The sequence below is a fragment of the Pholcus phalangioides genome, unplaced genomic scaffold, assembly GCF_987345545.1.
Source record: "Pholcus phalangioides strain wild (caught in Gottingen) unplaced genomic scaffold, Ppha-v1.0 ptg000024l_1, whole genome shotgun sequence".
NCBI lineage: Eukaryota > Metazoa > Arthropoda > Arachnida > Araneae > Pholcidae > Pholcus > Pholcus phalangioides.
In genome coordinates this window covers 33,779,672-33,923,850 of record NW_028301616.1, presented here as the reverse complement: position 1 = coordinate 33,923,850, position 144,179 = coordinate 33,779,672, and the positions used below count along the sequence as shown (strand labels likewise).

The window sequence follows — 144,179 nt, the reverse complement described above, 5'->3', positions numbered from 1 at the left end:
TTCACACTCTTTTGGTCACTCCCATCTTACATACTCTCTAGGTCACTCTTTTGATCACTCACGTGCTTGCACACTCTTTTGGTCATTCCCATGCTTACATACTCTCTAGGTCGCTCTTTTAATTCCTCACCGACCTGCCACCTCGTTCTTTTTTCGTCCTTCATGTCACATGCTGTCTTGCATACTGTTTTGGTTATTTATTACATTCTTACAAACTTTAGGTCACTCGTTTGATCTCGCACTGACCTCGTCCATTGCTCTTTAAGGTCACTCTTTTGTTCATTCACATGCTTGCAAACTCTCTAGAGAGATCTCTCACTGTCCTATTACTTCGCTGTTTAGGCAGAGGCGGATGTATGGTTTTACCACCCGTGTGAGCAAAAAAAGTTTTCCCACCATTTTACTGATTTTCTTGACCTCTCATTCTTCAGATTTTCGCAATGAGACGGTTTTCAGGGCCACAACTAGGGCAAGGCAGAGAGAAGTTGATGCCCCGGGAGCTGGACCAGGAAAGGCGCTCAGTTTACTCTTTATTCATTCAAAATTACGGCGGGGGGGGGGGGGGGTTTCCAAAATGGATACTTGCCTTAGGCTATGAAATCAGTTTTTGTTTCTATTGCAGTTGCGGCCCTGCTGGTTTTACTGGATTCTAAAAGTTGTGTCTGACTAAGATTATCTTTTCTTTCTGTATATTTACACTGTGAAACCTCTCTGTAAGAGATAGCCACGATATAGTAATAAAATAAAAATTTTGGGCAAAACCCTGGAACGAATCAAACGACTTCCCATAGAAACCTGAGGGAAATCACGTTTCGGCTAACGAACGTAATTCCCGAACGAATCATCTTCGTTAACCTAGGTATCACTGGTATATTTAAAATTTGATTATTCAAATTGCATCAGATTGGATCTCTGTTATCTGACTAGTTGATATGTAGGTTATGGTGGATCGAAGGATCAAACAATAGTTGGTACACAACTGACGTTTTCGTGTCGCTACGTTTCGACAGCAAGTCGATGAGTCACACAATGGCGAATGGAAAGAGAAAAGTTACCTAAACAAAAATATCGTCAAGGATATTTGCCATCGGAACATGTTCGTGTCAGGTTCAGGGAAGGGGAAAAAAATCCGAATAACAAAATTTCCGGTGACGAAATGTCTATGGTTACCATTATTGGTGTCCTCGATGTTTAATTATACAATTTCACACGTGTCCTGTTTAATTTACAAATAGAAATACACTATAAAGGCTGCAACAGGCATAAACGATAATATAAAAAAAAGAGAAAAACACCATAATTGAAAATGGTTGCCATTCACCTTCAAAAAATTATAAAATCGCAGTAAATCCGAGATTATACATGAAGAAACTTATAAACACTCCTAAAAAGAAATAATTACCGCTCGTAATAAGTACGGTTGCCATTACAGGATGGATAACTTCTCGATTTGTCCTTAATTTGACTCAATTACTTTGGTCATGCAAGGCCGAACTTAGGCCGGGATTACACTATAAAAGATTGATAAAAGTCCTTTTATAAAACTTGAAAAATGCTACCAATAAGATCATCGATTGAATTTTCTAGAATGTAACATAATCTTATTGGTGGCATTTTTCAAATTTTATAAAAGTACTTTTTTCAAACTTTTATAGTGTAATCCCGGCCTTAGGCAAAAAGGTGCGATCGCACTGGGCCGCGAAATATCAGAGGCCGTAAAAAATGAATTTTATTATGCAAATACAAACATAAAGGCCACAACAGAGTGGCATGAAAAGAAGCTCATGAAAATTATGGATGTCAAATATAAATAAAGTACAGCAACCCAATATAAAATCATATATCCAGTGCCGTCTTAACGTATGGGCCCACCCGGGTATGACTCGGGGGGGGGGCCTTAATAGAAGAAGGGGCCTCACAAAAATGAGGTCTGGTTGAAATTTTCTTGAATTTGCCACGTAGGGCTTCAGAAAATCACTTGGGGGTCCCCATGATACCCCTAAGACAGTCCTACATATATCACAAAAATAATTAACTGTATACAATGCTTTTCCCATAAAAAAGATTATGGTTGCCTCATTGACTGCGTACATAGGCATACTCAGAATTTTCTCTGGGGGGGGGGGTTCAGATTTTTTTTCCTGCTGATGGGGGTTTACTTTTTTCCCCCTCCAAATTAACACTATAATCTTGGCTCAAGGGAGGGGGGGGGGAGGGTTAGAGCCCCAAACCCCCCCCCCCTTTGCGTACGCCAATGACTGCGTATAATACTTTGTGATAACTGCTTTAAAAGGAAAGAACTTGAAATTCTATTATCTTATTAATGGAAAATATGTCGATTTATTAACATACGCATATATGGTAGTGAATCTATGCTCACCCCATCCCCTACATCCCCGGAGATAGATACCTAAGTACTGATATAGACCGAATAAGTCGGTATATATATAAGGCCTCCAGAGTCCTGTCAGCCTTTCCAAATGACAGGGTCATGGACTTAACAGCCCCATGAGCCACGTGGAAAAGAGATTCATGGGCGGAGATACGGGGGAGCGTCAAAGGTGAAGCTGACTGATCTAATGTATATATGCATATATGAATTGACATCATCATCATCGTGCCCCCCCCCCCCCAGACTTCCAAGTCAATTTGCCTATGAAGATCGCATAGTGGTGGCCGTGATCGTATAGTGGTTAGTACATTGCGTTGTAGCCGCAATAACCCAGGTTCGAATCCTGGTCACGGCACCATTCTATGTTGGGAAATACTGACGATATTTTGGATATTATATATTACTTGTCAATTATAAACAGGACATTGCGAAAATTATAATAACCTTTCCAATTAGCGAATTACAATTTAATTTTATTCATTCATTGAAAATACTTCGACACCGTGAATTACACTAAACTCGATACAATTTACATTCAACATGGACACTCTCACTCCACCAAATTAAACACACAATAATTATATATAGTTTGAATCACTCACCGTCATCTCGGGGCAAGGTTTCTTGCGTCCCCTACATGAGGGATCTCGACCCGGGGTTAGGAGGAGAGAGAGAGTAAATAAACGACTCTTCAAGCGCGACATGTTGGTTGTTCAACCTTCAGCAATACCTCTCTGGCAAAAGCCTCGTGTGTTCCAAAACCAAGTTGGTGAAGACCACTGCTATTGGTCAAAGGCAATCGTCTGATTTCTGTAAGGGGTTTTCATTTTCCCAGAGGCACAATGTCTGTCTGTAGAGTTGTGATGGTGTTATGTAATACATACTCAAGTGCGTCTTAGAAATACCTGGTGAGAGAAAGGAGAGCACACGTGTTGCATCCCATGTATGTATGAATATGCATAATGTGTGGTTTCTCTATGAGAAGGCGAGAGGGGGAGAAAGTGTGTGTAAGGTGCACTCGTGACATATTCTGTGTCACCCTATCAGACTCAAAGTGCCTGCCACTCACCCCGATTCAAAATCTTATTTCAATGTATTAGACATTTTGTTTTTCCCGTGTCTTGTTAACGTGAGGCTCCTTATCGTGAGGTACTATCCAGTATGCCCATTCGTTAAGACCGCCCTGCATTCTGGAATCATCTTGGAAAGATGTTTTTGACTTTTACCGGGGGCCTCTCTAAATTGAATTTTGGTGGATGTGTTATAGAGAAAAATTAGTTAATCTCTGGACCTAACTTGTCACATTATCTTCCGTAACATTGATTAAGGGTGGCCCTCCGAAAATGAAAATACAGTATCAGCTGGACTAGTTTTTCAGTTCCACTATATACATATTCAACCCATGGCCCGTGGAGCAAATGGGGCCCTCAAATTCATCTGATGCGGCCCTTGACAAATAACCTAACCACTCAAGGCCACACAATAGCCATCCAATAGCTCACGAAAGATTATTGAATCACTTAAATGGGGCATTTGCAAACTACTTAAGTGGCTCGCGGCATACTTGCAGATTATTTAAGCTGCCAACAGCGCATACCAGATCATTTAAGCGCCCCGCAAATAAATATCCAAATCACTTGAGCGGCTCGCGGTACACTTTCAAATCACCTAAGTTACCCACGGCAAATTTTCAGATAACCCTAGTGGCTCTCGGTACATTTGCCCACGACACAGTTTAAGATCACTCGAGTGGCCACCGGCACACTTCTAGATCACCTGAGTGGCTCGCGGTACACGTCGAGATCACTTGAGTGGCTTGTTACATTTTTATAGATCACTTAAGTGGCTTTTAAATTGCTCGCGACACATTTCCACATGACTTAAGAGGGACCGCAGTACATTTTCAGTTAACGTCAGTGACTCACGGCACATTTCCAGTTGACCTAACGAATTGGTAGATGTTGGAACATGTTTTGTGTGTTGTCTATATATGTACGTAGTCCCAGGGTCGTAACTAGGATTTTTGCCTCCCCCCCAACCTTACAATTCGATAATTTTGTAATGGTGTTTTCTTTGTTCCCACCTAAAACTACCACCCCTCCCCTAAATTTTGCATCCGGGGCATTTGCCCTCCACCCCGTCTATAGTTACGGTTCTGCGGGGTCCTAACGTTGATTGTCCTAATTATGTTGTGAGTTGTACACGTTTCGTGTTCTTGCTGGTGCTGCCATCTGCGTTCCATATTCTGAAGTGAAGATGATAAATTCTTAAATTTTTTTATTTTATGTAAGAGTTCAAAATGTTCCAAACCTCATTTAGATCTGATGAAAAGGTGGTGAAATTGCTGAACAATGGTCACATTTCAGTACCTCAGCCTCCCCCCCCCTCCCTCTCCCCGCATTGGCCTTTCGAGCAGAGAAATTAAAGAATATGAAATCTGCTAAAAAAAACACGGGTTTTTCAAAAGATATCCATCCATTGCAACGAATTCAGGGCGCCCTCGGAGAGATTTCAGAGATTCGGCTAGTTTGGATAGGAAAACAACCAACTCTATGCTAAATATTATTCTGCTCAGTGGCCTGTGCCCTTTATTTTATTGGTAGAGGGGTGTCTTGCATTTGATTGTCACAAAGTTATCCGTGAAAGAAGTTAAGAACCTCTGCCGTACAATATAGGTGCGTATCCAGGACTATGTGTTGGAAGGGATGAGTTATTGTATCGTCCTTATTTTACAGGATAGGGGCCGTTCAGGTATTACGTAAGCAAATTTTTAGCCATTTTTGACCCCCCCCCCTTTGTCAGCAAAATTTCGTCATCAGCTCTGCCCCTCTGAATCCAACTCATATTTTCATAAAGGGTGGTTGATGACGTAAGCATTATCCAAACCCCCCCCCCCCCCTCCCCCCCTTGCCATCAAAAGTCAGAAAATCGGAAACCCCCTATCGATGATGACGTAATACTTGAACGGATCCATATACCAATTTCTTTTCCAAATTATTTAGAGATTGGGAGGGGTGATCGTCCCCACCTCTAGATTGGTGTCAACTCTAATTGGATAAGTAGAACATTTTTGGGTATTCGAAAATACCAGGAAAAAAAAAGTGCCTCTTAAAACCTGGTAAAACGATTGGAACATACTGTTGTTTCCCAATAGTCTAATTCGTTAGTTTTTGGCCGAACAATAGGATTCAACAATGCAGAATTTCGAACATCAGGAGCTCGCGAATCAACAAACGCACATTTCGAACTGCGAATTACTGCTGTCAACACTTTATGATTTTCTGTTCTTGATATCTTTCAGGTGCACTTTTTATTGTAAAGCGTAGGCTTTGATTTGATTAGATCTTCGTTTGGTCAGCGGATCTTTATCATCGATTGTAATAAGAGGAGATGGAATCTACGTGGGACATGGAGTCGTTTTTGGAGGAGGTCCCCGTCATCATAAAGGCTAAGTTCCGTCAATTAATATTTTTTTCTCGAAGATTTACTTTTTTCATGTAAATTCACTGAATTTAGCAAATTTAATTGGAATTAGGTGAAGTCGGTCATAGCTAATAATTGTTTATTCAAGTCTATCTTTAATCCCCCTCCTTCGCGTACAAGCTTTTGGCAAAAAATTTGGATGATCTTTATTTAGTGAATTGGTGACACCATTCCAATCTAATGGTATATTAAGAAAAGGTAGAAGAAGGGGGGGGGGGAGAGAAAAAATAGAAGAAAAGTAAGTAAAAAAAATAAAAATGTAAAGGAAGCAAAAAATATATATAAATAGAAAAAAAGGGGAAACAGTATAATAGACAAGTGTAGATGAGAGAGTATACAGTAGACTTCTCTTCCCCCCCCCCCCACGTGTTCTTTTTTGCTCTTACATGCACATAGTAGAAACGGGAAAAAAAACTGGTTCTCTCAGAGGATTACAATAAAGCTTCGCGATGGTGAGGAGAAAGGAAAGAAAACACAGAGAACTCTGAATTGAATTTATTCCGCTGGTTTTTGGACGAAATATTTCGTCCGCAATCATAAAAGGGGTCAATTGTAATTTAGAAATCAGTTCAAGTTTCAAATAAAACGTATTATGATAAGAGTTCAAACGTGAGATCACGTGAATGTAACGTCATTCAATTAACAAAGGAAAAGTCAACAAAAAAAGTGTGAAATGATTGGCGGCCAATTAAAAGTAATTCCCGATCATTTTTGTTGTTCGTAATACATCACGTGTTATCAAATTTCGATGGTTGATTAATGAGGATGTTTGAAAAATTTCGTGTCTGGTGTGAACTGATGTTTATGATGATGAATAGCGGCTGTACTTTTCCCTCCCATAGGAGGCGGTCGTGTTCACCATGGACGCGGCATCAGTAGTCGCAGGCATCGGTGACGAACATATCATATTAGTTAAGTAATTAACACTATTTTACGAGTTTCGACGGCATTTCATTAACTTTTATGCCAATAAAAATATGTGTTTGAAATGAGGATATGCCTCCTGCTCTGATTTTACAGAACCAAACCATCTGGACCGCCGTGGAAACCATTTGGTCCGTGGGTGATATGGTGAAGGACATCGACGTCCAAGAGCTGGAGACGTCACTTCCGACGTTTCCTGAGGTGCGTCTGCTGTGCAAGCAGGTAAGTGCGGAGTAGGGGTAAGTACAGGTAAGTATACAACTCTCTTCAATTTTTAAAATGAAATAAAAAATAGAATATCAGTCTAAGGATCAATCTCCCTTAAACAAATTAAGAAAAAAAAAACCAATTTCCCAGAACAAGTATCATTCCTTCACCCAGGATCCCTTATACAAATTCAGCAAATTAAACTTGACTTAAGTGTAACTACGTTTCATTCACAAAATTACATAATAGTAACAAATAAGTTTTTACTTAATCGATTTTATACGTAAATTTATTAAAAATGAAATTTAATTCAATTCAAAAATAAATAAAATAAACAAAAATAAAATTTAATTCAATTCAAAAATAAATAAAATAAACAAAAATAAAATTTAATTCAATTCAAAAATAAATAAAATAAACAAAAATAAAATTTAATTCAATTCAAAAATAAATAAAATAAACAAAAATAAAATTTTAAATAATTAGTCTGTAACAATTCACCCCCAATTCGACATTACAGGCCTTTCACACGGAGCGGATGCGGATGCGGGTCCGGAAGAAGTTTTAACAATTGGAATATACTGCACCTTTCAGATGAGCCGAAAACTCTCCGCACCTAGGAAATTTTCATGCGGGTCCGGACGTCGTCCGCATGTGTCAAAACCTAAGTGCGGGCTCCGCATCCGCACATACAAGTTTTGACAATAGGTTTATTCGGAGCTATTCAGACGATGCGGATGCAGAGCGAATTCGTCCGCATCTTTGGCTACTTTTTGAAGGTGATTTTTCACGGAATTTTTTTAATTATTTCCCATAAATACCCTTAAAAACACCATATGATGCTCCCTGCTCATTAATATAATGTACCCACATACGTCTATCCCTCCGTTTCCTTCTGAGATTGAGATATAGCAACTTTAACGGCCTTTTGTCCATATTTCACAATTTTATATAATAAAACCTGCCAACAACATAACAAACCTGCCACTGACGGGACCAAAATTATAAGCCGTTCTGTTCATTACGAATATTTAATTGACTACATACTTTAATAACTTTTAAATTTAATTTAAAAATTTTAATTTTTTCCTTTTTAAATTTTTAAAATTATTTAAAAATATAAATATCTGAAATATTATTTTAAATATTTGTTATTTTTTTAAATTTTTAATCTGTTAATTTTTTTTAAACTTTAAAAAAAAATACTTTTCATAAACAACGTTATCCACGTACGGTGTTCACTCAGGGCCGGATTAAGTCGTTTGAAGACCCTAGCACTTGAATATTTTTGGTGGTTCCCCGATACCTACAAGTTTATTTTACTCGATATTCAGTCTATAAACTTAAAAAAGTGAAATTTTATATTTCAGAAGTGAGACTAATCTAAGGATGGGATTTCACTCTAAAAGGTTTATGAAAGTTGTTTTATAAAACTTGAAAAATGTAACCAATAAACACATCTGTTACATTCGAGAGAACTTAACTGATCCGCCTATTGGTTGCATTTTTCAAGTTTTATAAACGAACTTTTATAGTGTAAACCCGGCCTAAGACAGAATTGTGATGTGAATATTTCTAATCACAGGCATTTTGAAAGTCTCTACCCCTCCCCTTTTTTACTACTTGCAAATTCTTTGATACCTCCTGAATTTCTTTTTCTTTTTTTTGGAACATCGAATGTTTTTGGATTTGATTTTTCGAACATTGGATGTTTTTGGAATTTTTTTCCATATTTTTCCGAAAAGACGGATTTTTTTTTCAAAATATTTTGAAAATATTTGAAGACATTTTCTCCCATCGACTACTTGTGAGGATCGGAATGAAGACATCTTTATTCCCATATTCTATGTGGCTCTAGATTAAACCACTAAAGAATGTCTCTAGGCTGCCTATGGACACTGAATCAGGGGTGAAGGAGAAAAATAATTACAAAAATTACGAAAAAACAGTTTTTATGCACGAATTTCGAACTAAAGATGCGTGCGATTCGTCCGCATCTTCAGTGCTCGTTTGAAAGGGTATGCGGACCCGCGTCCGCATCCGCTCCGTGTGAAAGGGGCCTTAGGTAGAGAAAGAAGGCGTCAAAATAATTTCAATTCAATTACAAACTTTCAACACTAAAAGAAAAATAAATTTAAATTAGTTTTTTTTGGTTAGACTAACTCAAAATAAGAAAAAAAAATTGATGGGACTCGAAATTGCAGCATTGGAAACTTGCAAAGAACTTCAATGAGATCTCATTTATTTATCTTATCTTTATCTCATTTATTTACCCTATCTTTATCTCATTTATTTACTTTATCTTTATCTCATTTATTTACCTTATCTTTATCTCATTTATTTACCTTATCTTTATCTCATTTATTTACCTTATCTTTATCTCATTTATTTACCTTATCTTTATCTTATCTTTATCTCATTTATTTACCTTATCTTTATCTTATCTTTATCTCATTTATTTACTTTATCTTCACCTCATTTATTTACTTTATCTTCACCTCATTTATTTACCTTATCTTTATCTCATTTATTTACCTTATCTTGATCTTATCTTTATATTATTTATTTACCTTATCTTTATCTCATTTATTTACCTTATCTTGATCTTATCTTTATCTTATCTCATTTATTTACCTTATCTTTATCTTATCACATTTATTTATCTTATCTTTCCAATTAATTTAAATTATTTATGTGCATTGCTTTACACATTTTTATTGAAATTGCCCTGAGGGCGTGATTGCAAGCTGTGTTATTCACTTGATAGTGTAGTTGTGAGACTCCTCCTCACCAGATCATGGGTCACCGCTCTGTCTCAATGACGAGATATAAGCAGAGGTGGTCGAGTAAGACCTAGGCTATGCTGGACAATGTGCGTGTATATGTTTCTGTGTAATACTTGTTGTGTGTAGTGCTTCCATCTGCCATCAATTTTTCTAACTATGAGTGAAGTGTAATGATTGAATATTTGTATCGTTGTAGACCTGCTGCTCTCTGTGGTGATTAACGGGTAGATCGGTAGTTGTGGCACTGAATGACATTGATTGACATATGATCCTGTATTGACATACGCACCTGTCGCACACTCCTAAGGGCGGCTCTGTGTGTGTTTTAGTAGTAGTAGTAGTTAGTAGCAGCAATAAAATCAAGTAACCTAAGTATCCCAGAAAATTTTTTAAAGGTCCACTATTATACATCTATGGTGACTCATGATGTATTTATGGGGGGTAGCTACTGTCCCGTATTCGCTTGAGTCAATATAAGAATATTAAATCCCACTCTCTCATCGCTGTTTTCTGCCAACACACACGCATTGAAGATAAAAAAAATGGAATCGCCAAAAAACGTAATCTATTTATTACTAGCTATAATATCCGGCGCTGCCCGGGGTTTTTCTTCAATTACTGGGAGGATTTAAAGGCGTATACGTGTCTGAAACGAATTGCTTGAGAACCACGGTAATCAAAGTAAACATTCCGAAAGTGATTGCTGAGGTCCAGGAACCATTGTTACCGGACAGTTATTTTTCCCATTTCAGGCATTTGCCCATCTCTGACAAACTTTCAATGTAGCCTATCGTTCGAACCGGGACCCGTTTTGGTATATATGCAAAATTTGGTGACGATCGATCTAAAATTGTAGATGTGTATAGAGAACATACAGACACACATACACACACACAGACAGAAAATCAATTTTATATATACTGTATAGATTTCAAAAGAGACATGTAATTGCTGTTTCGGCTGACGTTGTGGTGATGACTCCAGCGATAGTAGTTACACGTGTATTTACACACGCGAAGTGGATGTATCTATGCAAAAGAAAGGGAAAAACAAACACTTGAATTAATTTGAATCGAAGTCTAGAAGATGTCTATTTCTATGAAAACGATTGAGACAAGGTCACATTGGAGCCACATGGATTGAAATGGTATCATTGAACGTCATCACTTGACCGATGAAAGGACCAAAAAGTTTTAAGAAAAAAAAATTATATATATATATATATATATATGAAAAGATATCATTGATTGTGCGTCTCAAGGACACACCCACACACACTCCAATCAAGACGCTCTCTCGTATCGTAAGCCGACTATTTATAATTATAGGCGATGAAATCCAAAGAGCATATGGGTTTGTATATCTATATATGTGAAAACTGAATGGGAAATAAACAAGGCGATTTTACGGACTGATTTGAATTGATGCAATTTGCCCCAAAGATTGCTTAGACTAGGTACTTGTAATCAGTGAATCTCGGTTTGTGATGCTGCTGCCGTGAAAGTTGTTTTTCTACAAGTCAGGGTCTTTAACCTTAGAAAAAATGTATATCACGGACATTTTTGTGCCAGTAAGATGAGGTCGACGGATCTCTTTACAAAATAATAGGAGGTGATTCCGTAAACTCGCCGTTTGCGCATTTTACTAGTAAACCGTTAATCCTAGAGGCAGACATACTTCCAGTTAGGAAAAGTATCCAAATAACGTGTAGAACGTTTTCGTACAAACACCCTGTGGTCAAACAATTGGAAAGTTGTTTCATTGTCTCTCCTGAGGTCAACAAAGAAAATTCCACGTTTCTAAGAGCAATTAATATTCACTGAGATATTTAATCGCAAAATTGAGGTGGGGGGGGGGGAGGAACATCAAAAATTAGGGAAAGAAGTTCGATAGTTTAAGCCGTTCTCGTCGATTTTTGAATTCAAATATCTCAGCGAATATTGCATTTAGAAATGCTTAATCACTTTTGTTGGCCTCTCACACACACAGGAGAAGCCCTGCAACATTTTTCTGATTGGGTTTTCGAAAACAGGGTGTTCATATAAAAAGTTGATTTTTAATTTTTGCATTTGAATAACTATACAATCCTTTGCAACATCAATGACGTACCTGAGTTCTACACGCTATTTGGACACTTTTCCTAATTGGAAGTAATGCTCTAGGATCAACGGTTCGCTAGTAAAATGCCACAAGGGGGAATCACGGAGTAACAGGGGTATAACAACCTTTATATATAACAGGAGGTTTTTCACCCATGGGTCGCGAACCACACCAGGGTCACAGATGCTCCTGAGATGGATCGTACAAATACATATTACAATCCTGTTATACATCCATTTGTTGCGTCACTGGTTCTAGCGGTGTCTTACCGATTTCGGAGACCTGGGTTGGGATCCCACACATTTTTGGCGGCCCTCTTCAGCCATGATTTTACATACTGTATATACAGTATTTTTTTTGGGGGGGGGGAGAGGGAAGGTGGCACCCAGAAAGGTATAACATATTATTATTGAATGCACACCAGACTGCTGGAAAATATAAAGACTACAAAAATATGAACAAACAAAACAAAAATTAATGAGACAAATAAATTTCAGAATTATAATGAACGAAATAATTCCATAAATAATGACAATTCAGAAAAAAAAAGATTTTAAAATTAATTAAAATGTTTAATAACTTTATGGAGCCCCCCCCCCCCCTCTATTTGAAGGCCTTTGGGCTCACACAGTCCCTGTAGACCGACCTGCAGAGAAGCCACGAAATGGTTTCCCTAATTTCAAAAACTAAAAGTTTTGTTAATTCGGTATATTTCTTTAATAAGAATTTTCAAATTAAAAACAGACCTAAGGGTCGCGAAATTAATCCTATTTTTGATTTTGGTCGCGGCTGAAAAAAAACGCCAATCCTTGAAACTATACAGAAATGTAATTAAACAATGAGTCAATTGAGATGGATGTTTTTTCTTTGTTTTTGTTTTTTCGGGATATATGCTATTATTGCTGCATTTTAGTTATATTTGGCATCCATATTTTTTATGGGCATAATTTTTTCAGCCACCCCGTCGGGCGTGTCCCGAAAATTCACCGCTAGGAAAATTCACCGACAACAGTTTTATGCGAGTCAGTTAGCATGGGAGTGAGAGATTGAGTTACTGAGTCAGTGAGAGAGGAGTGAGTGAGTGACCTAATGAGCATGTGAGTGAGTCACCTACTGAGTATGTGAGTGAGTAAGTGACCTAGTGAGTATGTGAGTGAGTGATCTAGTGAGTATGTGAGTGAGTGACCTAGTGAGTATGTGAGTGAGTGACCTAGTGAGTAAGTGAGTGACCAAGTTAGTATGTGACTAAGTGAGTGACCTAGTTAGTATGTGACTAAGTGAGTGAGGGAGTGAGTGAATTAGTTAGTTTTAACCTAGTAGTGTCACAAATGATTGATTCACTCCCTTACTTACTCACTCATGGACTCGGTAGCTCACTCGGTCACTCAATAACTCACTCGCTCAATCACTCAATCACTCACTCGCTCAATCACTCAATCACTCACTCGCTCAATCACTCAATCACTCACTCGCTCAATCACTCAATCACTCACTCACTCACTCAGTAACTTAATCCCTCACTCACTGACTCAGTAACTTAATCCCTCACTCACTGACTCAGTAACTCAATCGCTCACTCACTGACTCAGTAACTCAATCGCTCACTCCCTCGCTTTCTGACACTCATCGAACTGTTGTTGGGGAATTTTCCTAGCTGTGAATTTTCCGGCGGTGAATTTTCCTAGCAGTGAATTTTCCTCGCGGTGAATTGCATGGCGGTGAATTTTCCTAACGGTGAATTTTCCTCGCGGTGAATTGCATGGCGGTGAATTTTCCGGCGGTGAATTTTCCTAACGGTGAATTTTCCTCGCGGTGAATTTTCCTCGCGGTGAATTTTCCTCGCGGTGAATTGCATGGCAGTGAATTTTCCGGCGGTGAATTTTCCTAGCGGTGAATTTTCCTCGCGGTGAATTGCATGGCGGTGAATTTTCCGGCGGTGAATTGCATGGCGGTGAATTGCATGGCGGTGAATTTTCCGGCGGTGAATTTTCCTCGCGGTGAATTGTTGTCGGTGAATTTTCCGTAAACCCCCGCCGGGCAATTTGCCTGTTGTAGCTTTTGTACTTTTTTGTATTATTATTATTTTATTATTATTATTATTATTATTATTTTGTATTATTACTATTTGTACTTTTTTTTTTCCTTGGCCGGCAGCACATCAAATCAAGAGACTTTCTCGATATTAAGCCAAGGTGAACTACGGAATGAAAAGTCGTTTGTCTCCGATGGGAATCGAGCTGTCACCACCTTGAGGCCAATCGCTGAAGGTAAGAGAGGTTGCAATGTTTCTACTCCGCGACTCAAGCTACTTTGTGTGTTATAAGGAAAGGAAAGCCCCCCGTCTCTGTGGTAGAATGGTCAGTGTGCTTGAGCGGATTGAAAAAAGTTTGGCGTTTGATTTCCGATGGGGGGTCAAACAACTTTTCTTTCAGAAATTCACCTCGACATAATATCCAGAAAGTCTCTTGATTTTAATGAGTCGATTGTTTTCTCATTCAAACTCTCATGGACCTCTGAAATCTCTCCAGAGATCCCCTAAGAGTTGCGTGAAACCCCTGTTAAATGACCTATTCTCTGCGGAGAGAAAACCAGTCCAATCAAGATCAAAATTCACGTTTGTTACTTCAAGGCTGATAATTTGTTGATTTGTTGCTACCAAATTAGAAAGACAGGTGGCAGCACTTTCCGAACACTATACATGCGTTTCCAAAGTTAACTTTTTGATGCCGCTGTGCTGGTCGAGTGATCACAGTGACGGACTCGCACAGAAGTTGGTTTTCTGTGGTTCCTAAGTTCTCCTCGTAAAAAAGCCTTGCTGCAGAGAGCAACAGGTCTACAGCGGTATACTGTTCAACCATTACACTTTATGCATAGTTAGAAAAACTGATAACAGATGGCAGCACTACGCATAATGTGTATTACACAGAAACAAACTTCACGGAAGGCTCACTATACTCACACACATTCCAACATGTATCAATTCGTTAGAAGTTCCGCAGAGGAATATGGACGAGGTGCGTGTCTGGCTTAGTACTAGTAGTAGCACTTTCCGAAGTGCTCCAATCAGTTCATTAGAAATTACTCGCAGAATGGTAGTTGAATGAAGTAAAAATTAAGGTTCTTCAACCTTTCTTGGGTCGTGAGCGCTTTTTATAATACAGTCGGCCCTCCCCCCAGTATTCGCGGGGGTTACGTTCCAGGGATGACCGCGAATAACCGAAACTATATGTATTTTTGTATGTCTCGTTTATTGAACAGCATGAGAAAAACAGGGTAACGCAGAGGTATAAGGGAATTTAAAAGAGGGTGCAGTGATTTTTTCTGAAAGAACATTGTGATTTCTGTTTGCCGTTTCTTCTTCTTTATATCATCAAGTATGTTGGAATATGATGGCAAGGCTTCCTCTACCAATTTTTCTACATGTGAAGAGCGTACCATAGAGGGATCTATGCCATGAAAACAATCTGTTGCTGATTTGAACGTGCGAAGCCCTTTCGCTGTTACTCATGGTCAACTTGTCTTTTACTTCTTTATCATCTTTTTCATCTGGTACCGCTTCAGTTTCAGGATCAGTCAACTGCATTAATTCCTCCTCAGCCTTTTGAACTGCTATAAATTAGTTGTTCGACTTCTATATATTCATATTATTGAACCCTTCTCCACCCACCTGTTTCGCTAACGTGACAATGTCCTTTATAGTCTCTTCAGTTGGTGCTGTAGAAGTGGTTGTGCCCTTTAGCGCACATTGGGGCCAAAGGTTAATCCAACCCGAGGTGACTATTTCTGCCTTGGGAGCTGCCACGGCTCTAGGGATGACAGTGATGTCATTAGCCAGCCATCCAAAAATGAGCCATACTAAATATGCACAACTCAAATTTTGTAAAAAAAAACACATGAATGACGATTGTTGAGTGTTGCAAAAAATGGGGAAAAAAAATCCAATAAACGAAAAACAAACCGCGAATACGGGGGGCCCGACTGTACTCATGAAAAGAAGAACAGATCCAGGGCAACTACGAAATACGCTAAAATTCAAATCGGTATAATAATTCTAATCTTTGAATGTGACTTGATTAGGGGTTATTGAGCAATAGCTCGGGAATATAAAATCATGCCCCATGAATCGAGAACACTTAAATGCTTCATATATGGTTTCAGGGGCGTTGTATCATATGGGCCTACCCGGTGTTTGTCTTTGCTCTCACTATTATTTTCAAGAGTATGTATGCAGATTTGTAGACTTATTGTCAGCTGGTTAGAGTCCCCCTCAAAGCATCACTTTCCGAAGGAACAATTATATTTTAGAGATGGCTACCTAACTTGCTTTATGTTAAAAATATTTTGTGGTAAAAAGAGCTATTGTCCACATCTGCAACAGACATTTTCGGCTTAGACAGGAGCGATGTTCTGGCTGTCCAGAGATGACTGAGTAAGTCGTGCCTGGTCTCGGTGATCTTTGGACAGCTGAGATCATATCAGCTCCATCCTGTCTCGACTGAAGATGTAGATGTAACGTTCGAAAGCCCAGATTCTTCTGGACAACGGACGTTAAGCTCAATATCTTACTTTGATGCCTAGTCTACTCTTCTAATGCAACCTATGAGAGATTTCTTCTTGCTCAAGTAGGGTCCGACTGGCTTTGATTTGTCCTTCCAATAGACATCCTCGTGATCTCTCATTTCGCTCATCATATCGATTTCAAGAACATTAATCTGACTGAGATCTGCTTCTCAATCTCTTTACGAACACGGACGAAATATTTTGTCCACAGGCCAGTGGGATAAATTTAATCTAGTTCTCTGCGTTTTTTCCCCTCTTCCCTCATCATCGCTAAGCTTTACTGTAACCATATGCTCCGAAGGTTGGTGATTCGCCCCCCCCCCACATATAATGTATCTTTCTACTATATACATGTTGGATGAAAAGAGAAATCTACCCTCTTAGCTACTTATCTATATAATACTGTTTTTCCTTTTCTATTTATTTTTTTCGCTTCATTTTTTTAACGTGTGAGCTTTGGCCTGAATTAGTTCTGCCTGTCCATGTACGTCCCAATTCAACACACACGAGTTCTAAGGAAAGAGGACTCATTGGCTTTGTAGTCTAGTAGTCTCACCCGACAAGTGAGAGGATGTGGGTTCGATTCCCCACAAGGCCAATCGAATTTTCTTTCCTGGACTTATTTTCGCATCAACTAGCTGTCGAGTTTGGGACAAGGTTATCAGATTTACCGCCAATTCGTCAAATATAGATAATCCAAATTTGTGGCGAAAAGCCTTGAACGTCAAAAGCGTGAACGTCGTCTTCGCTTATAAGTTATTGGCAAGAAATTCTAATGATCTCTATTTGACGAATTCACGATAAATATGGTAACCCTTTCCCAACCTAATCACACGTAAGAAAAAGAAGGAAAAACAAATGAAAGAAAAAAAAGTATAATAGATAAGCAGATAAAGAGAGCAGGTACGAAGTAGATTTCTCTTTTCACCCTCACCCTACCTGTTCTCTTTCGCTCTTATAACTTATGCATGCAGTAGAAGGATATATCCATCACATGTGGGAGAAAAAATCACTAACCGGAGATAGGGAATTGGTTAGAATTAAACGGAGGTAAAGAGAACAACTTTGTTTGGAAAGGTTACAACGAAGCTTCACGATGTTGAGAAGAGAGAAAAGAAAACAGAGAGAACTTGTTTGAATTTATTCCATTTGGACGCAATATCACGTCTTTGGTCATAAAAAGGTCAAAGCTGATTTCAACTAGTGTGATCATCATGCCATAATTCATTGATTCTCATCTACAAGTGGTCCACTTGCAGACTTTAAAATTTAATTCTGTGTAAATGAACACTATTCAATCGTATGCAACTAACATCAATGACAATAACAACATTGCCAACTGCTACGGATTATGCGTAATTTTTACGGACGACCCTCTCAACTACGGAGCTACGGAAGTCATTCCCAATACTACGGAAATAGTTTTTTCTTCAAATATGTGTGTCTTTTATTTATTTTTGCAAAAAAATTGGCTTTTTGAGTTTTTTGGGGCATTTCACTAATTTTTATCATCATTTGTTTTTTTTTAAATAATGTCCTTCTTTACCGATATTTTCTGTGTATTTATTGGCATGGGTGGTGAGGGCGGAGTTAGACAATCGCCTCTTCCCCGTTTTCTTCGTAATCCACCCACCTTTCTGTTCGAAGAGCCTGAATCTGTTTATAGTGTACTATGTAACAAAAAAAGGCCCAACCTCTCTGATTAACTGGCTTATATCCCCTAAGGGACAGAGCCTGGGTCATGTTTGGTCTTAATGTAAGAAAAAATTATCACTGTCAAGGAAAACGAGTCCAATGAAATCATTGAAAGATAATTTTATTCCCTGTCAGGGGCTGAAGTGATCACTGCCGGTTTGGGAGTCATCCGGCTGGATGTTCATGAGTTAGTGCTCAATTCGAAAACCCTCCCCTGTAATGTTACCTTGGTTTCACAGCATATGTGATGTTGGTGAGGTAAAGCCATCCACCAGGGTATGTTGCGGGAGAAAAGGGGGAAAAAGTAAATTACAATATATATGATGAGATTCATATGAGCATTGATTGAAATGGTATTTCGTGAGCCTTTTCCCTCTAATAGAAATGCATGCACACGTATGGACAGGGTCATCTTAACCCGTAAGCTCACCTGGGCATGACTGGGGGGGGGGGGGTAAGGAACCATGACAATGAGATCTGGTATCAGTGTATTTTCTTTTTTCTGGGGTTCTTCCTAGGGAGGGTTCTGTTTTTTTGCTACGAAAAAAATAATACAATCTTGAGTCACCCCCTTCCCCCAATCCTGCTTACGTTACTGCTGCTCTGTGATTTTCGAAAGTGTGAAAATTCACGTTATGTTGCATTTCCAGCCAGGTGGGGAGCGGAATACCGCTCCCCACGATACTGTCAATATCGCCTGTACATGAAGATTTGTTGGGAGGGGGGGGGGTTACATGTTTTCAATAGATACGTACTGCCGAAATCTGGATTGGAAGTAACAAATAGGCGATAAATGCGTATATGAATGCAAGTGAGCAGGGCTGTCTCAGCAGTGCCATAGCCCCCCCCCCCGGACTAAGTGATATTCTGCCCCCTTCTACACAGATAGAAGAATGCAATTTTATATATACTTACTCCTGAAAAAATCATAGCATCAAATCTCATTATCAAATGATTATGCACGAGGCCGTGCCTTGGCGATCTCATGTTGAAACATGGCCTACGCTGTAGGCTGTTGTAGGGCACACAGTCTCTCTCTCTCTCTCTCTCAAACACCAATGTTTTTGGAGGAAGATGTCCGGTTGGAGGAAGGGAACGTCACACATAAGTTTCTATTAGCATGGAAGCCGAATGGCAAAGTCAGATACCCGCCAACTTTTCTAGATCTATGAATGTAATGCGGCTCAGTTTTTCGTAGTAAATATTTTTTATCTTGATGTTTCTATTTGTACCCATATATATTTACCAAAGAATTACGGTCACCTGGTATCGATCATTTAGCTGATGAGCGATCGAAAGCGATTAAACGATCATACTGAAGGAGAATCGACTAATTACCCTGTACTACTATGCTAATTAGACCAATGAATGGCTTTCGTTTGTTTTCCTTCCTTGTAATTAAAACTGATGTGTCAGGGTTGATTTAATGCGGGGATAGGCATATACAGTCAGGGGAAAACAAATAATGTCCTTCATGCGAAGGACGTGTCCGTGATCTGGGGGAATTCAACATGAAGTAGTAGTTCTAATATTATGGATTGGATATTATTATTCTGTTCTTTTGGCTATTCGTTACTATGTTCGTATGGTTAAATGGGCGGTTAATGCCTACAGTGGAAGAAAATAAGATATCGCCGATATATATATATATATTGTTTGTTTTTTTTATGGTGTGGATGCTGATAATGTTCATCAGCTTGTGAGAAAAATTAATCGCCAACAATTCATCGCCGAAAAATTCACCACCACGCAATCTCTCTCTCTCTCACCATGACAATTCACTGATAGGAAACTTCACCGATAAGCAATTCATCGACAAAGTGACATAGGCAGTGAGTGGATAAGCAAATGAGGTGAGCCAGTGATCAAGTGATTCAGGTAGTTAATCAGTGAGCAGATGAACAAATGAGTGAGTGAGTGGGTGATTGAGTGAGGGTACAAGTGAGTAAGTGAAGGAGTTAGCGTAGTGACTGAGCAAGTTAGGGAGCAGGTTAGCAAATGCGCGAGTGAGAGAGCAGGTGAGAAAATGAGAAAGTGAGTGAGCAGGTGAGAAAATGAGAAAGTGAGTGAGCAGGTGAGAAAATGAGAAAGTGAGCGAGCAGGTGAGCAAGTGAGTGAGTAAGTGAGAAAATGAGCGAGTGAGTGAGCAGGTGAGCGAGTGAGTCACTCACTCACTCACTAGCTTATTCGCTAGCTCATTCGCCAATTCATTCGGCAACTCATTCGCTCGCACGTTTACTCATGTGCTCAATCACTCGGTCACTGGTGACGAACTTCCGTCAGTGAATTTTCCTATCACTGAATAGTTGTCGGGGAATTTTCGTAAATCACTCATCAGTAACCGTTTCACAATACGTGAAAGTGCAGCTCATAGTAACTTATTGTTTCTTTATTTAGAAGTGTCGCGAGTTCGATACCCAGTTTGTCTTTATCAGAAAACTTTCCTGACACAGGGGTACAACAGAAACGGTGACATGACCGCAGAAAAAAGTGCTATCACAAGGAGTCCCTCATCGAGGGGTTACCGCACCAACCTCTCGATGAGTGTTAAAAAAAACATGCCTGCCGTTCGGAATCGGCAATAAATTATTGGCCCCGGTCTAAAATTAGCCCTCGTGTGCAGAAAATGACCGTGGTGCTGATGCTCCTTATTTGTGCGTTGTTTATTTAGGTTGATTATCTGGTCGACTTTTGCCAAAGCGTCCGTGAACACGAGGTGACTTATACCGGGTCGCGTATCATCATTCAGATTCCCGTCCCTCGTGGAAACGCTTATGCCAGTCCTCCACGCGAGTTAATGACTGTGCGTGTTCATTGCACACTGCCTTCGTTCGCCGATGTACGTCGCGAATTCTCAAGTCCTTCTGCCACTAGAAAACGAATATCACCACGTTGCTCTTCTTTACTCGCAAACATTCCACAGACGCAGATGGAAAAACAACCGATCGCGTGTTGGACGATACTGTTGGCCAACCGCCAACACATATTGTATTCCACGCGACTACCTAGTGCAAGTCTGTTCAGCAGCAGGGTTTGCCTTCTTACCTCCCGCTCTACCTCTACACGAAGTTTCGCCACACTCATACAAAAATACACTAAATTATAACAACTGTACCGTTTTCATTTGAACCGCCCTTATATTAAAATGTCACAACAAATTAGAGAAAAGAAGTCTTTTAAATGTGTGTGAGAGAATTCTTCTTACAATTCTAAATACCTCAGTATGTGAGTTGGTGGCCCACGAGCTTCTACCAATATGGAACGCGATGTGTGAAAGGTTGACGATCCCTGATATACATCATGCGCATGTATGGTGGCCATGGCCCCCACATCCTGTAGTTGGGCCCCTAGGCTGGAATCTTTTGCGGCCGCCTCGGTCAGACTTTTAACGGGCCCCTTCTGTAGTTAATTTATAGCGCGAAAAGCAAAAAAATGATGATAACCGTCCCGGGCCCCAGGGCTAGAGCCCTGTCAGCCCCCCCTTATGTGGGGGCCATGATGGTGGCATCTCAATACTACTACCACTAAACCACACATGCACCTCGTCCGTATTCCCCGGCGAAACTTCTAACGAATTGGTACATATTGGAATGTTCGTGTTGTGTACCTAACGTGAGATTTGTTTCTGTTTAACGCTTGTTATGTGTAGTGCTGCCATCTGTCATCAACTTTTCTAACTACGAGTGAAGTGTGATGGTTAAATAATTGTACCGTTGTAGGCCTGTTGCTCTTCGTTGCGAGACTTTTCACCGGAGAGATCAGCTCACATTCGCGGCATCTCAGTACTGTGTAGTGCTGTGAAAACAACAACAAAACAGACCCACTTGGCATACAGTAGGATGGTGGCATCTCAATATCGCGCAGAGGATAGAACAAATCCACACATTTGAAAAAAAAAAGAAAAAAGAATTACAAAGGAATATGGTTGGAAATGGAAGATATAGGGATGAGGATGTAACATTATGCACATGTCCCCCCCCCCCCTCCATTGACGCATTCCTTCGAACGGACAGTCCACTCCCTCGTTTGAGAGGTCTGAAAGTAAGAATTCCGAGAAATAGACATTTCATATACCGTTCAGTTATTGGAGACTAAACAGAAAGACAAAAACTTGGTCAAGAGAGTGCGGAGTTATTAGAGCACTTCTCTGCCCATTCCCCCCTCCCCACACTGCCGTCTAGGTATAGGGCACTTACTGGTATGAAGAGCTGCTTGAGCTATTAAGATAGACTTGATACATAGGATATCCATATATTCAATGGAAATGGTAGTTATATAGATGGAAGTGTTTGAGATTTTCAATTTGATGCACGGGATGGACAAACATTTATTGATATATCGTGAATTCAATGCTTCGACAGCGACACACCAACGTCGATTGGTTAATGACAATCTCATGTTGTGGAATCCCGATTGGTTGTGAAATTAGCATGTTGTAGCTGTAATTTCGAGGTTTAAAATTCATTTAGAAATCTAATCAGCAACGTCCTTCATGAGTTTTGCTCTCATCAGTTCATAAACATCAGTCATCTTCAACGTGTTGCTTGTGACCACCGCAGAACTGATCAGTACTACGCTGATTCGGGTTCAAGAGTGTGTGTTGCAGTAGCCATTTGATCACAGTCCCAAGGGTGCGGCGAACGTTGAAAGTTCCACGAGAGAGAGAGAGAGGGAGAAAGATAGAATGCTTGAGACTTAGGGCTAGGTCTCAAGGACCAAACTAATGTCCAACCCGGTCCAACAGTCATTCCCATGTATTTGCTTCCAATGTATGCCTCCTCACTGCTGCTATGAAGCACCAGCCGCATAAGCTGGCTATGCGTGTGACCCAGCCTAGCCCAATGTTCCTTGGCAAATATTTGCTTCAATATCATTGTCCACGACAACGCATGTGACTCTTGGTGTTCTTCGACCAATGTGTGGCCAGACGCGTCGAAAGATCGGGAAGGAAGGCGACTCTCCTCCTTTGACTTAGGGGGGGGGGGCTGGAAGGTCCCAGTCGTTCTCTTCGACCATCCTTCCAGCCTCCCGAAACAGCGCCCGAGTGACATGGTTGTAAGATGCTCGTCTAACACCGTAAAGGTTCCATAGCTGTCACGGCCCCAAGTTCAAACCCGAGGAAGGATATAGATGAGATATTTATTTCCCCTAACGAGCTTGAGGCGACGGCCGGTTTTTATTCGGTTTCAAAGCCAAAATGAAAAGCGGTTTTGACCTCATAAACGTGTGCCGTTCGAACCAGATCGAATACTCAACTATAAGGTTAGAACACACCAATATCCGGTTCGACAGGCTTTTATTTGAATTCCCGGATAGAAATCTAAAAATTATATTCAGCATCAGCTCAAATCAGATTGACATTGCTCTATAACGCAGTATTTCTCAGCTTTTTCCAGTCCATAATTCCCTTCGGCTCCCCTTTGGGCCATATTTTCTTCCCGTGGTCCCCCGTCTCACCCAGGGCCTACTACCTTCATCCAACAGCGACACCCTTTATACTTATCGAATTGAGTTTAATTAAAACTAAATTTACGAGGAACAAAAATTTTATAAATGAGGTCGATCTCTGGAACCCTTGGCCAGGCACGGATCCAGAATGTGGGTGATCATCCGTCCCAAGAGTTGAATTAATATGGGAAAAATAAGTGCACGAATATATGAATCCAATGAATCTTCTCAATAAATCTACCCTGAGCTAGAGTTCAGAGAGCTTCCTCCTTGAGGGAGCTTTTATGCATGGCCTTCTCAATATCATGATTTCCTGGGAAAAGTGGTGTTCTGTGGGTCCCATACTTAGCTCAGGTGGAAGTAACAGCAACAGCTTGCATATTTAGGGTACATACTTACATTTTTGAAAATCATAGTACCAAATCTCATCACGCAGATTCCTCCCCTATAGATATGAGGCCCAGGGTCATGCCCATATGTACTCAAGGGTTAAGATGGCCCGAATTCTATGGACAGTTCTGTTTAATTAAAAAAAAAAGAACTCGAATTTTTTTCTCACCATATATTTCACTTTAAAGCTTTATTTCTTCTTAGCTCGCTATGCCCCCCCCCTCACCACTTCTTGACTTCCCCTCTATCTCTATCTCATTTTCACCCGTAGCCCCCTTATAATATTTCAAAACCACGATGGCTCGAGGGCTTTTTTAAAAAAAAAAATTATTTATCAAATTTACTGAGTTATTTTATGTTCCCGCGGAGCCCCTCCCTCCCTCCCTTCCCCCGGGTAGAGTATACGGAGTCCTTAAGGCTCCGTAGAGTACAGATTGAGAAACCCTGGATTGTGCCCCATACGATATTCGAGTAATACAGAAACATAAGGTAAGACGGTTTCACGAAACTTCTTTCTAGAAGGGGGGGGGGGGCGAAAACTAAATAAAATAAAAAATTGTAGTTTGTGGAAGTTGTTTTGCTGACGACAAACAGAACACGGTGACGTCAATGCTGACCATTGCTTGAAGGTGGGTTCGCGCAGAGGGTCGGTTGGACGTCCATTGACGTAACACGAGGTGAATAACGAGTTCAAAATAAAGACCCGAAATTTATCAGATCCACTCGCGTTCGCTTTTAACCGGATCTTCCTGGTCTTGGCCACTTGGCCATGGGAAGGGTCCTCCACCTTCCTTGTAAATTGTGGATAAAAAAAAACAAAACAACACAGAAAACACTTATAGTTTTGAGCGTGACAAGAATTCCTTTCTTACCACCACCACAAAAGAAAATTCAAAAAAAGTCATTTTCAAGACTTTTTGGGGGAGTGGGGAGGGAAGGACATCTAGACGGGTCATAGCCCTCCGTCGTAAATACACATTTCTTCTTCTTACCCCCGAATAGTGTTGTTTTCGAATTTCAGATGGCGAAAGTTTGAGTATCATTATGGAAAAAAAGGCTGGAATTTGTGTAGTTATGATAGTCATCAAGATAGTTATTTAGAGGCCATTTTTTGGACAATGAATGTTTTTTTTTTGGTTTTTTTATTTGCGTCTGTTCGGATAATTGAAGTATAGTCAATCAGCTTGGAAGTATTTTTGATTTTAAACGTATTTTTGACAAGAGCAGGGCAATCGCCCTTCCCAAGAGCCGAATAATATGGGGGAATGTTTGTATGTCCCGTAAAATAAGGGATGATCTGATGAACCTACACAATAAGTCGCTTCTCCGTCGCATCGTCCCAGATCAGCCTGCCTCCGCTCTATTCGCTGACGAAGATGTCTTACCTCAGCTAAATATTTCTGCTTCGGTTTCATCGATCATTTCTGTCGCCCCGCGGTCGTTTTCTGCACACGAGGGCTGATTAGACCGGGGCCTAACAGTTTATTGCCAATCCCGAACGGCAGCGTTCGACATTTCTGCCCTTTTTTTTATAGTCACCGAGCTTGACTTCACCCAGACCGTCTTGGCTTCATTCGCAGCGGGAGATGCCTGCCTCCAATCCAGTCTCAGCTAAAGATGCCTGCCCACCTTCGCTTCATTCGAATCTGAAGTTGTCTGGCTCTGCTCCATTCGCAGCCGAGGATATCTGCCTCGTTCTCATTCGCAGTTGAGCCTGTGTTTGTGTGTGTGAAGATTCTTGCCTTCAACTCAATTCGCAGCCGAAGATACCTGCCTCCATTTACAACTGAAGATGCCTGCCTCCATTTACAACTGAAGATGCCTGCCTCTACTCAATTCACAGAGAGAGTTGAAGATATCTGCCTCCACTCAATTCGCAGTTGAATATATCGGCTTCATTCGCAGCTGAAGATGTCTGGCCCCTAGAATGATCTTTTAATCGGTCACAAGCCATTTTAACGATTTTTGATCTGTCGTGGGCTTCTTTAATGGATTTTTTAAATCAGAGTCGTGAGCCCCTTGAATATATTTTTATTCGGGCACCGTCCACTTCAGTGATTTTGTGATCAATCTCGGGCCACTTGAACGATTTCTTTAATTGGCGCAGATCCAGAGGGCAGGGGGCGGGGGTGATGGGAACGACTGCACCTTCCCAAAAGTCAAATGATATGGGAAAATTTGTCTGTCGCGCGGGAAATACGGACAATCACAAACGCACTAACACAATTGGTCTTTCCTCCGACACATCGTACTGGATCTACACCTCGACAAGAGTGAGGGCTGAGCTAAAATTCAAAAATTTTTCCCTGACGTGCAAAACAAGAAATCATAAATCACTTAACATGATATTTAGAAAATTTGTGGCAACACTTTCTTTGTTTTGAGTAACTGCAACGATCCTAATATATGTATTGATCGATACTTAGGTATTTTGAAATCGTTTTGGCTGGCTGTGTGAATTTCCAGAGTGCGTGGTATTGTGCCGGTTGTCATGGTATTCCTCCGGGGATGAGCACTGGAAGCTAGTCAGACCTGGGGGAGGGGGGAATATTGTATTTCCGAGAAATCTTAAAATAAATTCGTTCCCAGGATTTCCGGGTAAAAAAGGAGGTGGATCCACACACAACACATTCGCGCTGCCTCATCGTGAGTGTTTCAGATATCTAAGGCGATTGGGCAATGAGAATTATTGGATTATATTAAGACGCCATCATAATAGCGTGTGGGCGGAGGCCCACGGGCAAACTGATGCCCTTTAAAAATTATCACGCCATAATATCACAGTTTATTTTAAACTGAAATGAAAGATTACCGTGGGGGGTAATCTATGTATTACACACAGTAAAAGTAAACACTCACTATTAGTAAGTAAACACTCACTATTAGTAAGTAAACACTCACTATTAGTAAGTAAACACTCACTATTAGTAAGTAAACACTCACTATTAGTAAGTAAACACACATTAGTAAACACTACTGGTGTTCAACTTCTTGATGAACTTGATGGATGATTTTGTAATCGGTTGCGGGCCACTTGAACGATTCCTTTAATCGGCCGTGAGCCCCTCGAAAAGATTTGAGTTGCTTGAAAAAAATTTTGTGATCCGTCGTGAGCCCGTTGAATATCTTTTTATTCGGGCGCCGTCCACTTCAGTGATTTTGTGATCGAGCTCGGACCACTTGAATAATTTTTAATTGGTAATGGGCCACTTCATCGACTTAAATCGGTCGAGGGGCGTTTGAATGATTTTGTGATCGGGCTGGGCCACTGGAATGACTTTTGACATGACAACCTTGAATGACTTTTTACTTGATCGCGGGCCACTTGAATGACTTTTTAATCGTTCATGGGACTTTTTGATGGGTTTTTTTATTCAGTTACGGGCATTCAAATGATTTTGTGACCGATTGCTTGAGTCACTTTTTAATCAATCACGGGCGTTTGAACGGTGTTTTAATCGGTCTCAGTTCACTTGAATGATTTTTTAATCGACCGTGGGGCCTCTTAAATGTCTTTCAATCTGTTGCGTCTCAGGGATACAGGAACTGCTCGGGGGTCATAATGAAATTACTACCAAGGTTAACTACCCCCTCATTCTGGAGGGCAAACTTCTATCCTGGGATCGTTGGCACCTTTCCCTTCCCCCAAGCTATGATTTCTCACGGGGACTATACCACATTTATTGCAATTAAAACTAAAAAATGATGGAATCCGACCGAGCTGGAGCTTTGATCAGTCTCCCCACCCCACGTGGGGATCATGAGCGCAACATTAATCCTATCAAGAAGTGATTGGCTAGCCTCTAGTCTAGGGGCACCGAGGCCCCGATATAAAAATATTTCTTTATAAATCCTTAAATTTTTCAATTTTGTTCCCTTACACTTAACATACTAGAGCAGAGGTTTCCCAATTTTTTATGTTCTTCGGACTCTTTTGTACCAATTAGATGAGGGCCCTTGAGCCCTGGGCTATTATTTTCAGAGTGATGTTCTCTACCTTATAACAAAGATTATGATTATAAATATTATGGTTATTATTTTTTTCTCGTCATAGGTATGCAAAGGATTTTCTATAGCGTTTGGGGAAGGGGAGAGGGTCCATAATTTTTTTTTTATTTGGAAAAGGGGGTAGCTCGCTAGAGAGAGTTTTGGGGTCCTTGGGACCCTATAGCTCACAGGTTTTCAACTTAAAACGTCTTTTTAAGTTGGGAACCTGTGGCCTATAGGGTCTCTGTCTTATAAGTTTCATGGAACCCTCGAATATTATGAAGCTGTTCCACGAAACCCTTGATGGTTATGGGTTATGGGAATTTTTATCACCTGAAAATTTTGAAAATATGCAAGCATTTATGACTTAAAAACATGAAAATATGCCTTATATAATTTTCCCATTATTTCTACTCTTCTTTTTCAGTTATTGATCATTAAGATGGTGACAAAAAGTAACTAAATTACCTTTTTAATTAAAATGCTCTCACTAAATTCCAATGAAAACCACGCCTACCTTATGTACAATAACTGTTCTTTGGTACGTTTTAAATAGCACTAGATTTTTATAAGACGCAGGTTCAAATGTTTTGAAGAAAAATGTCATTTTTAGGTTTTTCTATATAAGAAATATTTGAAGAAACTACTTAGCATTCTTTTTTTTAATTCTGGAAAAATTACCAGATTAAACGGTATTTAAAGAAAGCTTGCCATAAAGCAAAAAAAAATGTCTAGTTTCTGCTATCATTTTGAGAAACAATCAATGAGAATTTCAATTGTACTGCATATATTAAATCGGTTTTAAGCTGGAACTTATAGGCGTATATAACAAAATACAATGCAATGGCACCATCTGTCCTTTTTCTGAAACCGAGCACAACTCCGGCTACTGTCATTGGGCAATTCAGAGGTTTCACCCACTTCAGAGGAAAGCGAGTTGTACCGAGAGTGTGTGTATGTCTATACATTATTGATGCTAATATACCTAAGGTTACCAACCTTCCTCTAGGAAGACATGTCCTGTCCTATTTTTTTATGTCACTTCAAGCGTCCTCCTACGTTTCGGAAAATTTGTCCTTTTTTGTCCTCCTTTTCAAAGGTTTCCAGAATTATTTTTCTTTTTTTTTCCTGGAGATTTTTTTTCTCTCCATTTTGAAATATATATTACTTCATTTATATGGTGGTTGTTCAAGTATTACGTCAACATCGGGGGAAATTCGGAAAATCGGGGGAGTGGGGGGGGTTTGAAGGTTGCTTATACGTCCATGAGAGTTTACCATGAGAGTTTTTTTGGCTTTTTTTTCCCATTCGCATTCACCAATAGTTGCCGAAATTCCCAGAATTTTTGCTGTTTCTGTTTTTCTCAGTGGTTCTGTTTTAGTGTGGAAAAAACGTATTGTTGCGGCCGGTTTTATTGGTCAGAATAGGGACGCCATCTATTGTAAAAATTATTATGAGTGACGTCATCAAGGGTGCACACACAGGCGTCCTCCTTTCTCAGTATTCGAATCTGGTAACCCTAAATATACCTATCCGCATGCTTATCTAGTTTGTGCGTGAAGTTAGTGCTGCCATCTGTATTTTGAATCATGAGTAAATTGTAATGCTTGAATGTTTGTTTAGTTATATGTCAGGCCGCAACTTGGGCAGGGTAGGGGAGTTCAGTGCTCCGAGCGCTGGATCAGCAAGGGTGCTAAGTTTGCTTTCAGTTCATTAAAAGCTGGTATTTGCCCCGGACTACAGTAATAGTTACAAAAACTGATAGCAGATGGCGGCACCACACACACAACAAACATCACACAGACACAAACTTCACGTCAGGTTCATAACACGTGCACGCACATTCCAGCATGTACCAATTGGTTAGAGGTTCCGCAGAAGAATATGGACGAGGCACATGTGTGGTTTAGTTGTAGTGGTTGTAGGATCTGTTGCGAGACTTTTTGTAACGGGGGCGGATCTACTTACATTTGCGAATCCTCTCGAGCAAATCCTCCCACGTAACAACATAGCGGATACCATCGGTACTGAAAATATTTTCTTCAAAGTCCAAGAGAATATTCAGTAACCTTTTATTCTGAATACTCAATATTAGGGAGCGTCAGAATTACAGGAAGGTACAAGGATGGGGGAAAACTGTCAAACTTGAGGGCGGAGCAATTTTAGAGATTAAAATAAAATGAAAAAATGATTTTTATTTCAAATCAATAAAAAAAAAAGACTGTTACAGGTTCTATAACAATATAATATAGAGCTATAGAGTTTCACTGTGACGGAGCAGTGGAGGCAAAACCCCAAATCTTTTCCCCCACATATCGACAAAAATCCCTGTGTTTAGGCATGATGAAAATGCATTGAACGTGCAGATGCTTTACACACAACTTGTGCTTGGCGTACCATTTAGAGTTGCTTTTCAGAAACATTGCAGATTGAAATTTTCGGTAATAAAAACTGACCAAAAAAAAAGATGTATTGCTTGAAAATTCCTAAAATATGACCGATAACTCAAAAATGCTCAAAATATGACACACGTTATGAAAATCCGAGCCCTAGTTATGATGCTATTCCACTGAACACACACAAACAAATTTTTGATATTTATTTGATATACAGCAGACATCTTCAACCCGTTGCTCGCGAGCACCACGGTGCTCCCTGAAGTACCCAGAGTGCTCAATGTTCTTGTCCAATTCCATACTCGCGAGCACTTGAACTCGTTCCAATTGAACAATTGTACACATTGCATGTTCCAATTGTACACATTGCATGTTCCAATTGTACACATTGCATTCAAGGATTGAAACATCCTGATTGCATGCATTCGTATGTCAAACTTGCCTTAAGGGTATCTTTTGATGATGAGTGCAAACAGTACTCACGACTGCAAAAAAAGGTTGAAGACCTCTGATATACAGGCCGTCTTAACATCGCTATCGGACCCGAGCAAAATTACATGCTGAGGCAGCGCATCATATCACCACACCAAACCATAATTCCAAATCGTATTGTTGAATATATGCATGCATTGTATAATGTTTTATCCTGTGTATATATTGTTTACAATTTTTGTTAATTGCATTTTTAATTGGGTTGCTATATTTTTGAAATATATGACATCCATATTTTTATGGGCATCTTTTTCTCAGCCACCTCGTTGGGCATTTTGCCTGTTGTGGCGTTGTATTTGTATTGTGGAGGCTACACAGCTGAGGCCCGGTTTTACTCACGCGTTGAAACGGCTCAAGAAAGATAGTCTCGTAGAGTTTGCGTAAGCTCCGTTGTTCAAGAATCCTCACTCCTAACAGATCGAAAGTTTTCCAATAAGAATATCTTTTTTATGACGCACAAATACTGTATTTTTTTTAGCACTAGTAATGTACAAGATTCATTGAGAGACTTGTTATTTGTGGAGATGAAGATTACCAGGACAAAAATTCATCACTGTCCCCTCGGGAACTCGAACCCCGGTCTCTCACTTGCCGGACGCGTGCTCTGCCATCTAAGGGTACGTCCATAGTGAACCGCTTCTCGCTACTCGCTTCATCGCGGCTGAAAAAAGATCGTGAACACTCATTGGGGCGGCCATAGTGCGCCCGCCTACCTGCTTTTACCGGCTGAAACTGCTTTTACCCGCTTTAACCGGAATGAATTGTTATTTCTTTTTCTCGCTTGACCGGCTCACCGCTTGCACTTTAAAACGGATACTTTCCTGTAAGTGTTCGTTTTATAGTGGAATAGTAAATCGACGGAGTTGATTGACTAATTGTTGATTAATTATGACATAATAAAAGCAAAATCGTTAATCATCAAGTAATTAAGGAAAATTAACAATTATAGTGAATCCTATTGTGAGAATTAATTATTGTCAATACTAATCGTTAACTAGTTACATAATATAAGCGAAATCGGTTATTAATTAAGGATCATCAATGGTAATACTGAATCTAACGGAGTTTTTATGACGAATAATTATTGTTAATACTAATCGTTAACTAGATATGACACTAAAAGTGATATCGGTGATTAATCATTAATTAAGGTTAATTAACGATTATACTGAATCCAACGGAGTTTTTGTGACGGATAATTGTTGCTAATACTAATCATTAATTAGTTATGACATAATAAGCGAAATCGTTAATTAATTAAGAATCATTAATGATCATACTAAATCCAACGGAGTTTTTATGACGCCTAATTATTGTTAATACTAATCGTTAATTAGTTGACGTAATAAAAACGATATCGTTAATTAATCAAAATACCGTTGGATTTCATTTTAGCGTTAATTCGTTAATTAACTAATTAAGTTGATTAACTAATTAACGATAAAACGAAATCCAACGGATTTTGCCGTTAATTAACTAGTTATCGGCCAGTTTAGTTTCATCGTTATTAGTTGATTAGTTAATTATCGATCATGATTTAGTTTTATCATTAATATAAACTAATTAACGATAAAACTAAATCAAACGAAATTTTGTAACGATTAATTCTCGTTTTTCTAATCGAAAATTTGTTGTGGCACTAAAAGCGAAATCGCTGATTTATCATCAATTAATTAATTAACTATAATTAGCGATTACACTAAACCTATTGCAACTTCAAGGTGAGTCCTATTCATTTCATGTACATATTTTTTGTTGTCAACAAAAACACCATATATCCCCACGTGATAGCTCCATGATGCCAACTGCTCATGCAAGCAGACGCTCCCGCGAGCGGTGCACTATAACCACCACCGGCTAGAATCGCGCGAGATCATCTCGCCTTCTACAACTGCCGCGGTTTAAGCAATAAAGCGAGAAGCGGGAAGCGGTGCACTATGGACGTACCCTTAGCTATGGAAGCAGATAGAATGTTTCAACCTTGGAGCGTATATATATGTTGAAAGACACCGTACATGGACGGCGTCAACAATCAATTAATAGCTTTCTTCCTTGTAATCTTCATCTCCACAAATAATCAGTCTCTAATGAATCTTGTATTGACAAGTGGAGAGGACATTTCTAATTGCATGTGTCTATGTCATTCACGAGCTATTAGTTGATTGTTGACGCCGTCCATGTACGGTGCCTTTCAACATATATATACGCTCCAAGGTAGAGACATTCTATCTGCTTCCATAGCTTAGCTGGTAAAGCACTCGTGTGGCAAGCGGGAGACCGGGGTTCGAGTCCCCGTGGGGGCAGTGATGAATTTGCTTCCTTGTAATCTTCTCCACAAATAACTAGTCTGTCAATGAATCTTGTATTGACAAGTGGAGAGGACATTTCTAATTGCACTAATAATGTATCTTTTAAAATTTTTGTACAGTGTATACGTAGTACAGTAGCAAAAATATATTTTTGGGGGTAGGCCTTTTCTGGAAGAATAAAGTTTGAAACTTGCTCTCGTGGCTGAAAACTTTTGATGGATTTTAGATCCTAAAAAATTTATTATGGTGTAATCGCGGCCTATAAGGCCAGCATTACACTATAAAAATTTTTTTATTAAAGTTATTTTATAAAACTTGAACCAATAAGCGTATCGGTTACATTCGAATGAATGCAACCAACAGGTTTATTGATTGTTTTTTTTCCAAGTTTTGTAAAAAAATCTTTTATTAAATTTTTATAGTGTAATCCCGGCCATACTAATTTTTCACCCGCTACAACGGCATGCATTTTAAGAGGTGACATCACTTCCAAGCTGCCCTTACAATTATTCATACATTGATATTAATTTCAATTTCATCTAAAATGAACAGGGGCCCGTGAGTTAGTTCACTTTCTACATGTAGTATCAAATAACAAATTCCCTTAATTTTTTATGAATTTCTACATTATTTACGAATTTATGGGACACCCAGTATTTAAAATGGGTAATCGAATCTTACAGTATGATGATTGTTAATAATCATCCGTTCAAATATTACGAGATAATGTAAAAAAAAAAAAGCTAAATAGTTAACCGAGACCGCGACCAGAAAGACTAATATCGAGCGGAATACACGGATGTGTCTCGTATCACAGAAAATTCACATTTCAGTGTATTAAACAAAAAAAGTATTAAAAACATATACATCGCATTGCCATCTAGTGAGGAAATTAAGAGTCACATGAGATGTATCCTCACGCTTCAACTCAATCCACGGAAGAGAGACATTTCGCAACACCATTTTATAAACAATGCCTGCTTTTTTATTTCAAAATCCTATTCACACGTTGATTTTTGTCCTGAAATAGTGAAAATTGATATTGGAGTAAAGTAAGTTTTTTAATAATTTAATTTTTAGTTTATATTATGCATGTTATGTAAGGTAATTTCGGCTATAAAGTAAATGTCGAGTTACGAATAAGCATCAATTAACTGATACAGTAATATACTCTTATACAGTGGACAGGGCCAAGTGATTTTTCTGAGGCCCTGCTCGGCCAATTTTCGAAAATCTCAACCGGTTCTCGTTTTTGTGAGACCCTCTTCTATTGAAGCCCACGGGCCGTGCCCGGGTGGCCCCATGCGTTAAGATGGGTCCACCATGCACTGAATCAGTGGAACCTTGCTGCAACGATACTCGATATAGCGAGAAATTCCTGTACAACGATATTTTTTCAAGTCTTGTTTTGAAATGTCTATACTCCAATGTTAAACTGCTGCCACTCAACATAACGATAATCCCTCTAGAACGATATGTTTTCTTGGTCCGCAGAGAACCGTTATATCGAGTATTTACTGACTTCACAGATTTTTTTTGATCGAGGATTTATCGATTTTTTACATTCAAAACCCAGTTATACTGATACAGTAGTTTACTCAAACGAAAACATTCAAACCCCGTTACACTGATACAGTGATTTACTCATATAAATACATTCAAACTCGGTTATAACGACAACTCAGACATACGTCAATAATTGGCTTTCCGGGCTAATTCCCATAGTGAATAATGTTAATGGACCTTGCTGAAGAACGTCGATGAAAAGGAATCACTTCGAAATATAACGACAAATTTTCCGTCATTTTTCTTTCCGTTTCGATGACGTTTTTCCAATAAATTTCTAAGCTAAGAGCACTAAGCTTGAAAATTCCTTGATCACTTTCAGGGAATGCTGGTCTGTCGTTCTGTTTATACCTGAGGTTGAAAAAAAAGAAAGATTGATTACATGTGCTCCGACTTGCTCATTCACATGACCATTCACGTATTTTGCCTTCGTTAAAAAATTAAATCAAAATCAATTAAATTAAATCTTTAGTATATGTATATGCAATCGGAGGAGAAAGCTAATTTACATAATTTATAAATTGTTATGCAATGAATATGACTATAAATGCTCATATCACGTAAGTTCTCACGTTTCAATTTTTCTCCCTGAAATACATTTTAGCAGACTGCTGTAGAACTGTATTTCTCGCCAAGGGATATTTTAAAGCACTATTTGGCGACTTCACTGACACTTGGCAACATGTTTGGTAAGAATTGACGATGTCACGTATTAACTATCCTGATTTAAAGCATTTATCTCGATCAAATGTGGTCACTATAATCACAATGAAGTTAAATTTATGGACAGTACGTATTTGATTTCATCTGATCATATTTCGTAAAGGAAGTCATTACTAAAAAAAATGTCTTAAGAACACGTCAACCTCAGTTCTAACGCCATCTCAGCTATAACGGCAAAATTTCATGGAATCTTCGAGTTTGACTGTAAATATAGTCAGAACTCTGTATAACGTCTGCAACCTTTTTTAACGTCACACTACGTATAAAGTAAGTTTTTTTTAAGGTTCTTGAAAACTTAGTACCCTTCTGCACTTGTAAGTCAATCTCGTTTATGAAGTCATGAAGTCATTTTTATTCAGACCCCTAGAGCAGTGCCTGTTTCTCTCGTGGATAAACAGGGTACGAGCCCAAAGCTTAAATATTTTCAGGGCCCAAAATTGACTGTCTTTTTTATGTGTCTTTTCTGCCTTTTTCGTTCTAAAATTTCCAAAAATTTCACAATATCCAAGAATTTCAAATTAATATTACATCTTAATAAACTTCTGTTGTTTCAAGTATTTTCGTTAGATTTAATTTTTACAAAAATTTGTTAAAATAATTTTAATTTTTGATCGTAGAGGGCAGAACCGACACTAGAAATGAAAATTTGCCATGTCGTCCGGGGCACACTATCAATTCTGGCGTCCCCCTCCCTCGTAATTTTTAACGGAAAAAAGAGTAAACTCATAGCCTTTCCTGTTCCAGCGAGCGGGGCACCAGACCATTCTGCCCCCCTCAGTTTCATTCTGGGCATAGGAGTCCATGACACCCCTCCCCGTGCACGCTTCTGCCTCAAAGAACGCTGGGGGGGAGGGGGCATAAATTCATGTTTGAACGGAGCTCGAACTTGTGAGGAACAGGACATTACCTCCTAGAGATGCATGGAAGTAATATATCTAGTAGGTAATGAACAAGGCCCTGCCCGAGGTGACATTATAGAGAGGTCTGATTCTAGTTCTCGAATTGGGTATCTATAGGTCTCATGAAGTTCCAGTAAAAACAACTTCAACCCAGCACATGCTTATTTAATTGTTCCATAATATTTATTGCTATAAGCAAGACTCGTATTTTGGGTCTCTTTCGTCCATGAATGGAAATACACGAAGGGAAGAGGGGGTCATGAAAAAAGGTGATGCTCCCCAGCATTAATGGGGGGGGGGGGTCTGTTCATGGCCCTAACACTTTGGAAACCAGCCCTTAGGCTAAGATGCTTAGTGAGCCCCTCTAAATCAGATCACTGAAGTGACCCTTTCTTTCAAACCGAGCATAACTCGGGTCTATCGCCATGGGCAATTTACTACCTAGTGAGTTGTGCCGGAAGTGTAAGTGCGTGTACCTAACAGTCTGAGTGCGTATGAAGTGTTGTGTTTGATTTTTCAGTGCTGCCATCTATATTTCAGAAGTGAAATGTAGTGAGTGAAGTAGCCTGTTGCTCTCTGCGGCGAGACTTTTTAATCGGGAGACCAGCTCGCATTTGCGCCTCGAAGTTGGGAACTTCAGCCGATCACTACTGTGACGACGGTGGGGCCTCGAGCCCGTCACTATGACCACTCGACCACCACAGCGGCCACTGCAGTGACCCAAGGGTGCAGTTCCACATCACTTAGGTGGCCCGTGGCTTATTCCTAAATAACATAAATGGCCCGCAGCAGACTAATACATCACTTGGGTGACACAGTTCCACTGTCATGTCACTGAAGTGATCCCGCTGGTGCAGTTCAACATCACTTGGGTATCCGCGCCGATAACTTCAGTGGCACGCAGCTTATTAACAGATCACTTGAGTGACCCGACGGTGTTGTTCCAGATCACCCAAGTGATCTTAAGTGGCCTGCGATGCGTTTTCATACGAAGTGGCCCGCATTTCCCGAAAGATTGAGCACCATTAAGCTATGATCGACGACCAAATATGAATGGAAAACATTGATGAGAAGTAGTCAAAGAAAAATCTTTCGGAAAAGGGCCGAGTTATTCTAGCATCCTCGACTCGAGACAAACTTTACCGGCCGTTCACAATCCAGGTCCATTTATCGCACAATTTACCAATCGTTTAACCCCCAAAAATGTGACCTTTTTTCTGAATCCTCTTTAATGTTATCTTAAAATCCATTTTGCTCATATATGTGTGTGTGTGTGTGTGATGTCCATGTTATTTATTCAGTATGTCTTCCTTATTCGAAATGAGTGAATATAATATATTTTACTGACTTTAAAATTGACGGAGGCCGGCACCTTCGACGGTGCTGTTCCAGATCATTCAAGTGACCCGCGACACATTTCTAGATCACTCAAGTGGCTTACGACAGTGCTATTCCAGATCACTCAAGCGACCCGCGACACATTTTCAGGGAACTTGAGTGGCCCGCCGAACAGTTCCAGATCACTTAAATGACCCGAGGCGCATTTGCAGATCACTTAAGTGACCTATGACGCGTGATATTCCAGATCACTCAAGCAATCCCCGACACATTTCCAGATCACTTAACTGGTCGGGGGCCACGGTTCCTGATCACGTGACTCGAGGCGCACTTCCAGATCGCTCAAGTGACTTTAGGCACATTTCCAGATCACTTAAGTGGCCTACGACCTATGACGGTGCTGTTATAGATCACTCGAGCGGCCCGCGGAACAGTTTCTGATCCCTTAAGTGACCCGTGGCACATTTCCAGATCGCTTGAGTGGCCCACGGAGCATTTTCAGATCACTCAAGTGATCCGCGACACGTTTCAATATCACTTAAGTGGCCAGCGGCACATATCCAGATCACTCGAGTGACCTGCGACGGCCAAAATTAATGAAAAAAAAATGATATTGATGAAATAATCAATTACATATCGAAAGGACTGAGTTTATGCTCCAGCATCCTCGACTATAAGAGACAACTTTACTGGCTGTTAACAACCCAGGTCTATCGCAGTGATTTACCAACCGTTCAACCCCCGAAAAAAGTGAAGTTTTGTCGGAATTCTGTGTGTGAGTGTGTGGAGGTGTTATTTTACTGATTTATGTGTGTGTGGGTGATGTTCATGCTATTTATTCATTGTATCTTCCAGATTCGAAATGAAAAACATGAGAATTTTGAGTGGAATAATTTTACTGAGTGTCATTTTAATGTTATCGGGGCTAGATTTTTTTTTGGTAACGGCTTGAATTTACGCCTTAAAAGCTGTAATTAAGTTCTTTTGATCGTACTTATGACCTTTAAATGTCTGAAATCCCATCGCCTATTGTAACGAAATCAAAAATGCACATTTCGATCATTAAATGGTGTTCATGTCCAATCAAGTTCCTAGAAGCTAATTAAATACTGTAACTAGATTTAGTATAGAAACCCTTTTCAATTATTATTTGAATGCTTAAATTAATGCATTTCAAATAAGGCGACGTCAGGTGTGTGTGGCTACGGTATAAAATTACACTGTAATTTGAAGTGTACTAATTTGTAATTGAGAGAATTTTAGCGTCTCAATTTACAGAGCTGAAAATATCAACAGCAGTGTTTTTGAACCGGGGGTCACGGCCCTCCCCGTTGCCCGTGGGTATTCTTACGCGGGGGTGGGGGCACGGGTGGATATAAAATGAAGTCATGGTATATGGAATAAAAAAAGGACTTTCAAAAAGGACTAACTTCAGAATCATAACTACCTATAGAGCACCCTACAAGAGGGACGCTGACGGATTAGGCCAGGGGGTACGGAGATACAGTAGACTCTCGGTAACTCGACACCCCAAAAGTATCGACAAACATGTCGACTTAAGCGGATGTCGAGTTAACGGGGTTTCACTCTAAATTTTTGTCCTATAGTTTTTGTGTACGTAATTATATACATTCTAACAATAGTATTAATTAAAATTCTCACTAATTCTCATTAATTTTAATTCGGGGTTGTTTCAAAATAGAGGGGTGTGGGCGGGGTGCATGTGTGGTGTAGCAGTAGTAGGTAGGGCCTCCAAAAAATGGCTCGGGGATCCATGATGTTCTTAATTCATTCAGCCACCTCGTTGGGCAATTTGCCTGTTGTGGCGTTGTATTTGTATTGTATTGTAGAATCAAAACGTATAAAAAAATTTACCTCAGGAAAAATAATCAAGTACATTTGCTTGTTTTTCTTTCCGAAGAGAAAACAAAAAATTTTTTACACTATTCAGTTTATACCGCGATTGTTCGGCTTTTTCCTGACTGCGTAGGAAGTGACGTATCACATCTAGAGGTTTTAGTGCATCATGGTGCCGATAAGATGGTGAGAGATGGTGCCGATACTTCATCTGAATTTTCTGTGTGTGTGTGTTCTATTCTATTTATTCGAAACATGAAGCACTTGATTTGGGTGATTGATTCTAGAATATCGTCGTCTGCAAAAAGTTCCGAAGTTACAAGATCAGAGTCAATACTCACAAATTCATCGTCAGTACATCACCTATAGTGCTATTTATGCTTTCTTCACACCTGATCTGGGAGGAATCTTCGGAGAAATAATCGTTTTCCAAAGACTCAGAACAAAACCAGCATCACGGAAGCAGTTCGTGGGATTCGTGCCTGAGTTCTATGCAGAATCAATCATTTCAACTGCATCTAAAATAGAAATTTTTGCGTCCATTCTAACATCCACAATTTTTTTGTCGGTAATTTTCTGTAAAACTTAGGATAATTCCTAATTTCCTTGATTGAGACTTTTTGTGAAATCTTTTGCTTTCTCTTGAATTATTGATTGTGATTAATGGCATTGAGTGAAATTGAGGGATTTGAACCACAAAAGAGTTGCTTCTTCGTTCATTTTGATTCGAATTGATTCAAATGCTGAAAAAATATTTCCCTCATTTCCAGTAAATGTTGAAATGGGTTCCATGCAACTCCATATTCTTCGGCGAGTTCACTCTGAGTTTTTTCCGATTCTAGTTTTTTGAAAATTTCAATCAACTTTGGATTTTAAAGTTAAAGTATGAAGTTCGCGTGGAGCTATTGCATTCACGGCCGTCGATACTCACAATGATAACTAAATGACATATTCAGCGTCTAACCAGGTTTTAGCTTTTTCTTGTACTCCTTTTCCAAGAAATCGTAAAACCGAGTTCCGCCAAAAACATTCTCAGCAACAGACAATATCAAAACACAATAGATACGATTTTTATCCCTCTATTGGATGTTGACAATTTCAACATTAATAGGGATCACACCACACTTTAGGGATCATCTACACTTCTTTTGGTCATAAAAAAAATGAAAGACTTGGAAACGCCACTAAAATGATAGGCCGGCCAAGAGGCTTCAAACATTCATTCTTCACTTGCATGTCCCCCCCATAGCGCATAAAAGGGACCCATCATATAGAACAGAAAAACAAAGGATTATCGAAGTACCCACGGACAAGGTAAAAAATTCTTAGAATGGTACAACACGGGCTATTGTGAAAACCAGTCGTAGTAAAGGGACAAAAATCGTAGTCGACTTAAGCGGAGTTAAGCCAAACATGTGCCGAGTTAGAGAGGTTTCCCTACATTGAAATTAGTTTTGTGCCAACCAAGGGAATAATAGATGTCGAGTTATCCGGATAGTCGAGTTACCGAGAGTATACTGTATATATATTTTTATAAAAAATTTTTACGCTACAAATTTACTTAGAAATCAATTTACTAAGTAGAGAAGTTCTCATATTTGCATGGCGAAGGAGGGGGAACAGTGCCGTCCTGACAGATGGCTCATCCCGGCACGGCCCGGGGAGCCTCTAATGCAGAGGGGGCCCTCATTAAAACGAGATCTGCGTACAATTTTTGACAGCAAGTATGTAAATTGGTCGGCAGGTATTTATGATGCAGGGGGATTCAGAAAAATACGGCTTGGGGGCCTATGACGCTCTTAGGACGGCTCTGGGGAGAGGACACGAGAAAAACAATGGGGCAAAGTGGGCCATGGGCGAGAAAATGTTAAGAAGCACTTATTTCTTGCAGAGATGTTTTTTTTTTTGGTACTAACTCAGCCGATGACCTGTTGGCGTCTGAAAATTAACCAAGTACCCAGGAAAGTCAGGTTTACGGAAATTTAGCACAGGCTGTTTCACCCGCCCTGACCATGTGAGTGAAGAAGTGAGTTGCTGAATAGCCATATGAGTGAGCGGCTGAAGGAGTGAGTGACCATATGAGTGAGCGGCCGAGTGGGAGAGTGACCATATGAGTGAATGACCACGTGAGTGACCAGGTGAGTGGTGAAAGCGCCAGAGTGACGCAGTGGTGAGGTGCTCGTCGTCCACTATGAAAATTACCGTCAAGGTCCACGGGTTCGAATCCGGGCATAGAACGTCAAAAACAAGTTTTTTACCTACCGAGCCTGGGGCGACCACCGATAGATGGCGCCTTCATTTCCTACCCAACTCCATTCGTTGGAAATTGCCGCATGGCGACATATGACCGGAGTTGGTGTGCGGTAAAGTAAGTGAGTGGTGAGTGACCATATTGGTGACAAAGTGAATGAGTGACCATATTGGTGACATAGTGAATGAGGGAGTGACGGTATGAGTGAACGTATTGACAAGGTGTGTGACCGTATGAGTGAACAAGTGAGTGACTGTATGAATGACCACATGAGTGACTGAGTGTATGACCAATTGAAGGGGTGAATGACCGTATAAGTGGACGAGCGAGTGACCGTATGAATGAATGACCACATGAATGGACGAGCGAGTGACCGTATGAATGAATGACCACATGAGTGGACAAGTGTGTGGGTGAGTGATCGTATGAATGAATGACCACATGACTGGACAAGTGAGTGACCAAATGAATGACAATATGAGTGGACACGTGGGTGAGTGACCGTATGAGTAAGTAACATTATGTGACCGTATGTGAGACCAAGTGAGTGTGATCACTAATATGGACACTAACTTTATCACTCATATGGACACTAACTTTATCACTCATATGGACACTAACTTTATCACTCATATGATCACTCATATTGTTACTCCCTTGGTCCCTAACTTAATCGCGAAAACAGTCACTCATCCACTTATGTAGTCACTCATATGGTCACTCACCCAACCACTTGGTCAATCACATAGTCAGTCACTAACTTGGCCACTCACTCAGTCACTCATACGGGTAGGGCAGGTGAAATGTCAGGGACGAAACGTACCGGGGCGAGATGGCAGGGACGAAATTTCCGGATCCCGTATAGTCAACGGGGGTATTGGTAAAGTATGTTAGCTATTGAAATCCACCCGCATGACAATTTTACTGCTAGGAAAATTCACCGACATGACTATTGCACTGCTAGGAAAATTCACCGACAACATTTCACCGATAGGAAAATTCACCGACAACATTTCACAGCTAGGAAAATTCACCGACATGACAATGCACCTCTAGGAAAATTCACCGACAACATTTCACAGCTAGGAAAATTCACTGACATGACAATGCTCCTCTAGGAAAATTCACCGACTAACTGACATAATGAGTGAGTGGATGAGTAGGTAAATGAGATCCAGTGAGTGAGTAAGTAAGCAAGTGAGTGATTGATCACGTGGGTCAGGTTAGTGGAAAAATGAGGGAATGAAAAGTGAGAGAGCAGGTTAACAAGTGTGTCAATCACTCCTGCTATCACTCATAGACGCATACGATCATTCATGCGGTTACTCACTCTTCCACCAAGTGCTTATTTACCAACTCACTCGGTCATACATTTCACTCACTTGCTCAGTCATTCGGTCGCTCCCTCACTGGTGACAAACTGTTTTCGGTGAATTGTTTGTCGGGGAATTTTTCCAGTGGAGATTTTTCCGTCGGTGAATTTACCGTTAATCCTCGAAAATATTTCTTTGGGGAATTTCCTAATGAATTGCTGCATGTTGGAATGTGCGCTCTTATGTGTTCTGTTCCTAACTTGCGTCTGAAAAGACAACGTAACGCCATTCGTTTGTCCACGTCCGAGGTTCACCATTGCAGGACGCATACGCCTGTGGCATAGAGCAGCGTTCTTCAACTTGCTGAAGTTTTAAACATTTTTACACCTGTGTGTTGGCAATTTTCAGACTGGAGAAAATTAGCAGAATTTATTAGCAGACTGGGGGACCAAAAATGAAATAATTTGAAGACCGTAAAGATTAGCGGAAACTAAGCACAGCAGAGATAATTTGAGGACTGGAAAAAAAATAAATAAATAGGAGAAATATATATAATTTACGGACTTACTTAGTCTATAATATGTTGTGCATATATTTTTTTCTTGTTTTTTTGCCCTCTTGTATAAGTGAAAGTGAATAAAAATTTCATTTTCAATAAATAAATAAATAAATGGTAGAAATAATTTGCGGACCAGCAAAAAACAAATAAATTGTAGAAATAATTTTGAGGGCTGGAAGAAACTAAATGAATAAATGAATAGGAAAAAATGATTAAATGAATAGCAAAAAAATTATTTGCGAATCGGTAAAAAATAAATGAATGAGAGAAATTACTTGCGGACCAGAGAAAAAACAAATAAGTGGGAGAAAAATAATTTGCGGATCAGCCAAAAAAATGTTTTGCGAGCCGGCAAAAAAACTAATAAATGAGGGAAATGGTTTACGAACCTGTTGACGGTGGGATCCGGAAATTTCGCCTCCGATATTTCGCCTGTCCTGACCGTAAGAGTGACTGACTGTGTGAGTGAGAGGTGATTAGGTGAGTGACCACATGAATGAGAATGAGTGGCAATATAAGTGGGTGAGTGATCATATAAGCGGGTGAGTTGACCGTAGGAATTAGTGAGTGACCATTTGAGTGAGTGAGTGACTGACTGTAAGAGTGACCAATGGAGTGTGCAATTGACTGTATGAGTGAGTCAGTGACCACATATATGGCCATGCGCTTGGTCACTCGCTCACTCATGCGGTCAGGACTTGCGAAATCGCATGTTACGATCGCTTATATAGTCACTCACTTGATCACTCATACGGTCACTTACTTGCTCACTCACTTATTCCCTCAAAGGGTCATTCATACTGTCACTCATGCGATCAGGGCAGGCGAAATATCCGAGACGAAATGTCGGGGCGAAATGCCGGGACGTAAGGCAGAGGGCAAAGTTTCCGTAAACCGTTGACAGCTAAGACAGAAATAAGAACCCTAGTATAGAGAGACGGCATGTTATTCAAATTAAATCTAAAATTATTTTGCGGCTATGGAGAATTGGTTGAAATGTTTACGTAGTGGCAGGAAATCCCCGCGGACGCATTGGGACGTACGTATTGCGAAAACTCCCGGCTGCTATAGACGACGTCGAATGGTACGTGCTGACACGGGTTGTTGTGCAACAGACCTTAATTCTCGGGCTAGTTAGTGTTCTTGATGTTGCAATGCGATCAGGCATTGCCATGCGCACAACGTGCCCGTCCTCTCGTTCGGTTGTGTGACGCGGCTCTGGTGCAATCATTCCCTTCCTTCTCATTCCTCCTCCAACCACCGATTTAATATTCGTATCACCGTGGCTTGAACTTCGTCCAGGAGGAGGATCACCGACTTCTTGGGATGATAACCCGCAATCTCTAATAAGCCACAATTATTCTGGTGTCAAAACTCAGGAACGAGCTCAAATGTGACTGCCGTATTCTCCAACGAGGCATACTGAAGCTTCCCACGTAAAGGATCTGCCCGAAGTATTGAAGCTTCCACGCTTCTTTTCTTCCTTAATATGGTGCTTCTAAGTGGCGTTACTGGCACAGATGATTCACATATTCTCTGCAATGCTAATCATTTGCATGTGTTATCGAGGTCTCATGCCCCCACCCGGGAGCTGACAGGGCCCGGAATGATTCTTTCTCCTTACTTTTTGTTTTTTCAGGCAGAAATTTCACTATAGAGGGGGCCATCAAAGGTCCCGGTCTAACAGGGTCCTTGCTCCCGGATGTGGGAGGGGGGGGGGGCTATGCGAGGTCTGCACATGGTGCAAATTTCTAAACCTTTTGGATGTGTAATGGACAGGTGTCGGACGTGTCCGACGTCTAACGCAGGGGCCCCACCCGGGCACGACCAGAAACCCCTCAGGTTCGTAGAGGGCCTCGAGATCAGGGCCGTAATCTCCTCAGGGCTGGGGCAATCGAGGGTCCTGAGCCGAATTGATGGGTGCAAAACAATTTACACTCATTTGGCATATAACAACCCTTTCAATAAGGGCCCCAAGGAAAAGTTTGCCCCTTGGCCCCGAAAAGGCACACTACGGCTCTGTTCGAGATGGTGAAATTTGGTAATGTTATTTTCCGAAAGCATGGGAATTGGTAGGTAAAACTTCTCAGCTAGGTAGGAACCAGGCCCGTCATTTGGGGGAGCAAGTCCCCCAGCATTTGAGAAATACACTAGAAATGGAAATATATACAGAGTGGGCAAAAAGTCCGTAGAAGCTTGAAAAATTCATAAAAACCGCAAAAATAACCGACATAAAAATGGTTTGCAGGACTAGTTAGGTCACTGGAATTTTCTAAAAACAGGAAAAAACTCCCTCAAAACGGCCGATAGGTGGAGCTGGCGTACATAAGTCAAAGAAAAAATACGCAAATAGCGAACAGAATACCTCCAAATCGTTCACATGACCACCAACACAGGAAATAACACATTGCAAGCAGTGCCGTCTTAACGCATGGGCCCACCCGGGTACGGCCCAGGGGCCTCAAGAGAGAGGAGCCTCAGAAAAACGGGAATTAGATGAATTTTTCGCGAAGGAGCCAGGTAGTAGCCCTGGCCAAAAATTACTTGGCCTGGGGGGGCCCATGATGCTCTTAAGACGGCCCTAATTGCAGGCAAGTCACAAATCCAGCAACGGCAGAGTGTAGCAAGTCCACATACACGATTTACAGCGGTGAACTGATTGTGGATTAGGAGCACAAGTTCTTATAACCGTCTCATTCGCATATTTCCACTGAAGTCATTCGTATCAGCGCCACCAATCGGCTGTTTTTTGAGTCAATTTTTTTAACCCTGCAAACCGTTTTTTATTTCGGTTATTTTTCTGATTTTTAATTTTTCCCACCCTGTATATATGCATACATTGAGTGCAGGTTCTTTGCCCCTCCCCCGGAAAAAGTTGAAATGACAGCCCTGGAAGGAACCCCAGAACATGATATTGCGGGGGGGGGGGGGACCCCCGCAGAGGTTCTTAACCAGGGGTCCACCTTTGCGGGGTCCTTGGAGAAGTATCAGTGGTCCGCGTGAGTTATAATGGGAAAACGATTAACTTATTGTTTTTACATCTGCAGTATATGCTGAATATTATTCAGCAGAGGTGTACGTGGCTTTCATTATTGACAAAGGAATTCCTGACCTTCGTTTTGTTGATGCAAAGGGTCCATGGAACAAAAAAAGATGAAGAACCCCCCCCCCCCCCGCATTAGCCACTTTGTGAAGATGCTAGACTTCGGACATGAACCGTAACATTTGCTTATTTTTTACAAATCATTCGGGCCTCCATGGTCCCCCACAGGGGAATTTCTTACAGGGCTTCAGCCTCTGATACAAATTTTTTTTTTGTTCTTTACACCAAATTTACTTAATAGGGGATCCGGCTACACAGTATTGGGGGGGGGGGTCACATGAAATGACTCCACAGGGGCGTAACCATAGACTTAAGATATAAATAGACCGCGCACGCTATTCATAAAACTTGTCGAACGTGAAGAAAAGATGAGCAGTATTGTCGGGGAAAGAACAGGTTCTGCGCTATTACATTTGGCGCGTTTTCGCAGAAGCTAGGATGTTGCTGTAACGAAATTTGACTCAATTCGATCAAGTTGATGAAAACTTTCCTTCATTTTTTCAATGAATTTCACTCATTTTTATGTGAAATATTTAGGGAGTATCAGATTTGAAAAAATAAATTCTATAAAATAAACAAATATTGGAAAACGGAACAACGTATATGTTGTAAAGCCTAATTCATTTATATTTTTAAATATTCTCTTCATTCACTTTGTCGCTTTTAATTTCGAAAATTTATTTATACTAGGGGTTATTAAAACAAAAATATATCTTTCCAGAACATTACAATTACTCTATATACTCATAATTAATGTATAATTAATTATAATGCATCATATTATGTTATGAAATGTAACACATTCACACTCATACCATATTCAGTCATGAAACAATATTCAAACAATAAGAAAAAGTTTCATTTCTAACATTCCTGAAAAACCTTTTATAACCTCATCACACAAAACTGTAAACACTTACATAATATTTCAGGATTAAAATAGATTTTACTCAAGAAAATTACAGAATCTCATCATCAATTTCTCTAAATTATAAGAATTAAAATTCCATGTAGAGTATATATGTAATAACTTAAAGTGTGTATATATATATATATATATATATATATATATATAATATTTTAGGATATAATATTTCATATATATAATATAATATTTACACATGTCACATATATATATATATGTGACATATGTAATCTCTTCGCTCCAAAAGTATGCATATGTTAATCTTAATTTAAGGTATTAAATCGTTTTTAGAATGATTCTTTTTCAAGATAACATCTGAGGTACACAATATATGACTTCAGGTCTTAGTACAGATATTGACTCAAAAAATCAATTGAATAATTAATTTTCTTGTTTGAAGCGGCAATTTCACATACAAAAAACAAATTAATGAATAAAAAAATTTCTTTTCTGTAATAGCTTTATCTCAGGTGTGAAGAGGGGTAAAAATACTATTATTTTTAGAGGTTGTTATGCATTTTTATGCAAAACTGCAATTGTCTAGAGGGGGGGGGGGAAGTTTTCCTCACATTCTATTTAAATAGAATATTTTTCATCAATTTCTCCTTCTGAAAAGCATATTTTCTTCCAAGTTGAGCAAAACTCGAATGAACTCACTAGCTCGCCAAATCTCGCCAAATCTTGCGGAGACGTATATTTCAGTTAAAACTTCATAAAACTCACAATTTCAATCATTTATTGCCAAAAATTCTATTAAAACATTTAATAATGATTCATGACATTTGAATTTTACCAAAACTTGGAACTTTAATTGAATTAAGTCCAAAATGGAGTCGTTAAAAACTGAGATTACGTCAGAAATCCATTGCATCGTCAATTTAATATTCCAATTTTTAATTTATAAGAAGAGGAATAAGCAAAAAAGTATTCCCTTGTGAAAGGATACTGGTCCCCCTTTCCTAAACCGCTCAGAACATCCGAAAGCTGCGCAAGTGTTGGCCATTCTAATCAAAAATAAGACAGCGCGTGTAGATCGTCATACGAGTAGCCATAAGGAAAGCATTGCCAGCGAGATTCCCTGACCAGCCTTTCGACTGGAGTCACGTGACTCCGGATCTTTGCTTCACATTGTAACCCCTCGCGCGCACTCTATAGTATTATTACTCTGTGGGCGTAACGCAGGATCGACATTTGAGGAAAGGGGGGGGGGGGTACAAAAATTTTCTTTCCAAGAAATTTTGAGTTACCCTCCTTAAAAAATTCAAAAAGCATATTGGTTAACATAGCATACAAAGAGTATATTTTCTTTCGATATTTCAATTTTTTCCACCGAAATATTTTTTTTTCTTCTAATTTTTGGTCGGCTTTGGAAAGGGGGGGGGGGGGTGCACGGGCCCCTCGAGCACCTGTGCATGCCTCTGACTCCGAAGCCCACACCAGATGACTCTGGAGGGCCATATATGGACCAAGGGCCGATGGGATGAGCATGTACGATCCAAGCATTCGTTTATTCCAGTGGCTCCTAACATTTTTTCCGCAGAGCAGTGCGACTTACGCCTCCCCCCCCCCCCGCATATTACAATTTTTATCTGATAGAAAAAATTCAGGTTCTATTTCTGTAATTGATTACATTAATTCACCAATGATGGTTACATTATATAGTTACATTATTACCAATGATTACATTAATTATCCAATAATTAATTGCTATGAATCCTTTTCCTTACTGTTTAATGTCTTTTCGGCTATGGCTAACATTTAATTTTGGCTTCATCTTTTTTTTTTTTAAGTTAATTCAAAAACGACACTAAAAAAAACATTATTTTTTTGCATTTTTTTTTAGATTTGGGAAAAAAGATTTGCTTTGAATAGTTCTTCACTTATTGATTCCATACGCAACAACTACAAATTAACGTTTCTTTGACACTTGGTTGAATTTTGTGACGTTTTTCCTGAGTCATGTGTGTTCACGACAGTATCAAATCTAAGCACAACATGCTAATAACACGAGGCAGGGCTCGAACTATAAGTGGGGGCGAGGGGGGGGCAGTTTTAGGTTACAAAATTATCGAATTTTAAAGTTGTGGGGCGGCAAAAATCCTAGTTACGGCCTTGAAATAAGGTACCAATGTAAACAAACCACGAAATAGTTTAAGTAAATAATGGTATTTTTTCTCAACCGAAATGGAAAACAAACACGATCGCTAATCGAAAAAGAAACTTTTACGACGCAACATTCACATGACAAATTTCTGCTAGCAGAAGGCAGAAGATGAGGCATAAAAATATTGGTATGATTCATATTTTTTTGAGGAATCGAAAAACTAAATTTCTATCATCATTTTAATTTTCCTGGATAATCAGTCAACGTGTTGTAGTTGTTTTTTCCCCCATCGTGCACTCCTAAAAATTCTCTCCAACACCCCCCCCGGTTGGGGGCCACTGCTTTATTCTTTACCTACAAGTATCGTATGGCCGTAGGGATGGGCCAGGGATGCATCCCACGGATTACATACAAGCAGAAAGCAGAAAAAGGAAAGGACACGTCTATTCAAAGATTAGGGCAGTTCTTAGAACCACACTTGGGGGGTTGTGCTCATAAACATTTTTACATGCTTATAACACCCCCCATCATCCAATACAATAGTTCACTTCAGTTCTGGAATTTCAATCCTATTTAAAAAGCCCACTCTTTTTATTCATTTGTTTTCTAGAATGGACGTTCCCAGGGGCGTGGGTGTCCACGTGGTTTCTAACGAAAAAAAAAGCAAAATAAAACAGAGCGCAGTCGCCTCAGAGCTTTCGGTGGAAGAGTATGTGTTTTTTTTTTATAAAGGGATAAACACTATTTAGTTGACTGAGTTGAGGCGTTGAGGATATACTGTATAGCTGAATTTCTCTATAATAATTATTTTTGGAAAGTCTCTAGACTTCAGAGAAAAGTAAGTGAAAAAACATAATGTCTTGTAGGTGTATATAAATATAGTAGAGTAATATAGAGTAACATAGTAGAACTTTTATTTTTTAAATATTTCTTTTTATTTGAGTCGCTAGGACAAGGAAGCTCAACCTTTAAGAGAGTGTGGGCCATTTCATTGATTTGAAAACGTCTCGCGGCCACTCAATTAAGTGATTTGTAGCAGCACCGCAGGCTAGTTAAGTGATCTGTAGATGTGCCACGGGTAGCTTGACCCTTTATCTACTGATGGTACTTTGAAGTACCAAGTTAGATAATTTGTTATGTTCTAAAACATTGTCCAAAAAACAGTGTTTGTTTAATTTTTTTTTTTTTGTCCTTAATTGGAACTAAAATGATCTACCAAATAATTTCCCATGATAATTATTTATTATTATCATTACTGTATTTATTTATTATCATTTTCTTCTTATTCTACTTTTGATAATCCGATATGTAAGGGATGAAGGATTCGGAACTATGCCACGGTAGTATGTAAATATGTCTCGGGTCACTTGAATGATCTGGGAATGTGCGTGAGACAGTTACGTGATTTGGGACTAGGCCCCGGGTCACTTATTTATCTGAAAATTTGTTGAGCACTTAAGTGTTCGGGAAATGTGACGCGGACCCAGGGCCGTCTTAAGAGTATCATGGGCCCCCGGGCCAATTGATTTTTCAGAGGCCCTACCAAACAAATTCTCGAAAATTTCAACCAGATCTTATTTTTGTGAGGCCCCTCTTCGCTTGAGACCCCCCGGGCAGCGCCCGGGTGGGCCCATGCTTTAAGACGGCACTGCGCGGACCGCTCGAGTGTATGATCTGAAAACGTGTAGCTTGAATGATCTGGAAATATGTGGCGGGCCACTTGAGGGATCTGGAAATGTGCCGAGGGGCACGGTCGTAGGTTACTTGAGTGAGCTGGAAACATGCCACGGGCCAGTTAATTGATCTGGAAATGTGCCGCAGGCCACTTACTTGATCTGGAAATGTGCCGCAGGCCACTTGAGTGATATGCAGATTTGCTGTGGATCACTTCAGTGATTTGTAAATTTGCCACGTTCCACTTTAGTAGTCTGTAAATGCACCGCGGAGCCACTTAAGTGTTCTTGAACGGGGCCGCGGGACTCTTAAGTGATCTGGGGCTACGTCGCGGGTCACTTAAGCGGTCCCAAAATGATCTGGAAACATGACGCGGGCCACTCGAGTCATTCGCAAATGTGCCGAGGGTCATTTAGTTGATCTGCAAGTGTGTCGCAGGCCACTTGAGAGACAATTTTGCTGTGGATCGCTTTGACGATCTGTAAATTTGCAGCGGACTGCTAGTAGTCTGTAAATCTGCCGCGGGAAACTTAAGTGGTTTGTAAAAAAAGGGCTGTACTTCATTTAAGCGATGTGATAATGTGCCGCTTGTGTGATCTGTAAATTTGCCGTGAGCAGCCAGCTTGATTGATCTGGGAATGTGTCACGGGCTACTCAAGTGACGGGCTCAAAGTCGTCGCTGGTTATGTAAATGGTCCGGTGCCGCTTAAGCCGGGTTTTCCCAGGAAAAGATTTTCTACGATGCGTGCAGCGTGAAATCGCTGATTGGTTAAAAACCTGAAATTCACGTTTTTTTAACCAATCAGCGTTTTCACGCTGTACACGGTGCAGGAAACCTGCTCCTAGGAAAACCCGGCTTTAGTTCAGTTTTAGAAAATCAGGTTTGATATCGAGGACCACATCAGATGAGTCTCGGGCAGGACCGCAACTAGATGCTTGGTCAGCCAGGACAAGCATTCATTTTGACGCCCTCCAGAGCAGTAGTAATCAAAAAAGTAGAATCCCCCCCCCCCCCCAAACTGTTGCAAATGCTCAACCATTTCCCGCTGGGCAATGGTAGGGCCGCAACTTGGGGGTGGGGGACACTTCGGGTCTGGTGCGCCGGACCAGAGGGGACGAATATTACACCCTTTAAGCTCTCCTTCTTAGGAGCATCATGGGCCCCCGGGCCAAGTGGTTTTTCCAAGGCCCTACCTGGTAAGTTCTAGAAAATACAACCAATCTATTTTTGTGAGGCTTCTCTTCTGTTGAGGCCGCCGGACCGTGCACGGGTGGGAACATGCAGTAAGATGTAAGACGGCCTCTGGCGCACTCTTGAAATGTTGCAGGAGAGCTTAAAGTGTGTAATATTCGTCCCCTCTGGTCCGGCGCACCAGACCCGAAGTGTCCCCCCCCCCCCTAAGTTGCGGCCCTACCATTGCCCAGCGGGAAATGGTTGAACATTTGTGGGCTACAACAGTTTTGGGGGTGGGGGAATTCCACTTTTTTGATTACTACATTCTAGAATGGACATTCCTAGAGGCGTGGGTGTCCACGTGGTTTCTATTTCTAAAAATCCAACAAAAAACAGAGCACAGTCGCCTCAGAGCTTTCGGTGGAAGAGCACCTCCTTTTAATACGGACGTGCCCCGAGGCTATATTTAGTTGACTGCACGGAACATTTTTTGGGCTGGAAAAAAAATTGTACAGTTGAATTTTTATTTTACGTGATATAATAATATATTTTTATTTCTATATATAAGGAGAGGAAAAAGTAAGGAAAAACAAAACAAGAAAACCGTGATGTCATTTCCCGTCTCAGCTGATGGTGGCGTTGGCAGCGGCAACATGAGGCTGAAGTTGAAGAAGCAGCGCCGCCGCTTCACCGCTCGCAGCAGCACCAGCAAGGAGAGCTTGTTCCCATTGTCGTGGGTCGTCGCCACCGTCGGTAGCAGTCGTCGTCTGAGTATCCTGATCGCAAGAGCCGCATCCGGTTCGTCGTTCGCATTGTTTTACCGGTTGGTAGTGTCCTCCGGTGTGTTGTTCCCGTCTTGCCGTGCAGACGATCTGATCCCTTTAATTTGCGTGATGTATTTCACCGCGTCCATCAACCAAAGCTTCGTCCTGTTCGTGTTGACCGCCGTCCTCCTGCCGGCGTTCATCGTCTTCATAAGGAGGGCTGCTAAGAGAAAAAACGCGCCAACTGAAGAAGAGGAGGAGGAGGAGACTCACGTCGATGGTGGTGAGTCCTCTTTCTTTCTTTCTTTTAATTTCTTGTTGACCACGTGGTCTTCATTGTGTGTTGATTCGTGCTGTGAATGAATGTGCATTGAAAATAGAGGCCGCTTGTTAAGCGTGGATCCTAACGAGCCGTCGGAATCGATTCTCCGAATCTAGAAAGATTCAGTAATTTTTTTTTTCCCCCCTCGGGATTCCTTTGTTTGCCCCAAAAGCGTGCTCGACTCTTTTTCCTTCACCGCTATTGGTGGTCTGGGATCAATAATTTTCTTGTCAATGACTGCACTGCAGTTGGGGTTGTCCAAGGGTGCATGACCCTCGTTGCGATGCCGACCGTCATGGCCATTCTTTGTGGTGCGAGGTGGTTGCATTGTTTGGATGCCGCGGTCCGGCTTTGACGTGAGGGAGCCCTGGGCAAAGCCCTCATTTTGAGGCTGATACTAGAGGGGAGGGGGGCGCCGAAATTCGGACTGGCCAAGAATATAGGGGCAGTTTCCTCCCCCCCCCCTCCAGATGCGGATTTATCTGCCCTTCTAACGTTCTGGTCTAATTTTCTTGACCCCATTCCTCAAATTTGCAGACTTTGGCTATAGCCTGCTCCCTCCTCACACCTGTAAATACATTTGTTTCTGAGTCACTTTTGGTCACTCACGTGCTTCTAAACTTTCTTGCATGTGCCTCCATAGTGAATTTATAGTGAAAAAGCATAAAATAATGGAAATAGTCTTGATTCCCCCCCCCCCCGGTCCCTTGCAACATTTTGGTCGCAAGCTTTTTGCTCTTTAGCCCACTTTTATATTATAGTAACTAATTGATCTTGCCCTTTACTCTGGGTCACTTTAGGTCAGCCACGCACAAATCTGGTCCCCCCTCTCTCCGGTTATTCTGGTCATTCACATGCTTGCACACCGTTTTGATCACTCACAAACAAGTCCCTGGCTCTTAGTCACACCTGGTCATTTACATGCTTGACCACCGTTTGGTCACTCATGCTTGCACAATGATCTGGTCTTTCGTTCTCTAATCTACTCCTTTGGTAACTTGATGTGTGAAGCTCCCGTTTTTCCAAGTCGCTTCCATGCTCACTCTTACTATTATGGACATAAAAGGGTGCCAATCCTGTAACATGGGAAAATTCTGATCGTTCTTTTTCAGGCTGTAAATGCATGGAACAGTGTCAAACTACAGTAGAACTGATTAACCGTCAGTTTCTGTTATGTGTCATCATCTAAAAAAATTTGGAATAAAACAGCTCTATGTTTTAAGGTCTTAAAAGATCAAGTCACTGTTATGGTCTGTGCAAATTTTGGTCTCTGGCAATTATAGATTACTCCTGCTTGTAATTGGTAAATCCAAACACATACCATGTGCTTTTAAAAATTTAAATAATGAACGTATATTATATCCAAAAAAATGCTTGGATGGACCCGACAATTTTTTTAGAATGGTTTCACGTTTTCGTTCCTGAAATTAGAACTCATAAGGCCGAAAAGCAGTTGTTGCAGGAAGCACTGCTGTTAACGGACAATGTCCAGACACATCCTTCTTGTGAATTCAAAAGTGGTGATGGTTAAATAACATGCCTTTTTCCTCCCAGCGACCACTTATCCATCCTATGGACCAGTGCATAATTGAAAATATGGAGTGACGTTACAGAAAAGCTTTTATTGAAGGCTTGCTTTTTCATCTGATGATGGCATGACTGTAAAAGAACTTTGGAAGGGACCTAATGGACGTTATTTTCCATGCTGTCACTGCCTGGTTTGACCTTATATTAAATTTTATATTGATCATTTTGTGTGTAAAACTAAATATAACGTGTATGCAATATTCACATTTTTAAAGGATTTTACTTTTATTTTCGTCCCAAGCTCGCAGTGAAATCATGTTTCAGTATATACGTATTAAGATTTCTATTATCCGTCTATTCAGTTATCCATCATAGCCCTGGTCCGGATGGTGACAGTTAATCGAAGTTTTACTGTATAGCTGTTCTAATGGAACAAAAGGGTTTCCTGAGCTCTGCCTGGGGGCCCTGTTACAGGATGTAGGGGAAGGGGACATGGGCAAGATCTGTAAACTTGAGGGGAGCAGGTGGGGATGCTGAATTGACTTTTACCTTTTATTCATCATTACTCAGATGCCAAAATTTATACTTGTACTGGCTGACTGTCCACAAATGTACTTTCACTCTTTTTTTAGGTGGGGCCCCATTACTGTCATCAAACATGTTTATTTTGTGTATCTTAAATCTGTCTTTTGGACTCGGGACTGGTTCTGGACATTTTTTCAAGTGTAATGATGTGGTGATAAAAAAAATTGCCCCCCCCCCATAAATACACCTGTGTGGATCTCCATGTAATTTGGCTATGTACCCGGCAGCATCCCTCTTTGTGCCGGGTGGTGGTTCTATAGCAGGGCCACAGCATGCCTTCTTGGGGCCCTGGCACAACTTTCTCTTGGGGGTGACCCTGAAAGGATTATGCTCAGAGGGTTTGGGGCTCTAATGGCGTGGAGTTCAACCTTTTATGTTCCAAAGACCTTTGGTGCCAATAACACAAAAGTCTGGACTTTTTTACAAAATAATATTCAGCATATATCGATGATAAAACTATGAGTTAATTGTTTTTTGTCGCAGTTCATGGATCCTCAGAAATGTCTCCAATGAGACAAAAGATAATTCAACTGATTCTTCCATCTTTGTTTTTGAAGGATTTTCAACTTTTTTGTGACCTTCATTTTCTTCTATTTTTTTTTTTGCGTTCGTTCAGAATTCAGGTGTTGGTTAATTTCTATCCTATGTTAAAATTAAGCCTAAGTTGACACTAAAAACTTTCGGATCATTAAGTTGAAAAACTTAATCTATAGAAAAGTTTTCAATTCTTTTTTCTGGAATTGATATTTCATTTGTTTTTTTGTTACGTTTAGTCAAAAATTGATTATTTTTACAGCTGCATGTGGGCTGAAGATTTATGGATCAACGCAGGCTCAAGTCACTATGTGTTTAAAAGCGGGGTTTGTGAGTACTTAAGTACTTCAGACAGTTTGTGTTTATACAGGTGGTTGCTATGGTTATTTTTTGAAAACTTATGTAGTTGTTGGGATACACTTTTTGCGATGTTGATGTTTAACTACCTTAAATGCAATAGATCATGTACCATTATAGATTTGCATGTACACGCTAGTCTCCTACTGTATTGTTGCTCCAAGAGAGACTATATACACTTATATAAAAGGAAATTGGAAAAAAATGAATATAAGATGGAATTTTATGTGAAATAGGACCTATGCAGTGGGTCATCAGGCGAACCCCATGTATAGTTCAAAAAAGAGTAGGCATATTTTCCTGATGACCCACTGCATAGCTTCTATTTCACTCATAAAATTCCATCTTTCTTAAGATTCTTAAATTCTTTTCTTTCTTTAATTTTCTTTTCAAGTATATATTTTGGAATGAACAAGTGAGCAGCACTAGCACTTTTGTCATTCGAAAAGTTATTTTTGCTATTTCTTCATTCTATATCTTTATTTCTCAATTTTTGTTCCTTCTGTATATATATACACGTACAGGGCCATAGCTAGCCATTCCTGTGCAAGAATTTGAATTTAGGCCTTTTCCAAGTGGGCCCTGTGCAGGTGCACCTGTTTCACCTGCCTAGTATGGTCCTGTATGTGTGTGTGTGTATATACGCACACCCCTACCTTGTAAATTTTTCTTTGGAAAGCTTGTTAAGACTTCTTTCAACTATGTATTTGTCCGAAGATCGCAACAAACATGGTATTTGCTATATATGTTGTATTTCTACGTATAAAGAAATGTTCCCTGATGTATCAGGTGGTGGATGTACCCCATGTTTTTAGATTCTTGGAATGTACTTGAGAACGGTAGAGTAAATATAGGTCACACTGTCTGTGCATGGGAGTGTATAGAGATCAGGAAAGGGTGACAAAATTTAGGTGGGAGCAAAAAGACTTATAAAATCATCAAATTATAGAGTGAAACATGGTTTAAGCTACGGTCACATTTTTCGCGAAATGCAAAAGAAGTAGTAATCACTTTTGCAAAAATGCATACAGGAGGTACAAAACAAGAAGATATCCAACCATAAATCATTAGCATTACAGTATTTTGCTAAAGCTTTTCCCTTTATTTTCGCTTTTTGCTAAAGGAATTTTTTATCTAGCTTAAACCCTGGTGTGGAAACGGCAAACTCATCTTTGCCTGGGCTGCAAAATAACTCAAATCCTAGTTTCAGCCCTGGGTCTGTAGATCACGGGTTGAAAAACATTGTGCTATGTGATCATATAAATTAAGAATCTAAAAAAACTATAAATTCCAAATCATACTTAACCATGCATGCACCTTATAAATATCCAACTTAAGAATTTCTAACATTGGTACATGCCGGAATGTGTTGTGTGTATGCGTACATGGTCATAACAAATTTATGTTGTCGGCAGTGCTGCAGCTAGGTATTTTGCCACTTCACTTTAAAATTTGATAATTTTGTTTCTTTTGTTTCCACCTGAAACTGCTTCCCCCCTAAATTTTGCCTCCTGGAGCAGTTGCCCCACCCCCTCTAGTTCCGGACTTGTTTGTCAGAGTTATGCATGTCTCGTGTTCAGTAGGTGCTGCCATCCAGTGGCATATTTACTGGGCAACCAAGCGGGCCACAGCACAGGGTGGCAAATTTGAGGAATCTGCAAGAAAATTAGAGTGGAGTGGAATGGAATGAGTGCTCTGAATTATGAATCTGCTTCTGCCTAGAAATCAATGGGCTAGCTTGGTGAGTGACCAAAATGGTGACGTAGAACAAAACATGGGAGTGATTCAGGCAGTGTAAGTAAGAGGGGGAAAAGTGACCTAGAGAGTGAGTAACCAGGTCAGTGCACGACCAAACCAAAAGCATGTAAGGAGTGACTTGCATGCAGGCAAGCATGTGAGTGAACTGGAAAATGAGGAAGCATGTCAGTGAGATGAAAAGAGTGACCTGGGAAATAAGACATATCAGTGGGCCATGAAAAGTGATCTAAAGAGTGAAAGCATGTGAGCAACCAAAAAAAAGTTATTTACAGACAGGCTTCATAAGTGTTTGGAACTTGTGGCTGCTTGTCTTGACCTACATGTAGAAAATTTTGATTTCTGAATCAATTCAGTAGGTACTGAGACCCATGCCAAAAATTATAGTGCCTGCTTGAGTACCCCCCAGCACCATTGCTTAGACAAGGAGGCATATTAAGAGGGAGGATCAAGCAGGCTATAGTTGACGACAAATTTCACGAATGAGTGGTCAGGAAAATTAGACTAGAATGAGAATTTCTATAGTCTACAGGTGGCAAAAAAAAAAAAATCTTCTGCTTCTGCCATCTGTTTTCCATAGCTTAAACTTAAAATAGGGGATGCTTGAATTTTCATGTTGGTTGAATGTCTGCTTGCTCTGCAGAGAGGCTTTTCTAAATCGTACTGAGAATGTTTCAAGCTGTTTATATTAAAAGAAAATCCATGACAAGATTAATCCCATTTGTTAAATTAATTTTCAAATCTTCATTCATTAAATATTTATGAATTCCTTCATTATGAAATTCTTTGGTTTAATAAAGGGTTAGTGTCCATGGATGTGACGACGGCTTCATAAGTGAAATAATTCATAAAGTAAAACAGTCATGATTATCATTATTGAATATTTGATGTTCTATGTGAAAAAGAATCAATATATATTCCGCCTTTGTTTCCTATGTCAAGTATTAGTTTTTCATACTTTTTTTTGATAGTGGTGGACCGCAGTCACATCAGTTCTTAGTATAATACTCTGTAGTGGCAGCCGTGGGATTGACGAGGTCCCAGGAAAATTTCATTTGAGGCTCTTGAATTGACGAAAATTGTTCTTCCGTTCTCATTGCTTTGGGTGCTCTGTGAGGCAGGTGAATAATTTTGCTTGCCTATATGTGGAGGGGGGGGGGGGCGGCGTAAGTGTACATAGGATTTTCTCAGAAGAATGGGAAGGGTCATTTTTAATTTTCTATTGAAGGGTTTTTTATGGGTGGGGGGGGGGGGTTAAACTCCCAAAGCTTTCTTGCGTACTCCAGTAAGTAGGCCACTACTGAATCTATAACATGAAGTGGTCTGGGTTGAAACCCCAGTGTGATGTTTGGCATTCAGAATCATCTGGATATACTGGCAGCAGAGTGTAACAAAACGATTAACTTGTTGTAATGGTGTTGCCTTGAAGAAAAAAATGAATTTGTTTCTTTCATGAAAAAAGTGTGCATGCAGCAGTTTTATCTTCCATTTAAGAAACAAAGATGTAAAATTCTCGAATATTCTCCTCCAGGACAATATTATCTGGAAGGGCTATTATAAATATATATATAACTTGAGAATTCTTATTTTTGATATCAATATTGTCTAGCTATTTATAATAGTCCTTCCTAGAGAATATTCTCTAGAAGGGGAAATTGAAGTCAGTAGCCCGAATATTGAACTTTAAAAGCAAGAAAATGAAACCAACGTGGCAAAATTGCACAACTTGTAAAGTGGGTATGATAAATTGAAGTGTAGGTACATTGACGAAAATAACCATTCTGTATTTTCTTAGAATGAAGATTATAAAAATAGTTTCCTTTGTAGCAAACAACTGTTTTGCTTTTTTCTTTGAACTTATTTTTGAAAATTTGTCTAATTTTAAAAAGAAATTTTTTAAACTTTAAAAGGTTTTCAAATTCTTAACTTTTGAAACCTCTCACTATGACAGAATTTTCTCATTAATTCTGAGACTATTTTCAAACTTAAAATTGTCATTATGAGGTGATTTTGCCAAAAATTGTTTTGGTTTTTAAACGTTTCCGGCAATTAAAACTGTTAATTTTACTAATTTTGTTTATATTTAAATGAAAAATTTATAATTGAGGATTTTCATTTTTCTTTTAAATGCATAATTAAAATTTCACTAATTTTGTTTATATTACGAAATTAACTCGTTCTCCCCAAGAATATTCTTCGGAGAGTATGCTCACCTCACCTCTACATTTAAAAGTGTGAAAAAAAGGTGCGCATTTAATATGTAGCCATTGGTATCAATGCTTTCTATTTACTGGGAAGCCTTCAAATTATTTAGCCTTGCCAAAATCGCCTGAATGTTAACCAGATTCTTCCAATTTTTCCAATCTTTATAGAAAAATCCTTCTTTGCTTCATAGAAGATATAAGTTGCTTTGATGGAGACCTCAGGTTTTTTGGTTAGGGAGGACCTCACTGATGTAACGTACAAAATACCAGATTTAACTTCAATATGAGCTACATAACAGCTTTTTTTACTCTGGAATGTCATGGTTTGAACTTACTTTCTTAGTGGCCTAAATTTTTTGAAGCTTCACTGAATTGAGTTTGGTAATCAAATAATAATAAATAATGGTCTGAAAAAATCAAAGAACAGATGTTAATGGAAGTTCAAATAAATGCAACATAATTCACTTTTTGTATTCACTTTTATTCTATGTCTGAGAACAGCAGTTCTTAAATTTTTTGTTCCCCGGACCCTTTGTGCCAATAATAGTTGGCGACCCCCCTCTGCCGAAAAGTTGAAGGCTACAGACCCCTTTACAGAATAATATTCAGAATATGCCATATGATAATGTTAAAATAATGACTTAATTATTTTCTCATTCAAGCCCACGGACCCTCTGAAACTTGTGTAGACCCCTGTTAAGAACCGCTATATGAAAATCTAGAAATTTACCGTGTACTAAAATACACTGTGAATTTACGTGCTAACTGCATGGTTCTCTTCTACTAAATGAAGTTCACTCGAGAGAGCTGAAAAATTTTAGAGGGAATACCCCCAAAGCCGAATATTTTGCGATGTTCTGCAACGAACCCTCAGCTGACTGAAAATGTTCTGCGGTAAAAATTCGAATATACATATATAATGGCGTTTTTCTACACTTTTCTTAAAATTCTTCCAGATTGTTCTGCAACAGCACTGGTTGTTCTGCGACGTACATCACACATTTCGGCATATTCTGCTTTGTTGGGGGGGGGGGGAAAGGGAGGAATACCACTTGATTAACGTAAATTGTCATTCGTGGCTTGTCGCCGTTTGTTTTTTGTGGATTTGCTCTCTTCGCCATCAGAATAAAAGATGTCGCACTTGGCTCGTGCCGAGGCCGTAGATGTTCTTGAACGTCGTTGTAATGCTGTTCCACTTTGCTTATGGATATGAAACCTATTGTATGCATTTCCATAAAATTTGCGGCTATAATTCTTGACGGGGGAGGAGCCGATTGATGCATAAATTCGTTGGTCTACCCTTAGTAGTCACGAAATCGCACTTTTTTCAGGTCGTCGTTTCGACGAATATGACAATGCGAATGCGTGTATTACGATATGGTAACAAATTAAAGCCATAAGCCATCATATTGCTATCGATTTTTTTTAATGGTGTGATACGTATTTTGCTCGAACTATTTTTTGCGAAATTTTGCTCAAACTTGCTTCAGAGTTGACCTGGTTTCTTTCGTTTATGAGAATGTGACCCGAACCTTTGCTTTAAAACAGCGAAACCTTTCATTGGATTTGGCGCTAAGGTATAGCAACCTTCAGGAAATAAGGGGGCGGACCATTATATTATAAAAGAGCAGATGGTGTAGTCTGTGTTTTTTTTTTTTCTCTTGGGGAAGGTAGAGGTGGCTGTTCCGTGCCACAAAATAAAATTTTTGGGCCCCCTCACTGACTCGGCAGATGTACCGATCCGAAATCAGACACCGGGACGATATTCCATCTGCTTCCTTGTGCTCGTTAGTGATTTGTCCGGTTTTCAGGTGAATATAGCGAATAGCCAGTTTTGGCTTTAGTGGCGCGCCACAATGAGGTTTTTCCCCGTCTATTGTTGATCACCTGGTGTTCTGGGCATAATCAGTTTCGCAGATTCAAATGCTATACCATCCTTACTGTACCTGTGATATTCATCCATAATCTGGAACAGTGTTTCTTAATAGGTAAAAAATGTTAACTTTTTGGACTATTTTCTTCCCTTGGGCCTCTTGTCTTATCCAGAGTTCTCCCACCCTCATTCAGTAGCGAGACCTTTTCTACCTATTGAATTGAAATATTTTTTCTCCAGAAAATGAATAGCGAACAATTTCATAAGGTCTTCTCTGGACTTCCTACGCTAATAAAGTTCAGTGATCCTCTCCTGTTCTGTTTCTTTGCAGGACCATTTTGGCATCGTGGGTCCTCGGGCAAAGTGACGTTCTAGGAACTCCGTTCTTAGCTGCAAGTAACAACTTATCCTGTATATTTACATACTCAGTCTCGAAAATGAAGTAGGCCTTCTATATGGACATGAAGCCCCGGGGTAATGCTCTGGTTCTATGGGCAGTTCAACTGGTCAGATTTTTCTGAAAGTCAACTCCCCCCACTATATTTCACTTGAAAGCTTCATGTGAATTTCTTTTCAGCTATTCGTGACTACCTATAAAAACCACCCTTTCCTACCTTTAGGACCCTTTTGGAATATCCCATGACCACAAATAGGGCCCACATGGCCCTAGGTTGAGAATACCTGATCTAGAGCAGTTTTTTTTTTTTCAAATGTGATCTGGGGGATTACTAAGAGGGGGTACAAAAAGTTCTCGTAATGATTTCAGAACAAAGGAAAAAAAGGTTATGGGTATTGGGAAGCTTTCTCTTATCCAAGAGCTGATTGGGTAAGTGCTGATTGAGGAAACATCTAGGGAGACCAAAAAACCTAGATTATTGCTGGGAAATAATTTCTACTGCTATTCATTACTTAAATAATGAAATGCCTTAAGAAACGATGTCTAGAGATGTTGGAGTTCGATGACAATTTTGAATCGTTCGAATCTCAAATTAGGAATTTCGGAAATGGAAGATTCTTCGATTGACTGATTTGAATTCTGATTTGAGACTGACTGTGGAAAGAGGATTGATGGAGAATAGGGCAGGGAATGTGTCATAATTCTTCCTTTCAAAGGAATTATCCCGAATGCACTTGATCGCAATTCCCCCCCCCCCCCCCCAATGCTATTTCATTAATGGAATATGCAGGAGAGGTGAAGTGCAAGTCTCATCAACCCACCCACCGAAAAAAAATTCGTTTACTCAGAATGGATTCCAAAAGGGTGGATTGAAGAGCAGCAGCTGGGGAATGGAAGGAGCCCTTATATGGTGTGAATAGAACACATGCTGTTTCGATGAATCATAACGCGGAGTGCTCTACGATTTCAGACCATAGTACTGCGTATAGCTTCAATTTTTCAAAAACTAACTAAAAACGTAATTCTTTTTTTGCCATGATTTCATATTCTGTTAGCAACTTTCTTCTAAATCAAATGCATTGATTGCTGTTGAGATTTCTATCGGTTTGTAAATTATCTTGAAGGATGGTGCTGATGCTATCCGAGTAGTGGTGAGCATCCTAAGTGCAGAAGATTCCAAAAAGATTTCCTCACTTATTTTGGGAAATTGTCAGTGATTTTGTCAACTCAAGGAAAATAAATGATTTTCCTCTCCATTGTGTGTGCGTACGTATCTTCCAGCAGCTGTATCTGTTAACGATCCTATTTTCAGAGTTGACAAATTTATGTGACGACGAGAGGAAATCATTATTCGCTTTTACGTGGAGTGACTTGTTAAATGGATGACGTCTTGGCCGGGTATTTGCTTTTAATAACCCCGAAGAGGCGCTTCCATCAAGTCTACATGATGGCCAACGTGGTTATTTATCATTGTTGATTGGTACTCCATGTATGGCCTCTTTAAATTCCGTTGCATTAAAATTTTGAATTGATCTATTTTTTGAATACACATATGTCTCCAGTTATTTTTTAATTTGCGGAGAATGACTTTGAGTATGTAAGGTCAGCGTCGTCGATCAGATGGCGAAATTGATTCATCGGTTCAAAGTTTGTGACGTTCAAAGGATCCGAAGATATTCGCAGTTTTGAAGGTCTTTTTTTTTTCTTTTGTTTCTTATAATTTAATACTTATAACTATTATCCGTGATTGTAACCTCGACACATAGTGAGTAGAAACAAATAGTTCTGATTTGAAGCTGCGATTTGCATTTTCAGTTGAAAACTACGATGTTTTACAGTGATTGTGTCGGATTACCATTTGATCAAGTTGGGTATCAATTATCAGTTAAAACGACGCCTTTCAAACATATGGGGTCCCATGTTTTGTTTGCAGCTTCTACGCCACCCTAATCCCTTCATCCAAGGCCGCAACCGGGTTAGCCGGGAAAAGCACTCATTTTGGCTTCCCCATGTAATGTTGAAGCAGCACTTAATGGACGAAGGGTCAGATGCTGCCCCTTTGGTACGGGGCACCTGACCAGGTGCGGACGAGGGTCTATTGCACTACTATTTAACCGTATATGCACCTCGTACACAGTTCTAACGAATTGGCACATGCCGGAATGTGTAGCCTTAACGTATCTACGTTGTAGTTGCGCTTGCTTCGTGTTCATGCTGCCATCTGTCTTCCATTTACTGAAGTAAAGATGGAAATGCTTGAATTTTCAGTTATATCAGTATCGTGTTGTAGGTCTGCCTGCTCGCTGCGGAGAGACTTTTTGTTTTAATGGGAGGCCGGCTCGCATTGGTGCCTGGAGCTGGAAAACCGCAGAAAACAAACTTCAGCCGACCACCACTGTGCCGTCAACGGGGTTCGAACCTGGATCCTCAGGACGAGTCCAGTACGATGACCGCACAGCGGCGGTCTATTGCACTGGATTCCCTTCTTAGCACGGCGGGAGCAGATAAGATTCACCGAATCTATCTCCGAGTCTATCTCCGCCTATGGCGAAGGTATCTGTGAATCAAATAATTCATTTCTAGAAACATGTTCTATCCAAAGGTTCATTTACTTTCATTGTCTGCTAGTAGGAAAAACTTTCAAAGCAGCTCATTAGCACTGAGAATTTAACATGGAATTCTGCACATGAATAAATCTAAAACAAATATACGGTTGATCCCGCTTATAATGTTTCTCCCGTTTAGTATGTTTTTCCACTTAGTACAACTTATTTTCGTGGTCCTAACAATAAATATGAAGAATAATCCCTTCTGATTGATTTTACATTTCTTTAAAAAAAAATCTTATCACTTTCAATATCTTTTGATTAAATTTAAAGCAGTCAATTTTTTTTTTCTCTCTCCTCTCTCACACTTGTATTCTGATTCCCTATTCATACTTTAGTTTTCCTGGTGAAATGAATTTATTTTGTCCCTGATGGTCCACTGCTTTGATCTGTCGCCATTTAAATGCCACATATTTTCACACCTGAATATGAGAGCTATGTCAGATTTGTCTTGGAGAAACTTAAGTGTGCTTATGTGTGTGCGCGCCCAGCATTTAGCATGTTTTGTGTCCAGTAGGTGGTGCCATCTATCTAGCACTGCAACTAGATACTTCCTCAAACGGGGCAAGTACACATTTTGGCACACCCATATAATATAGAAGCAATAATAAAGGGTGAATTTTGTGCCCCCTCTAGTCCAGAGCCCAGGACACTAGGCCCGCCTGTCCCCCCCCCCTCCCAGTTGCAGCCTTGCATTTATCCTCCAAATTGGTAATGCGTGCATTTGAAGTTTAATGTATGCATATTTGTGTTGTTGTAGGTCTGTGTGATCACCATGGCAACCAGAAGTTTTTTTCAAAGGAATAGCCAACTCAAAATTTGAAATCTTTAGAAAATCAAAAATTTGGGGGAGGTTATAAGGGACCTCTTCCTTTCCCCCCTCCCTAACCGGAGATCAAAAATTAAAAATATTTTTGTAGAGAATTAAAATATTGGAATAAAATAATTTCTTTTATACTATCTGGCAAGAATTAATTCTTGTGCCCCTCCAAAAGCTGATTCTTCTTACACGCCCGTGATTTTAGCGATGCGAAACGCTAATAGCATACTACCGCTACATGACTACCGCATAGCAGCTAGATGACAAAGCTGGATAGTCAAGGTCGAGCTTTTACTGATTCGGTTTTTTTTCCACGATATCGGGAAAGATTTACAATTTGAACGGCCGTTCCAATCCTTTACGATTTAAAAAAACGCGCATTCGCAATATTGTAGGAACAAGACGAATTTACGCGGTCTTTGAATGCCGGCCGATAGCCGCGAAAGTATCGTAATTTCCGGTATGTAACCGAAAGGAAAAACTCCGCAGGATAATAAAAAATCCGAAATTTGAAACTTCTGTACACGGCCCCTCATTGAGGGTGAATCAACCAGATATCCCTCATCTTATTCAACAACCCGCGTGTATATCAATACAGTACAGTGTACAAAGTAGTAAAACCAGTTTGGCAAGGTCGCGCGATCATGATACACAAGAAAGGGGAAAAAAATGGGACGTTTTTCTCTATACTTTTTTCTTAGAACTAGAAAAGAACGCGTCCAGGACGCGTGAACAAAATTTTTGTGTCCTTTTCCGGAATTCCGGGTATTTGACGCGTTATAGCGCTTCAATGGCTTCTCTGGTGCAGTGATGCGATTGCAGGACGTCTCTATTCTACTATCCCGACTTTATTTGTAAAAATGGCCCATTTTTGACTTATTTTCAACGAAGCCTATGTGAATTTTTGTTCTTTATTGAAATTATTTTCCAGCTGATGAGAGAATATTTTTTGTTGTAATTATCAATAATTTATCTTGCATACCTGCGTTTTTTAAAGTTTATATCGTGAAATTCATTTCGATCCACTGTAATTTGCAATAGTGCTTCATTTCCCCGCTATTGCTGAGCGATTACATTATTAGCTCTTATTAACTTACATCTAAAATGCACTCTATTTGACCGTGGGCAAAAACATGAATTTGCCTGAGCTCAGCTTCCTTCCCCCCTTTTTTTTTCTCGCCCACTCAGTAACCGATTTCGATCCTTCGCTATAAAAAAATTCAAGAGGCGCTCTCCGACCGTCGACGGATCAGCGCAAGTGCGATTGTAGTTGCTAGTCTCTTAAATTATAGCAACTTGTCATACCATTCGGATACGAGAGCTCAGCGAATTGCTGTGGAACAAAGTATAGCGCGAATGTGTAGACGTACCCACAATAAGAGTTGGGCGAATAGTCGGGTGGTCAAAAACTTTTTCGTTCATTCGCAGCGTGAATTCGAATTCCTACAGCTCACTACATGGGGATGCATCAGCTTCAACTTGGCTCAACCCCCCCTCCCACCAGAAATCATGGCACACATTTCGAATTTTTCCAGGCGATTCTCAAACTGCTCGACGGAATGTGTTTCAGACGTCTGGTTTCGGTCTGACTTGTTTTCTTTACGCTAATCAGAAAACGCGTTTCATAGGGTTGGGAGGTTGCTTACAGCCACCTGTACACGCGATTAATCTATTCCCTTCCATCTTCGATTGGTAACGACGACACGATGATTTCAAGCCACGTACTTATCTATGGGTTCCAGGTCAAGTGCCTTGACTCTTCATATCGACGACAAGGAGATAGAAGAAAGAAAATAATAAACGCCGCATTTTATCAGTGGGCGCGAGATGACATTACGAAGTTGCGCTGTTCGGCGACTTCCGACGCGGTCTTTCATTATTTATTCTGATTCGAACTAGTCTCGGCCAACCGCTCACACACATGGAGGATGATCCATTAAAATAATGGGAATTTATATAATCTCTCCCATTCCCGATTTTTTTCTTTTTTTTTTAAGCAAGGTCAATCCATATCGTTTTATGGTCGTATTTTGATCTTTTTTTTTTATGTGATTTATTCCGATTCTGACGTTTTTCTTTCAACACTTTTATTTACGTGTTTGTGATTATTTTCTCCTGTGTGTGTGTTTTATGGACGCGTTGCGGCGGAAATTGAACTTCGGCCCGCGAAGTCTCGAGTCTTTTTTTTTTTTTGCGCAAAAAAAAAAGTCTAACCTTGCGTTCCGCCTGCTGCCTATCTTCATGTCCCATTCACGTAATCTTGAGTAATTGGTCGTCTTGTACACACACATACGTGTGTATTTTTTTTTCTCCTCGTCGAGCTCAATGCTATCTCTCTCTAATCGCTTCGTTGTTGTAGCTGCTGCCGTAGTGCCAAGGTAGAACATACACATATATACACACACACACACAGACAGAAAAAGACATGACAACAACTACTAGTACTGTGGATAGATATTGGCTGTTTTTATTTTTCACACACGCGGAGTAGTAGTAGCAGCAGCAGCGAAGGCTTGACCTTGTTCCAAGGCAGATGAGATTGTCTACCCGTGTGTTTATATATACTGGGTATATTTTCCGTTCTGTCCTTGACACAACCAACGTAGAATAACAAATGACGGATTATGAGGGGGTGTTTAAGCCTTATAAAAAAAGAGGGAGAAGGAAACATTTTTTTTTTCTGTGAATTTTTTGCTTTAATATCCGCATGGTATCGTGAGTCGTGATTTCCCCTCCCCCATTATTATTTTGTCCCCGCGTTGTACGTGTCACTGAGGAAAAGGGGACGAAGGAAACGTGTCAGTTTCTTGTTAGACGCTTTTTTTCTTTCGAATCTGGAATTACCGTGAATAGATTTACGGGTTTTTTTTTTGCATTTCAAATATCTCGATTAGTTCAATTATTTATCCGTGAATGTCTTAGATTTTGAGTGGTTTTTTTAATAGCATTGATTTGTCTAAATGTGTGGTGGATGTTTCCCCGGAACTTGCAGCCAAATTTGTGAGCAGGGTTGTTTTGTTTCAATAACGAAGGAAGTAATTCATTCTTATGATCACCGTGGGTGCAGTGCGTTCTTGGACTCATGGGCAGACCTGGTCTTTTACATATGCACCATTGGCGCCAGTGTCCGGTGATGCATTGCAGTTAGCCCGAAAATTCTGAAATGTTGTCTAGCTGGTCTGCTGTCTTGGGTTGGCTCACGATTTTCAGTTCAGTCGAATGCTATTGTTTCAATTGTAAAAGATAGCTCAGGATTGGCCGACATTTTCCCGAACGGTGCCACTGTTAAAACCAGTGGTTCCCAACCCAACGTGCGAGCATTTTGGGGGGGGGGGGGGTGGTGTGAGATGGGGAAAAAATGTTTTGACTGATTATTCAGGGAAATTAAAATGATAAAAATTGGTAAAGTGTTTTTTTAGTTTCGTTTTTGAATTATAAATATTTAATTTTGATTCATTTTTTGTCTTTTTGGTTATGGCTAATAAGTGAAAGAATTCATAGAAATTATTTATTGAATAACTAATGTAATCAATTACAGAAAAGAACGTGAATTTTATAACATAAAAAAAACATTACCTAAGGGGATGCGGGAAGGTAAGTGAAATAATTCTGGGGGTGCGGGAAGGGAAAAAAGTTGGGAACCACACTGAATAAAACCACATCGTCGCCCCCCGCCCCCCATGCTAGAAGCATGAATGTGCAATGTTCTTGGGAAAAAAAGAACGTGGGAAATGACGTTTGAATGCTCACTCTACGGAATTTATTTTCCTGAAATGTTTTGTAACGTGTTTCAGTAGGGATACACGTTCGCATTTCATGCGAACCTTATACAAGCAAAATAAGGTATCCAACCAGCTGATGAGAAGAAAAAATATTGCACGTTCATGCTTCTGGCAACATGAGGGGGGGGCCATATATCGGTGATGGCCACCCCTTTCATTTCAATAACAATTCTAAAGGGAGGGGGATCTCACTGATTCCATTCCCCTGCAGATTGTACGTAAGTTACCAATAATCCTATTGGTGCCGCTGGGGTGGTCGAGTGGTCATAATGACGGACTCGCATCGCGGGGACCCGGGTTCGAGCCCCACCGTCACCACAGTGGTGGTCGGCTGAAGTTGGTTTTCTAGGGTTCCCAACTTCAAGGCGCAAATGCGAGCCGATCTCCCCGTTAGTCTCGCAACAGAGAGCAACAGTCCTTCAAACAGTCGTACAAATATTCAGTCATTACACTACACTCACTTCACTTCTGAGATATAGATGGCAGCACTAAAAAATCATACACAACACTAAATACGCACTCAGACTGTTAGGTACACATACACTTCCGGCACAACTCACTAGGTAGTAAATTGCCCATGGCGATAGACCTGAGTTGTGCTCGGCTTCAAAAAAAAAAATCCTATTGGTTACATTCGAATGTAACCCATAGGTTGTTTGTTTTGTTGTTTTCTTCAAATTTTGTAAAATAATTTTTCTAAAACTTTTATCGTGCAATCCCGGTCTAAAATGATTCAAACATTTTTTTTAATCGTTAAATTTTTTTTTTGGCATACCTTTGCGTGCTACGGATTGATCACCCCTTGTGATAAGCTCTCGGATGGAGGTAGGTTGCTGTAAAAGAGTGCTCATGTTATGGTCGATAACCCGGGCATATCACCTTAGGACAATTTACGGCTTGCTGTAAAACGGCAGCAAAGCCTTTCAATATCATAGAAATTAGTTTATTTCATTTATACCATTTTTCATAAATTTTGCTCCAAAAAGGTAGGCACAATTTCTTTGGTCACTGACCTCGCGTACACCCTCTTAATCCACACGTATCTTTAAGCAGACGTATCAATAAGAAATTATTTTCGTTCATCTGGACGTAGGAGGTTTCAGTAGTTGTGAATTATCCTTTGGCCATTATATACTGGGTACGTAAACTTGACATCAGTTGTGGCAGGGGTCTTCCAATGTAAAACTTCTCGCGGAACCCTTGATGATAATGAGTCTGTTCTACAGAACTCAAACAAATCATTGAATTTTCGATGTGAAAATTATATTTCCTTTTCTGAGTTACTTAGTCATCCAAGTTGTTTAATTTTTTTTAATAAACAATACAATCTGGTCAGAATCTTTACATACTTTCACATTTATATATATGTTCTTTATACAAATCTACAGTTTTAGACCGATCGTCGCCAGATTTTGCATATATACCAAACAGGTCCGGGATTAAACCGTAGGCTACTTTAAAAATTCGTCAGAGCTGGGCAAATGCCCGAAATGGGCGAAAAACTGTAGGGCAACAATAGTTTTGTGGCCTCAACAGTTACTTTCGGAACGTTTACTTTGGTTACCGTGGTTTCCAACAATGCATTTCAGACGTGTATATTTGCCTTTACAATGGTTTGTCACACCTTTAATTCTGTTATAACAGTTTATTCCTTTATAACGGTTTGTCACTTTTCCAATCCTCCCAGTAATTGAAGAAAACCCTGGAAGCGCCGGGTATTTCAGCTAGCCTATATACAGGGTGCTCTGTAAGTGATAATGCGGCCTTTATCTCATCAACCGCCCATCGTATAGGTATAGTTTCAATTTAAAAAACTCTGGCACAAAGTTAACACTCTGGTACGAAGTTAAAAAGTTATCATTATCTACCAACATGCGAGTTCAACTGCAAAATGACTCAGCACTGCTATCATTTTCACATCAGTTGATGAAACTTGGCAATGGAAGAATTCCCGTAGACCCAAGCACTGAACTGATAACGTTCCCAAATGGATTTTGCCAGTTGTTAAATTCAGTTCAAGAACTTGCAGACAAAGTTTTCCCAAACATTCAACAAAATCACCGAAACCATGAGTGGCTTTGTGAGAGAGCGATTCTGCCACCGAAAAATGACAGTGTGAACAAGATCAACGAAAAAATCCTAAAAATTATTCCGGGAGACTCCACATCTTACAAATCGGTTGACACAGCGCAGACAGTTCTGTATCCTGCAGAATTTCTGAACTCTTTGGATATTCCGGGTGTGCCATCACACAACTTGACCCTCAAAGTCGGAGCACCTATAATGATTTTAAGAAATTTTGAGACACCAATACTCTGCAATGGCAACAGACTCCGCGTGAAGAAATTGCACACTTACATAATTGAAGCAACGATTCTAACGATGTGCTGGAGGAGAATCATTCCACGTACCCCAATTATCACTGAAGAAACGCCATTCACTTTCAAGCGATTAGTTCCCGATTCGTTTAGCTTTTACCATGACAATCAACAAAGCGCAAGGCCAGTCGTTAGCAGTGGCAGGTATCAACCTACTTGAGCCCTGTTTTTCACACGGACACCTTTTCGTCGCCTGTTCGCGTGTTGGTAATCCTAAAAATTTGTATATCTACACACCAGGTGGACAAACAAAAGTATTGTGTATCCACAAGCAATTGCCTGAAGTTTTTAATTAAAATATTTAAAAATGAAAGTAATTTTTCTTACTTAATGCAGAAATATTTTGATTAAGAAATAATTAAGCTATACATATATGCATTTTTTACGGGGCGGGCAACGTCGCCGGGTATCAGCTAGTTCAAAATAAAGAACAGCTTTGCGAGAACCAGCAACAAGAGAATTTTCTTCTTTGAAGGCTTTCCGGGTTCTGGGATTTGAAATGCTCCAAGGCGTTTGATCATGCAGAACCCCAAAAAAAGCTGTCACTGAACCCCGGGGTTCCGTGGAACACACGCTGGAAATTCTAGGGGGTATTCCGGTGTATTAATTCGCCCAAGGGCCTTATGCTTTTTGCTCAGCGCTACTTTTGAGTAGCAGGATTCAATAGGTAAATTCTCTAGAGTTCTGGTTGGTGACTGATAATTTTGCGCATAATCCGATATTTTTTAATTGGACCTAATATCGATTATTTAACGTGCGTGACAGCAGATAGAGATATCCTCACTCTCTGACGTCATTCCAGCCTGCCTCATATTTTCTAACACAAGGATCTCTACGAAAATGTTAACTCTAATTATAGTGGCTCGTAGCTCAAAATAGCGTTATACAATTTTCACAGTCATTGATCGATTTCTTGAAGAGAACTCTACTTTCACCGCCAGTACGTAAGTATCGATGGATTTTTTGGAAAAATCGCTGCCAACACGAAAATCCGATCCATAGTTTTATACAAATGAAGTGAGTAGAGAGATTGATTTTTCATCTCTGAGAAGTGTGGTGATTTCGGTTCATTGAGCGAACAGTGCAGACACAAAGAAAAAGGAATATCGTTCGGCTTCGATGCGGCCTCATTCAAGTGGATCATGAGCTCATGTTGCACATCGATCGACGTAGAGTCTGTAGTGTAAATAAAGGTTTCTTGATTTGTCGCCGGCACTGATTGGAGATACGGTACGCTCCGTTAGCTCCTAGTGGGATTTAAGTGGATCTGTTAATCTTAAACTTTAAGACCTGGATTTATGACGCTGAATTTCTTTTTTTGATAGCTATTAAAGAGCTTACGCGAGCTCGTACTGGTTCCCTCATTATTTACTTGTGCAAATGTTGAACCACCATCCATTACTTGTGTATCGGATCCATAGAAATCATCTGAGACATTTCACCACTGTTATTTCGGTGCGCTCTGTGCGATCAAGATAAATCGCCGTGTTTTGAGCGACCACATCTTATTCCATTCTTTGACAAATATTTTTTTGATCTCGCTGTGAATAGAGTATTACTTTTTCGTGAGGTTTTTGCGTGCCACTAGATTTCCTTTTAACTTATATCAGTGTTTCTCAATTTGGGGCCATTGGCCCCTTGTCCTGAGATATTCTAAAGAGGAGGACTAGTTAAAATCGAGTTAGAGAGAGCCATATGATTGGTATGTGCCTTCCCCCAGCAGCAGCCATGAAAAGAAATTCAGACGTGCCTTTTAGGTGATATAATGATAGTGGGGAGGGTGGGGGGAAGATTATATATGAGAGACTACTTTCAGAATGAAGCAGAACCGCCTACAGGACTCCATACATTTAATGTGTTTTTTTCGATATCTTTATTTTTGTTGATTTAAAATGCTTTTTAAAGGTTAGTACAGTAACTCATTTCTTTGAAAGATTCATCGTGGCCCCTACTTCCCAAAACTCGGTGTGGTTCCTCCAAAGGTCGATCCTGCGTATACCCCTGCATGCAGGAACTTTGTGTGTGTAGAATGTGGCTCTAACGCATATATGCTCAATCCATGGCCCGCGGAATCGTCCGATGTGGCCAGCGATCTCAAACTTAATTTCGTAAAAATGAAAGCATACAACTAGATTCCTCAAGTGCCCCGCGACACATTTCCATATCACTTGTGGCTCATGACACGTTTTCAAACCGATAAAGTGGCTAGCACTTTCGTAAGGTTGAGCAGAGCACTCAACTCTCAGAGCCGACTCACTGGAATGTGAGTCGACGTTGAAGAAAACCGCGAAAAACCAAGTTCAGAGCCGACCTTCACTGTGCGTCCAACGGCGATTGAATCTACATCTTCATAATGCGAGTCCATCACGATGTCCACACGATCGGACAATGAACTACTGTAGGACTCTTCAAGAGTCTTATTGTCCATGTAAAACATTTTTAAAAGGATTTGATCATGCGCAACACAATATTTATCTTGGTCGCTCAGAGCACGTAACTGTTTTATCTCGTATGTGGATGACTTACGAAATTCGAAACGCTTATTCGTGTTATGAATTCTAAACCATTCAATAGTGCTGATCAATATGCGGAGGCGGATTTTGTCGCCCTTCTCCCATTCTAGTCTAATTTTCTTAATCTAGCATTCCACAAATATGCCTCCCTGGGCCCGCTTAGCACCGCCCTGTAAAATACCTTTTGTCCCTAAGTTAAGCTTTTTGCTACCCGCATGCTTATACACTTCCTTGGTCACTCTTTTGGTTGTCGAATCCCTCGTTCATATTTCACTCGCTACTTACTCTAGGCCATTCTTTTGGTCGCTTCCATGCTAACAAACACTCTGTTGGTCACTTTTAGGTATCACCTGGCGACTTGCTCATTAAGTCACTCTTTAGATCGGTGGTTCTCAACCTGGGACATATGAATCCCGTGCAGTCCTGGGACATTCTAAGGGAGTAATGGGTGAACATCAGATGAAAGAAGACCCACGATAAACGATGGGGTGGGGGGGGGTGTGGGGGGCACCATAGGTGGCGGTAGACATGAAAGGGTGGGGTGCACGATGATGCTAATTCATATATATGCATATACCGGCTCTGTCATTGACGCTGGGTGGCTCCCATGCCTCCCCGCTCATCGGGACCGCAGAAAAATGTGAAGAGGGAGAGAAATAGTTTTCAAGTGATATGTGTCGAGCTTCAGAATGAAGCTCCGCTGGATTAAAAGAACTGGTTATCTATGCCCTTGCACCAGTATCGAACCTTAGGAGGTATAAGAGTAAGGATCGAACCGCGAACTTGACGGAAGTCTTCATGGTGATAGAGGAACACCTTACCACGATGCAACTCGGGTGCTTGGTCACTCATTCACCTGGTCCGTCCCTCTCTAGGTCATTCTTTTGGTTACTCCCATGCTTGTAAACCTTTTAGATCAGAGGTCTTCAACCCTTTTCTAGACGCAAGCACTGCCTGTACCAATCGTCAAAAGAAGAGGGTGAAAAAAAACCCCGAAGGCTAGGCAAGTTTTTTTTTCATGCGAATGCATGAAATCAGGATGATTTTAATCCTTGAATGCAATTTGTACAAGATGTTTAATCGGGACTTAAGTGCTCGCGAGCAACAGGTATAAAGATACCTGCTCCAGAATCAGTCGTTTGGTCATTGACTGACATTGGCCCTCGCTCTCTAGGCAGGGGCGCATTCATGGGTTTTACCGCTCTTTTCAAATTCTAATTTTCTTGACCACTCAATTCTCGAATTTGTCCCGCCCTGGGCTATAGCCCGCTAATCCCCCTTGTAAATACGCCTTTGCATTTTGATCAAACTCATATTATTGATATTCTCGTTCAAATATGAACGCCGTCGCTTTCTCCACTCAAAAGTTCTTTTTAATAAGGATCGTCGTAATCTCGCCCTCTCTCGGGATATACATTTTTAGATCTTCTCCCGAGGATATGAGCGGAGCCTTAACGTCTTCAGGATGTTGTTTGGTGGGAAATCCTGCGACTTTAACCATCCTATGTAGTAGGCCTCTGCGGTAACGTTAACCGAGTAGGGCGCGGTGCGAAAAAGGCTAAAAATACGTTTATAAATATAATATTTCTTCTCTCAATGGCCGGATACTACTCTACTGCTGCTAGCTTTTTTCCCCCTCTAGCTTAGAAGGCTATCCATTTACAACAGTTCTCTTTGGTGCCCTTCCCTTCTGCGACCGCTCGTTGAAATTGACATAGAATAGGATTCTCTCAAGGGATCCCGTTATTTTTGGAGGGGATGAGTATTTCCGTTATCGATTCGAGCACGTGAGGTTATTGTGGTGGTGGTAGCGATTATTTCAAGGCCGTTTCCATGGCCTTATATAAGGAGTTTGACCAAATCTGGACTTGCGGCGTTCGAAAAGAAATCACGTGATGAGTTTATTTACAGCATACACGCATGCTCAACTCATTCCCCGCGAGATAAATGTGGCTCTTGGAGTCAACCGATGTGGTCCGTGACTTCAAGCTTAATTTTTTTAGAAATGAACTCGGCAGTATACTTTATCCCTAAAGCAGAATATGCCGGAAACTGTGACGTACATCATCTGATCATTTTTGTCACATCACGGTCATTTTCTGCACACGAGGGCTAATCAGACAGGGACCTACAATTTATTACCGATTCCGAACGGCAGGCTTTTTTTTATAATCATCGAGGGGGTTGGTGCGCTAACCCCTTGATGTGGGACTCACTGCGGTAGTAATTTTCTTCTGCGGTCATGTCGCTGTTTCTGTTGTATCTCGTGTCAGAAAAGTTCCTGACAAGGACGAACCGGGTATCGAACTCGTAACACCTTAAGCATTCTTTGGTACTTCAGGCGAGTGTCTTTTGGCCTGTGCTACCGCGCCCGCGTGACGTACGTCGCAGAAAAATGGAAAAATTTTAAAAAAAGTGTAGAAGGTAACTATTATAGGAATTTTTACCGCAGAACACTTCCAGTCAGCTGAGGGCTCGTTGTAGAGCAATGTAAAGCGTTGTGCTTTGGGGCACTTTACAGATAATTATGCAGGGTCAGAATTGGGAAGGGGGTGGCAAACTTTAGGAAAGCATAAAAATACCGCTGTGAAACAATCGAATTTTGCTTGGGGGTGCTTTCAAAATAATGCTGATCATCCTTCTCCCTCCCCCACCACCCCACGAAAATCCTAGTTGCGCCCCTTTGACGACCAAACACAACCCGCTTCCTATCTCATTGAGATATCGAAGCGTTCCCGGAGGATGGGTGTGTCTGGAAATTTTATTAAATATGTTCAGGATAATAAATAATAGCCCTGCATTATGTGACCGCAGTGCAGATCCAGATCAATTTTGTGACCTGCGGCAATATTAACAGAATACTTAAGTGACCTGGAACTGTGCCGCAGGTTATTCAAGTGGCCCACTCTCCCCTATAGGTTTAGCACCCTTGATTTACAGAAACTGGAGAAAAGACAGAGCCCGTTTAAAGTTGAATAGAGTGCAGGTAGGCCGTTCAACTTGTAAGATATTAAGGGTGAGGCAGTGCCAATATCTCGGGATTATTCTCACCCGTAGGTCGTTAATGACATCATTAATGCCGTTCGTTAAATTAACGCGCTCGTGTTTGATTATACGCTTATACGATCTAAAACACCGTTATTTGTATATTAAGTGATGAAAGTACAATTTCACACACATTTGTATTTACGTATTAACCTCAATTTCGCTCGCGTATGAACTCTGAGGATTGGAGAAATATCCATCTCCCCCCCCCCCTTTTCTATTTTCATTCGAATACTAGCATTTTAATTAGCTTCTTTTCTTTGAGAAAAAAGAAAAAACCCTAAGAGAGGTGAAATACGCATCATTATATTCTAATTCCCACTACGACCCAAATAAGAATGAGTACATGCAATTTATTTTTTCCGGAATAAGGGGGGCTTAAGAGGGGGGGGGGATGCCTCTTTTCTCTCATTAGTCGAGTTCAGTTCACAAAAGGACGTCGAGGAATGAAAGGAAAATGCATCTGGGAGGCTAACGCAGCTCGTTATTTTTACCTTTTACTTGATAAAAGTTTTAAGAGGGAGGTAAAAGAAGTGAAAGTATTTTCCATTAGGGAGACATTTTTATTTTGTGTCGTAAGGCACGTTTTTCCCTCTTTTCTATATCGAGGCTCGAATGATTTGAATGGGATTGATTCTTCGTCCTCGAGCGAAGTTCGTTCAGCGATTTTAGCATCGTGTGGATGCCCTTACGTTAATTAACGATAATTTCATTAACCATTGTTGGTGTTTTAAAAAATATATATATAATCGATTGCTACGAAACCGATTCCTACATTATTGTACATTATCTGTTTTCATTGAACTTTGTTTTTAATCCGCTAATCGTTAAAAAAATTCATAGAAATTGGAGGCAGCGGTATATTTGAATGCAGTTTGCGAAAAAATTATTATCACATGAAGGGGGATTTTGTTTTAGTCGATAGAAGCTTCGCCACCTCGCTGGGCATTTTGCCTGTTGTGGCGTTGTATTTGAAGAAGCCATGGGGGATCATCGAAGGGAGGGCATGTTGAAGGAAGATGTAGCAAGAGGGGTGATTTACAGCCCTCAACGTGTCAGAAGTATCTCCGAAAGGATTGCACTCAGTTTAACGGATTAGCAGTGTATGGTTTCTCGTTAAATCCGATTTTTCTTCTGAGACTAAATAGTTGCAATGTTTTACTGTATACCTTCGTAAATATCATAGGTAGTAACGGAATAGAATATTTACACTATTTTTGATGTATAGATTCTTTTGTGTCGTGAATTTTTTGTTTATTTCTGGGGGAATCTCCTTAATTAATATTTTTGCGTTGTTACGATCAAAAAAAAAATTGGAAAGTTTATTTATTCTGCGTTATAACCGGATACAATCCATTGAATCCGAAGTTGGGTCCGTTAAATCGATGTTTGTGGTATCTTATAGGGGAAAATTAATTCCATAGTGTAATATTTCAGATAAACTTGAGTTAGATTACAACATACCCATCACTAAATTAAAACGTAAATGTAATTTGCACGTTACGTGAAGAGAAAAGGTTATACTGGTTTGACAAATTCTTAAAACTTATCGACTGTTAATAGTTTAAATAGGGGGCGCGGTAGCCCGATCGATAAGATACTCGCCTAAAGTACCAAAGGATGTTTAGAGGTGTCGCGAGTTCGATACCCGGTTCGTCTTTGTCAGAAAACTTTCTTGACACGGGTACAAAAAACAACGGCGACTTGACCGCAACAAAAAATTGCTACTGCAGGGAGTTCCCCCATCGAGGGGTTAGCGCACCGACCTAAACAAGCCTGCCGTTCGGAATCGGCAATACATTGTACTTCCCGGTCTAATTAGCCCTCGTGTGCAGAAAATGACCGTGGTGCTACTTAAATGATCAAATAGTTTAACTAGACAAATTATTATGTACCCACCGAAATATTGATGTCAAATATACAGTAATTATTGAATATTAATAATTCTTATCGACTAAAACAGATGCTGTCGAATTCATACGCGTGATGTAAGTCGGGGAATTTTCTATAATTTTTTTTGTCGGTGAATTTACTAGATATATACTAGCAGCCGGACAGTTGATCATTTATTCGTGTTTTTGAATGCACCTGAAATTCATCCAGAAATTTTTACCATATTTCTCAGGGAAAAGGAAAAAGATAAAATTTAAGTAATGGGGCCTTATTGGACACGTCAGAGATTTTTATCAATGGAAAAATCCGTCTTATGTGGAAGGTGCAACTATTAATTTTTTAAAGAAAATTGAAATGTTTGAGAACAAATATTAATTTCCCACCAATGCTTACGTATTACAGTAGCAAAGTTCGGCACAACTCTAACAATATAAATATGTCAGCGCCACACTTAAGGCTGAAACACACTACACTGACGTGACGCGATTATTATGTCTCGTCAGAGACGACGTGAATTCTGATTCGTGGAAATTCTGCGTCGTTGAAATTATATGACTGGAAATTTCCACGTCACAGAATTTCCACGAATCAGAATTTACAACGTCTCTGACACGACGTGAAAACACCACGTCAGTGTAGTGTGTTTCAGCCTTTACACTATGGCCTTCCAGCATGTTCCGATTCATTATAAATGAATTCGCAGAGGAATGTGTACGATGTGCATGCACAGTTAAGTACTGGTATTAACCGACTTCAGATCCGTCACTTTGAACAGTTCAAATAATCAGGCTGTAGAGATTAGCGAATTTATGGCACATGCCTATCTTTGGGAATGAGATCAGAACTGTCGTATCTCAAAGCGTTCCTATCCGATCTTAAGGAATTGTGGAAGTACTCGAAAATGTCCTGGAACAATGGTTGAAAATCGCAGTATATTAATACAGTAGCACTCAATTATCCGAATGCATTGGGCCCAGTCCCCATCCGGATGATTGGATAATTCACGAAACGAATGTTATTTCTTAGTGAAAATCGAATTTTGCTTTAGTATGTAATGTAACTTGATGACCATTAAAACAATTTTGTTCACATTTTGTACTTGCGTAGGCCTACTATATTAAAATGTTTCATTGCCTGAACATATTGGTTCAGTCAGTTGTTTCGACGCCTTCACTTGTTTCAGTGGAGCCCAAGCGATCCGGATAATTGCAGTCACTGTACTTTAAATAAATGCAATTTTATCCCCGAAATGTTTTTGCACCCCAAACAATATGGTGACACTCTGCGGCACGGATTTCCAACTGATGTTCCGCAGAACCCTGGGGGTTCCATGAGAAATTTGTGTTTCCGCGAAATCAAACGTCATGGATCCCTAAAACATTTTGGAACCCGGAGATAGCCATAGGTCAAAGGTTAACACGAAAATGCCCGAGAACGGAAAGAGATGAGAGGACCGAGGACCTAGATCCCCATCATCGTCCCTTAGCTGCCCGCTGTGGTTTCGGTCGCAAACACAACGTTTTTCGATTCGTTCGCAAATAAGACGACATGCAACAAAAACTACCCGGAGCCAAGCAATTTTTTTCGAGAAAAACAGGTCAATATATCGACTTTTCTGGGACATGTTTTTGAAACCCTTCAGTGTTGGTTGAGATTCTGTGGATTCAATCTCTTTTTTACTCACCAAATGATGCATTTTTTTCGTAATTTGGCGTGATGGTGATGGTCAGCGAGAACTCGGGTATGAACTCTCCTATGCACGTGATATTAGCGGGGGTATTAAAAATATTTCAGAACAGTGGATCGAACGTCGTTCTCTCGAGGAAAGTATTTCTATATAATAGACGTAAAATGAAAGACAGTCGGAAAAAAAGTGACTTTCTTTTATTTATTTAATGTGTATATTCTATTCCAAGACTAGGTCACTTCATTGGTTTTTTTTTTTTTATTTCGAATATTCAAAAAAACCACGTTTCGGTCACTGCAAGTGGAGTAGAGGAGGAAAGAACAAGTGACATCAGATAATTGGAATCAGTGACCGTGTAAAACAACGCATCCCGGATAGAATTCTCTATCGTAGTGTATCTTTATATATATATTGAGAACAACACAATTGGAGGAAAAATGTCAATTTCGTATGTGAGAATTTTTTTTAGACAAATGCCATTTCTTGAATGTGTCGCATCAGCATGAAGTCCGATGCAACGTTTTCCGCAGTTAAGGCGCTTTTAAAGGAGAGCAGACTCATCGTTGTCCATCTTTGAACAAAAAGCAGATTTGCCTATAAGTGATCTCTCGAGAACAATTAATAAAAAAAAAACAAAGGGAACAGTGATTAGCTATAGCCTACAATACTGAAATCGGACTGTGGTATTCAGCTTGAGTGACGTGATAGTAAGATGCTAGTCTCTACCACCGTTAAGATTGCCGTTCGGTCCCAAGTTCGAGCCAGGGAAAGAATGTAGATATTATTCTTAACGAGCTTCAGGTGACCATTGAGAGATGGCGCCTTCGTTTCCAATCCAATTCGTTAATAGCATTAAATTCCAGTATAACGATATGTGGTGGGAGTTGTTGTTTGGTAAAGTAGTCTGGTATTTAAAGATGGCGGATGGCTAGTCCTCTTCAGTCAAGTGGTTTCAATCTTTCGTGTTTTAGGTATGTACCCCTTGAAATGCTCAGGTGTCTTGTGTACCACCCCCCCCCCCCCGAAATTCTCCGGATGCTTGTGCTCCCCTTAAAATGTTCAGGTGGCTTGCTTCCCTTTTAAAAGGTTGAGGCGTTCAAACTTAGAAACTCGTAGGCCGTTATTTGTACTTCTAGAAAAGTTTGGAAAGCTTGCTTATCCATAGAAATGATGATAGGTGTTCAAACACCCTTGAAATTCTCGAGGTGCTCGTTTACGCCTTGAAGTAATGGGAAGGGAAGTTTACTTACCTCTTGAAGGATTGAGGCGTTCAATCATACAAATGCGTAGGACGTTGTGTGCTTATATAAAAACTTGGAAGATTTGCTTATCCGAAGATATGCTTGAGAGGCGTTCAAACTCCTAGAAATACGTATCATTAGAAATGCTTTATATAAGCACACCATTCGTAAGACGTAAGAGAAGCTTCCTATTCATTTCTAGGAGATGCTAACGCCTAAGATTTGGAAGGTTTGCTTATCCGAAGAAATGCTTGAGGGGCGTTCAAACTCCTAGAAATACGTATCATTAGAAATGATTAGGCGTTAACATCGCCTATAAATATACATACAAGGTGTGTTCTATATAGAAATGAATAGGAAACTGCGTGCTTTTTACATTTTTTTTTAATGCTATAACTAAAATGTTTTGTTATTTTAGTCATTGTTGTCGTCAATGGTGATGGTTTTTCGCGTATTATAGGTTGATTGAGTATTATAAAACCACCGAGGTAGTTGACGGCTGTTTTCTTACCAGATATGGATTGACAATTTTGTCATCTGTGGATATGTCACACATAAAGAACTGGATGTTGTCCTGAACGTCTTTTATTTCTGTCGATTGCAGAATGACCTTTAGGAATGGAATCGTACGGTTAATTGGGGGGGTTGGTTGGTCCTTGCAAAATTATTTAGCTTTTTGGCTAGAATTTCAGAAATGATAATTGTTGGGACTATTATTTTATTTGTTCACCTGGCACAGCGGAGGCGGTCGGTCATGTTAATGTAGGTCACGGACGGACCGGAGCTTTGACGAAACAATTTTCTTTCTTTTTTGAAGATGAGACTTAATGCGACATCATCTTCCTCCAACCCCATAATTCTTTCTCCACTTCTCATATTTCGTCTTTTTCCTTATTTTATCGTTCTAAAGGTGGAAGAAAATCAGTGTTGTAGTTAGAATTATGTTTCACATGTTTTAGGTAAGAGGCGTTTTGTTCATCCAGAGATGCCCTTAGCCAAGGTCTGGGGTTCCAAACCTTTTGATTCTTCGGGGAAACTTCCTGTAAATTCGTAAAGGGTGTGCGTACTTTTTTGCGATGCGTAGGACTCTTCCGAATTCCTAGAGATTCGTAATCCCCCTGCAAATGCATGGCAAGTTCGTTTTGTTTTTGCGTCGTTATTTCACAGCTAACAACCCCCCCCCTCCTCAGTTTCTAAATTTTCCCCTTTCATTTACTCACAGCTAATTTTGTTGATAGATGGCAGAACCTGGTAAATACAACTTCCTGGTGTAAAACGACAGTAAATTCCCTCAATGGTGATTCATATCATGCACGGAACTGGGGAAAGTCCGGCATGCATGAAATGACCGCGGTGTGATTTTAATTCAATGTTTAACTTTGTTTTTCTTCCATAGCTCCTACCCCCCCCCCCCCAATCTAGGAGTGGGATCCTTTCTGCTTATGGAATGCTTTTTTAGTGAATTAGTGGGAAGAACTTTTTCAAGGTTATTTTCGGACCCCCAGGGTTGCGGTTTACCGCCCTTTTCTAAAGGGGGGGGGACTATGCAGGGGGCTGTCTTTATCATGGCCCATCCTTTACCCAGGCAACGAGATGTTCCAGGGTTCTCGTACTGAGCTGGAAGTAGCCGCTTATGCCGGATTCGCACCCACATCGGTTCGCAGCTTCAACCCGCGGAAAAACCGGTTTTTAAGTGTGCCTATTTTAGTTATCAATTTTGTGTAGCCCCTCTTCCAAAACCAGTTTTGCGCAGCTCAGAAGTATGAGGCCAAAGCCTCAGATATATCTAGGAGGCTTTGGTAGTGCGGCCGGCGTGGGCCCCCTTTTTTCCATGTTAACATACATATTCTCGAAAAGTATAACAGCAGATTAAATATGCATGTGCCCCCCCCCCCCCGGTTATGCCCTCAACTACGTTAAGATTTGGGCCCTGTTTTCATAGATTGTAACCAATATTCCCACTATTTTTTTAATACCATGAATTTTTTTCTAGTCTGTGGTGTTCCCCCACCCATTTGTGGCTCCTCTTCTATAGGATTTTCATACTTAGGTACCCCAGGACCGGGGCATTTTACTCCAGTTTGGAAAATAATGATTCAACTCAAGTACTAAAACACTCAGTTACAAATACATATCTTGTCCTATCTCGCTGTTGATAGTGCTTGGCGAAATCGATTCACCCATGGTCATTTTCTATATTTATTTCGTCCTTGGAATGATATTTTACAAACAAACAAATCTGGTATTTTTACCTCTGATGCATTCTGGTTTCATGAAAATTTAATTTTACGACTAGAGTCGGGCTCTACTTGGCCTTACGGAAGGTCCTCCCCGCAGGCCGCCTTAGCATAATAGTGTGTGGCTACCAATACACCTCTTAAAACTAACGCATCGCATGACGTCAACGCAGAAAGAAACTGCTTTACCTATCTCGTGATTTGCGACTTAGAAAGGGTGCTTCTCCACGTGATCGCCGCGTAATCATTTTATGGCGATCCTCGAACAAAATTGGCCTCACAATGGACGAAGGGCGTGTGTGCATTTCGGTTCATTACCTATTAACGAGATAACAGGGAGATAGGGTAGAGAAAGGGTCCTATTTTTTTAATACGTACTCACATAAGACGTCTTCATTTTACTGCCGAGGTAAAGAGGTTGAAGGACGAACGTTTTCTCCCAGCTCAGGTATCGCTCGCGGACTCGGCACCAATAAAACTTCCGAGGGTCATCTTATCACGCGGTGATAAACATTAAAAAAAAAACTCCCCACTGTGTTGCCTTGTTCGGCATAGCACTTCGTTGTTTTTAACGTGGTTAAAGCTTCATTTTTTTTTTTTTTCTTACCGCAATTAATTGCAGAAGTGATGTTGCAAAAGAAAAGACAGTAATAGCTGTTTTTGCTTTCCCGTGTGACGGGAAATATCCGCATACTCAATGAATTAATGCCCCTGTAATACTACTGTGTATCAATGATTACAAATGTGCCCCCTGGGTAGATGAAGATTGATATTTTTTCGCGAATTCGCCGGCCACTATTTGTGGTGAAAACCACTGCATCATTAACCATTTAATTGGTGTGGCCAGAAATCTCCAGCACATAGAGTTGAACAAAATCAATCATTGAATGTTCGCCAACGGTATATCTTAACATTTTCTTCATTCGTGGCCCTTTTCGGAACATATTGTTCACATTCATTGTCCCGTTTTATTCCGGTCCTCCCAACTTTGTCCAGGAGAATCTAATCTGTTTCTACAATTTGAATTAGTTTTTTTTTCTATAAAAAAATTTATAGCGAAATTTTTTTGTAGATTATGTCAATCTACCGACCCCTACTCCAGACAATTCATTGAGCTTCTCTTTCGCTTTGGTTTTGTGCTGGGCCGTCTCAACACTATGGGTCCTCAGGCAGTGTTCTGGGGTGCAGTAATTTTGTGGAGGTCGTCCTCTTGCTGAAAGTCACAGCTTACTTATTCGCATAAAGTCAAGATCCGAAAGTTAGATCCCATTATATAGGAACTCGCGGAAGGGCTCTCGTGTTACGACGGTTTTTGTTTTACGGGCAGTTCTTCTGGATTACAAAAGAAATTCACACTCCTCCTCCTCTCCCCCCCCCCCCGTATTTCTCTTGAAAGTTTCATTTTTTCATCTGAAATTTTTCCCTACTCTCTGTAGGTGTCCTGTAGCCGCCTATCATGGCCTCTTGAATCCTCTTCCGTACGATTTTCACCCATAACTCCCTCAAAATAATATCAAATATAATTTTATAAACGGAATTTAGAAGTCAAACGCCGGGAACGAGGACTAGGCCTTTTTCAACGGCTTCTAAGAGGGCCTAAAATTTTATAAACATTTTATACATGCAAATTTGTGGATAAGCGTGCTTGAATTTTTCCGAATTCGGGAAATACCTTCGATATCTCGAGTATAGTTTTTGGCAACTAGATGGCGCTACAAAACAAACACCCATGATAAGCTCATTTGCCCGCAGTTTCCTGATCTCATTTCTATAGCGGAAAAAATTTAAATTTTCTTGTACCAATGGCAAGTGATAATTAGTGTGATGCACGTGATTAAATTCGTGTTTTAGCTGTTTCGGAAAGCCGAAATGTATTACTGAATTCTCCCCCCCCCCCCACGTCCGAAATTCACTTCTATAATACTGGTTTTTTTTTTCTCGACCTGCGCTTATCCTAGAACCCCTTCGTTAACAAACATGATACTGGGACCCCAGCGTTGTTTCGACACTCAAATATAGGACCGCAACTGGGTACTTTGTCAGCCAAGTGAAGCACGCGTTTTGGCTCGCCTGGGTATTTTCGAAGCAGCAGTTAAAGGGTGAATTTCGGCGCCCTCTTTAGTTGAACTCCTGGAGTACCAAACCCCCCCCCCCCCCACTTGCGATCCGGCCTCAAATAAGCTATTATAAAAGGGTGAAAACTAAGAAAATTCGCAATCCACCACAACTTTAATATCGCGAACACGTGATTATTTCTTTATTGCTATACAATATGGTCCATTGGCGTACACAAACGGGGGTTTGGGGTTCTAACACCCCCCCCCCCTTCCGAGCCAAGATTATAGTGTTATTTTGCAGGAAAAAAAGTAAAACCCCCTCCCTCGAGAAAATTCTGCATACGCCCATGCTCGGGTGTCCATTAGCGGACTACTTTTCAAGAACCACTTACTATTCCAGACTAGAAAGGGTTTTGTTTTGTTTCAATATTAGTTACACAAAATTGACTGGGAGCTCTTATTTTGTTATCAAACTAGCCAATGGCTGAATACTGAGCATAATTGGTGAAAGCCGACATTTGCCCTTGGAATGAACCGCATAACAAGCTCGTTTTTATGGGCAGTTGCATTTTTATCCCCGAAGTTTTTTTTTTTCAAGCTATTTTCCTCAGTAGAAAAATTGAAGGTTACTTGCTTTCTTATGGCTATAATTATTTTATGCGAATTTTTTATTTTTTGATGGAAAGCACGGATGTAACAATCTATAGTGTTATAAAGTCGGTTTTTTTTACAAGATTTTTATCTTAGATCTTAGTTTATGTTAATCTGTTTGTTCTTTCATTTCAAACAGCATGAAACTTTTTTCCCCTCTGCGTCCTCATTGTGGTATGCTATCTGCGAATTCTATTTTTATGTGTGCCGTTCTATAAGAAATTACTCGCGATTCTAATTACGACAATCGTAGTGTTGGCAGTTGATATTTTCAAGGGTGACATGACCTCTGAGGCTACAAATCGCCGATTTTTCAAAAATAACTTCGAAAAATATTTCATTCAATTGCAAATCAAATGCAAAAAATTTCTTGTCAATCGGTTAATTGTTCTCTAATTAATACAGTAAAAGTAAGAATGTATGATATAATTAAAGTATTCAAAAAGCAGACTCAAAGAAATCGATTCTCAGATCGATTTTTTTGAAGATTTCGCAGCCCATCCATCAGATAAAAAAAATACAATACATTTAAAATTATGAAATTCTATAGGAATCTTCATTTGACATGTTAGTTAAATAAACCTTCGAATTAGAGATTGACCAATGGGAAGAATATAAAAAATATTACGATTTTTCAAATTTATCTTTTTCAAATTTTTAAAGAGAAATCGCGTTTTAATGGCGTTTCCGTATTTACATCTGCACTATTTTTTTTTTTTTTCTGTTCGATTTAACTAAAGAAGTGGACGGATTTATACTAAATTTTTTTTTTTTGCGTTCGACCTCTATCAATGAAGTATTTCTCAAAGTGCTGAAAAATCGACTTTGTGGATAGTAACACCCTTGAGACGAGTACTCAACCTTTTAACCTTCCCGCACTCCCCAGAGGAATGCGACTTACCTTCCCGCACCTGCTTGGGTAATACGTTTGTTTGAAAATTCAGGTTTTATTTCATAATTATCCAATAATTAATTGCTGTGAATTCTTTTACTTATTGTTTAATGTCTTTTCGGCTATGGCTAATATTTAATTTTGGTTTCATTTTCTTTTTGAAAGTTAATTCAAAAACGACACTAAAAAAACGTCTACATTTTTTTGAGATTTGGAAAAAAAAAAGATTCGTATTGAATAGTTACTTCTTTCTGATTCCAGCCGCAACAGCTATAAATTAATGTTCCTTTGACACTTGACTGAATTTTTTTTACGTTTTTCCCAAGTCGTGTGTTCACGACAGTATAAAATCTGGTGCCCGAGTGGCATGGTGGTAAGATGCTCGTCTACTATCGTGAAGATTGCTGTCAGGGTCCCGGGTTCGAACCCAAGGGAGGATGTAGATAAGATATTTTCCGTAATGAACTCGAGGCGACCACCGATAGACAGCGCGTTCACTTCCAACCCATCTCACTAATGGCAGTAAATTGCAATATAGCGATATGGCCAGAGTTGGTGTTTGGTGAAGTGGCAGTATAAAATCTAAGCGTAACACGCGCGCGAGGTACCAGTGTAAGCACACCACGAAATAGTTCAAATAAACAATTGTATTTCTTCTCAACCGAAATGGAAAATAAGTATGATCGCTAATCGAAAAAAGCTTTTACAACACAAAATTCGTATGATGCATTTTTGTCAGCAGAAGTCAGATGAGGCGTCCAAATATTGGTACGATTCCTATTTTTTTTAGGAATGAAAAATTCAATTTTTATCATTTTAGTTTTCCGGAATGATCAGTCAACATGTCATTTCCCCCCCCCCCCCATCTCGCACCCATAAAAATGCTGCTTCGCACTCCCGGTTGGGAACCACTGTTTTAGACAGTGCGGGTCACTTCATTGGTTTGGAAACTTGTCGCGGGAAGAGAAATTATAAATAAATCGAAATTTTAGGTTCCAATACCGATTTTCTGGTGGCGACTGGTTGCCAATCGGAAACGCCTTTTGGCATCGATTAATCGAGCTATTGTCAGGAATTTAGGTGGCTTTTTTTCTTAAGTTTAGTTGATTTACATGAAACTTGTAATCAACCCTCACCCCGGTAATTTGATTTTTTTTTTTTTACTTTAAAAAAAATTATTTCCCTTATCACGTGGCCTAATGTGGCTGGCATCTTTTTACCCGCTAATCTTGAAGTGCTTTCAAGATCGCTCGGCTCCAAAAGAAAAATAAATAAATGAAACAAAAGTGAAAGTCTGTGTGCCTGAAGCCTTTTCTTATTATTAACAGTCTTGGCCTTGCCCGAGCTGCTTTCACTCATCACTTGTCAGTCGTCTCGCGGCGGGCATCATGCCGGTTCGATTTTCAAGGCTTTTTTTTCTGAGTGTAGAAGATCGGGCCGGTTTTAATCTTTATTTTTCCAAGCGGAAGTGTTTTTCGAAGTACTCAAGTCATCTGGAACCTGCCTGGAATCATTGATTGCAGAGTTCAACGGCAACCTTCTCTTGCTGCTTGTTCTTCAGCCTAGAATTTTCTTTCAGCGTTTTCTTGTCTTCAGTGGAATTTGATCGTTAGTTGACAGGGTACAAATCTTAATTGCTAGGTTGCCGTGTGATTACGGGCCCTTCTTAATTAATATATATCACTTTGCTAACCTAACGTATTATCCGTTTTTATATGTCGTGTTCTAATCGATCTTCTAATTGCGTAATCATTTCAACTGCAGTTATAGTTATGAATCTTGGAAGGCTGTTTGAATTGAGCTGTTTTCTTAACTCGGTATTTCTCAGTGTGCATCGCAGTGATCTAGAGATGTTCGTTTGTGAGCCTATTTGAGATTTTTTTTCATTGTAGACAAAACAAACATACACACGCAAAACAAGACAGACAATTACAAAAACTATTTCACCCAAAGGAATGATCCTTCCCTGAGTCATAAAGAGTGACGTGACAGGATTCATGGCAACATCAGTGTGTACAAAAATTGAGCAGTAGTAATTAATAATCTATATAATCGAGGAAAGTTATTTTCCGGATATTTTGCTGAGGTGAACTCGGAAAGAAAAGTCATCCATTTCCTGAAGTTAAGAGAGGCTACTAATGCCTCTACTTCAGCGCCTCTAGCGCCACAGTGCGTGAAATAGGGAAGGTCATGTCTCCAGTGGTGTAGATGGTAGCATACTTGCCCGGTATGCAAGAGGGCCTAGGTTCGAGTCCCGGAGGAGACGTGGTGACTTTTCTTCCCGAGTTCACCTCAGCAAAATATCCGGAAAATAATTGTTCCCTTGATAGTTGGCTTTTTTCTCAACCCAAGATATCTCGCTCTAAATCTATATAATGTTTTTTAAATTGATTATGCTTTGAAGTGTTTCTTTTACAAGTGAAAACGTCTTCTAAACCAGAATTTTTTTAGCACATGGCTCCCTTTGGAACCATATTTTCTTTTCATGCCCCCGCCTTATTCAGCCCATTCCTCTCCTCTATTCAGGATCGGGACTCTTTGTACGTAATGAATTGAATCCAATCGAAACTAATGCTCTAACTTGACGTGGATGAATTGGTACATGCAGTAACGTGTTCTGAATGTGTGGCCCTAACGCATTTACGTCGTCAAAGCTATGAGTACTTTGTTTTCTTAGTGGTAGTGTCTGCCATACTTTGAAGTGAAAATATAGAATACTAGAATCTTCGTGTTATCTATCGTGTTGAAGGTCCTCTGCGGAGGAACTCACGAATAGAAGACCGGCTGGCATTTGTGCCTCGAATTTTAAAAATTGGTGGTGTCAAGTACTGTGCCAAGGTAAATTTTCACGAACAGTGATTACGCATCGACATGATTTTTTTTTCCCGATTCGGACTTCCCTTTGGAATACGTACATGGGAAATTATGTCGATTTACAGTGATATTAAATTGTTCAGTCGGAAAATTACGAAAATTTCGGTGTTCTTGATTTTATACGGCTTTAAAAAAAAGCTATGTAGATGATGCAACAAATTATACGCTTTACACAAGTGTTACAAATCAAAGTTGGGTTTCCCCCCCCCCCCCCGGCTTGGGAAACCGTCTCCCCTTTTTCCCGCTTGTATTTCGAACTTTAGTTTGCTGATCGAAGCATTATTGTGTGTAATGTTATGCTTTTTTTTTGCCAACATGGAGACCTGTTATCGTGAGTAATACTGAGATAGGAAAAGGGGGCTGGGAAAAGACTACATTTGGTAGTATGTACGCAGTTCGATTGTTATTTATCGAAATCGGTGGCCGATACGCACCTAGCCATTCAGTTGCGTAACGGCAGTGGAGCAACGTACATTTCACTTTTTTTTATTTTTTCGGAGTAGAGATAACGAACTCTGCGGATCTAGTTTATTTACGCTTGCTTAGCAGAGCGCAGCTTTTTATATTATATTTTTATTTTAACGCATCAGTGTTTTTAATTTCATCCGAGATGATTCCATTAATTACAGCGGAGTAAGTAATCGGCTTTTCTACGTGTTCGTGAAAAGATCATCCAGGTTTTATTTGAGGAATATTTGACTTCTTCCAACGTTTTATATATACATTCGAGACAATGTCTCTCTCGATTTGGATCGATCTGGAGAATCATTTGATAATGTACAACTGTTCGCAAGCCGAATGCCCTGACAGTGTCGTAGCAGGTAAATTTTATGTCTAATTTTTACGATATTTGTTATTACAGTCGAATCCCGTTTTAACGAATACCATTATAGCGAAAATCTCGTTTTGACGAACACTTTTCTAATCTTCCAAATAAGTTTACTTACGAACAATACTATGTAACCTGGAATGCCTTTATAACGAAATTTCGTTTTAACGAAGTGATTCCTCCGGTCTCTTGGCGTTCGTTATAACGGGATTCGGCTGTATTTTAGATTTGTCATTAACCCTGTATCCGTGTAGATCCTAGATCCCGTGTAGAAATTTTAATGTAGGCCTACATGGCAAATACAGTGGATTCTCGATTTTACGAACTGCACGTGTTTACGAACAAATTTTCTAGTCCCAAACAATGTTTATTCTTTTAAATAACTAGCCCATTTACGAACTTTCTTTTTCACTTCCGTGCAAGTTCGTAAAAAGAGCGTCGACTGTATATGGTTAAAAAAAAACCCCCATTATACCGATTTTTAGTATTTAGAAAGACCAACTTAGTTTGACCACTTTTTTTTAGTATTTTAGAAAGTACCTCTTCGATGCAAAATAAGGCTCTATTAAGTGCAATGCTTTTTTTTTTTATCTAGAAAGAAATGTTTCGTTTACGTTGTAGTTGTTTGAGAGCTGCTGAAATTTTGTGTTCAAAAAGCAAACCAAATTGAGGGGATTGAAAATAAAATTCAAGGTAAAGCCAATTCAACTTCGCTAAGCAAGATTTGGTTTGTTTATTTAAAGATAACATTCAAATCAGGGCAAACACTGTTAATTTTACCCGTAATTAACCATTTTAGCTGATCCACTATATTTTTTTTCAAATTGCTATGATGTATTATTTCAGTTTAAAAAAATATTACCCTGTTTTCATCGTTCTGGGAAACTTTCCTAACGCGTGGCTGCAACGGAAACGGTGGCATGACCATAGAAAAATATTGCTACCGCAGGGAGTCCCACGCCGAGGGGTTAGAGCACCAACCTTTCGTTAATACAAAGGCTGCCTTTCGGAATCGGCAATAAATTGTAGGTCCTGATTTAATTAGTCCTCGTGTGCAGAAAATGACCGTGGTGCGACAAAAATGATCAAATGATCTTAAGCGCAGTGCTTTCCTGATAGATTGATGCTAATAGCGCCAATTTACATCTTTTTTGTAAAACAAAAATCCCAGTTTGTTATAGGGGTGAGCCATAGAGGGTTCACCACAATATTTAAAGTTCGAATTACGGCTGCAGTATTAATTGATTTTTCGCTAAATATTTATCGATCAATTATTTTATAGGTTTTTTTCTCGATGGCGCCGAATCTTCAACAACCTTGGCATGTAAACACGCGTCTGTGAACCTCGAAATTAGGCTAAGATCGTTGCATAAGTCGTTAAGTGAGACAAAACTTTGTGGTGGGGGAGACAAATACTCCACTGCATTTGTTGACTCGGTCCGAAAATTGCGTAACCTAATGGAGTGGAAACAACAGCTGGTATTACGCGTGGGGAGAAGAAATAATGCTTTGGGAAAAAGTGATAAAGTAACATATGAACGAACGTAAAATTTGCTATTTGTAATGCGTGATGAAAGCGTAATTTCTTTGGATTGACGTAAAATGTGTACATTATGTAATTACGTAGAAATAATACAGTTGGGTTTTCGAAAAAAGAGTTCGTCGCCTTGCGGAATGTATCTAATTGTCGTTCCTCTATATGTAAGATGTTAATTTCCAGTTACAAATATTGCATGAAGTGTATAATTAGATATGACATTTCTATGTAACACAACCTCAGCGAAGCAAAGTTTTTTCTGCTATAAATTTTGGCTGTGATGAGAAACATTTATTTCAGAACCCACCGTTGTGGAATCGCTATTGACTGATTATAATCTTCTCTCTGAGCCTCGTTAAATAACTTGATTTATTCCACATCAAGCGGAAATTCGGAAGCTGGTTGCATGAGCGACGCGTATTTTTTTTTTTTAAATTCGGTGTTAAAAGTGTGTGAAAATTCCCGTAATTTCTAGTGACCTGCTCAGAATTGTTTATGGCAGTATTTCTCAAAGTGTGCGTCGCGGCTTCTAGGGGTGCCGCCAACCTTTGTCGGAGGCGTCGCGGCGTGCTGAGGATATTGATTTGTGTACCTATTTATGCTTTCGTGTGGCTCTTTTAAGGTGAAGTGAGAGTTGTAGAAGTCAATAATTCTTTTTTAAGAAAAGGTTTTACTAGAATTGTGTTGTCACAGGTTCCCCATGCCGAAACATAATTTCACAATCTAGGGGCAAACTATTGAAGTTGAGACTTGGTTCATTTTTTCTCTCAAGAGCTTAGCACTTCTAGATTGCGTAATGATGTAAGGTGGTGTCTAGGCAGAATACAGAGATATCCAAATTTACAACTGTAGCTAGTTCCGGCTCTGAATTTATGCCGCCATCTTCATAATACCGATGGATATTTGGATTCGACCACCCACAGACTGATATAGTTCATTTAAGGAAAACATTATGACATTGGCATAGACGGGAGGTTACCTCACGCACCCGTTCACTATGCATAACTCGATGATTCGCCCTCCTCGTTCGTGGAGCCCATATCCGCTTATATATATGCTACCCCATTCCCTCTCCAATATTTTCAATAACTATACGTCGATGACATTTTCAAAGTGGAATAGCTTATTCCATGGGTTACCAACTGATATGATGCTGTATCGAAATCTTTAATATTTCTCATTGCAGAAAAATTCATGTCTATTGCAACACCAGTGTTTTTTTTATTTCGGTTCCGTGGTCCATTCTTGTAATCGTCGATATCTCCAAAAATATTGGCAACTTCTGGGCTTTATTGCGATGACACTGCCATTATTTGTAGCAGCTGCTTGGTTTTTGAGCCGCTCGACGAAATCGCGCATTAAAAAAAAATCACGTGGAAGTAGTTTCCTTCGTAAAATATCTTGTAAAAAGAACCTCAACCGTGTTTTGTATGCACACAGCTGCAACGGCAAGACATTATCGCACGTTCGTGAACGATGTACTCGGCAGTGGCGGATTTATTACACGCCCTCTATCCAGTCCCACGGAATTGGGTTAATATTTATACGTACATCTCCTATCTCGTGTATGTAGTGAAGGGTGGAATTCCTACACTCCTTTCAATAAGATGATATGCAACTCGTCGATTGCCAAACATCATTGTTGATGAATAATATCTTATTGATATTAAATCTTTTTTTTCCTTTCCAAAGAGCTTTTTTTTTTCTATTTCCCATTGGCACGGAATTCTCACAGTATTCTTGGCAATTTTCTTTTTATTTGTTATTATACGAGGACACATCACACGATATGGTGTCAGTGTTCTCTGCTTCTTGGAAATGAATTTATTATTTTGGTTTGTCGAAACACTTCGATGGAGCGTGTTAACGTGATGAACAGCACATATACTGGAATTGCGTAAAGATTGTGTGTGCAAGTAGATATGGAGTTATTGATCAGGTTGTGAATCGCCTTATCGACGTTATGGTTTTTATGTATACATATAACGTGAATGATTCGCAATGGAGGTTTTTTTCAATGGGTAACTGCGCATCTGATTATGGAGGTCTTCGATTCGTGAAAATGTTTAAAATGAGAGAAATAAAAGGGCTTTTTGGCAATTTTTTTTAATGTTCCATTTCACAATTGTTTACAGCCTTATTTCCCAATTCGCGTATGTAAAATGCATGCGAGCATACTGTATTTCTGGTTGTGATTCGAACAAAGCTGCATTAAGAGAATATCCAGGTTTTTAGTTGACATTGACGTACGGGAAGGGGTTATGTTTTAACACCCTCCCCTTGTGCCGAGATTAGTGTTATTTTGCAGGAAAAAACCTAAACCTCCCCTCTCTCCTTTTCAGGAGAAAAAAAAATTAACCCCCTCCCCCCCCCCAGAAAATCCTGCGTACGCCTGTTAAGTACTTTTTTGGCTCATGGGCCCCCTTTGGACAATATTTACTTTTCGTGGCTGAATATATACTTCTCGTCGGCTCTGCACCCCCCCCCCCCCATTTTCCGTTCCGTGCAACGAGCCCTCCCTCTCCTTCCCAGATATAGTCAGTGTTGTTAGAGAAAATTCAACCAGAGTTTTGTTGAAGTCCGCTACAGCAAGGGGTGCATAACCTCCGGCCCGTGTGCCTAATGCACTAATGCGGCCCTCGGGTACAGACTAGTATACTTGGACCCCCCGTAAATTGGACACTGTTAGTAGTAATTGCCATGCAGTCATCTGAGGTCAAGGAGGAAATGGCAGTTATTTAATTTTTTTTATGTAAATTTTAAAAAAATCTCCGGTTGCAGTGGTTCGAATTGAACCTCAACTAACACCGGCTATAGTAGTTATTTACAGCTGGTGTTGCCTCAACTCACCCCTTGAATACGTCAGTGACACGTGTGGACGTTACAATTCACGTAAAAGAATAATGTTCGTGCCTCAAACCTGGGGAGAAGTCAAATCCTGCATCAAAAGAGCAGATGATATTGCTTTTGTTACTTGAATGATTAAGGATTTGCTTTCTATTATTACTTCTGTCTGCAATATCACAGCGAGAGATAATTCTTGGAAGAAAGACGACCTTATATAGCACATGGTAGCTTTAACATTGTATTTTCCAGCGGATTAAAGACTTTTCTTTCTGCTCCCTTGACGTGAACCGGATTGGCACCTGGTTGCAGATTCTTATTGTCACTGAGAGTCTTATCTTCGTTCGGAATAATCCGATTATTCATTGAAGAGATGATAATCAGTGTGTGCAGCAGCCCCCCGATGGTTCTGTAATGAGGAGGCGCTTTCAGTCTATATTTTGTAGAAAATATCGCACCGTCAGGGACAGGCTTCACTTCCTTTATCTTAGCTTTTTATTCTTTCTTAGAATTGTGACGCATTTGAGATGTATAGAATATTTTTCGAAAAAATAAAACGGCTGAGCTTCATTTTCTTTGTGTGAACTTGGAACTAATTCCTTGCGATATTGGATCAACCAAGAAGCTACGACCGTGATTAGATTTCGTTGGACGCTTTTTCGTCTATTTAGCTTCAGGGATGTGTACTATATGTACATGTATTTTTTTTAATATTCGAAGTCAAGTAGAAGGGACGGAAAGGGCTGTCGGAGGATTTTGGACAGCTAATTATGGAACGTTTAAGAAAATTTCTATTGAAGTTGCAACTCGAAGAGACGTTTTGTCAATGTAATAGACTTCCGAATATCCAACCCCCCCCTCCTCCGGTACACGTACGCTCAAAATTTAAGGATAACTGATAAAACCTGGTGTATCTGTGCGGTGAAACCTCGCTACAATGATACTCGATAAATCCCTCCCTCTACAACGATATTTTTCAGATCTTGTTTGGAATTACCTATAGTCTAATGTTAAATACCTCTATAACGATATTTTTTATATTTCGCTCAAAAATCAATTTGAATTTAATTTCGTCACTTTTTTTTCATTTTTCCAAGAGCGTATTTCGGTGTTTTTCACCACATGATCACGGAAAATGTAGATAAAGCTGCTGCTATTGCCACTTTCTCGCCAAGACGTTACAGTGCAATACGGTAAACCTTCTTTACAGTGGCAATGTATCTGAATGAATTTTTCATTACCAACTGATTAATTCGTTTTTCGCGACGAATAAATGCATTTGAGCGCATTTTCTGATGGTACTGACAACAGATTTAGAAAAGATGTCAACAACAACGTAAATTTTATGGCACATGAGAATGTTGCCGCTCGATATAACGATAATCCTTCTATAACGTTATTTTTTCTTTGCCTGCAGAATGTTACCTCGAGGTTTCACTGTAATTAACAAATAAGTCATTGCAGATGTATATATATTAATTTGTATAACAGAACTCCGCTACAGCGATCCCGGCTTGTAATGAAAGGCATGTTTGGCTTCTTGTCGTGGGACATTCTATTACTGTATAGAATTTTGCATAACGAACCGAATTTTCGGTTACTTTCACTTAAAATAAACTTTTTCATACGGACACCCTGTGCTCGAAAACCCAATTAGAAAGTTGTTGCCCTCTCATTCCTGAGGAGGAAATTTTCTAAATGCAATATTCGCTGAGATATTTGAATTCCATATGCGGAGAAAAGTTGAAGAAAAACGGGATAAAAATGGGGTAAAATTAGTTTTACCCGCATTATGCTGTGCGTGATGTTAGCTATGCCCTCTGTATGTTAGGCAAATAATTTAAAAAAAAAATTGTTGAAGTCACATGCAGGAGACTTCGATATCCAATGACTTCAGCTGAAGGTGATGGAATCGCTGAAATTTGTGTGAAATTCGTTTTGTATGCCTTCAGTTGTGCAGAAAGTTCTCAATTATGACAGCACTGATTTCGTCTGCATGCATCAGCTCGAATTCCAAAACAGTATACACCATGTCGGTGCACATTCTGTTTTTAGATTTTGTATTAAAATTTAACTGACTGGAAAATTTTGACTTTATGCGTTGGTCGAATTTTCGGAATCTTTTGCCAAATTTGAGACCTTCGGCATTATGAACTGTACATTCAAAGGAACTTTTAGATTCATATAGCTATCAACTTCGTTTAATTTTTCCTTCATAGTTTGATAAAAATTCATCTGAGTACTTTTTTGTTGAATTTCAAAAGGTTCCACATTATTCGAAAAACGAAACTGGACTAAAACTGCGCAGCGAAATTTTGAGTGACTGGATTTTTCACGTGCAACTGATAAATGGCTATTTTCCGAACTGCAATGGCCCCGCAATAAGATTTGGATGAAAAAATCGGGTTGGCAACACGTCCAGTATGCACGTTGGCAGGGGTTTACGCTTATCGCGACTGTGGGAGACGTAGTGAGTTCTAGTTTTATATATCGTGTAGTATACTAGATTTGGATGAAAGGCCGAGAGTTTCCAACACTACTATCACCAGTGTTCGCCAATACGCATCAGGACCCATTATTCATACATCAAAATTCAATTTTACTCATCCAAATTTCGTTCAGGAGTGGAAATACTCCATCGGATTTTAGGTAATTTTTTAAGTTATTTCTCAATTTTTCATTTGAAAAAAATACTGTTCACAAAATTACCCCTGTAAAATTTTGGAGTAGTCTTCAAAATTATTTTTTCGGACGAAACTGACCACTGCCACTTAACCGTACATGCACCTCGTGCGCATTCCTCTGCGGAATTTGACGAATCGGGTACATGCCAGAACGTATTTTGTTTTGCATGGGCGTATATGCATTGACCCTAACGTATTTCTCTTGTCAGTTTTGCTTTTTTTTGCGTGTTCTTGTTGGTGCTGCCATTTGTTTTCCATATTTTTATGTAAAACTGGTAAATGCTTGAATTTTCAAGTTGAAAGTCTGCCTGCCTTTCTGTGGCGAGACTTTTTCAAATGGGAGACCGACCCCCTGACAACACGCATGCAGTATAAACGTTGTCAGGGTTTACGCGTATCGCGGCCGTGGAGACGCAGTAAGTTTAAGTCAAGTCGTGTGTTGTTTACGCAAATGGAAAATGGAACATATTTGTTTTAGAGAGCTTCTGGGAAATCCTGCAAAAGTGGCCTCTGCAGATGCGAATTCCAATCCTTATCGTATCAGTCGGCAGCTGGTATATACTTGTATATTCATGCCGAAGGAACTCGAAAAATGAATTTTTTTTGCCGCCAATCGTCATGTGTGCTAACATCTCTAGTTCGATCCAGACACTGTTTATAGATTACTCACGAATTTTCGCAAGTGCTTTTTATGTTTCATTTAAAAAATTTCGAATCGCTGCCGCTCCGTGAAACAATGCGTTGGGCGTCAGCTTGTCATTTTTGAGGTGGTGATATTTCGGGTGTGAAGTATATTTTGCATAATATTTTCGATTGTGGGTATTGATATTTATTATCCACACACAAACTGATATGAACCCGCGCCAACTGAAAGGTAGTCGTAGTTGTGTGTGTTGTTTCGACAACCGCTGTGTGGTGTGTGTGTGCGCGCTAGCTAGCGTTATCGCGTCTGTTTGGCTGTTTGCCCAAAAGAGATTTTCTGTATTTTTTTGGTGTTAGTTGTGTGTGTGTGCTGTGCCTTGCCAGTCGCGCGCGGGATAGGTCATGGCCATTCGAGTTTATGCGCCTCTCTTCTCTCGGTCGAGGGAAATAACATTAGGGAAAACATAAAAGAAAATTGTTTCTAGAAGGTTCGCTCTCTCTTCCAGAGCTTCAGCGTCGTCGGAAAACGAAGTAATTTGCATGATGAGATTTTTTTTTTTTGATTTCGTGGATAATTCTGTTCCTTGACGCACCTTTCACCTCATAGGCTCTATGAAAAAAATATTTTATCATTTTTATACTTTTTTTTGCCTCAGATTTTTTTTTTTTTTTTCTCCGTCTTGTGAGAATTTTCATTTCCGTGTATAAATTTATTTTAATGTTACGCCGTAATATCCTTTCGACATAAAAATTTTTGCGTCGTAAAAATTTCAGTTTACTGATGCGATATACGTGATGCGTCGAAGTGGGTTAAGTAGTTTTAGATAAGTTTTTTTTCTTGTTCCGTTATATATCAAAATACCGAATTTCGTTTCCACGTGTCGATATCGTGAAATCTGAGTGGGCATACCTTCCTTTACCAGAGAGGTGGCTCTTTTCGCAGGCTTCCCAGTCACGGAAAATGTTAAATATTTAGCATAAGTCAGGAATATTTTATAAAAGTCAGGGAAAAGTCAATGCTAAGGCTGAAGAACATAGATATTTTCCTCATCCTACAACGCATCTCAACTGTCGCCACCTGGGGGAGAGGGGTGTACAATGTCTACTCAGTGTATCACGCCACCATCCGTACTACAGTGGAACTTCCCTTAACGGACACTCCCTGTTAGCGGACACTGTTCTGATCCCCGATCCCGTGGAATAGAGCTTTAATGTATTTAATTCCCCGTTAGTGGACAGTAAAAGCAAGCAAACTCTGATTTGTGAATTTTTGTTCATAAATTTATCATATTCAACGGTGATTATGTGTAATCGAAAGCTCGTATTGGTAAATGATAATCTGTCAATTGATTAACTGAACGTAACTGTGGTACAGGATGCTGGTTCCAAATGGTAATGTTAAATTTGTTTGCACATGCTGATATGCGTGAAGAAAGCCAGCATAGCTGATAATGTTATGAACGTTTATTTCTTCACTTATTTAATTTGATTTTTATTGCAAAAAAGAGACAAACAAGATTTTGCTGTTCCTTTCCACTGTAAAATTCGTTGATTTTATCTTTTTTTTTTCCCCCCTTCCTAAAATTTGCCTCCATGTCTCCCACAAAGGTGGGGCTGACAGGGCTCCTGCCCTGGAACAATTACTATTATTTTTTGTTTTTCACGCTATATATTCACTATAGAAGGGTCCGTGAAATGTCTGACTTAGGACCCTGCTCCAGGATGTTGGGGGGCCGTGGAGCCCTTCAATGGAGCAGGGGTTCTTGTTGATTTTGTGTCACGGCTGAGAAAGATCAACTCACTTATAGCCACTCCTAAGAATAAGAGGAAGATCAGCTTCGCGACCCATGTGACAGATGAATTTTAAAATTAGTGAAAAGTGACCATGGGCGGAAATACGGGGGGGGGGCCCGTGAGGATGCCCCCAGTGTCAAAGGTGGAGTCGACTGATCCAATGTGTATATGAATTGACATCGTGCCCCCTCACCAGACTTCCAAGTCTATCCCCGCCTATGAAAGTGACTCAATTAAGTAAATTAAGTATATTTATAAGCAGTAGACTGTAAGTGGGCCGTACGACCCGTCTCGGAAACCCCTCTGAATGAAGTCGAGGTCATGACTCATAGCTCGGAAACCCACCCTTAGCTGTAAGTGAATTAGAACGACACATCTCGACCAAAATTTTGATCGCGACCCATAGGTTAAGAACCCCCTGCCTTAGAGTGACGTGGACCTTCAGAGCGGTCTTCCTATTTTTCCGCCCCAGTCCAGTAATACTGTGTATCGGCATTTCTCGACCGTTGGTGCTCGGGAAGACGTGAAAATTCAATTCAAAAGAAAATTTTTCCCGTAGAACTGTTTGACATCTTTGGGTTCATAACGGTTGAGAAACGCCGAAAGCGCATTAGTATAAATTTCTATTATGAAATAACTTGAATACGTCTCTACGAAGAGAGATGTATCCTTTGACGTAACCGTGTCGAGATATGAGAGAGAACCGTTTCTTTTGTTTCCGAGGTTGGATTCCCTGTGTATGTCCGTCCTGAATCGGTTTCAAGCAATAAGTCCCGGTCTGATTAACCCCGAATGCCGAAGAAGTGAGAAAAAAAGTGTGTATATAACATGGACTTTTTTTTCTGAAATCTAGATGCTGTATGTGCTCTTTTTTTCTTCTGGAGATCATTAAAGTGTGCGTTCGTTCGACGACAATTCGGTTGAACAGATATAGTAGTCAAAAAAAATAAGTACGAACAACCGATATATCGGCAAAAAGCAATCTAAAAAGCCCACACTTGAAGTGGTGGTCGTCACTACTTTTTTCTGTGGTAGTTTCTTGTGTGTTTTTTTTCTTGTTTGAAAGAGCGCGAAGGCAGTGAATGACCTCGCTACAGTTCCTCTGTTCTAATTGAGCGAAGGTTGAAAAGAACAGTTGTGTATTTTTGGAGGTCATCTCACTTTTTCTCTTCCCTTGTTTCCCTCCTTTTTTTTCGATTCTACGGCACCGAACTCGGGTCAGGCGGTGCTAAGTCGAACCCATTACCACTTTAAAAAAAAGTTCAACTGAGTGTTTTTAAAATTCTCTTTTGTGTGGTCGGTCGAGAACAGTGGTGTAATTATTTACATATCGTATGATGGCTTCTGTATGTATTGTATTTTTGTTTTTCCCCTTTTCCGCTTGGTTAGTAACATTCGTAGTTTGGCGGATAAAGAGGATTATGGAATTTAGAGCTCCTTGGGAGTGCCCCCCTTTTTTTTATAGGCGCCTTGATGGAAGAGAATGTTGTGTTGAAGTCTGATTGAAATCCTTCGTGTTAATTTTTGTAATGTTTGCTTTTTTTGAGAGGTTAGGTTGGTTGGCGATGACAAGAGCTTCCTCGATGCTTTCGAAATGTTGTGCCGCCCACTCGCTGTCTTGTAGTAACAAAAATTTCCGATGAATAAAAATTAGAAATGGTGAAACACTAATCTTTCGGTCTCGTAGGTGCTTCAGTTCCTAGAAAGGTTCTCCTTTGAATTTCAGAGGTTCTTTAAATTGTCGTTACGGTCCCAAAATTTACTTCTAGTCTTTCAGAAGACCAAGTCCCTGTGTAAGAAGACCAAGATCGATCAATACTCGATGCAACAAAACTTCAAATAAAAAGGGAGAGAGTCGAACCCGTTTTGTAGATGATTTATAACTATGTGGGCCTGGGAAACGACTGAAATTAGGCGCTTTAACACTTTTAGTACCTCATTATGAAAAAACGAAAAAAATTGTCATAACTTTTTCTGGTAGGTTATTTCAGTTTCGATTAAGGCCTAAAAAATGAATAAAAAACTTTTTTTAAAAAAATTAATTTGTACACAACAATTTCATTAACCTGGTACTCGAAAGTTTATTCAGCACTATACTCTTACAATAAAAATAAAATACCAATTCAAATGTTGAATACATTTGATAGGGAGCATTTTGTAAAAGCAATGTTTTGCTGCATTACACTTCTGTACAATGCAGCAAACACTTTTACAGGGACGAAACATCCAACTCAATTCTATTAATTAACATATTTAACAAACTAGTTGTCCCATACTTGTGCTGCCTTCTGGCAATCGTAAAGTAGTTATGCGGCCTTTATGCTTCAAAATATCAACATCTAACAACGTATGTAAGGGATATTTACGAGGGTTAAAAAGCTTGTGGTACTTTAACCCTTTCAGTACATAGGCGGAGATAGACTTGGAAGTCTGGGGGGGAGGGAGAGAGATTATGTCAATTTATATATACATTTATACATTAGATCAGTCGACTCCACCTTTGACGCTGGAGGGGGGGGGGGTCTCCGCCCATGTTTCAGTAGTGACGATATTTTAAAATTCAGTAAGAGGGTTGAATAATGTTGAAATTTTCATTTGCATAAATCATCTTGAAAACTATTTGCACTTTGACCTTTTGAGCATGGGCCTCACGTACGTCAATCATCTCAGTCCGCACTTATCTGTGAATACTTTTAAATTACTTTGTTCCACATATACAAGAGGTTACGGGTGTGGGAGGTTTTACTCTGTTGAATTTATTTGGGTAAGGGCTTTTTATCCCAGCCATTACCATCTTAACGAATAGCGAGATCTAGTTACAATTGCTGGGCAATCACTTCTAGCCAGGTAAGAAGTCCCCCCGAAAAATTTCTTTGCCGGGGGGGGGGGGGCTATGATGCTGTAGAGACGCCGATCCCAGTTATTCTCAAACTTTTGAGACACTAGGCTCCCCAGAAGAATGATGAAGCACCATTTCAAAGTACTGAACAGGCACGTATCGATAGCTAACCGTGACACACGCTTTGAGAACCACTGCTCCATCCTCTCATGTGGTGACGTGGGTATTGTCAGCGTACCAAATTACGGCTTCTCGGGTCCTGTTTCGCGAGGCAGAGGATATTATCTAGGTTAGTGGTTCTCAACCTGGGTCATACGAATCCTTTGCGGTCTCAAGATATTCTAAGGGAGCCAAGGAGGGAAAATCAAGCTCAAGGAGATCCATGATTGGGGGAGCATGGCCCCCACATGCTTGTGCAGGGCCCCTAGGTTGGGATCTTTTGCGGGCCTCCCGCCCAGACTTTTCAAGGTCCCTTTCTGTAGTTAATTTACAGCGTAAAAAAAGCAAAAAATGATAATTATCCCGGACCCCAGGGCTAGAGCCCTGTCAGCCCCGCCCTTGTGGGGGCCATGGGGGGAAGACACATGTAGACGAAGAAAAAGTCAGATGTTAAGGAATGAAACTTTCAAGTGAGATATGGTAGGGAAAAAGCGTGACTACTGTTCTTTCAGAATCCAGCAGAACTCTCAGGTCCATCATAATGCTTGGCCCGGGAGCCTCATGTTCGTAGGAAACCTACATGATGAGATCTGGTACAGTGGTACGATTTTTGAGAGTGAGTGTAAATATGTAAACTGTTACGCTTTCAGCTAAGTACGTGGTCCCAGAACATCACTTTGCTCGGGGGAGAGGGCATGATGATCAACGACCCTACATAGCACTCAGATCAAGAAAGGAGCTCACTGAAAATCCAGGGTCCGGAGATCAACCTTATATATGAAGTTTTTGTTCACTTCAAATTGTCAAAAAATCAATCCAATAAGTGAAATGGGTCTCAATCCTGGATGAGGGTAGGAATTATAATTCCGCTTTGTTTCTTGAATAACACGGAAGGGGAGCATGAGAAGAAATTAGTCCAAAGAGAGCCATAGGTGAAAAATGTTACTGTTCTAGGCGTGGGGATTTTTGAGATATTAAATAGTTACCATTTTATTATGTCTCGTACTACGTATGGGTTGTGTTCTCCAGTTTTCGTGATTGAACCCGAATATTTTTTAAATAAATTTTCCCACCATTCTAATGTATCGTCAAAACATGCAAAATGAACCAAAGACTCTCCACGTTATTCACTGTTTTATTCTGACCTTTTACGTTATCGTGTTTTTCTGCTTCTCTTCCGTTTTCTATGGGCTTTCTTGCTTCGTATGTAGCCGAAGGTTATTCAGCCTTAACTATTACTACAACTATATTCTGTCGCGTCCATTGTTCTTGTGTATCACGTGATAGATTAAGCATGAACAACACACTCGATGATCTTTCTTGCCCGAAATGCATTTCCCCTTCTATTGCGAAAAATATTCACTTATCACGGATATGGAAGAAAAGTCGATTCGCATTGTCCAGTGTTTCTCAACCTGTGGCCCGCAGGCAGACTACCCTTGTGTTAGCGTAGAGCAGTTCTTTCAATTAGGACTTAGCAGACCATGCCCCTTTCTGGTAGAACGCATAAGAAATTAAGGAGCAACGTAAGATCAACTTTGCGACCCCTGGGAAAGTTTGTTTTTCAAACTTAGTGCAACCAGTGACACAACCAGTGACACAATAAGTGCATTTATAACAGGACTGTGAGTAGATTTGTACAACTCATCTAGGAAGTCCCTGCGAATCGAGTTCGTCCTAACCCAAAGCTCAAGAATTCGTTTAGCACCCGAGTGGTGCTGTGGCAATATGCTTATCTACCACCATGAAGGTTGCTGTCAAGTCCGTGGGTTAGATCTTGAGGAAGAACATAAATAGCTGAAGAGCCCCTCGATGTAAGTGGATTTATATGACCCATCTCGCAAGCCCTCGTGCAGGGTCGCAAATGGGGAGAGCAGGCGGGTCTGATGGCCCGGGCGCTGGACGAGCGAATTCACCCTTTAACTGCTGAATTACATGAAGCCAAAGCCAAAAGGCGTTCTTGTCCCGGCTGACAAAGCATCTAGTTGCGGACCTGCCCCCCATGATCCAAGTTTGGGTCGCGACCTGTAGGTTGAGAACCCCTGCCATAGTTGGAAAAAGGAAATGCGAAGCTGCTTGAATGTTCCTTCGGTACGTGTAGGCCGTAATAGGAGTTAGTATATTTGAATTACGTTGCTGAATCCCATACTGGCATTATACCAGCTTTTGCACAGTATTATACTAGATACGACCCACTTTCTCGAGACGGGTACCAATACTGAGATCTTTGGTGCCCCCCCCCCCTAAAACAAATTTATGTAAAAAAAGTAAAACGGGGTTCGTGTGTCAATTAGCTTCTCTCTTCCCCCCCCCCCCTTCCATTGGAGGACGGGTCTGTTATCTTGAAAGAGCGCTACGTCTTATTTTAGGTTTAATTTAGCAATTAAAAATTTTTTTTTCTTGAATCAGTCCTTAACCCTTTAAGCTGCACTGACGAGATATTTCGCCTCCTTAAACGCCTCTTGTTTTGGCATTGACAAGCCTTTTATTTCGTAAAAGTGATTTGTTAACGAAACATTTCCCACTATAATATAGTTTGGACCTGCTGAAAATCGGAAGAAAGCCGCTTTATTAAAAAAAAGGTGACATTTTACGAGGTGGGGGGGGGGGTTTAGTGATTCCTGCTGTACCGTTAAAAGGGGTTAAACCATTTCTCAGTTTTCGATTCTCGTTAAGGACGAGGCGGTGATACATTGAGTAACTTGCATTCGTTTGACAATACCGCAATCGCTTATTCGGCCGTGAATGGCCAGTCTGTGCCCACATCTCATTGTTCATCCGTTCCTTGCTGGTATTGTTTCATAAAAAAACACTTGTTCGGACAGTTTCGAGACCAACTATGTACATAGAAAATTGGAGAAAAGAAAGGGAAAATGTTTTATTCATATATGTAATATTTGGCAACTCATTTTCTTTTAGCATTAAGAAAGTCGTCCGACCGACCCCCTTTTTCCATTGCAATTTAATATGCAAATGGACGTCCACTGACCGAAAATTGTCGTAGTCTGAAGCGTGGTTGACGCAAGCTTTTTATACATAAAAATATGAATTATATTTTTTTTCTGATATTTATGCGTATAAATTAAGAATTGTATGATTTACGGTGGCCCCCCCCCCCACCAATTTCGCTGCGCTCTATTTATGACTGATTCGTCTTCCGGTGTTCTTTTACGTGCATTTCTTTTCCCACTCCCGCCCCTCGATTTCTCCCGATTCATGTGAAAGCTTTGTGATGGAAACTGACCAGTGGTGTTCCATATTTGAAAAGTGCTATAGAAATTCGATTCCCATAACCCAAGGGCATATGGAAAAGCTTTTTTTCGTGACTTTGGGGGAAAGCATGTTCTGTTTTTCTGTAGGGAATATTTTAATTGTTGATGGTGGTTGTGTTAGAAGAGAGAAAAGTTTGTGGTGATAAAACACGACACACACACACATCGTAAACATGCTATGTGTGTTTGTGTGTGTGTATGTGCCGACCTTGGTGTAGATTTACACACGTACTCATATTTCCTCAGTTTTTTTTGTTTTTATCATTTATAGAGACTGTGAGAGATCACTCACCTTTTTGCTCAGAGTGCAAACAGAGGAAACAGGTGGTGGTGCTATCACCGTATCTCTTTTATTACACTGTATATACCCGTCATGAGTCAGTGCTGGGAATAAAAAGAACTATAATAACTTAAATTGCTGTTTCTATGAACTTTGCAGAGAAAGTTTCTTACCGTTTCCATTCGTACAGGAGAGTAGTTCTTGACCTCTTTACTTCGCTGTACCCCTACTGAACTTTAATTTTGAATTCTCGCTCCTTCCCCCCCCCCCCCCCCCCGTTTGAAAATTGGTGTACGTGGAATAGCTCGTTTTGTGGGCGATTTTTACAGTTCGCGCCCGATATTTTTTTGCGACGTTCTAATGAAAGATTTCGTGGAATTTGATACCATGGAGCACCACCTGTAGCTTAGAACAGAGGTTCTCAAAGATTTGTTCGTAATTTCTAAGGTTGCCCGCGGAATGTTTCAGAGCAAAGCAGAAGGAATTACAGCGAAAATATAGCGAGCAGTAACAGCATAGCTCTGGAGGTCCTAGGTTCTCTTGTTGCTGACCGTGGGGCCACGTGAGGGTAAGTCACGTGGCAAATGCTTTAATAGCTCACGTGTTAGAATCAACTGAAAGGGTAGCCACCGCAGGTGATTAGGGAGGCCACTGAGACCTTTAAAAGAAAAAACGCGCATGCGAAATGAAATATTCGAATAAAATGTTGTTTGGGGGGGGGGGGGGAAGCACATTAATTTTAGAATCCGGTGGAACTGCCGTAGATCCTCCACAATAGGGAGACTGAGGGCATCTAGCCTGGGGTTCTGAAGATGAAACTTATTCATAAAATTTTACTTAGACATCAACTCAATAAAGGGGGGGGGGGCGTCTTCACAAAAGAAAAAATATGGTCCAAAGGGGGCCATGGGGGAAAAAGACTGCTCTGAACCAGTGGTTTTCAAAATATTGGTCCTGTCCGCGCACCCATGGAATTCCGTAAAAAGATGCTCAGAGGGTCCCCTGGACATTTTTGAATTTCTGCTTTCAATTAGTGATTAATACAGCGCATTGAAGATCCTTAGTTTTTCAGTTATTTACCAAGGGTCTTCAGTCGAGTAGTAATTGAGGGCTCCTTGACCCCACTGGTTTAGATGATTCTTTCGTGACAAGAAGTTTCATATTAATGTATCTTGACCAAATTTTATTTTGGTTTGTGAATTTTGAAAACGTGGCCTTTGATTTTACTGTGTAGTTAGTTCCCTGGACTGTCTAATGGGCCGACTTTAATTGATAGTTATTTCTGAGAATATGGAGGGATCGCGGAAGGAGACATGCGAGGTGTGTGTGTATGATTTTGCCTTAGCTGCTTTTATCAAGCTTCGATATTTCTACGAATTTGCATAAAAAACATCCGAGATAAAGGCGGAGAAACCCGGCTTTCTTTAAATACGTACTACATTCGGTTTCAGTTTGATGTGCGTCGTTTATAGATAGTATCGGTGTTGTTCTACGAAACGAATGTAGTTATTTTGCTAGTGGAATTTACATCTCTTGCCTTTCCTCCATCTTGGAAACTTCGCTGCTGTATACGTGACTGAGGGCGGTGGCGTCGTCCAAGTAACCTTGATCCACTAGTTGACGTCAAATTTCGAATTTCTTCGGTTTTTATTAAGGCAGGGGAATGTTCCCGATTGATGCAATCCCTCTCTTATCCTCTTGAAAGTTTTAGAGTATAAATCTTTTTTTTCTTTCTTTACAAAAACGGAATTTTCCCACGTAGCCGCTCTTTCAAATTCTAGAAAATCGCGTTTTTTTACTTTCACGGACAGACATAATTTAAAGCGGTGAAAATTATGCGCCGGTAACGCAATCCTCATGCAGGAGTTTTTGACCGAGGGGGTCGTAGGGTTCCTAACATGTCGTAAAAATCGACATGCAATACAGTTATAAACCCATTTGTAGCGCCACTGGTTTCAGAAGCATCTTAAATTCTAACACAATTGACACGTTCAAAAAGAAATGCAATAAACATGTTGGGGAAACTGTATATACTTAGATAAGACAACCATAAATAAATATTTTTTATGGGCATTGTATTATATTTCATCATGTACGTTTTATAATTGCATTTTTAATTGGGTTACTGTATTTTATAAAATATGACGTCCATATTTGTTATGCATATCTTTTTCTCAGCCACCTCGTTGGACATTTTGCCTTGTATTTAACGTCAATTTCGGCGTCCGTGACTGGAATCCAGACATGACATTTTTCGGGGGGGGGGGGTGGCCTGTCTCTTAAGCCATGATTTTATACATTTATTCAACATCGAAAAAAAAGCATACTGTAACATTATTACGGAATGCGCAGGCATGCTGAAAAATATCTATACAAGTACATGAACCTACTAAACGAAAAATTTATGAAAATTCCAAATTGATGAGAATCAAAAATTTAATGAAATAAATAGTGCATAATTCCAGAATATAAATAAATAAGCATTTCCAGAATTAATGAAATTCAGTAATCTCACTGTTTTCAGTAATTGAAAAAAAGTGAAGGAAGTAATTGAAAATTAATAAGAAAAAAATTGAGTTTATGAAAGTGATAATTCCTGAGATTATTCCTTCCATAAATTCTTAGTTAAATAATAAATTTATGGAAGGAATAATTTCAGAATTATATATATAATGAAAATTTTTAATAATTTGCGCCCCCGCTTCCGGCTCGGGCCCCGTTGGTCCACCAGTTAGGACTTATATGACAAGTTTCACTTATTTCGAAAATCAGCCGCTTTGTTTTTTAAGAATGTAATAAGTAGAGCCCGGAATATGTGCAAACGCATAAGTACATGTACTATTTATGATTAGTGCACATGAATGCATAAAACTCCCAAAATTTTAGAATAAGTGCATATTTTTCTCGCATTTTTTCCATTAATCGCATTGTGCTAATGTTTGCGAGATAACACACATTTTTAACCTTTCGTTCTTCGAATTTCATCAGATTTCTACAATTTTTTTCAAGAAAATATTTAGCTATTGAGTATTGTTATGTTCAGGCAATTTTAAATGAAATATTTTTGCACTTCCAAATACATACGTTAATTTTACTATATATATATTTTTTTTTTCTTTGGTTAGGCCATACGTCAGTGCTTTTAATATTTTGTGCATATTTTTTTTAGAGAAACTTCAGCATTCTAAATATATATAAATATTTTTTCCATTTCGTATATATTTTTCATTTTACTTATACATACCCTTCAGGGCGCATTGAAAAATTTTTAAAGAACATTTTTTTTTTCTTTTATGCATATTTCGGTATTTTTAAACGCACACTTCCACAATATCATTCAATTTGTTTTTTACTTTTCGGCATTTTCAAATGCATATATTTTTTTGATTTTTTTGCGTATACTTTTGATTTTTAGTGCCATAACTTCGGCATGTTATATTGAATGAATTATTTTAATTTTTCGTACATATATTGTTGATTTCATGGTATATCATAGACACGTTCAGCGTTTTTTAGTGCATGTTTTACCACTTTTTAAGTGCATATAATCCGGGCTCTAGTAATAAGCATTCATAAATTCTAATGGGTTTATCGTGTTGATTTGAGTCGCTTCTAAAAACATTAGGAACCCTCCGTTTTAACTATTTTGGAGTTCAGAAAATTATATCCCGCAATAACCACATCCTTTCCCAGAAATAATAGAATTTGGGAGTCGGCAATCATATCTTTGCCTCCGCGCTTGCGGTTTTTCTCTATGAATGCTTCGAATTTGTCAATGAGTGTTTCTTCGAGTATAGACAGTTGAGAACAATATCTGTCACGTGGTCATTTCAATATTGTTCATTTCCAGGTTGGCAATCGAGGGTATAATGGTGGTTTTCAATACAGTTCACTGTTTCTCTTGGGGTATCGGACCAGCGCCATTAGCTACATCTTTTTCTTTAGAAGGTGTTGTGGTCGGACTCCATTATCTACAGGTTCAGCCCCGTTTGCAGGAGGTATTTCTTCTCCCTTGCTGAGATAAAATATCCCCCCCCCCTCATCTATTCTACGCTTTCTTCGAATATTCCGACCGGTCTCCCATTGTTACTGATATCAATGAGCATCACAGAAACCTGAAAAAAGAGTTCACTATTATCTCGCTCTTCATTCAAGCTATAGGAATTTTGTACCCCGCACTCTCCATCCTCCAGAAGTTAATCTTCGCAATTTTTGTACCCTTAACATCCTTGTAGATGATCGGATTAGCCGGCACCCCCTGATGGTGGTGTAAGATGGTCACAATGGGCATGATGGTAGATCACGTCATTCAAGTTCCTGGCATTTATCCACCTGGCAGTGTTTCATTGTGGACGTAAATCTTTTCACGTAATCGCAGGGGTTCTCGAGTTGTTAATATTCACCAATATTGCTGCGTATGAAACCAATGCTGCAATTTGGGCTCGAATTTTTTTTTTCCGGCGAAGCCGAATTCGGCTAATTAGGATGATTGTCCATGGGAAATCCATTCTTTAGAAATAATTAACATGAGAGGGGAGGGGGAGTCTTGGAGTTCCGTGTTTTTGTAGCAACGTCATCGTATTTGAAGTCAGATTCCGATGCGTCATCATTGTTGTGTTGTATAGTGAGCGAGAGAGTAGAAAAGACGCGCTCGCGCCTCTTCTCGTTCCCCAACGAACCGACCACGTGGTCATGCATATTTCTTTTTTAGCTGGAATAATTTGATCGTCACATGATGAGTCAAAAAAAACAAGAAGCTGTTGGTCGGGACGAGAACGATGCGTAATGGCCTCTACGTCACGTCCGTTGCCCTCATCTCGGTTCTCTTTTTCTCTTTCCTCGGACGTGGAAGGAACACGTGTCACAAATTCATTCGTTTCTCGCCAGATTTGGCAGCTTTTCGTTTTCAACTCCCATGTTTACTATCATAATGATAGTGACGTCTCTTCATTAAATGCTATTTTGACATCGTAAAATTCTTGAAGGATTTTCGCACATTTATGTCTGATGCTGCTCTCATATACTCTTATCTGTGAGCGTGTATGTATGTATATATATATACACGTACCTCGGGTGCAAAGTTTTGGTTTGACACCCCCCCCCCCCCAACCATCGGGTCTTGTTTTACACATTTACTAGTGGAAATTTTGGCCCACCAGTGTAAAGAAGATATTTATATATATATTATATCCCTTTTTTCTGAAACCACGATTTCGAACTTTAATAATTTTTATGACCTTGCTTGAAGAAAGGGCAGATCAACTAAAAATATAAGTTGTAAAAGGATAAGTTTATCTGCAAGTCCAGAATTTCCTGAATAGGTCAGCCCGAAATAAAAAAAAGATAAATATAAACTGGAAACTTTCACTGAGACAGAAGTTATGACCACTAATTGATCTTCCAAGCCCTTTTCTTCTAAGAGGTCCACCAATTTCTTTTTAAAATAACAATACAGCGGTTCTCAACCTTTTATGACTCGCGGAGTTCTTTTCAGTGTATAACTTCTATGGCAAAGCCCTGTTTGACTCGAGGAGCTCGTTGTAGTATATAAATAATATGGCGGGACCCTTTCGGCCTTTTATTTTTTATTTACTTATAAAATTTACTGAATTTATTTTCCTCGAGAACCGCTGGCGTAACAGAATACAAATAAGGTTATACTGGTCCCTGTCAATCTTCACCCCTCGTAGAGACTGGTATGTATCGAAATTCTACTAAAAACACGATAAAATTATTCTTGATTAGTATGGCAGATTATCATTTATTTCTATACACCACTGCCAAGGGGACCACTTTAGTGGCCATTGTTGCAATCTTTTTTATTGAATCAAAATTATCATGGCTTCTTGCCGGAGGCCGTGGTTTTAGCTCGAAGATGACTCGTGAATTCGCTAGAAACATCAATTTAAGAAGTAGAAAAGGAAACCCCCCCCCCCCCCATGATAGCTCCTAGCTTACAAAAACAGAGGTTCTATGTTAAGATTTGGTGGGGGAGGGGGGAGATTGAACTCGCATTTCCTATTGATTTTTTTTGATAGAAGTAAATATCTACTCATAGAGCATGGCCGCCTTTACGTATGGACCTTCCAGGACACGGCCGAAGGGGAGGCTCATGATAATGAGATGTGGTACTGAGGTTTTCGAGGGCAAGTATTTAAATCGGCAGGTTGGTACTTCTATCCAAGTAGAGGGCCCAGCCCTCCCGGAAAATGAATTTGTCTGAGCCCCCCCCCCCCTTTAAAATAGGCTATGCTCTGTGAAAGTACTAACACCCCAAGCCTCTGAAGCTTAATAAAGAAAGAGCCAAGTGTAGAAATTAGCATGTGTCAGCAATTGCACGAGATAATTGCCATCATTTTTTTTTTTAATTTTTAATGCCATAAAATCACTATAGAAGGGTACACATGGAAAGTCTGGCTTGGGGGCCCGCCAAAGATCGCAGACTATTCCCTGCTCCAAAAGGATGCAAGGGCCCACCCACTGCTTGACCACTTTGCCAAACAAAAGGTGGGGGAACCAATAACCCCCTTCGCTACGCCATTGACCGGATCAATAGTTCGTTATCTGTGGTTCTATTTTGTACGTTCATTCTAATCACTTCTCTGAAGGGCATTCCTTGGAGTCCCCCTTTCCCCCCCATCACCTTCAGCGACCTCTGGGACTCCTGAGAGGTGGGCGATTGCTGGTGATTGGGAAAAATACCTTTTGTGCGCGGATTATTCTTTTTTTTGCGACCAAAGAAATGTTTCTTACAAGTTGTCGCTCACGTAAACCAAAAGTTGTTTACGACTGACTACCTTTTGTTTATAAGTAAGCTTGGCGCTGATTGGCGACGTTCTCCTTATCGGGATTAGTGTTTTGGCTTATCACAGCGAAGGGATTTTTTTTCCCATTCTTCTTTACTTAGTGCACGTTTTTTCCCGTCATTTCGTGTTTTCTCTGGCCAGCAACGAGTCGCTTAAATAATCTCTCCTCGTGCTCTTGTTTGTATCATTATTATAAATAACTCGTGTGTATTCCGATGTACGTACGAGTCTGAAATATTTCTCTTGGAGTTATTCGTTTCGGGTGTGAATTTTTTTGGGGGATGGGATTTGTTTATCCCACTGGGACATGCTGGTGATCTTGATATTGTTGAAAGAAGACTCATCCGATGACCATCGATAAGCTCATCGGCGCGAGTCATTTTAAATTCCAACTGTTAGATTTTTTTAAGCCGGACATGATCGAAGAAGGTAAGAGGTTTTTTTTTTTATTAATAAAATTTCCAGTAGTGGCCAAAACTGCGGAAAGTAGAAACATCTTGGTTTGATACTTTTATGTTGAAAAATTTGATTATAAATTTTGGATTCTCTCATGGATAACATGAAAGCTCTATAAAAAAAAAAAAAAAAATGACCCTGCTCCCAGGCAAAATTGTCTTTAAATATTTAGTCCCTCCCCCCCCCCCCGTTTTTTTGAGTTTATAGCCGTATAAATTAAAATATGAGTTCTACCCCGGGTCTCAAGGCCTTTGACCTTTCAGCCACTTTTTGTTAGTGGTGGGTTGATAATGTACAGTATATACATTGCAATATCATTGGTGGAAATTTTCTTCCTTAACCTCTTCCCCTCAGAGATGAACGTGCACGTTTTTAACTTTTAATTCTTTTTTCAAGTTAAACCCTGAGGTACCTAACTCAAATCGTCCTAGCAAAAATATCAACCCTAATTAATTATAGTTTAAAAAAAAAAAATTCTTTTTGAAAAGCATTTTGACATAAAATACACACAAATCAATCAATTTTTAATACAGTCGAATACCGTTTTAACGAACACTTTTCTAATCCTCCAAATAAGTTTCGTAGGAAAAATGCGGAGACTTGGAATTTCCTTTATAACGAAATTTCTGTATAACGAAGTGATTTCTCCGGGGTCTCTTGGTGTTCGTTATAACGGGATTCGACTGTACCAAGTTTTGGCTGGGGTGAAATTTATTTCCAAATGTGTAAATAAATGGTCATGTGGCCTAATGTTTTGTTTGTTGAAGTTTAATTACTATCTGTATCCTTTATGCAGATTGAGTCTGACTAGGGTTGTATCTTTTAAAAATATTTTCATGTATTTTTTTGTTTCAGTGAAACCTTACTACACCGATGCTTGATATTTCGATAAATTCGTCTACAGCGATATTTTCTCTTGGTCCGCATGGTATTGTTAAATCGAGATTTCTACGCCTAAACTTTTTGGGGTCTTATCGGACAGGTTGTTCGGTTTGCGCACGTTTCGTCAGACATCCCTAAAGGTTCCCAAATTAGACAGCAGTGCCCCCCTCACCAATTATGTTGCTGGAACTCCAGGTCAGGATTTTTTACGTCCCCCCCCCCCCAAGCTGTTTCCTTACCCATTTGATGTTGCTAACCCCTTGTATTGTAGGTCATTTCTGCTGACCACTGCTAATTTATAGTAAAAAATTAATGCGATTTATTCTGGGCTGCAGTTGCGTCAGTCCCCATGTAGAGGGTGAAGGAGGCAAATATTTGAACTTTGATGTATTTGGGTGACAGTTAGGTTTTTTTTAACTAGAGTAGTGTTTCGCATATTGCACCTTTGCAGGGTTCCGGAAATGGACGAGGGGGGGGGGGCTATAGAAGGCACAAATGTAACATGGACGGCCCTGCATAGGATCCTATGTAATTATCTTTAGCTTCTACTGCCCCCGGGGGGAAGGTCGATATTGCCTACTTTGGGAAACACTGTACGTATTAGAGTAGCGTTTCTCAACCATTCTGAAAACAAATCAGTAAAATGTCAAACAATTTGACGGACCACTACGGGACATACCTGTAATTTCCATTGTTTCGATTTTTTTTATTTATACATTTGACCGGTTTTTAATGATATTTATTTGAATTTGTTTTAATTACTAAAGTCGTAATACAGTGTTTTCATAATATAAATATTCATCTCTGGTATTTGTGAAGTTTAACGTTTTCCCCGCAAATTTTTCAGCAGTTTTGATTAGGATCGGTGATTTGTGGTTATGCTTACTGTTTTTTTTTTTTTTTAAACAATAATTGGTTATGTCCCGTATTTTACGGAATAACGATCCCAGTTTCCGTATTTTCCTGAATGAAATAGGGTCATCACAAATCACAATATATTCCATGGTGCTCCGCGGCCGCTTGAGGGAGGGAAGGAGGTACAGCATAGCCGGAGAAGTCTTGGGGGGGGGGGGACGATGTCAATTCATATATACATTTATACATTAGATCAGTCGACTCCACCTTTTGACGCTGGGTAAGGGGGAGCAATGCCCCCCCCCCCCTGTATCTCCGCCCATGGAGTACAGTAAATTTGAGAAAAAATAATTGTATTTTTAAATGATAAAAAATCAGTAACTTTGACGGAGCCCTGTAGGCCTATTTCTTATTTATTCATTAGATATGTTTTTACCAAAGGGGGCTCCGCGAGTCAAAACATGTTGAAAACCGCTGTATTCGATGATTCAAACATGTATGATGAGCTAACGTGCTATGCGCTTGATGTAATAGCTCCATCTGTCCATTTCACTGGACTCGAGAGCGATCGATTGTACCTTGTCAGCTATTCTGATGGGTCTTTTTCTGGCAGTTTGTCAATTGAAGAATGTCTATTATTTATGATGTCAGAGAGAAATGTTATGAATGAGTAGAAAATACATCCGTGAGGAATGAATGATGGGGGGATGAATGGGAAAAGAATTTTTCTCATTTTATTATTGGCGAATGATGCCAAGGTCGCGAATGTTCAGCATCCCCAACATCGCTTGCATGGCTAATCCTTGTTAGAATATAAAACGCTAAAAGAATTTTATCTATTCTGTGAGGTGAATTCATGTCTTTTTTTTTTTTTTTTTCTTGTGTCCTGTGGCGAGCGAGCGAGAGTTGCGTGAGAAGGTATCGAGGATGGCGTCAGCCAATGCTTTCCGCGAAGGTGAGTCACAGCCAGCGAGAGCAATAGTGACGTGGGCGTTTGTGTCTCTGGGTGGCAATTCTCTTATGCTAACGATTTGCTGGTGGTGGTTTTGATCATGACCAATATGATCCTGCTTCCGAGTTCAGTTAGATTGTTTTTTATTTATGTTGTCCTACGAAATAGCTGGTTATTGGGGGTCCTCCGATTTCCAATAATTTTGCCGTTGTGATGTTCTTATCGCGCAAGTAAATGTCCGATAAAAATTGTCTCCTGGGATGCCTTTTACTTATATGAACTGTGGTGGGGGTTTATTTTATCTTCGATATCTCGCCCACGCTAGTTTTATGGGCAGTGTCGAGCAGATTTCGCCCACCTTTATTTTGTGTGTGTGGGTTATGTATTCTGGATCACTTCGATTTATTATTCATACGCATTTATGTCTTGGTTCTGAAAAGGTGGACCCAGAGTGGGACTTGGACAGGTGCGGAGAGTGCCTCCACATCGCCCGCAAAATGTTTGGAGCCGCGAAAAAAAAACCTTTTTGGATCGCTTTGGCCCCTTGTCAGCCTCTCTTCTGGGAGCTATATGCCCCCCCCCCCACCCATATACTGCAGCAGGGCCTATAGGGTGGGATCTTTGATGAACCCCCAGGCCAGGCTTTTTACGGGTTCTCTAGTAATTTATAATAATGAAGTACGGCTCTAGCCCGGGGATTTCCGTGACAATTTCTAGCAGTCCCACCCTTGTAGAGGGGGGGGGGGTGATCGCTTACGGGGCTGCGGTTAGTTACTTAGTTAACCTGAGCAAGCACGTATTGAGGTACCAAAACCAACCTATTATGTTAAGCGAGTGGTCAAAACAGAAGGCTAAATTCAGCGCCCTTGCTGGTCTTGGGGTACGAGATCCGCCTGATCTGTGGCCAATTAAATTTTTGTTAGTTGCGGACTAAGGAAACCCAGAGAGCCCCCATTCAAATGGGGAGGTCGAACAAATTATTGAAGATTTTCATCAATTCTTGAAGTATTTATTTCAAGCGTTTTTCTTTTTTACAGTTCACCAATTTTAAATCTTCGAGTCCTCAGATTATTTTCGTTTAATAAATTTTAAATTTGATTTTTATGTTAATTTTACTTTTGTGTTTATATATATATATAAAATGTATATTTTTTGTGTGGGTATTTTTCAGCATTCTTGTTTTGGATTTTCGGATGCCGAACCCCTCCTCCTCCCAAAATATTATTATGGAAAAAGGGACCCCAAACATTTTTGGGACCCAGCGTCTGGCAAGGGTTATTTATCCAAGGGATGCTTGGTTTTTTGTGCGACTGGGGGAGAGGTGTCCTCGGTTTTGGTGCTAATTTTGAAAAAAAAATTGAGTTTATTTTCTTTTATCGTTTATAAAATGTGCAGACTTGTAGGTAAATATATTTCTTAGGAGCTATTACGGGCGTGTTTTTGTTGCACAGCTATTCTGGGTGTCTCGACTCGAGGGGGAGCTCCCTTGCCTCGCGTGTTTTGTCTGAGACCGAGACGACAATAGAATTTTGACTGTCTGGTCTGTGTTTGTTTTTTTGTACTACTTGAATTTTCTGTCTTGCCGCGTGTCTGGGGGCTCTGGGATGAAGCAGAGAAGGCCTAAACATTTCCTCTTGAATATATATCTATTTGTTTTAATGCGTATTGGCACATGTATAGGAAATAGTGTTACTGCGCCTTGGAATTCGTCTCGCTGAGACACTTGACGGAAATCAGTGGTGGTCCTTTCGATAAGGATCTCTTGACGTAAATTGCCGAGTTCTAGAATGGGTTTGACGGCTCGAAAATTGGTGCCTTTTCCCCCCTTAGAATTCGAATGTAATTGAGAAGTGATTTGCATCTGACGTGCCTCTATTTTGTGTAGAGGTTTCGTTGGCGTTGCGAAATGGCGATGCGTCTTCTCTCTCTGGGATGGTCTGATAATGCGGAAAATGATTCTGATCGGACTGAAAGTTTCGCAAGTGACTGGGAATAATGTTTATTTACGGGTTTTTTTTTCTTCTCCTCCCTCCATCCTTGTGATTGTTGTTATGCACTTGCGTAGAGAGATGAAAATAATTTGTTGTTGGTTGTAGGGAGAAAAGGCTGCTCAACATGGTAGAGCTTGCGACATGCGTGATCGGACCCGCGGAGTTTCTCCCCCCCCCCCTCCCCCCTTCCATTCTGAATGATGGGTGATGTTCATCAGAATTTATCCGCGCAGTAGAAAATGTTTTACGGTTGGTTCGGTGCGTCTCTTTCCCCCGCTGATCTGGATGGATGTTTGTCGAAAGTAGTGAGCAGCTTCCTGGAATGATGATGTTTATGTGTGTGTAATGTACAATGTATGCTCATTCGCGTAGCACACCTGTTGAGCGTGGGTACGTGTCGCATTGTTTGTTTACTTCCTGGCTAAGTAACCAAAGAGTTTAAAAAAAAAAAGTGACTATTGCGAATTCTATTTCTGTTGGCTACCGTCGTTGCTGCTGCCCTCTGTTGTTCGCTGATTTGAGTGTGGTTCCCGACCGGTGTGCCGCGGAATTTTGATTTTGCTTGTCAGTTAATTAGCCCTTTAAAATTTGGCGTCATCAATGGACACAAGTTTCGAATGGCTACAGCAAATTTGTTCTCATGTGATAAAGTTCTTATTCTTTTATTATTGAAAATAGCGATTCTGCTGGAGTAAATATTCTTTTTTTGGCCAAAATGCGGAAATCATAAAGGGGATACAGATGGACACCCCCCCCCCCCCACCCATTTAGTGAGAATATTGTATTATCGGTATTGGCGGAGGTGGATCGCCCCCTCCCCCACTCGTTCGAAGAGCAAGTATCCTCTCATCGAGGTGATTAACTGCTATAGCTTTGGATGATTCTAGCTCATTGCCATAAAAAAATGTAAAATGTCTGAAAGGTTTAATATTGGATGGAATTATTTGATTAGGATCTATATAGTCTCCAACAGTATAACACAGTAGTTCAGGCATATGCCACTTTCTCTTCGAATACGGAAGCAAAATAGCAGCACTTCTGTAACACGCATATGTGACATTTTAACCAGGGCTTGACAAATCCCAAGTTGCCGTGGCGAGTCTGAGGGCCAGAGGCGTATGCAAGGAGCACCCCTATCCCTCCCCACAAAACGCTTAAAAATATTTTAAAACGTCTTTTGTGAAATGATTGAAAACATCGAAAAAGAAAATATTAGATGCTGTCTTAATCATTTTAATTTGATTAATATCCTAATCCAAAGATCAATCTTGCATACGCCCCCTGCTGTACTACCGTCTTAACGCATTGGCCACTCTGGCTGCAAGGAAATGAAATCTGGTTAAAATTTTCGAGAGTAAGCATCTTAATTGGCAGGCAGGGGTATTAACAGTTTGAGGGGACTCGTAAAAGTCTGGGGGGGGGGTTCCTTGATGCTGTTCATACTGTCCTGCCCCGGTGAGATGAGGAAAAATTTATGCAACCTCTTCCACCAACTTTCACTGAAAAGAATTTTTCCGGGACTTGGTGCCTTTCCCCCCCTAGAATTCACCGATTTTCTCTCGAGCCGTCAAACTCATTCTAGAACTCGACAATTTACGTCAAGAGATCCTTATCGGGAAAAAATATTTTGATCGTTCTTATCGGTGGGGGGGGGGGGGGGAGAGAATTTTTGGCTCCCAAAGTTCGACTGGTGGCTAATTTTTTTCGACTTGTGAAGCGGTGTCATAAATAATACGTCAGGGCCACGCATACAATGATTACACATTGTCGGATTATTATTGCAGAGTGCGACGGAACCCTTTTGTTGCCGTTGCCATGGATGTCTCAAACGTTAGTTTGCGGCGTCCGAATCGAATCGTTTTGTCCGATGGGTCAGTGAGGCAGCCGCGACGACTCGCCTCTTTTCCGCTGTTTCAAGAAAAAGTATTTTCTTGATGAATTTCGCCTCCTTCCGATACGCGATCCACAAATTTAGTTATAGATTAACCACGCGTCGTCGAAAAAATACGTCATGGTTTACTGTGAGTATACTTTAAAATGTGCGCTCATTTCTAGATGGATTTGCGCTTGTTTTTTGTTTGTAGGGGAACGTCTTGAACCGATTATTCCGTATATCGAGTGTTTGATTTAATTTTTGAATTTCAAGAGTAGTGGTGTGATTTTTCATGATGTCTTATTGTTTTTTCCCTCTAAATTTTCCAGACACAACTCCCTCGGACAAGCCATCCAGTCCGCGGAAGTATCGCAGGAAATCGTACAAGAAAAAGAAGAACCGTGGGGCGAATATACCTCCTGTACAGGTCAATGAACAACTTGTTCCGGAAAAAATGGAAAGTAAGTCCACCCCCCGCTTTTTGTGTGTTAAATGGTCAAAACAAATTGGTTCTAACACTTTCCTAACCAATATGATATAGTCTGGCTAAAAAGTTTTATAACTAAGCACATAAAAGTAAGAAACTATTGTAAATTATTTTTATTACTGATCATTTTAGACAACTGACCCCCTTATACAATAATCCACATAGGTTGGTGTGATCCTGCAGCTGCTCTAGAGTGGCGCTGGAATTCTAATGTCGCTGGAATTCTAATGTCGTCTTGTAGCTCTCTCATCGTGTAATCTTGGGTAGTCTTGATATTGTTGAATCAATGACTATATGTCTTTAATGTTGGCTTCTGGCACTAGTGGATTCACTCGACAGCAGTCAACACAGTTTAGACAGCTTCAATATTCCTGTTTGTTTGACTAATACAGGAATGCCCAGTTCAAAATTTCCCAAACCATAAAAACACATTGGACTGAGATGAACACTTATCACCATATGCGTTTTACATTTGATAATTGTTGCTAGCAACTTCTCTCTCTTAACTTCTAGTACAAAACTTTATCTCCTGAACACACCTTCTTGTATATTTCTCTATTGCAATAGCATACAAAGGGCAAGCCATGTCTTGATCAAGATTCAACAGCAACTGTTATTTGATATCCCCAAATGAAAAGGATTCCCCTAACATATTTCGGTATGTTAGAAATTATGGCTAGTTTTTTTCCCTTTTGAAATGGCCCAAATATCTGCCCAGAGAAAAGCTTTTGAAATGGAAAGGTATGGTTTAATGTGCATCAATAGCATTTAGATTGTTCACAAAACATCTCTAGCACAATTTATAATTGCAATAGGACTGGCCCGCTATTAGAACAATTCAAAAATTGACCCTAAAAAGTGGGTCACTCTTTAACTTTATTTTCACCAATTTTATCTCTTTAAACCATAGTGGCTAAAATATTCAAAATGTACAGACAATAAACTGACATTTTCTGGGTATTATGTTGAGGTGCAGTGCTGTCTTAACTCAAGAGAAGTGGGGGGGGGGGCCTCGGAAAAATCATTTGGAAGAAGAATCATTTCAATCAGAGAAAGAAGAGTTGAGCACAGACAAGATGACTACTCGTGTTCACGTCAGCATAATACCCAGAAAACCTTCCTTTACATTAAATTTAGTTGGTGATGGCTTTCTTCCACAGATTAAACATAATCTGTCCTTTATAGAGATGTGAAGTGAGAGTATTCTCCTGGATGTAAAAATTGGGAAATTGAAAATATTCATTTTTCTTTTAAATTTAAATTTTTTTACTAATTTTGTATATATTGTGAAATATAAATCAGTTTTCATTGCCTGGAACATTTACAGCAAAATAATTTTTGGTATAATCACCCCCAATGACATAGTTTAGTTCGAGAATATTCTCCAGGTTTTAAAAGTTAAAAAGATTTTAGAAACCTTTTAGATTGGAACCTCAAATTATTTTAAAATTAGATAAATTTTCAGAAATAAGTTCAAAACAAAAGAATTAAACCGAAGTTGATTGATAAAGGAAGCTATTCTTATATAATCACCTTCATTCTAAGATACAGAACTTTTGTTCAATGCACATACACTTAAATTCTACATCACTTGCATTTCTTTAAAAGCTGTGTGATTCAGCCTTGTTGGTTTAATTTTCTTGCTTTCAAATGTTAATATTGTGGTCTCCAAACTTCAATATGCCCATCTTCTTGACGGGAAGAGAGATGGAAGACAGAATATCTTTGATATTCTCTGAAAGTACTATTATAAATTACTAGAGAATATTCTTATCGAGAATAATAATTATTCTCAAGTTATTTATCGAGATTATTTATTATAACACGTTATTAGATATATTGATAATACTCTCTGGAAAGATTTCGGTAACAGAATAATTCTTATTTTTTATAACGGACGGCCCCCAGTAATTTATGAAAGTAGTCCTTCCAGAGAATATTCTCAAAGATATTATATGCAACTATATTATAAATAACGGGAGAATATTCTCATCAAGAACTTATAAGAATATTCTCAAGTTATTTATAATAGTAGTCCTACCAGAGAATATTCTCCGAAAGATTATTTTACATCTCTAGTCCTTCACTGAAAGTCCTTTTGGTCCTGAAAGGATTAAATAGAAAAATAGTTTTTGGTTCATTACTTACTGTGTGTGAGATACATGAACACCCAATCAGTTCTAATCATTAGTGGGAGGTTATGTAGTTCATTAATTGCAATTTTCATTGTACTACATGGGGGGGATCTCAACTGAGGTTATCCTTGAAGTATACCTTTCTATATGCACAAGAACTTTTCCTGTATTGAAAATCATCAGAAAATGATTCAGCAAGATACTGGACATCTATTCATGACGAGGAGCAGTTAAAGGGTTAAACAACGTTGTGGAATTTTTTTTAAATTAACAGTTCCTTCACATAATCTAGGTGGCTCCCAGGAGGTGGCCAGCCATGTCCTTGCATAATGTCTGTCTTCTCCTGTCCATACTTGTTTTTGCTCTCTGTCTGTGTATATTAAATAAGGGTTTTGAAAAGCTATACACCCATGCATTACATTTCTGAGGAAGAAAGCTATGAGCTCCATAGACTCAAATGTTGTAAACCAGTGATTCCCAACCTTTTTCCCTTCCCGCATCCCCAGAGCAAGGCGACTTACCTGCCTGTATCTCCTTGCATAATGTTATTTTATATGCCAGAAAATTCGGTGGGTTTTTCTGTAATTGATTATATAAATAATACGGTATGAAAAAATACGGATTTTTTAAAATTAGATTTTTTTAATTGAAATTAACTGACTGCTTATTAATTAAAACAAATTTTGTTGATCATTAAGAATGCATATTTTCATATCATCTAACTGCTTTTTTTCTCCTAATTGCACAAATTTAAATAAGCATTAATGAATAAAAATAGAAAAACTAAAAGCATAAAATATGAACACCAAAAACCTGTTTATGTAACATGAAAGATCATCGAGCTCAAATTAACTTCATGGATTAACTTTTTTTTATAGAGAAGTGTTTTAGCCATGAGCTTCCCCCCCCCCCCCCCCAATAAACTGAGTGGTGGCAATTCAGTATCGCACATAGTGTCTATTCATTCAATGCACAACCAAAGAGTCATCCAGCGTGAATTAAATGAAACAAATTTTATTGACAAAATTGTTTCTTACAAAATTAATGGATGTGTTTGTGACTTGCATGATGTTGCTTAATAGTATGCACATTTTTATTCTTTCACAGATATAATGTGTGGGTTCTGTTACAAAGAACTAGCAAACTCAAAATTTTAATATTGAAAAGTAAAGTCGAAAGCCCAATGATATTTATGTTGGTACAACATCTAGCAATTAAGGTATAGAATTCAAGACTCCTTTTTTTTATGGTGAACCTAAAAAAGGGAGTTTTTGTATAATCAGGGGGAACCCTAGCACCATATTAGAATGCATTGGAAATACTTAGTGCAGTTATATCCGAGTTTAGCTCCCTATGTTTTTAATTTTTTCCATGCACAAAATCTAGAAATAGATTTTTATTTTTATTTTTTTTTTAGAAAAATTTACTTTCTGTACCTAGGGATTAAGTTCAAGTCTATATTTACCCCAAAGATCTATATTTTAATCAAGAACTTTACCACATATCAGCGACATGCATGCCATACCAGGTTACCTTTACTTCAATATCATTGAAATTATGTAAAGAACCACCAAAATTTAAATTTTTGATTTAAATCAATGATTTAAAAAAATCGTGATTTAAATCAATGATTTAAAAAAATCGTGATTTAAATCAATGTACCCTGTTATTCAATAACTAATTTCTTTGAATTATTTTACTCATTGTTTAATGTCTTTTTGGCAATGGCTAATATTTAATTTGACTTTTTTCTTGATTAATTCCAGAATGAAACTAAAAAAATTAAATTAACATTTTTTTTGATTAAACTGATGAAATTTCTGACACTTGACTGAATTTTTTGTTTTTCCTGAGTCATGTGTTCACGACAATATCAAATATAAGCACAACACGCTAATACAATGAGGTACCAATTTATGTTGTGCAGATGCATTAGTTTCATGTTTGTGCTGCCATGTCTTTTCTTGTTGTATCAGTATCATGTCGTAGGTCAGCCTACTCTCTGCAGAGAGGCTTTTTCATACGCGAGACCAGCTTGCATTTGTGTCTTGGAGCTGGAAAACCACTAAACGAACTTCAGCCAACCACCACTATGCCATCAACAGGGTTTGAACTTGGATTCTCAGGATGAGAGTCCAGCACAATGCCCACACAACTACATAGCAGCTAGGTAGTAAAGCTATTAGAAATTCTTAAAACTCTGTTTATTCTCTTAAACACTGTTTATATACTGACTACTAACTAACCACTCTTGCACCTCATTTATATCCCTCTACAGCAGGGGGTTCTGTCACCCTTGTCCGTCTTTAACAACCTTTTTGTAACAGGCAAAGAAAGTTGTTTTTTTTTAAATATTCTTTGTTAAACAACTCTGCGGAGCTTGCAGGTATCACTGAACAGGGGAAAGAGGCACCCACGGGTGGAAAACAAATTCAAGAACCACTGCTCTGTGGTATTTCTAACAGATAGCTTCACAACATATTCCAACATGTACCTAACGTAAAGTTTCTTTGGAATGCTTGTTATGTGTTGCTTGTAAAGTAATGTCTTCCAAATTCTGAAGAAGCAGACAAATTGGCTGGTTTTTGGTTGTCTCATTCATCAATCTTTTTAATGTTGTAAGCCTGAGATCGTTCTCTGTGGGGAGATTTTTTCAAATGGAAGATCCGAGCTGACATTCGTGCCTCAAAGTTGGGAAATTGCAGAAAACAAACTTCAGCCAACTACCACTATGCCATCAGGTTCGAATTGCCAACGTGTGCTATTTCACTACATAATGGTAGTTGTATGGGATTAGCTCCATGTGACGTCACTCATATAGTTTTTCCTCTTAAATTTTGGGGGTGAGGGGAATAATTATTGTTCATCATGACCACAACATGATCTATTTCTTGTGAATCAATATAAATATATTCGCTATGGTGAGAGCTGGGAGCCTTAACACCAACCCCCCCCCCCCCCCGGTTTTGCAACGTTTACAATTCGTGGACTGCCTTTATTACTTTATTATAGAATTTTAGCCTGATTATTAGATAGGTGATTAGCTACTAACAGTTTCTCCCATTAATATCACTGGGTTTGATCCCTAACCATTCATAATAGTTTGTTTTGAAGGTCAAAGTTGTCCTGACAAAGGATATTAACAAATATGGTACAGCAACCTATTACAATATCTAGCCATTAGGGTTGCCACAGATATTTCTCATCTGTGTATCCTGATATCCTGTTCTGTTATCAGCATATTATCAACATGACAATTAAAAAGTTGGTGACTTTTTGTTGAAAAATTACTGTATTTTTTTGGGTCGGGTTCCGTTAATGCGTAAGCATGGGAGATTTGCTTCCAGAATTTTGGTAACCGATTAAGCAGGGCCAACTCTTAATAATGAGTTTATAGCAGTGGTTCTCAACCGGTGGCGACTTGAGAAAAATAAAATAAATCGGTAAATTTGATAAATAGAAAAAAAAGACCTACAGGGTTCCATCATAAGGAATTTTACACGAAGAAAGGGCTCCTCGAGTCAAACCGGGCTCCACTGTAGAAACTATATATTGAAAAGGGCTCCGCAAGTCAAAAAAAAGTTGGGAACCACTGGTCTAATTTTCTATTAATGTGTCCTTGTTCTCATGTGTGATGTGCTGCAATTTTATTTTTGCCTTGAAATGAACCATGTTTTCAACTTAAAAATCATTTGTGAGTTAGAGACTTTTTTCTACGTTACAAAAAGTTGTGGTGTGTTAAAAAAAAATTTTTTCCCCGCAGATCAACAGAAAACAGAAGATTCAGAAAAACATCGCAAGGGAACGTTCGTCAAAAGGAAGTATCGTAAAAACACTCCTCCAGAAGCACAAATCTGCCAAAACAAGCCTGTGAAATTCTATGAGACGTTACCAATATTCACAAAACTCCAACTCGACCAACTTGAACTGTATGATAGACTGTTCCAATATTCTCTCCACCCAAGACAACTGGAAGATAACGGCTTCCCTCTGGAATGTCCAGACAGCCCAGGCAAAGTAGTGTTTGGCGGTTTGTACAGATACGCATGTGATCTTCAAAACCCCAACCAGCGTCTTTGCAGCAGGTGCTCACAGAAGTTTACAGTATCCGATGACGGCCTGTATGAAGCTGACACCGATTGCTGTTACCACAGCGGCAAGAGGTTGTCCATGAATGGTGTGTCGGGTGCTGGCGCTTACTCGTGCTGTGGAAGCTACGAAAGTTTTGGTTGTACAACGGGCAAGTGCCACGTCAGTGGGCAGATAGCTCTCACCAACACCACCTTCGTTAAGACGAGAGAGAAAAGACAAGGTAACAGTCATTCTGACAAGATATATGCGTTGGACTGTGAAATGTGTTATACCGTCCAGGGACTCGAGGTCACAAGAATCAGTGTTGTAGGAACGGATGGTCTTACGGTCTATGATTCGTACGTGTTGCCAGAGAACCCAGTCATAGATTACAACACAGCGTACAGTGGCATCACCGCGAATGATCTAAAAGATGTGAAGACCACCCTCGCAGATGTACAAGTGTTTCTTCTCAAACTGCTTAATGCCAGGACAATTCTCATTGGTCACGGCCTGGAAAATGATCTCAGGGCCCTTCATCTCATTCATAATACCATCGTGGATACATCAGTCGTGTTCCCTCATACATATGGACTACCGTACAAGAGGTCATTAAAGACGCTCGCAGCCAGCTATTTAAAACAGAGCATTCAGCATGGTAAGTGCGGCCACGACAGCGTCGAGGACGCACGAGCTTGCATGGAACTCATGTTGTGGAAAATAGAATTGGACAGTCACATGCAGCCGCCGCCCATTCAGCACAACAGCAACATCATACCATTTAACATTTCGCCGATGCCGCAACAGTGGGCCATGAGTGCCTTCACGAGTCCCAATTTCACTCCGTGCCATTTCAATTACTTCGTCCCTCCCGTGGGGTCGCCTTGCGCGCTATGCTGAGCGCGTGTAATCGATGGCTCATCTCTTTGTATATATTTTTTTTATGTAATTTTTTGTACAGTCTTCTTTTTCACCATTGTCAGCATTAGATGAAATCGCACATTTCTTTTTTTTTTATTATTATTTTCAAGACAAATTGTGCTGCAAGATTTTCAGCACTGCAAAATCAGTTACTTGTATAGATGACGATTTTAATAAATTTTCTTTTTATTATTTCCATTGTAACTTCTTTCAAGTTTATGGATCTTTTTAATTATATCATGGTTTTTTCCTATTGCTTTAACCTTGCATGAGCTAGAAAATGTTTCTTTCAGAACTGTCTGGCCACTGTGTGCTGTGGGTTCCGCACTGCTATTTACTGCAGGGCTTGACAAAATTGCAGGAAAAAAAATCTTGGCGGTAGAACAATTTTTGAGGAGCCAAAAATGTTTTTACCCGAGAAAAGAAAAATCCAAAAAAAATGTTTTTGACCTTTTTTTTTTCAGGACATGGTGACCCAAACAATGGGAAATATCGTACGCTGGAGGGGAATTATGATTTTCCCTAATTCGAGCCGTAGAAGGAGCATGCAACGGTGAAGGGCATCATGGGTCCCGAGCCAAGTGTTTTTCCTGAAGCCCCCAGGTGGGTCCATGCGTTAAGACGGCACTGCAACGGTATATGAACAGGGAGCTTCGAGGTTAAAAAGTCGCATTCCTCCTTCAGCCTTGTCATGAACGTCGGTACCTAGTGGCGTGCGATACCGTTTTCGGATATGCAATTCTCAATCCTGTTGTTGTTCTCTACTTTCCCTTAATGTTTGTACCTCTGTCGATGGAACACCCTGGATGGTGACGTGGTTTGTCAACAGGTTGAGCAGACCATATTAAGCTGCAAGTTTGATAGACACGAAATGATGTATGGAGGAAGAATCGGGAGCGGATTCGGTATCGATTGTTCCTTTCAAGAACCGAATAATATGGGGAAAATTCAGGGGTGGGAACTCTGCGCCAAAACTAATATCTTGCGCCATCCTGCTCCAATAGCGTATTTTCGCATTTTTCTGCGCCAAATAGCGAATTTCGCTTCAGTATGCCCGGAATTTCGGAAAGGACGCCAAAAAAATTTTTGTTCCTGCTAGCCACGAAAGAGCGTGTTTTATTCCACTATACTTAAACTATCGACCCCTGATCGGGCTTTCCATCGCGAAACCCCGATATTGTCCGTGATCGTTTAACTGAAGATGGTTTGCAATGCCTTTCAGCTTTAAAGTGCAAATTCGAGTGTTTCCGTTAAAAAAAAAAAGTCACTGGAAGCAGCAGAAATTAGTCTGAGACGCGTAAAATATGGATACACCATTCCTCCTGGCACATCGCCCTAGATCCACGAATGTTAAAAATTGTATAGGTATCCTTGAATCCCTTTTTTCTCATTGAGTTTTATCACTTTGCACGCCCACCCCCGCGTGTACGCCAATGATAGTGTTAGAGTGAGGAAAAATTCAGACGCGGTCAATACATTGATATTCTTGAAAATCCATGTGTTGTCTAAACCATGTTTTTTTTTTTGTTGCAAGGCATGCTTCTGGGGCGGGGGACCCCTCATATTCAAATGCATTCCCGCATACATCATGTCCAGCATGGAAGGGCGGGGTAGGTTGCATGTCTATATTTAGTCGAACTGGAATGTTTGTTTTCTTCAGTAATATTTAACTGAAAGTACAAAAACAATATTTAGATTCTTTGAAAGTAAGAATCGGATGTGTTGAAACAATGCTTTTCCTACAGGAAAGATTAATATCGTTCGGTATCATTTCCACCTATTGATAAAATTATGCTGTTAAGGAAAACAGTGTCAATGCAGTGATGGTAACCTCGTCAAGCAAAATTTCCCTTTTTACTAAATTTTTCCCACACATTTGGGAAATTGTACTGCCATCTATCGGTGGAAATATGCAGGCAAGTATTTTACACTAGAAAAGCATTGTTTTGCATTCATATATTTTTTCGATAATTCTTTTGTTTGAACTCTCAATTTCCCACGAGTTACAACCACTGAAATTCAAATTTGTATGGTGCTGCCATCTATGAGTAGATATCGAAGCCTGAGACATCTGTAGTTCTATTTATAATACGGAGATGGCGACACAGTAAGTTAGTAAAAGTTTGGTTCATTTCTGCCTGTTATTCCTTCGTCATCCTACGTTTCGGAAAATTCGCCTTTTTGTCCTAAGGGCTTCCGTAATTTTAAATATTTTGGAGGATTTTTTTTCTCATCTATTGGGGAAATTGGGATAAAGTGGCTGCATGAATAGGCGTCCTCCTTTCTTAGTTTGCCAACCTGATAAGCCTTAAAGTCCTACACGCTTCCTCAGACCGGACCCCAAAGTTAGGCTATTTAGAATCTTTCACCACCTCTCTCATGTCAAACAGTGCTATGCAGATTTATTCTGTAGCCCCCTGCTCTCTGATATCAAGTAGATGCACTAATCACCTCTTATTTTTAAGAACAAGTGGTTGTCCGATGTCAAATATGACGTTAAAATAGTCATTTTCTCTGACACGTCAGTGAAAACAAAGTCATTCAATGACCAGGAACAATAAACAAGAAATAACGTGATACTTGATGAAATATCAGGTTGTTTTTTCGTGAAGTTCATTGGTCATGAACATCACGAAATGACATGATATTGAATGGCGCAAATGATTTTGCATCATAAAAATCATGAATCTCTTTCAAACTGGAAAATTCTGTTCTGGATTGAAATATCAAGTTATCCAAAATGTTTGTTAATGAACCTTGAGTGTTTCGAAATCGTTTCCCTAGGCCTATTCGTTACTGATTGGCCCAAGACAAATGAAAGTAATAGTTTTATTGCAATTATGTTTGTATGGAGATGTAAAAATTTTCAATGCGCAATTGTTCAGATGAAATTTATGTATACAGTAGAGCATCGATTATCCGAAACAATTGGATAACTAATTTTTCGGATCTACCATTCACGGAAAAAAAATTGTACCAGCGTCATAGGAGCAATATTAAACACAAAACTATATACATTTTGCATCACACGTCTTCCAAATAACTGGCTAGACTAGTTTTACATAGCCATTAAAGCAGGCCTAAAGTTGAGGAAAAGAAATCCAAAATGAGTCCTGAGACTCTTTTTTTTTTTTTAATGTTAAATCTCACAAATCTTTTAAAGACAGCAAATTGCACAGCATCACATTCTTCTTGTTGTTCTAACCACTTTATCGATGTCTCAAGACAGTGAATTGGCTAACTAGAACACTTTCAGTTAACCGAGGTTTTGGTTCATGGGTATTCGGATAACTGATGCTCTACTGTATAAATTATAATTGAATTCATATGTTTGAGTCAACGATTTAAAAAAAAATGCAGTGGATTCTTTGACATGCGCATTAACATAAAAAAATGAATTTTAAAATCTTTTACAAATTATAAATAACGCAAATAATTCTTCAAGGATAAAGAAAACGGGAAAATAACTGCCGTCAGCTGAGCTCAATAGGAGATTACTTAACAGAAATTAACATCTGATAATGTCAAATATGTGGCTACTTTTCCCTACTTAGAATCTTTCATAATCTATCCCAAACTATGTCTGGGTGTTAATGCAAGTGGGGATTACAAAGTGGAGTAGGAAAGAGTGGTCAAGAAAATTGACTAAAATGGGAGAAGGGAGATACAATTGTGTAGCCCACAGGTGGCAAAACCATAAATCTGCTGCTGACAGTAATTTCAAATAAATCAACCCGGACTTATCTTTGAAAAGTATAATGGCTAGCATAAGGAAGACAGGTACAGAACGATTCATTTCAGTTCACATCATTCCTATATTGAATCAAAGCTTCCCAACAGGAAGTGTTTTGGATTACAAGCACATTCGCAGAATGAATCAGGCTTGCATACTGAGGTTTTAGTGTATATTATTTTCATAAATATTAATTCTGCACATCACAATCTGTGAAAAAACATGAAGTTTATTTACAAACAGCAAGAAAAATAATGATCAGAAACAAAGGTCTTAGCGTTTCAATTCTCCATGGGCTCAGTGCTCTCTACATCACTGGTAGAAGGTGGAGGTGGCAGCACTTTTGAAACAATATCAAGGATCTCTTGCATTTGCTCTTCAGTCAGCCTCTCTTCGCCATCTTCTATCAACTGAAAAAAAACCGAGTCTCAGCATAACACACAAAATATGATTACATGAAACGTGGCAATCACGTGAATTGCATAAATTTGTTACAATGCATCCGCCACTCGGTTTTACGAACCAGTAAGGACTTGAAAAATCAATTCGTAAAATTTAAAGTTCGTAAATAGGGAAGACTCAACAGAATAGTATATTATTGGGGATCAGAAGATTGGTTCCTAAAATTGAGCGTCAACTGTATGCCTGCTGAAGCAAATTTAGCACTGTGAAATAACTATCCACAACCCCTTGCATCTGAAACTCTGTTAGCTAACTTGGATTTTCTGTGTTAATTTTTTCTCTCAGCAATGAGGAAATTATCGTTGAAGTCCAAAATTTTCCTAAAAGCAATACATAACGTTATTAATAATGACAAAAAGGATTTTTCGATAAATTTCTTGGCTGGAGCAGCAAGAAATAATGTTGCAATAAACTTGCAAAGCAATGGATGCACAAAACTGTCTACATGTCTGTTACAATTACACATTCCGGTAATATACAAATTTTGAAACACTCAAAATCACTGGCAATGATTAGGTCTTATTTTCATGGGAAAAGAGAATTTCCTACTTGAGCGAAACTTTCTTCATCACTGAAGAAACTGATGTTGATTAACAGAGAAGTCTGGACAAATTAAGGTAGGCCAATGGGGGTTCTACTGTAGTGATACTAAAAAATAATACATAGTATGATTCATTGCAATGATTATCGTAAATGTTAAAAAAGAATATCCTTGATATTAAACAGTGCTATCACTTAATCATATAATTTCTTCGTTATAAATATTTTACTTACCAGTTGAATTTCGACTAATGTTGTTGGCCTGAGGTTGATGAGCTGCAACTTTTCAGGCCTGAAAGTATACAAATAATAATAGGAAAAGCCTATTCTCTTGAGCTTGGTGTAAACAGTGATGTCGATTAGTTATAAAGACTTAAACCATTTTAAACAGCTATATAAACAAAAATAAAATTCAAACACTAAATTCAACCTTACACATTGCGTTTCAAGGAATTTTCATCAGTAATCTTCAACAAATTTAAAAACAGTTTACGGAAATATCGCCCTTGGCATGTTTTCTCACTAGTAAATTTCACCAGACCAAGTGAGTGACCATGAGTCACCACTTGGTCACTCATACAGTCATTCACTGTACCATACAGTCAGGGCAGATGAAATTTCCAGAGACAAAATGTACCTAGGGCATAATTTTCCGGATACTTTTAAAAACCAGCTTGTTTCATTTTCACATTTTGATTCTCCTGCAGATGTTGATTTTGAAGACAAATGATAGATGTTGTGATACTGATTATCAAGTTCGGATAGATTACTGTGTTAAACATAATCGGGGTTATAACGACCATATATATATTAAACGATATTTATCAATACAATTGGTGGAGGTACAAATTCAAACAAAACTTACTTTGTGAGCTGATATGGCATCATCGCCTTCAGAAATGACTGAATGGCTTCAGGACTCTGGGTTGCACAGGGTGTTTGCTCCAGATACTCCATGGTCTTTAACAGAATAGAATTTTTTTAAGTGAATTAACGATTCAAGGTTAAAATGACAAAAAAGAATCATTCACGATTTTTTAACCTACAATCGACGAATCACTACAAATAGAAAATTACAATTCAATAAAGAGCTCTCACACGTGACCTTTGATATGTTGAAGTGCTTCCAGAAACTGACATCACTTCAACTTATAGTTAATTTGATTTATAGGACAATGTATTACACCGGATATTAAAATTGTTTCAAAAATCGGGGTTGTACACAAGCTGAGAGTTCATAGTTCATACAGTAGTACCTCCCAAATCCAGTTAGCCATAATCCAGACGCTTCAGCTGAATTTTTTTTCCTCTACCGAAATTCTGTTTCAGCATTATTGACATTGGCCATTGTATTTCTTTTCTTACCACTTACTGGTGGTATCCTCAGCAATTTTCAGGATTCTGAGAAACAACAATGGCAACTGTATGCCTCAATGAATGCGATTAGTCAAAAAGGTCAGCTTTGATCAAAATAATTTTCTTCTTTCATTCCATTTCTCTGTGCTGTATAGTTTCCTTTAGTTTTTTACAACTTGTCCAGGCTCTATTATTTTCTAATGAGACTATCTACGTGAATTATGAAATGTTTCGGCAGGTGGCTGATGCAAAGATAAATTTAGGAATGAAATTGCAACTGTGGCCTTGTTGGGAATCAAACCCATGCCCTCTCACTTGCCAGGTAAGTGCATTAGACCACAAAGCCAACAAATCCTTTTTACTTAGAGCTCGTGTGTGCTGAACAGGGCCATACATAGTCAGCCAGACCTGGTCCCCATCTGGTGGTAGCGTCAGAAATTGTGAGCTTTGGCCTTAGTTAGGTCTAGCTGTTTATGTACGGCCCCAATCAGAGCTCTAAGGAAAATGGATTCGTTCATTTTGTGATCCAGTGTGCTCCCCCCAGCAAGTGAGAGGACGTGTGTTCAATTATAAGCAAGGCAGTTTGAGTTTTCTGTGCTGGATTTACCCCTTCGTATCAACCAGCTGTAGTAATAGTGATAACCTTCATAGTAATAGTGGAGTGTAACATCATCTTCGGGTCTGAGAGATTTTAAAAATACCAAAAATAAGTGATGTGGAAGGTGCAAGCTAAAATCGAAAATATGACACGTTATGTGTATACGAGGAAGTTGAACTTTTAGAAAAGCTAGAATATGGAACACCAGAAAACTGAATCAAATTTCCAATTTGTAAAATGTACCATTCATGATCTTCAGAGACAAAATATGTATACATATTTCAGTTTTTTTTCTGTATACGAGCAATGACTAAAAGAAATGTTTGAAGGATGCTTTTTTATGGATGAGTAGTAATGGTATGTGTGTGTATATATTTCTTTATTTTTTTCTATGAGGAAAATATGAATCAAAGTGCTCAAAGAGGTACATTACTATACTACTCAAAATATGGAAACTTGGGGAAATAAACGAAAGTGGATGGAATCCATAATTCGGAAACACCTAGGTCCCGAGGAGTCCAGATTTGAGAGAGGTCCTACTTTATTTTAATTTATATATCACACTAGCTATAATACCCGGCGTTGCCCGGGTTTTCTTCAATGAGGCTTTTTTGGATCACGTGATATCTCCCTTTCTTTGAGGGACATGCAAACCGTGTCTAAGTTCACCAATATGGCGACTTCCTGCGATACTCATGAAATAAACAAATCTAGATTTAAAGAAACGTAAAAATAAATATATATTTTTTCTTTTTTTAAAGGATGCTAGGTATTTCGATTGCCCCCATTGAACTTCAAGTTATCCATCTCTGCCTGTTTCTGCTTCAAAAAATGCTTAATTAAAGCTGTGGAATTCCCATTTCACAGCTGTTTGTCCTGTATATACGGGACTCAAGCATGTACACAGGAGAAGGAAGGGTACATTGCATTGTTTTTTCCTAAATTATTGGGGCCTCTGCTTCCTTAAAAAATTTATTGCAGAGGGCCTCAGCCACTAAGTTCCGGCGTCTATGAATGAAAGTACAGCAGTTAGCTATGGAAAGTGTTTAATATGCATATTAAATAAAAAACATCATTCAACATAGGGGGAATTAAAAAAGATGTGTACGTATATATCTGTTACTGCTAAAGCTCAAAGTTGGCCAGCTTGCAAAGATCTGGCCAATATCCCAATTTCTGGCTTTTGCTGGGCTTTGGCCGGCCCCTATGTGTCAATCCCTATATATGGATCACTGAGATATCGATATTCAGATTCCTTTGATTGCTATGGTTGCCATAATTAACCATATTAATTATGGTAAAAATGGGGGTAGTTATTGAAAATATATATATATATATTCCAGCGCGGTGATGACCCCGAATCATAGGCATCAATATATAGGGATTGATATATAAGGTCTACTACTACTAAACCAGACATGCACCTCTTCCATATTCCTCTGCGGAACTTCTAACGAATTGGTACATGTTGGAATGAGTGTGTACGTATAGTGAACTTTCCATGAGGTTTCTTTCTGTGTAATGCTTGCTATGTGTAGTGCAATCAATTTTTTTTTAAATATGAGTTATTTCTCAACTCATAGTGAGTGAAGTGTAATGAATGAATAATGACACCATTGTAGGCCTGTTGCTCTCTGCGGTGGGACTTTTTAACAGGGAGATCGGCTCGAATTTGCGCCATGAAGTTGGGAACCGCAGAAAACCAACTTCAGCTGACCACTGCGGTGATGGTGGGATTTGAACCCGGATCCTCACGATGCGAGCCCATCACTATGACCACTCGCCACCACAGTGGCGATATATAAGTCTGGCAAAAGTGCCGATTTTGGACATTCGCCTGCCCAGTTGGCCCAACACACATACACTTCAGGCTTTAGCAGTAACATACACTGTATTAATCTTAAGCGTTATGAGCCATGCAGCATATTCATGCTTACTCAAAACAAAACAACGATCAATGCTTAAATCGATTGCTTAAAAATGTTTTTTAATCAAGCTTATAGTTTTTTTTAGTTGTCCGTTATAAGCAAAGTTCGTTATAGTGAGGTTCTGCTGTACTTCAGTTTGTTATCTGAAATACATCTAGATAATCATAGAGGAAAAATTACCTCGTACACAATTGTGTTCAGATTCTGCAGACCTTTTTCATCGGAAGTATGTTTCTTCCTCTGACTCAGCCTTTGAAGAAAACTTTGCGATCCAGTTTTATCTTGTTTCAGGTCAGTCAGTAACTTGAATACCTGTAGCATTTGTAATTATCCATGATTAGCGCATGGGGAGAAAAAAGCCTAAGAAACTTCAGCTAATAATAGTTCTTACATACAGTTTGTAATGTAAAGGAGTTAATGGTTTGTGATATTTCAAAAAGTTTGACGAAACATCAGATTTCAGGACTTCTGCTGGCTCTGTCAAGGTCAGAATAACACACACTACACGTATCTTGGAAAATATGTGCATTATATAATTTTTGTTTATCTAAATAAATAGTTTTTTTCTGTATAATCATTGTGTATTGAAGCCAGCAGTCTCATTAACACACCATCTCAACTACTATCGTTTGGTACTGCAGTATCGAAGCAAAGAGGGTAAATTGTCAAATCATGCAATTTTCTATGTCACCACTATGGTATAGTGCATATCTTCCCAAACTTTTTGTTCCACGCCCCCTTCTTCAGAACTATTTTTCTCTCATTGCCTCCCCCCGACTCAAGTGCACCCATAGGATCTTATGTAATACTCGTGGCTTCTATTGCTCCCCCGAACAATTCCATCTCCCACTTTGGGAAACAATGATACAGTGCAAAGGTGTGCAATACTTAGCAGAGTGTGGGGCCACTTCATTGATGTGGAAACATGTTGTCAGTAGCGTGATTAATCATTAAGTGATCTGGAAAGGTGCCAATGGTTACTTAAGCTGTCTTTAAATGTGTCGGGGAGGGGGGGGGGTGATTAAGTGATATGAAGCTGTGCTGCAGTTCACTCAAGTGATACGTAAATGTGTCGCAGGACACTAAGCGGTGTGTACATGTGGTGCAGGACACTAAATGATCTGTAAATGTGTGGCAGTTTTTTTTAGTGATCTGGAACTGTGCTACACCACAGGTCACTTAAGTGATCTGTAAATCACGACTCAGTCAAGTGATCTATATATATATATATGCATTGCCGTACGCGAAGGGGGGTTTGGGGTTCTAACACCGCCCCCCAAGCTGAGACATTTTGCAGGAAACCCCCCCCCCGAGAAAATTCTACATACACCTATGTATATATGTCAGCCGTTGTGATCTTCAGATGTGCTGCAGTCACGGCCGTCTTAAGAGCATCATGGGCCCCGGGCCAAGTGGTTTTTCTGGGGCCCTACCAGGTAAATTCTAGAAAATTTCAACCAGATCTCATTTTTGTGAGGCCCCTCTTCTCTTGAGGTGCCTGGGTGGGCTCCATGCATAAAGACGACACTGGCTGCAGTTCAACTTAAGTGTTCTAGAACTATGCTGCAGGTTACTCAAATGATCTGTAAATATGTTATGCATCTTTTTAGTGATTAGGAAATGTGCCAATTAGTTTTTGCAAAATTCAACCGGCGGGCCATAGATTAAAAGTGTATGACATTCTGTTTCTTCTCCTTTTTTCACTTACGACAATTTTGCAAACTATATCAAACTTTACTGAATGCAGTTGCATGCACATTAGGCGGTGGCGGCTCTGTGAAACATTGAAAAAAAATGTATATATCAGTGAGTCAATGCCATCAAGTTAATGAAGAATGAACTAGGTTAGAGTATCAGAATTCTACTTACCTCATAATTCGATAGCAATGCAGCATGATCATTTAATCTGTGAAAAACAATACAAAACAGTGTAAATGTTCACCAATTTGAAAGTAACTTATATGCAACAGGAATTTTATTTATTTTTTAAATAAATAAAAACGTTATTTTGATCAAATACAAAGGAAAATATTTTAAATCCGACCAACTTTTTAAACAAAATAAATTTCAATTTTTTTATTTAAGAAAAGGAAAACAATATGCTTTTGACATACAAATGATGACAGAAATGACAATAACAATATAAAGTAGACTCTTGCTAATCCAGCGCATATCAAACCAGGCGGATGTGGCAGATTATCAAAAACGACGGATTACTGGAAGGTGGTTGAAATAGCTAAACCTCCGGCAGACGCAAATGATCTAATGGGCACAGCCTTCACATTTTCTGTTCCCTCTACTTTCCTAGATGGCACTGGCACTATTAGAATAGCTGTCACTCGTTCCGTCAGGTTTCAATACGTAGCAGGGAGTTCACCTAAAGCATAGTCTCCCAAACTTTTTGTTCCATCTCCCCCTTCATCAGAAATTTTTTCCTCTCATCGCCCCCCCCCCCAACTGAAGTAAACCCATAGGATCCTATGTTAAATCAGTAGGTTCTATCGCCCCCTTGGACCCTTCCATCGCCCACGAGGAGGCGATATTGCCCACTTTGGGAAACACTGACCTAAAACCTTACCAAACTTGGGTGGCCACCAAAGTGATCAGCTAGGCTTATTACAGCCCATTGCACAACATTCTGAAATTCATGTAGGTCTACTTTAACCCTCTAATATGCAAGTTGGGTCTATGATACCCATGCACATGTATTTCTCTTGTTTACTGACAGGTGACAGGAAAAATTTTCTTGAGGTTCTCACTAATTTTCTTCCGTCAGGTGCATTCGATATGGCAGGCACAGTGCTGTCATTTTATCACCTTCCCCCGCCGCATTAAAATTTGTTCGACTGGTTTTCTGTCAAAACCATGTATTTGACAATGCATGGTGTTTTACAGAAAATTTTGTTTTTTTCTTCCATTGACCCCCCCCCCCCCCGTTCAATAATGACGTTCATCATTTGGCAGTTGTATGAATGAACTTAATATTAATAAGGTGTTTATCATGTTTTTTGAATACATGCTCATCAAGCACATCGTGCCCAAACTTACATTACCTCGACAATTGTGCTTGACAGAAGATTAAATAACATAAACTTCTGCAAATACACATGCAGTGCCATTTTATCCTTTTCTATGTTCAAAGAAAACCAGCTTAAAAACGTCCAATTACTGGATGGGCCGGACCAGCGTATGCCCAAATCAACACAGCCCTCTTCTATGATGATTCCTCCAATCATCATCTTCAGAATTTTTTTCCTCATTACATCCCGAACACCAAGCTAACCCATAGGATTCTATGTTATACCTGTAGCTCCTACTGCCCCCCCCCCCCCCAATGGAACATTTCATTGCTTTGGGAAGGGTGATATTGCAACTTTGGGGGAAACACTGATCTAAAACAACCTCTATTAATCACAGGTTCCTTGAAGCTGTTTTTTCAGAGGTTTCATTGTATTTCTTCAACTGGTATATGTCTAGGATCCAATTTCTGCATAGGTAACTGGAGCATTTGCCCAGAGTCCTGTAATTTTAGATACCTCAAAACTGGAACAACACTGACATTTAACCAACCGGTTCCAGTCATGGAGAGGGCGCGCTAACTCCTGCTTTGCTCCTTCTTATCAAAATCGGATCCTGTCAAAATATAATTTAAATGACAGTCACGTAGAGTTTATCTTTTCTTTCTAGACTCATGAACTCCACATAGGGACCCTTGGCAATGATCTAGACTCGGAATTGCCCTCAAATATTTTCCTTCTTCACATTGTGAATTATGTATATAAAATTGATATAAGGGACCTACGGCTCCTAGATCGGGATCTTTAGACAATAAGCCAGATTTTTCACATGCCTCAGTGAATTTATAGTAAAAAAAACAAGAAGCCTGGGTGTCTCCAGTTATCCTGGGCTCCGGGCTAGAGCCCTGTCAGCCCCCCCCCCCACACTGAGTCTTGGCCCTTGGTCTCACAAAATATTTGGGCCACAAACGTCACATTCATTTAAATATAAAAAACACTTACACTTCCATTTTGAATAAAACGGAAAGACAGCCGCAATATTTGTAAACAAAAACTTTAATTATAGGACAAATCTGTATACTGGTCTCTCCGTCATAAAACTAAAAAAAATCATTGAAAAAAAAAAAATCTTTCTCCATAAAATATTGATTCAATTACTGAACAAACTAAGATTCACGAACAATTTAAAATCGTTTCTAGTTATTCAACGATTTTTTAATGGATTTCAAACCTTCTAGGTTCATTTTAGTAAGCTGACCATATTTCTTCTATAGTAAAATGAGACTCCAGGTTTTTCAATAAATTGCCAATTTTCACTAAAAATAATGATAAAGGTGTGTTAAGTTGCCGATTGTGACAAAAATGATCAAAAAATTCCCAATGTGTGGTAAATTTGGTGACTGCGAATCGCAGCGAATTAAAATGCAATTCATGGAAAAGAAAAAAAAAAGGGGGAGAATGGAATGACTAGAGTGACCATACGCCCCGTATTTCCCGAGACAGTCCCGGTATTTTCTGTTTTTTCGGTTGTCCCGACTTTTTGGCAAAAGTGTCCCGGTTGTTCCCGTATTTTGAAATAAGCCTACTTGAATTTTTATTCTTTATTGAAGTCAAAGATTGAAATTATTTTTCAACTTATAAATTATATTATGATAATCACAACTATAAATGAGAACATTAATGTCCCACATTTGTCTTAGTGAACGTTTTTTTCGTGGAATTCATTTTAATCCACTGCAATTAGCAGTAATGCTGCATTTCCGCCATTGTGATTTTTCCGTTATTTCAATAATATTTGGCGACTTTGTTTGGTTTTGGCGATAATTGGCGATGTCCCGTATTTCCCCGTTTTTGGAATCCCAATTTCCCGTATTTCTTTCGAGGAAATATGGTCATCCTAGTAACAAATCCTAATAACAAATCCTAATAACATCCTAATAACAAATGTGTGTTGAATATTTAAATTTTTTTTGCCATAAGTACCGTATAATAAAAAAAAGTTTGAAAAACTACTTTTATTATTTCCTTCTGAAAAATATGATAATTTGAGTCCCAAGTACGGGATGTTCAACTGATGGGGAATTTTAGGCTGCCCATATTTCCTCGAGAGAAATATGGGACATTGGGATTCCAAATACGGGAAAATACGGGATATCGCAAATTATCGCCAAATATTCTTGAAATGGCGGAAACTGCAGCATTACTGCTAATTGCAGTTGATTAAAATGAATTCCACGAAAAAAAAAAAAAAAAAATTCACTAAGACAAATGTGGGAGATTCATATACTCATTTATAGTTGTAGTTATCATAATATAATTTATAAGTTGAAAATAATTTCAATCTTTGACTTCAATAAAGGATAAAAATTCAAGTAGGCTTCGTGCAAAACCGGGACACTTTTGCTAAAAAGCCGGGACAACCAAACAAACAGAAAATACCAGGACTGTCCCGGGAAATACGGGACGTATGGTTACCTTAAGGAATTGCAACTGTCGCGAAATATGATGCCAAAATGGCCAATTGTAACTGAAATCACAGAACAATTGCCAAATGGTGGGAAATGAAGCACTGCTGTAAGTTGCAGGG

General features: G+C 39.6%; 2 protein-coding genes and 1 non-coding gene across 3 annotated transcripts; 2 read left to right on the top strand and 1 right to left on the bottom strand.

Annotated features, from left to right (window-relative positions):
• Positions 1-2,675: 2,675 nt before the first annotated feature.
• TRNAY-GUA (transfer RNA tyrosine (anticodon GUA)) lies at positions 2,676-2,747 on the top strand. Its single transcript has one exon. It is a non-coding gene; the product is annotated as a tRNA-Tyr (tRNA).
• Positions 2,748-35,345: 32,598 nt separating this feature from the next.
• LOC149069277 (exonuclease GOR-like) lies at positions 35,346-130,150 on the top strand. Its single transcript, XM_089250629.1, has 4 exons — positions 35,346-35,424; positions 53,224-53,702; positions 122,674-122,805; positions 128,730-130,150. Exons 2-4 carry the CDS (start codon positions 53,264-53,266, stop codon positions 129,935-129,937), a joined length of 1,779 nt encoding a protein of 592 aa, XP_089106755.1. The 5' UTR covers positions 35,346-35,424; positions 53,224-53,263; the 3' UTR covers positions 129,938-130,150.
• Positions 130,151-133,900: 3,750 nt separating this feature from the next.
• Positions 133,901-142,676, bottom strand: Polr3I (RNA polymerase III subunit I). Its single transcript, XM_089250760.1, has 6 exons — positions 142,595-142,676; positions 140,445-140,481; positions 138,756-138,887; positions 135,559-135,653; positions 134,928-134,985; positions 133,901-134,101 (listed from the first exon to the last, which is right to left on the bottom strand). Exons 1-6 carry the CDS (start codon positions 142,600-142,602, stop codon positions 133,973-133,975), a joined length of 459 nt encoding a protein of 152 aa, XP_089106886.1. The 5' UTR covers positions 142,603-142,676; the 3' UTR covers positions 133,901-133,972.
• Between the last annotated feature and the right edge of the window lie 1,503 nt (positions 142,677-144,179).

Coding starts and splice junctions, on each gene's coding strand:
- LOC149069277 (XM_089250629.1), top strand. CDS start 53,264: ATGTCATTTCCCGTCTCAGCTGATGGTGGCGTTGGCAGCGGCAACATG. Junction 53,703..122,673: donor GGAGACTCACGTCGATGGTG/GTGAGTCCTCTT, acceptor TAAATTTTCCAG/ACACAACTCCCTCGGACAAG. Junction 122,806..128,729: donor TGTTCCGGAAAAAATGGAAA/GTAAGTCCACCC, acceptor TTTTCCCCGCAG/ATCAACAGAAAACAGAAGAT.
- Polr3I (XM_089250760.1), bottom strand. Junction 134,986..135,558: donor ATGCCATATCAGCTCACAAA/GTAAGTTTTGTT, acceptor GTATACTTTCAG/GCCTGAAAAGTTGCAGCTCA. Junction 134,102..134,927: donor CATTAGTCGAAATTCAACTG/GTAAGTAAAATA, acceptor GTTTTTTTTCAG/TTGATAGAAGATGGCGAAGA.